Here is a 144,179-nt window from a genome sequence, read left to right on the forward strand (position 1 = left end):
AATTCAAAAGGCACAATGCCGACTTAAGTACAAGAGGACTGACACTCCAACTTTCTTTGATTTGAATCCCTCCTGTGAGTCCAGTTTTAGATTCCGATGCTTCACTTCAGGTTTACTTTATCCCTTGGACCTTCTTATTGACTATGAAATACAGAAATTGCATCCGAATTTAATACACAAGGCACAATGCCGACTTAAGTACAAGAGGACTGACACTCAAACTTTCTATGATTTGAACCTCTCCTGTGAGTCCAGTTTTAGATTCCGATGCTTCACTTCTGGTTTACTGTGTCCCTTCAACCTTCTTATTGACGATGAACCACAGAAATTGCACCGGAATTAAATTCAAAAGGCTCATTGCCGACTTAAGTGCAAGAGGGTTGACACTCTAACTGTCCATGATTTGAACCTCTCCTGTGAGTCCAGTTTTAGATTCCGATGCTTCACTTCAGGTTTACTGTATCCCTTGGACCTTCTTATTGACGATGAAACACAGAAATTGCATCCGAATTTAATACAAAAGGCACAACGCCGACTTAAGTACAAGTGGACTGACACTCTAACTTTCTATGATTTAAACCTTTCGTTTGAGTCCAGTTTTAGATTCCAATGCTTCACTTCAGGTTTACTGTATCCCATGGTCGTTCTTATTGACGATGAAACACAGAAATTGCATCCGAATTTGATACAAAAAGCACAATGCCCACTTAAGTACAAGCGGACTGACACTCTAATTTTCAATGATTTGAACCTCTCCTGTGAGTCCAGTTTTAGATTCCGATGCTTCACTTCTGTTTTACTGTGTCCCTTCAAACTTCTTATTGACGATGAAGCACAGAAATTGCATCCGAATTTAATACAAAAGACACAATGCCGACTTAAGTACAAGAGGACTGACACTCTAACTTTCTATGATTTAAACCTTTCCTTTGAGTCCAGTTTTAGATTTAGATACTTCACTTCAGGTTTACTGTATCACTTGGACCTTCTTATTGACGATGAAACACAGAAATTGCATCCCATTTTAATACAAAAGGCTCAATGCCGACTTAAGTACAAGAGGACTGACACTCTAACTTTCTATGATTTGAACCTCTGCTTTGAGTCCAGTTTTAGATTCCGATGCTTCACTTCAGGTTTACTGTATCCCTTGGACCTTCTTATTGACGATGAAACACAGAAATTGCATCTGAATTTAATACAAAAGACACAATGCCGACTTAAGTACAAGAGGACTGACACTCTAACTTTCTACGATTTGAACCTCTAATGTGAGTCCAGTTTTAGATTCAGATGCTTCACTTCGGGTTTACTGTATCCCTTGGACCTTCTTATTGACGATGTAACACAGAAATTGCATCCGAATTTAATACAAAAGGCACAATGGCGACTAAAGTACTGGAGGACTGACACTCTAACTTTCTGTGAATTGAACCTCTGCTGTAAGTCCTGTTTCAAATTCCGATGCTTCACTTCAGGTTTACTGTATCCCTTGGTCCTTCTTATTGTCCATGAAGCACAGATATTGCATCGGAATCAAATTCAAAAGGCACAATGCCGACTTAAGTACAAGAGGACTGACACTCAAACTTTCTATGATTTGAACCTCTCCTCTGAGTCCAGTTTCAGATTCCGATGCTTCACTTCAGGTTTACTGTATCCCTTGGACCTTCTTATTGACGATGAAACACAGAAATTGCATCCGAATTTAATACAAAAGGCACAACGCCGACTTAAGTACAAGTGGACTGACACTCTAACTTTCTATGATTTAAACCTTTCCTTTGAGTCCAGTTTTAGATTCCAATGCTTCACTTCAGATTTACTGTATCCCATGGTCGTTCTTATTGACGATGAAACACAGAAATTGCATCCGAATTTGATACAAAAAGCACAATGCCCACTTAAGTACAAGCGGACTGACACTCTAATTTTCAAGGATTTGAACCTCTCCTATGAGTCCAGTTTTAGATTTCGATGCTTCACTTCTGTTTTACTGTGTCCCTTCAAACTTCTTATTGACGATGAAGCACAGAAATTGCATCGGAATTAAATTCAAAAGGCACAATGCCGACTTATGTACAAGAGGACTGACACTAACTTTCTATGATCTGAACCACTCCTGTGAGTCCAGTTTTAGATTCCGATGCTTCACTTAAGGTTTCCAGTACCCCTTGGACCTTCTTATTGACGATGAAGCACAGAAATTGCATCCTAATTAAATTCAAAAGGCTCATTTCCGACTTAAGTACAAGAGGACTGACACTCTAACTTTCTATGATTTGAACCTCTCCTGAGAGTCCAGTTTTCGATTCCGATGCTTCACTTCAGGTTTGCTGTATCCCTGGACCTACTTAATGACGATGAAACACAGAAATTGCATCCGAATTTAATACAAAAGGCACAATGCTGACATAAGTACAAGAGGAGTGACACTCTAACTTTCTATGATTTGAACCTCTCCTGTGAGTCCAGTTTTAGATTCCGATGCTTCACTTCAGGTTTACTGTATCCATTGGACCTTCTTATTGACGATGAAACACAGATATAGCATCCGAATTTAATACAAAAGTCACAATGCCGACTTAATTTCAAGAGGACTCACTCTCTAACTTTCTATGATTTGAACCTCTCCTGTGAGTCCAATATTAGATTCCGATGCTTCACTTCCGGTTTACTGTATCCCTGGGACCTTCTTATTGTTGATGATACCATGAAATTGCATCCGAATTTAATACATAAGGCACAATGCCGACTTAAGTACAAGTGGACTGACACTCTAACTTTCTATGATACGAAACCCTCCTGTTACTCCAGTTTTAGATTCCGATGCTCAACTTCAGGTTTACTGTATCCCTTGGACCTTCTTAATGACGATGAAACACAGTAATTGCATCTGAATTTAATACAAAATGCACAATGCTGACTTAAGTACAAGAGAACTGCCACTCTAAGTTTCTATGATTTGTACCTCTCCTGTGAGTCCAGTTTTAGATTCCGATGCTTCACTTCAGGTTTGCTGTACCCCCAAGACCTTCTTATTGACGATGAAACACAGAAATTGCATACGTATTAATACAAAAGGCACAATGCCGACTTAAGTACAAGATGACTGACACTCCAACTTTCTATGATTTGTAAATCTCCAGTGAGTCCAGTTTTAGATTCCGATGTTTCACTTCAGGTTTACTGTATCGTTTGGACCTTCTTATTGGCGATGAAACACAGAAAATGCATCCGAATTTAATACAAAAGGCACAATGCCGACCTAAGTGCAAGAGGACTGACACTCTAACTTTCTATGCTTTGAACCTGTCCTGTGTGTCCAGTTTTAGATTCCGATGCTTCACTTAAGGTTTACTGTATCGCATGGTACTTCTTATTGACGATGCAACACAGATATTGCATCCGAATTTGATACAAAAAGCACAATGCCCACTTAAGTACAAGAGAACTGACACTCTAGTTTTCAATGATTTGAACCTCTCCTGTGAGTCCAGTTTTAGATTCCGATGCTTCACTTAATGTTTCCAGTATCCCTTAGACCATCTTATTGACGATGAAGCACAGAAATTACATCGGAATTAAATTCAAAAGGCTCATTTCCGACTTAAGTACAAGAGGACTGACTCTCTAACTTTCTATGATTTGAACCTCTCCTGAGAGTCCAGTTTTAGATTCCGATGCTTCACTTCAGGTTTGCTGTATCCCTTGGACCTACTTATTGTCGATGAAACACAGAAATTGCATCTAAATTTAATACAAAAGGCACAATGCTGACTTAAGTACAAGAGAACTGCCACACTAAGATTTGTATGTTTTGTACCTCTCCTGTGAGTCTAGTTTTAGATTCCGATGCTTCACTTCAGGTTTACTGTACCCCCTGGACCTTCTTATTGACGATGAAACACAGAAATTGCATACGAATTTCATACAAAAAGCACAATGCCGACTTAAGTACAAGAGGACTGACACTCCAACTTCCTATGATTTGTAAAACTCCTGTGAGTCCAGTTTTAGATTCCGATGCTTCACTTCAGGTTTACTGTATGGTTTGGACTATCTTATTGACGATGAAACACAGAAAATGCATCGAATTTAATACAAAATTCACAATGACGACTTAAGTACAAGAGGACTGACACTCTAACTTTCTATGTATTGAACCTCTCCTGTGAGTCCAGTTTTAGATTCCGATGCTTCACTTCAGGTCTACTGTATAGCTTGGACCTTCTTATTGACGATGAAACACACAAAATGCATCCGAATTTAAAACAAAAGGAACATTGCCGACTTAAGTACAAGAGTACTGACACTCTAACTTTCTATGATTTGTACCTCTCCTGTGAGTATAGTTTTAGAATATGATGCTTCACTTCAGGTTTACTGTATCCCTTGGACTTTCTTATTGACGATGAAACACAGAAATTGCATCCGAATTTAATACAAGAGGCACAATGCCGACTTAAGTACAAGAGGACTGACACTCTAACTTTCTATGATTTGAACCTCTGCTGTGAGTCCAGTCTTTGATTCCGATGCTTCACTTCAGGTTTACCGTATCCCTTGGACCTCCTCATTGACGATGAAACACAGAAATTGCATCCGAATTTAATACAAAAGACACAATGCCGACTTAAAAACAAGAGGACTGACACTCTAACTTTCTATGATTTGAAACTCTAATGTGAGTCCAGTTTTAGATTCCAATGCTTCACTGCAGGTTTACTGTATCCCTTGGACCTTCTTATTGACGATGTAACAAAGAAATTGCATCCGAATTTAATACAAAAGGCACAATGCCGACTAAAGTACATGAGGTCTGACACTCTAACTTTCTGTGATTTGAACCTCTGCTGTAAGTCCTGTTTCAAATTCCGATGCTTCACTTCAGGTTTACTGTATCCCTTGGTCCTTCTTATTCTCCATGAAGCACAGATATTGCATCGGAATTAAATTCAAAAGGCACAATGCCGACTTAAGTACAAGAGGACTAACACTTCAACTTTCTTTGATTTGAATCTCTCCTGTGAGTCCAGTTTTAGATTGCGATGCTTCACTTCAGGTTTACTTTATCCCTTGGACCTTCTTATTGACTATGAAATACAGAAATTGCATCCGAATTTAATACACAAAGCGCAATGCCGACTTAAGTACAAGAGGACTGACACTCAAACTTTCTATGATTTGAACCTCTCCTGTGAGTCCAGTTTTAGATTCCGATGCTTCACTTCTGGTTTACTGTGTCCCTTCAACCTTCTTATTGACGATGAACCACAGAAATTGCACCGGAATTAAATTCAAAAAGCTCATTGCCGACTTAAGTGCAAGAGGGTTGACACTCTAACTTTCCATGATTTGAAGCTCTCCTGTGAGTCCAGTTTTAGATTCCGATGCTTCACTTCAGGTTTACTGTATCCATTGGACCTTATCATTGACGATGAAACACAGATATTGCATCCGATTTTAATACAAAAGTCACAATGCCGACTTAAGTTCAAGAGGACTGACACTGTAACTTTCTATGATGTGAACCTCTCACGTGAGTCCAGTTTTAGATTTCGATGCTTCACTTCGGGTTTGCTGTATCCCTTGGACCTTCTTATTGACGATGAAACACAGAAATTGCATCCCAATTTAATACAAAAGGCACAATGCCGACTTAAGTACAAGAGGACTGACACTCTAATTTTCTATGATTTGAACCTCTCCTGTTAGTCCAGTTTTAGATTCCGATGCTTCACTTCAGGTTAACTGTATCCCTTGGACCTTCTTATTGACGATGAAGCACAGAAATTGCATCGGAATTAAATTCAAAAGGCACAATGCCGACTTATGTACAAGAGCACTGACACTTTAACTTTCTATTATTTGAACCTCTTTTGTGAATCCAGTTTTAGATTCCGATGCTTCGCTTCACCTTTACTGTATCCATTGGACCTTCTTATTGACGATGAAACACAGAAATTGCATCCGAATTTGATACAAAAAGCACAATGCCGACTTAAGTACAATAGGACTGGCACTCTAACTTTCTATGATCTGAACCTCTCCTGTGAGTGCAGTTTTAGATTTCGATGCTTCACTTCAGGTTTACTGTATCCATCGGACCTTCTTATTGACGATGAAACACAGAAATTGCATCCCAATTTAATACAACAGGCACAATGCCGACTTAAGATCAAGAGGACTGACACTCTAAATTTCTATGATTTGACCCACTCCTGTAAGTCCAGTTTAAGATTCCGATGCTTCACACCAGGTTTACTGTATACGTTAAACCTTCTTATTGACGATGAAGCACAGAAAACGCATCGGAATTTAATTCAAAAAGCACAATGCCGACTTAAGTACAAGAGGACTGACACTCTAACTTTCTGTTATTTGTACATCTCCTGTGAGTCCAGTTTTAGATTCCGATGCTTCACTTCAGGTTTACTGTATCCCTTGGACCTTCTTATTGAAGATGAAACACAGAAATAGCATCCGAATTTAATACAAAAGGCACAATGCCGACTTAAGAACAAGTGGACTGACACTCTAACTTTCTATGATTTGACCCCCTCCTGTGAGTCCAGTTTAAGATTCCGATGCTTCACACACGGTTTACTAAATACGTTGGACCTTCTTATTGACGATGAAGCACAGAAATTGAGTCGGAATTAAATTCAAAAGGCACAATGGCGACTTAAGTACGAGAGGACTGACTCTCTAACTTTCTATGATTTGTACCTCTCCTGTGAGTCCAGTTTAAATTCCGATGCCTCACTTCAGGTTTACTGTATCCCTGGGACTTTCTCATTGTCGATGAAACCATGAAATTGCATCCGAATTTAATACATAAGGCACAATGCCGACTTAAGTAAAAGTGGACTGACACTCTAAGTTTCTATGATTCGAACCTCTCCTGTTACTCCAGTTTTAGATTCCGATGCACAACTTCAGGTTTACTGTATCCCTTGGACCTTCGTATCGACGATGAAACACAGTAATTGCATCTGAATTTAACACAAAAGGCACAATGCCGACTTAAGTGCAAGAGGAGTGACCCTCTAACTTTCTATGATTTGAACCTCTCCTGTGAGTCCAGTTTTAGATTCCGATGCTTTACTTCAGGTTAACTGTATCCATTGGACCTTATTATTAACGAAGAAACACAGATATTGCATCCGATTTTAATACAAAAGTCACAATGCCGACTTAAGTTCAAGAGGACTGACACTGTAACTTTCTATGATATGAACCTCTCCTTTGAGTCCAGTTTTAGATTCCGATGCTTCACTTCTGTTTTACTGTATCCCTTGGACCTTCTTATTGACGATGAAGCACAGAAATTGCATCGGAATTAAATTCAAAAGGCACAATGCCGACTTATGTACAAGAGCACTGACACTTTAACTTTCTATTATTTGAAACTCTTTTGTGAATCCAGTTTTAGATTCCGATGCTTCACTTCAGGTTTACTGTATCCCTTGGACCTTCTTATTGACGATGAAACACAGAAATTGCATCCGAACTTAGTACAAAAGGCACAATGCCGACTTATGTACAAGTGGACTGACACTCTAACTTTCTATGATGTAAACCTCTCCTTTGAGTCCAGTTTTAGATTCCGATGCTTCACTTCTGTTTTACTGTGTCCCTTCAACCTTCTTATTGACGATGAAGCACAGAAATTGCATCGGAATTAAATTCAAAAGGCACAATGCCGACTTATGTACAAGAGGACTGACACAAACTTTCTATGATTTGAACCTATCCTATGAGTCCAGTTTCAGATTCCGATGCTTCACTTCAGGTTTGCGGTATCCCTTGGACCTACTTATTGACGATGAAACACAGAAATTGCACCCGAATTTAATACAAAAGGCACAATGCTGACATAAGTACAAGAGGAGTGACACTCTAACTTTCTATGATTTGAACCTCTCCTGTGAGTCCAGTTATAGATTCCGATGCTTCACTTCAGGTTTACTGTATCCATTGGACCTTCTTATTGACGATGAAACACAGATATTGCATCCGAATTTAATACAAAAGTCACAATGCCGACTTAAGTTCAAGAGGACTGACACTCTAAGTTTCTATGATTTGAACCTCTCCTGTGAGTCCAGTTTTAGATTCCGATGCTTCACTTCAGGTTTACTGTATCCCTGGGACCTTCTCATTGTCGATGAAACCATGAAATTGCATCCGAATTTAATACATAAGGCACAATGCCGACTTAAGTACAAGTGGACTGACACTCTAACTTTCTATGATTCGAACCCCTCCTGTTACTCCAGTTTTATATTCCGATGCTCAACTTCAGGTTAACTGTATCCCTTGGACCTTCGTAATGACGATGAAACACAGTAATTGCATCTGAATTTAATACAAAAGGCACAATGCTGACTTAAGTACAAGAGAACTGCCACTCTAAGTTTCTATGATTTGTACCTCTCCTGTGAGTCCAGTTTTAGATTCCGATGCTTCACTTCAGGTTTACTGTACCCCCTGGACCTTCTTACTGGCGATGAAACACAGAAATTGCATACGAATTTAATACAAAAGACACAATGCCGACTTTAGTACAAGAGGACTGACACTCTAACTTTCTATGATTTGAACCTCCCCTGTGAGGCCACTTTTAGGTTCCGTTGCTTCACTTCAGGTTTACTGTATCCCTTGTACTGTCTTATTGACGATGAAACCCTGAAATTGCATCCTAATTTAATACAAAAAGCACAATGGCGACTTAAGTACAAGAGGAATGACACTCTAACTTTCTATGATTTGAACCTCTCCTGTGAGTCCAGTTTTAGATTCCGATGCTTCACTTCAGGTTTACTGTATCCCTTGGACCTTCTTATTGACGATGAAACACAGATATTGCATCGAATTTGATACAAAATTCACAATGACGACTTAAGTACAAGAGGACCGACACTCGAACATTCAATGATTTGAACCTCTCCTGTGAGTCCAGTTTTAGATTCCGATGCTTCACTTCTGGTCTACCGTATAGCTTGGACCTTCTTATTGACGATGAAACACAGAAAATGCATCCGAATTTAAAACGAAAGGCACAATGCCGACTTAAGTACAAGAGGACTGACACTCTAACTTTCTATGATCTGAACCTCTCCTGTGAGTCCAGTTTTAGAATCTGATGCTTCACTTCAGGTTTACTGTATCCCTTGGACGTTCTTATTGACGATGAAACACAGAAATTGCATTCGAATTTAATACAAAAGGCACAATGCCGACTTAAGTACAAGAGGACTGACACTCTAACTATCTACGATTTGAACCAGTGCTGTGAGTCCAGTTTTAGATTCCGATACTTCACCTCAGGTTTACTGTATCCCTTGGACCTTCTTATTGACGATGAAGCACAGAAATTGCATTGGATTTAATTTCAAAAGGCACAATGCCGACTTAAGTACAAGATTACTGACACTCTAACTTTCTATGATTTGAACATCTCCTGTGAGTCCAGTTATAGATTCCGATGCTTCACTTCAGGTTTACTGTATCCGTTGGACCTTCCTATTGACGATGAAACACAGATATTGCATCCGAATGTAATACAAAAGTCACAATGCCGACTTAAGTTCAAGAGGACTGACACTCTAAGTTTCTATGATTTGAACCTCTCCTGTGAGTCCAGTTTTAGATTCCGATGCTTCACTTCAGGTTTACTGTATCCCTGGGACCTTCTTATTGTCCATGAATCCATGAAATTGCATCCGAATTTAGTACATACGGCACAATGCCGACTTAAGTACAAGTGGACTGACACTCTAACTTTCTATGATTCGAACCTCTCCTGTTACTCCACTTTTAGATTCCGATGCTCAACTTCAGGTTAACTGTATCCCTTGGACCTTCGTAATGACGATGAAACACAGTAATTGCATCTGAATTTAATACAAAAGGCACAATGCTGACTTAAGTACAAGAGAACTGCCATTCTAAGTTTCTATGATTTGTACCTCTCCTGTGAGTCCAGTTTTAGATTCCGATGCTTCACTTCAGGTTTCCTGTACCCCCTGGACCTTCTTATTGGCGATGAAACACAGAAATTGCATACGAATTTAATACAAAAGACACAATGCCGACTTAAGTACAAGAGGACTGACACTCCAACTTTCTATGATTTGTAAATTTCCTGTATGTCCAGTTTTAGATTCCGATGCTTCACTTCAGGTTTACTGTAACGTTTGGACCTTCTTATTGACGATGAAACACAGAAAATGCATCCGAATTTAATACAAAGGCACAATGCCGACCTAAGTGCAAGAGGACTTACACTCAAACTTTCTATGCTTTGAACCTCTCCTGTGTGTCCAGTTATAGATTCCGATGCTTCACTACAGGTTTACTGTATCCCTTGGACCTTCTTAATAACGATGAAGCACACAAATTTTATTAGAAGTTAATACAAAGGGCTCAATGCCGACTTTAGTACAAGAGGACTGACACTCTAACTTTCTATGATTTGATCCTCCCCTGTGAGGCCACTTTTAGGTTCCGTTGCTTCACTTCAGGTTTACTGTATCCCCTTGGACTGTCTTATTGACGATGAAACCCTGAAATTGCATCCTAATTTAATACAAACGGCACAATCCCGACTTAAGTACAAGAGAAATGACACTCTAACTTTCTATGATCTGAACCTCTCCTGTGAGTCCAGTTTTAGAATCTGATGCTTCACTTCAGGTTTACTGTATCCCTTGGACGTTCTTATTGACGATGAAACACAGAAATTGCATTCGAATTTAATACAAAAGGCACAATGCCGACTTAAGTACAAGAGGACTGACACTCTAACGAACTACGATTTGAACCAGTGCTGTGAGTCCAGTTTTAGATTCCGATACTTCACTTCAGGTTTACTGTATCCCTTGGACCTTCTTATTGACGATGAAACACAGAAATTGCATCCGAATTTAATACAAAAGACACAATGGCGACTTAAGAACAAGAGGACTGACACTCTAACATTCTATGAATTGAACCTCTCCTGTGAGACCAGTTTTAGATTCCGATGCTTCACTTCAAGTCTACTGTATAGCTTGGACCTTCTTATTGACGATGAAACACAGAAAATGCATCCGAATTTAAAACAAAAGGCACAATGCCGACTTAAGTACAAGAGGACTGACACTATTACTTTCTGTTATTTGAACCTCTCCTGTAAGTCCAGTCTTAGATTCCGACGCTTCACTTCAGGTTTACTGTATACCTTGGGCCTTCTTATTGACGATGAAACACAGAAATTCCATCCGAATTTAATACAAAGGCACAATGCCGACTTAAGTAAAAGAGGACTGACACTCTAACTATCTATGATTTGAACGAGTGCTGTGAGTCCAGTTTTAGATTCCGATACTTCACTTCAGGTTTACTGTATCCCTTGGACCTTCTTATTGACGATGAAACACAGAAATTGCATCCGAATTTATTACAAATGGCACAATGCCGACTTAAGTACAATAGGACTGACACTCTAACTTTCTATGATTTGAACCTCAGCTGTGAGTCCAGTTTTAGATTCCGATGCTTCACTTCAGGTTTACTGTATCCCTTGGACCTTCTCATTGACGATGAAACACAGAAATTGCATCCGAATTTAATACAAAAGACACAATGGCGACTTAAGAACAAGAGGACTGACACTCTAACTTTCTATGATTTGAACCACTAATGTGAGTCCAGTTTTAGATTCCGATGCTTCACTTCAGGTTTACTGTATCCCTTGGACCTTGTTATTGACGATGTAACACAGAAATTGCATCCGAAGTTAATACAAAAAGCACAATGTCGACTTAAATACAAGAGGACTGACACTCTAATTTTCTATGATTTGAACCTCTCCTGTGAGTCCAGTTTTAGATTCCGATGCTTTACTTCAGGTTTACTGTATCCCTTGGACCTTCTTATTGACGATGAAGCACAGAAATTGGATCCGAATTTAATACAAAAAGCACAATGTCGACTTAAATACAAGAGGACTGACACTCTAATTTTCTATGATTTGAACCTCTCCTGTGAGTCCAGTTTTAGATTCCGATGCTTTACTTCAGGCTTACTGTATCCCTTGGACCTTCTTATTGACGATGAAGCACAGAAATTGCATCGGAATTAAATTCAAAAGGCACAATGCCGACTTATGTACAAGAGCACTGACACTTTAACTTTCTATTATTTGAACCTCTTCTGTGAATCCAGTTTTAGATTCCGATGCCTCACTTCAGGTTTACTGTATCCCTTGGACCTACTTATTGACGATGAAACACAGAAATTGCATCCGAATTTAATACAAAAGGCACAATGCCGACTTAAGTACAAGAGGACCGACACTCTAACTTACTATGATTTTAACCTCTCCTGTGAGTCCAGTTTTAGATTCCGATGCCTCACTTCAGGTTTACTGTATCCCTTGGACCTTCTTATTGACGATGAAACACAGAAATTGGATCCGAATTTAATACAAAAAGCACAATGTCGACTTAAATACAAGAGGACTGACACTCTAATTTTCTATGATTTGAACCTCTCCTGTGAGTCCAGTTTTAGATTCCGATGCTTTACTTCAGGTTTACTGTATCCCTTGGACCTTCTTATTGACGATGAAGCACAGAAATTGCATCGGAATTAAATTCAAAAGGCACAATGCCGACTTATGTACAAGAGCACTGACACTTTAACTTTCTATTATTTGAACCTCTTCTGTGAATCCAGTTTTAGATTCCGATGCTTCACTTCACCTTTACTGTATCCAGTGGACCTTCTTATTGACGATGAAACACAGAAATTGCATCCGAATTTAATACAAAGAGCACAATGCCGACCTAAGTACAATAGGACTGGCACTCTAACTTTCTATGATCTGAACCTCTCCTGTGAGTGCAGTTTTAGATTCCGATGCTTCACTTCAGGTTTACTGTATCTATTGGACCTTCTTATTGACGATGTAACACAGAAATTGCATCCGAATTTAATACAAAAGGCACAATGCCGACTTACGAACAAGAGGACTGACACTCTACCTTTCTATTATTTGTAAATCTCCTGTGAGTCCAGTTTTAGATTCCGAAGCTTCACTTCAGGTTTACTGTATCCCTGGGACCTTCTTATTGTCGATGAAACCATGAAATTGCATCCGAATTTAATACATAAGGCACAATGCCGACATAAGTAAAAGTGGACTGACACTCTAACTTTCTATGATTCGAACCCCTCCTGTTACTCCAGTTTTAGATTCCGATGCACAACTTCTGGATTACTGTATCACTTGGACCTTCGTATTAACGATGAAACACAGTATTTGCATACGAATTTAATACAAAAGGCACAATGCCGACTTAAGTACAAGTGGACTGATACTCTAACTTTCTATGACTTAAACCTCTCCTTTGAGTCCAGTTTTAGACTCCGATGCTTCACTTCAGGTTTACTGTATCCCTTGGTCCTTCTTATTGACGATGAAACCCAGAAATTAAATCCGAATTTGATACAAAAAGCACAATGCCCACTTAAGTACAAGAGGACTGACACTCTAATTTTCAATGATTTGAACCTCTCCTGTGAGTCCAGTTTTGGATTCCGATGCTTCACTTCAGGTTTACTGTGTCCCTTCAACCTTCTTATTGACGATGAAGCACAGAAAGTGCATCGGACTTAAATTCAAAAGGCACACTGCCGACTTCTGTACAAGAGGACTGACACTAAATTTCTATGATTTGAACCTATCCTGTGAGTCCAGTTTCAGATTCCGATGCTTCACTTCAGGTTTACTGTATCCATTGGACCTTCTTACTGACGATGAAACTCAGAAATTGCATCGGAATTTAATACAAAAGGCACAATGGCGACTTAAGTACAAGAGGACTGACACTCTAAGTTTCCATGATTTGAACCTCTCCTATGAGTCCAGTTTTAGATTCCGATGCTTCATTTGAGGTTTCCAGTATCCCTTGGACCTTCTTATTGTCGATGTAACCATGAAATTGCATCCGAATTTAATACACACGGCACAATGCTGACTTAAGTACAAGTGGACTGACACTCTAACTATCTATGATTCGAACCTCTCCTGTTACTCCAGTTTTAGATTCCGATGCTCAACTTCAGGTTACCTGTATCCCTTGGACCTTCGTAATGACGATGAAACACAGTAATTGCATCTGAATTTAATACAAAAGGCACAATGCTGACTTAATTGCAAGAGAACTGCCACTCTAAGTTTCTATGATTTGTACCTCTCCTGTGAGTCCAGTTTTAGATTCCGATGCTTCACTTCAGGTTTCCTGTACCCCCTGGACCTTCTTATTGGCGATGAAACACAGAAATTGCATACGAATTTAATACAAAAGACACAATGCCGACTTAAGTACAAGAGGACTGACACTCCAACTTTCTATGATTTGTAAATTTCCTGTGAGTCCAGTGTTAGATTCCGATGCTTCACTTCAGGTTTACTGTAACTTTTGGACCTTCTAATTGACGATGAAACACAGAAAATGCATCCGAATTTAATACAAAAGGCACAATGCCGACCTAAGTGCAAGAGAACTGACACTCAAACTTTCTATGCTTTGAACCTCTCCTGTGTGTCCAGTTATAGATTCCAATGCTTCACTACAGGTTTACTGTATCCCTTGGACCTTCTTAATTACGATGAAGCACACAAATTTTATTAGAAGTTAATACAAAGTGCTCAATGCCGACTTTAGTACAAGAGGACTGACACTCTAACTTTCTATGATTTGAACCTCCCCTGTGAGGCCACTTTTAGGTTCCGTTGCTTCACTTCAGGTTTACTGTATCCCTTGGACTGTCTTATTGACGATGAAACCCTGAAATTGCATCCTAATTTAATACAAACGGCACAATCCCAACTTAAGTACAAGAGGAATGACACTCTAACTTTCTATGATTTGAACCTCTCCTGTGAGTCCAGTTTTAGATTCCGATGCTTCACTTCAGGTTTACTGTATCCCTTGGACCTTCCTATTGACGATGAAACACAGATATTGCATCGAATTTAATACAAAATTCACAATGACGACTTAAGTACAAGAAGACTGACACTCTAACTTTCTATGAATTGAACCTCTCCTGTGAGACCAGTTTTAGATTCCGATGCTTCACTTCAGGTCTAATGTATAGCTTGGACCTTCTTATTGACGATGAAACACAGAAAATGCATCCGAATTTAAAACAAAAGGCACAATGCCGACTTAAGTACAAGAGGACTGACACTCTAACTTTCAATGATTTGAACCTCTCCTGTGAGTCCAGTTTTAGAATCTGATGCTTCACTTCAGGTTTACTGTATCCCTTGGACCTTCTTATTGACGATGAAACACAGAAATTGCATCCGAATTTAATACAAGCGGCACAATGCCGACTTAAGTACAAGGGGACTGACACTATTACTTTCTGTTATTTGAACCTCTCCTGTAAGTCCAGTCTTAGATTCCGACGCTTCACTTCAGGTTTACTGTATCCCTTGGACCGTCTTATTGACGATGAAACACAGAAATTGCATCCGAATTTAATACAAAAGACACAATGGCGACTTAAGAACAAGAGGACTGACACTCTAACTTTCTATGATTTGAACCACTAATGTGAGTCCAGTTTTAGATTCCGATGCTTCACTTCAGGTTTACTGTATCCCTTGGACCTTCTTATTGACGATGTAACACAGAAATTGCATCCAAAGTTAATACAAAAGGCACAATGCCGACTAAAGTACAGGAGGACTGACACTCTAACTTTCTGTGATTTGAACCTCTGCTGTAAGTCCTGTTTCAAATTCCGATGCTTCACTTCAGGTTTTCTGTATCCCTTGGTCCTTCTTGTTGACAATGAAACACAGAAATTGCATTCGAATTTGATACAAAAAGCACAATGCCTACTTAAGTACAAGAGGACTGACACTATAATTTTCAATGATTTGAACCACTCCTGTGAGTCCAGTTTTAGATTCCGATGCTTCACTTCTGGTTTGCTGTGTCCCTTCAACTTTCTTATTGACGATGAAGCACAGAAATTGCATCGGAATTAAATTCAAAAGGCTCATTGCCGACTTAAGTACAAGAGGACTGACACTCTAACTTTCTATGATTTGAACCTCTCCTGTGAGTCCAGTTTTAGAATCCGATGCTTCACTTCAGGTTTACTGTATCCCTTGGACCTTCTTATTGACGATGAAACACAGAAATTGGATCCGAATTTAATATAAAAAGCACAATGTCGACTTAAGTACAAGAGGACTGACACTCTAATTTTGTATGATTTGAACCTCTCCTGTGAGTCCAGTTTTAGATTCCGATGCTTCACTTCAGGTTTACTGTATCCCTTGGACCTTCTTATTGACGATGAAGCACAGAAATTGCATCGGAATTAAATTCAAAAGGCACAATGCCGACTTATGTACAAGAGCACTGACACTTTAACTTTCTATTATTTGAACCTCTTCTGTGAATCCAGTTTTAGATTCCGATGCTTCACTTCACCTTTACTGTATCCATTGGACCCTCTTATTTACGATGAAACACAAAAATAGCATCCGAATTTAATACAAAAAGCACAATGCCGACCTAAGTACAATAGGACTGGCACTCTAACTTTCTATGATCTGAACCTCTCCTGTGAGTGCAGTTTTAGATTCCGATGCTTCACTTCAGGTTTACTGTATCCATTGGACCTTCTTATTGACGATGTAACACAGAAATTGCATCCCAATTTAATACAAAAGGCACAATGCCGACTTAAGAACAAGAGGACTGACACTCTAAATTTCTATGATTTGACCCACTCCAGTGAGTCCAGTTTAAGATTCCGATGCTTCAGACCAGGTTGACTGTATACGTTAAACCTTCTTATTGACGATGAAGCACAGAAATTGCATCGGAATTAAATTCAAAAAGCACAATGCCGACTTAAGTACAAGAGGACTGACACTCTACCTGTCTATTATTTGTACATCTCCTGTGAGTCCAGTTTTAGATTCCGATGCTTCACTTCAGGTTTACTGTATCCCTTGTACCTTCGTATTGACGATGAAACACAGTATTTGCATACGAATTTAATACAAAAGGCACAATGCCGACTTAAGTACAAGTGGACTGATACTCTAACTTTCTATGATTTAAACCTCTCCTTTGAGTCCAGTTTTAGATTCCGATGCTTCACTTCAGGTTTACTGTATCCCTTGGTCCTTCTTATTGACGATGAAACCCAGAAATTCCAACCGAATTTGATACAAAAACCAAAATGCCCACTTAAGTACAAGAGGACTGACACTCTAATTTTCAATTATTTGAACCTCTCCTGTGAGTCCAGTTTTAGATTCCGATGCTTCACTTCAGGTTTACTGTGTCCCTTCAACCTTCTTATTGACGATGAAGCACAGAAAGTGCATCGGAATTAAATTCAAAAGGCACAATGCCGACTTCTGTACAAGAGGACTGACACTAACTTTCTATGATTTGAACCTATCCTGTGGGTCCAGTTTCAGATTCCGATGCTTCACTTCAGGTTTACTGTATCCATTGGACCTTCTTACTGACGATGAAACTCAGAAATTGCATCCGAATTTAATACAAAAGGCACAATGGCGACTTAAGTACAAGAGGACTGACACTCTAACTTTCTATGAATTGAACCACTCCTGTGAGACCAGTTTTAGATTCCGATGCTTCACTTCAGGTCTAATGTATAGCTTGGACCTTCTTATTGACGATGAAACACAGAAAATGCATCCGAATTTAAAACAAAAGGCACAATGCCGACTTAAGTACAAGAGGACTGGCACTCTAACTTTCAATGATTTGAACCTCTCCTGTGATTCCAGTTTTAGAATCTGATGCTTCACTTCAGGTTTACTGTATCCCTTGGACCTTCTTATTGACGATGAAACACAGAAATTGCATCCGAATTTAATACAAGCGGCACAATGCCGACTTAAGTACAAGAGGACTGACACTATTACTTTCTGTTATTTGAACCTCTCCTGTAAGTCCAGTCTTAGATTCCGACGCTTCACTTCAGGTTTACTGTATCCCTTGGACCGTCTTATTGACGATGAAACACAGAAATTGCATCCGAATTTAATACAAAAGACACAATGGCGACTTAAGAACAAGAGGACTGACACTCTAACTTTCTATGATTTGAACCACTAATGTGAGTCCAGTTTTAGATTCCGATGCTTCACTTCAGGTTTACTGTATCCCTTGGACCTTCTTATTGACGATGTAACACAGAAATTGCATCCTAAGTTAATACAAAAGGCACAATGCCGACTAAAGTACAGGAGGACTGACACTCTAACTTTCTGTGATTTGAACCTCTGCTGTAAGTCCTGTTTCAAATTCCGATGCTTCACTTCAGGTTTTCTGTATCCCTTGGTCCTTCTTGTTGACAATGAAACACAGAAATTGCATTCGAATTTGATACAAAAAGCACAATGCCTACTTAAGAACAAGAGACTGACACTATAATTTTCAATGATTTGAACCACTCCTGTGAGTCCAGTTTTAGATTCCGATGCTTCACTTCTGGTTTACTGTGTCCCTTCAACCTTCTTATTGACGATGAAGCACAGAAATTGCATCGGAATTAAATTCAAAAGGCACAATGCAGACTTCAGTACGAGACGTCTGACACTCAAACTTTCTATGATTTGATTTTCTCCTGTGAGTCCAGTTTTAGATTCCGATGCTTAACTTCAGGTTAACTGTATTCCTTGGACCTTCTTATTGACGATGAAACACAGAAATTGCATCCGAATTTAATACAAAAGGCACAATGCCGACTTAGGTACAAGAGGACTGACACTCTAACTTTCTATGATTTGACCCTCTCCTGTGAGTCCAGTTTTAGATTCCGATGCTTCACTTCAGGTTTACTGTATCCCTTGGACCTTCTTATTGACGATGAAAGACAGAAATTGCATCCGAATTTAATACAAATGGCCCAATGCCGACTTAAGTACAAGAGGAGTGACACTCTAACTTTCTATGATTTGAACCTCTCCTGTGAGTCCAGTTTTAGATTCCGATGCTTCACTTTAGGTTTACTGTATCCGTTGGACCTTCTTATCGACGATAAAACACAGAAATTGCATCCGAATTTAGTACAAAAGGCACAATGCCGACTTAAGTACAACAGGACTGACACACTAACTTTCTATGATTTGAATCTCTCCTGTGAGTCCAGTTTTAGATTCCGATGCTTCACTTCAGGTTTACTATATACCTTGGACATTCGTATTGACGATGAAGCACAGAAATTGCGTCGGAATTAAATACAAAAGGCACAATGCCGACTTAAGTATGAGAGGACTGACACTCTAACTTTCTATGATGTGAACCTCTCCTGTGAGTCCAGTTTTAGAATCCGATGCTTCACTTCAGGTTTACTGTATCCCTTGGACCTTCTTATTGACGATGAAACACAGAAATTGCATCCGAATTTAATACAAAAGGCACAATGACGACTTAAGTACAAGAGGACTGACACTCTAACTTTCTATGATTTGAACCTCTCCTGTGAGTAAAGTTTTAGATTCCGATGCTTTACTTCAGATTAACTGTATCCCTTGTTCCTTCTTATTGACGATGAAACACAGTAATTTAATACGAATTTAATACAAAGTTCACAATGCCGACTTAAGTACAAGATGAATGACACTCTTACTTTCTATGATTTGGACCTCTCCTAGGAGTCCAGTTTTAGATTACGATGCTTCACTTCAAGTTACTGTATACCTTGGACCTCCCTACTGACGATGAAACACAGATATTGCATCGGAATTAGATACAAAAGGCACAATGCCGACTTAAGTACAAGAGGACTGACAATCTAACTTTCTATGATTTGAACGTCACCAGTGAGTCCAGTTTTAGATTCCGATGCTTCACTTCAGGTTTACTGTATACCTTGGACCTTCTTATTGACGATGAAACACAGTAATTGCAACCGAATTTAATACAAAAGCACAATGCCGAATTAAGTACAAGAGGACTGACAGACCAATTTTCTATGATTTGAACATCTCCTGTGAGTCCAGTTTTAGATTCCGATGCTTCACTTCAGGTTTACAGTATCCCTTGGACCTTCAAATTGGCGATGAGACACAGAAATTGCATCCGAATTTAATACAAATGGCACAATGCCGACTTACGTACATGAGGACTGACACTCTAACTTTCTATGATTTGAACCTCTCCTGTGAGTCCAGTTTTAGATTCCGATGATTCACTTAAGGTTTACTGTATACCTCGGACCTTCTTATTGACGATGAAGCACAGAAATTGCGTTGGAATTAAATTCAAAAAGCACACTGCCGACTGAAGTATGAGAGGACTGACACACTAACTTCTTAAGATTTGAACCTCTCCTGTGAGTCCAGCTTTAGATTCCGATGCTTCACTTCAGGTTTACTGTATCCCTTGGACCTTCTTATTGACGATGAAAGACAGATATTGCATCCGAATTTAATACAAAAGGCACAATGCCGACTTAAGTTCAAGAGGACTCACACTCTAACTTTCTATGATTTGAACCTCTCCTGTGAGTCCTGTTTTAGATTCCGATGCTTCACTTCAGGTTTACTATTTACCTTGGACCTTCTTATTGACGATGAAGCACAGAAATTGCATCGGAATTAAATTGAAATGGCACAATGCCGACTTAAGTACAAGAGAACTGACAGACCAATTTTCTATGATTTGAACACCTCCTGTGAATCCAGTTTTAGATTCCGATGCTTCACTGCAGGTTTACTGTATCCCTTGGACCTTCTTATTCACGATAAAACACTGAAATTGCATCCGAATTTAATACAAAAGGCACAATGCCGACTTAAGTACATGAGGACTGACACTCTAACTTTCTATGATTTGAACCTCTCCTGTGAGTCCAGTTTTAGAGTCCGATGCTTCACTTCAGGTTTACTGTATACCTTGGACCTTCTTATTGACGATGAAGCACAGAAATTGAGTCGGAATTCAATTCAAAAGGCACAATGCCCACTTAAGTATGAGAGGACTGACACTCTAACATTCTATGATTTGAACCTCTCCTGTTAGTTCAGTTTTAGATTCCGATGCTTCACTTCAGGTTTACTGTATCCCTTGGACCTTCTTATTGACGATGAAACACAGAAATTGCATCAGAATTAAATTCAAAAGGCACAAATCCGACTTAAGTACAACAGGACTGACACACTAACTTCTTAAGATTTGAACCTCTCCTGTGAGTCCAGCTTTAGATACCGATGCTTCACTTCAGGTTGACTGTATCCTTTGGACCTTCTTATTGACGATGAAACACAGATATTGCATCCGAATTTAATACAAAAGGCACAATGCCGACTTAAGTACAAGAGGACTGACACTCTAACTTTCTGTGATTTGATCCTCTCCTGTGAGTCCAGGTTTAGATTCCGATGCTTCACTTCAGGTTTACTGTATCCCTTGGACCTTCTTATTGACGAGAAACACAGAAATTGCATCCCACTTTAATACAAAAGGCACGATGCCGACTTAAGTACAAGAGGACTGAAACTCTAACTTTCTATGATTTGAATCTCTCCTGTGAGTCCAGTTTTAGATTCCGATGCTTCACTTCAGGTTTACTGTATTCCTTGGACCTTCTTATTGACGATGACACACAGAAATTGCATCCGAATTTAATACAAAAGGCACAATGCCGACTTAAGTACAAGAGGACTGACACTCTAACTTTCTATGATATGAACCTCTCCTGTGAGTCCAGTTTTAGATTCCGATGCTTCACTTCAGGCTTACTGTATCCCTTGGACCTTCTTATTGACGATGAAAGATAGAAATTGCATCCGAATTTAATACAAATGGCACAATGCCGACTTAAGTACAAGAGGACTGACACTCTAACTTTCTATGATTTGAACCTCTCCTGAGAGTCCAGTTTTAGATTCCGATGCTTCACTTTAGGTTTACTGTATCCGTTGGACCTTCTTATCGACGAGAAAACACAGAAATTGCATCCGAATTTAATACAAAAGGCACAATGCCGACTTAAGTACAACAGGACTGACACACTAACTTTCTATGATTTGAATCACTCCTGTGAGTCCAGTTTTAGATTCCGATGCTTCACTTCAGGTTTACTATATACCTTGGACATTCTTATTGACGATGAAGCACAGAAATTGCGTCGGAATTAAATACAAAAGGCACAATGCCGACTTACGTACGAGAGGACTGACACTCTAACATTCTATGATGTGAACCCCTCCTGTGAGATCAGTTTTAGATTCCGATGCTTCACTTCAGGTTTACTGTATCCCTTGGACCTTCTTATTGACGATGAAACACAGAAATTGTATCCGAATGTAATAAAAAAGCACAATGCCGACTTTAGTACAAGAGGACCGACACTCTAACTTGCTACGATTTGAACCTCTCCTGTGATTCCAGTTTTAGATTCCGATGATTCACTTTAGGTTTACTGTATTCCTTGGACCTTCTTATTGACGATGAAACACAGAAATTGCATCCGAATTTAATACAAAAGGCACAATGCCGACTTAAGTACAAGAGGACTGACACTCTAACTTTCTATGATTTGAACTTCTCCTGTGAGTCCAGTTTTAGATTCCGATGCTTCACTTCAGGTTTACTGTATCCCTTGGACCTTTTTATTGACGAGAAACACAGAAATTGCATCCCACTTTAATACAAAAGGCACGATGCCGACTTAAGTACAAGAGGACTGAAACTCTAAGTTTCTATGATTTGAATCTCTCCTGTGAGTCCAGTTTTAGATTCCGATGCTTCACTTCAGGTTTACTGCATCCGTTGGACCTTCTTATCGACGATAAAGCACAGAAATTGCATCCGAATTTAATACAAAAGCCACAATGCCGACTTAAGTATAACAAGACTGACACACTAACTTTCTATGATTTGAATCTCTCCTGTGAGTCCAGTTTTAGATTCCGATGCTTCACTTCAGGTTTACTATATACCTTGGACATTCTTATTGACGATGAAGCACAGAAATTGCATCGGAATTAAATCCAAAATGCACAATGCCGTCTCAAGTACAAGAGGACGGACACTCCAATTTCCTATGATTTGAACATCTCCTGTGAGTCCAGTTTTAGATTCCGATGCTTCACTTCAGGTTTACTGTATCCCTTGGACCTTATTATTGACGATGAAACACAGAAATTGTATCCGAATTTAATAAAAAAGCACAATGCCGACTTAAGTACAAGAGGACCGACACTCTAACTTTCTACGATTTGAACCTCTCCTGTGATTCCAGTTTTAGATTCCGATGCTTCACTTTAGGTTTACTGTATACCTCGGACCTTATTATTGGCGATGAAGCACAGAAATTGCGTCGGAATTAAATACAAAAGGCACAATGCTGACTTACGTACGAGAGGACTGACACTCTAACATTCTATGATTTGAACCTCTCCTGTGAGTTCAGTTTTAGATTCCGATGCTTCACTTCAGGTTTACTGTATCCCTTGAACTTCATATTGACGATGAAGCACAGAAATTGCATTGGAATTTAATTTAAAAGGCACAATGCCGACTTAAGTACAAGTGGACTGACACTCTAACTTTCTATGATTTGAACCTCCCCTGTGAGTCCAGTTTTAGATTCCGATGCTTCACTTCAGGTTGACTGTATCCTTTGGACCTTCTTATTGACGATGAAACACAGAAATTGCATCCGAATTTAATACAAAAGGCACAATGCCGACTTAAGTACAAGAGGACTGACATTCTAACTTTCTATGATTTGAACCTCTCCTGTGAGTCCAGTTTTAGATTCCGATGCTTCACTTCTGTTTTACTATATACCTTAAACATTCTTATTGACGATGAAGCACAGAAATTGCGTCGGAATTAAATACAGAAGGCACAATGCCGACTTACGTACGAGAGGACTGACACTCTAACATTCTATGATTTGAACCTCTCCTGTGAGTTCAGTTTTAGATTCCGATGCTTCACTTCAGGTTTACTGTATCCCTTGGACCTTCTTATTGACGATGAAACACAGAAATTGTATCCGAATTTAATAAAAAAGCACAATGCCGACTTAAGTACAAGAGGACCGACACTCTAACTTTCTACGATTTGAACCTCTCCTGTGATTTCAGTTTTAGATTCCGATGCTTCACTTTAGGTTTACTGTATACCTTGGACCTTATTATTGGCGATGAAGCACAGAAATTGCGTCGGAATTAAATGCAAACGGCACAATGCAGACTTACGTACGAGAGAACTGACACTCTAACATTCTATGATTTGAACCTCTCCTGTGAGTTCAGTTTTAGATTCCGATGCTTCACTTCAGGTTTACTGTATCCCTTGGACCTTCATATTGACGATGAAGCACAGAAATTGCATTGGAATTTAATTTAAAAGGCACAATGCCGACTTAAGTACAAGTGGACCGACACTCTAACTTTCTATGATTTGAACCTCTCCTGTGAGTCCAGTCTTAGATTCCGATGCTTCACTTCAGGTTGACTGTATCCTTTTGACCTTCTCATTGACGATGAAACACAGAAATTGCATCCGAATTTAATACAAAATGCACAATGCCGACTTAAGTACAAGAGGACTGACACTCTAACTTTCTATGATTTGAACCTCTCCTGTGAGTCCAGTTATAGATTCCGATGCTTCACTTCAGGTTTACTGTATCCCTTGGACCTTTTTATTGACGAGAAACACAGAAATTGCATCCCACTTTAATACAAAAGGCACGGTGCAGACTTAAGTACAAGAGGACTGAAACTCTAACTTTCTATGATTTGAATCTCTCCTGTGAGTCCAGTTTTAGATTCCGGTGCTTCACTTCAGGTTTACTGTATTCCTTGGACCTTCTTATTGACGATGAAACACAGAAATTGCATCCGAATTTAATACAAAAGGCACAATGCTGACTTAAGTACAAGAGGATTGACACTCTAACTTTCTATGATTTGAACATCTCCTGTGAGTCCAGTTTTAGATTCCGATGCTTCACTTCAGGTTTACTGTATCCCTTGGACTTTTTTATTGACGAGAAACACAGAAATTGCATCCCACTTTAATACAAAAGGCACGATGCCGACTTAAGTACAAGAGGACTGAAACTCTAACTTTCTATGATTTGAATCTCTCCTGTGAGTCCAGTTTTAGATTCCGATGCTTCACTTCAGGTTTACTATTTACCTTGGACTTTTTTATTGACGATGAAGCACAGAAATTGCGTCGGAATTAAATACAAAAGGCACAATGCCGACTTACGTACGAGAGGACTGACACTCTAACATTCTATGATTTGAACCTCTCCTGTGAGTTCAGTTTTAGATTCCGAGGCTTCAATTCAGGTTTACTGTATCCCTTGGACCTTCTTATTGACGATGAAACACAGAAATTGTATCCGAATTTAATAAAAAAGCACAATGCCGACTTAAGTACAAGAGGACCGACACTCTAACTTTCTACGATTTGAACCTCTCCTGTGATTCCAGTTTTAGATTCCGATGCTTCACTTTAGGTTTACTGTATACCTTGGAACTTATTATTGGCGATGAAGCACAGAAATTTCGTCGGAATTAAGTACAAAAGGCACAATGCCGACTTACGTACGAGAGAACTGACACTCTAACATTCTATGATTTGAACCTCTCCTGTGAGTTCAGTTTTAGATTCCGATGCTTCACTTCAGGGTTACTGTATCCCTTGGACCTTCATATTGACGATGAAGCACAGAAATTGCATTGAAATTTAATTTAAAAGGCACAATGCCGACTTAATTACAAGTGGACTGACACTCTAACTTTCTATGAATTGAACCTCTCCTGTGAGTCCAGTTATAGATTCCGATGCTTCACTTCAGGTTGACTGTATCCTTTGGACCTTCTTATTGACGATGAAACACAGAAATTGCATCCGAATTTAATACAAAAGGCACAATGCCGACTTAAGTACAAGAGGACTGACACTCTAACTTTCTATGATTTGAACCTCTCCTGTGAGTCCAGTTTTAGATTCCGATGCTTCACTTCAGGTTTACTGTATCCCTTGGACTTTTTTATTGACGAGAAACACAGAAATTGCATCCCACTTTAATACAAAAGGCACGATGCCGACTTAAGTACAAGAGGACTGAAACTCTAACTTTCTATGATTTGAATCTCTCCTGTGAGTCCAGTTTTAGATTCCGGTGCTTCACTTCAGGTTTACTGTATTCCTTGGATCTTCTTATTGACGATGAAACACAGAAATTGCATCCGAATTTAATACAAAAGGCACAATGCCGACTTAAGTACAAGAGGACTGACACTCTAACTTTCTATGATTTGAACCTCTCCTGTGAGTCCAGTTTTAGATTCCGATGCTTCACTTCAGGTTTACTGTATCCGTTGGACCTTCTTATCGACGATAAAACACAGAATTTGCATCCGAATTTAATACAAATGGCACAATGCCGACTTAAGTACAACAGGACTGACACACGAACTTTCTATGATTTGAATCTCTCCTGTGAGTCCAGTTTTAGATTCCGATGCTTCACTTCAGGTTTACTATATACCTTGGACATTCTTATTGACGATGAAGCACAGAAATTGCGTCGGAATTAAATACAAAAGGCACAATGCCGACGTACGTACGAGAGGACTGACACTCTAACATTCTATGATTTGAACCTCTCCTGTGAGTTCAGTTCTAGATTCCGATGCTTCACTTCAGGTTTACTGTATCCCTTGGACCTTCTGATTGACGATGAAACACAGAAATTGTATCCGAATTTAATAAAAAAGCTCATTGGCGACTTAAGTACAAGAGGACCGACACTCTAACTTTCTACGATTTGAACCTCTCCTGTGATTCCAGTTTTAGATTCCGATGCTTCACTTTAGGTTTACTGTATACCTTGGACCTTATTATTGGCGATGAAGCACAGAAATTGCGTCGGAATTAAATACAAAAGGCACAATGCCGACTGACGTACGAGAGAACTGACACTCTAACATTCTATGATTTGAACCTCTCCTGTGAGTTCAGTTTTAGATTCCGATGCTTCACTTCAGGTTTACTGTATCCCTTGGACCTTCATATTGACGATGTAGCACAGAAATTGCATTGGAATTTAATTTAAAGGCACAATGCCGACTTAAGTACAAGTGGACTGACACTCTAACTTTCTATGATTTGAACCTCTCCTGTGAGTCCAGTTTTAGATTCCGATGCTTCACTTTAGGTTGACTGTATCCTTTGGACCTTCTTATTGACGATGAAACACAGAAATTGCATCCGAATTTAATACAAAAGGCACAATGCCGACTTAAGTACAAGAGGACTGACACTCTAACTTTCTATGATTTGAACCTCTCCTGTGAGTCCAGTTTTAGATTCCGATGCTTCACTTCAGGTTTACTGTATCCCTTGGACCTTTTTATTGACGAGAAACACAGAAATTGCATCCCACTTTAATACAAAACGCACGATGCCGACTTAAGTTCAAGAGGACTGAAACTCTAACTTTCTATGATTTGAATCTTTCCTGTGAGTCCAGTTTTAGATTCCGGTGCTTCACTTCAGGTTTACTGTATTCCTTGGACCTTCTTATTCACGATGAAACACAGAAATTGCATCCGAATTTAATACAAAAGGCGCAATGCCGACTTAAGTACAAGAGGACTGACACTCTAACTTTCTATGATTTGAACATCTCCTGTGAGTCCAGTTTTAGATTCCGATGCTTCACTTCAGGTTTACTGTATCCCTTGGACCCTCTTATTGACGATGAAAGACAGAAATTGCATCCGAATTTAATTCAAATGGCACAATGCCGTCTTAAGCACAAGAGGACTGACACTCTAACTTTCTATGATTTGAACCTCTCCTGTGAGTCCAGTTTTAGATTCCGATGCTTCACTTTAGGTTTACTGTATCCGTTGGACCTTCTTATCGACGATAAAACACAGAAATTGCATCCGAATTTAATACAAAAGGCACAATGCCGACTTTAGTACAACAGGACTGACACACTAACTTTCTATGATTTGAATCTCTCCTGTGAGTCCAGTTTTAGATTCCGATGTTTCACTTCAGGTTTACTATATACCTTGGACATTCGTATTGACGATGAAGCACAGAAATTGCATCGGAATTAAATTCAAAATGCACAATGCCGTCTCAAGTACAAGAGGACGGACACTCCAATTTCCTATGATTTGAACATCTCCTGTGATTCCAGTTTTAGATTCCGATGATTCACTTTAGGTTTACTGTATACCTTGGACCTTATTATTGGCGATGAAGCACAGAAATTGCGTCGGAATTAAATACAAAAGGCACAATGCCGACTTACGTACGTGAGGACTGACACTCTAACATTCTATGATTTGAACCTCTCCTGTGAGTTCAGTTTTAGATTCCGATGCTTCACTTCAGGTTTACTGTATCCCTTGTACCTTCATATTGACGATGAAGCACAGAAATTGCATTGGAAATTAATTTAAAAGGCACAATGCCGACTTAAGTACAAGTGAACTGACACTCTAACTTTCTATGATTTGAACCTCTCCTGTGAGTCCAGTTTTAGATTCCGATGCTTCACTTCAGGTTGACTGTCTCCTTTGGACCTTCTTATTGACGATGAAACACAGAAATTGCATCCGAATTTAATACAAAAGGCACAATGCCGACTTAAGTACAAGAGGACTGACACTCTAACTTTCTATGATTTGAACCTCTCCTGTGAGTCCAGTTTTAGATTCCGATGCTTCACTTTAGGTTTACTGTATTCCTTGGACCTTCTTATTGACGATGAAACACAGAAATTGCATTCGAATTTAATACAAAAGGCACAATGCCGACTTAAGTACAAGAGGACTGACACTCTAACTTTCTATGATTTGAATCTCTCCTGTGAGTCCAGTTTTAGACTCCGATGCTTCACTTCAGGTTTACTGTATCCCTTGGACCTTCTTATTGACGATGAAAGACAGAAATTGCATCCGAATTTAATACAAATGGCACAATGCCGACTTAAGTACAAGAGGACTGACACTCTAACTTTCTATGATTTGAACCTCTCCTGTGTGTCCAGTTTTAGATTCCGATGCTTCACTTTAGGTTTACTGTATCCGTTGGACTTTCTTATCGACGATAAAACACAGAAATTGCATCCGAATTTAATACAAAAGGCACAATGCCGACTTAAGTACAACAGGACTGACACACTAACTTTCTATGATTTGAAACTCTCCTGTGAGTCCAGTTTTAGACTCCGATGCTTCACTTCAGGTGTAATGTATACCTTGGACCTTCTTATTGACGATGAAACACAGAAATAGCATCCGAATATAATAAAAAAGGCACAATGCCGACTTAAGTACAAGAGGACTGACACTCTAACTTTCTACGATGTGAACCTCTCCTGTGAGTCCTGTTTTAGATTCCGATGCTTCACTTCAGGTTTACTGTATACCTTGGACCTTATTATTGACGATGAAGAACAGAAGTTGCTTCGGAATTAAATTCAAAAGTCACAATGCCGACTTAAGTACGAGAGTACTGACACTCTAACATTCTATGATTTGAAGCTCTCCTGTGTTTCCAGTTGTAGATTCCGATGATTCACTTCAGGTTTACTGTATACCTTGGACCTTCTTATTGACGATGAAGCACAGAAATTGCATCGGAATTAAATTCAAAAGGCACATTGCCGACTTAAGTACAAGAGGACTGACACTCTAACTTTCTATGATTTGATCTTCTCCTGTGAGTCCAGTTTCAGATTCTGATGCTTCACTTCAGGTTTACTGTATACCTTGGACGTCCTTATTGACGATGAAACACAGAAATTGCATCGGAATTAAATACAAAAGGCACAATGCCGCATTAAGTACAAGAGGACTGACACTCTTACTTTCTATGATTTGAACCTCTCCTAGGAGTCCAGTTTTAGATTCCGAAGCTTCACTTCAGGTTTACTGTATACCTTGGACGTCCTTATTGACGATGAAACACAGAAATTGCATCGGAATTACATACAAAAGGCACAATGCCGACTTAAGTACAAGAGGACGGACACTCTAACTTTCTATGATTTGAACGTCTCCTGTGAGTCCAGTTTTAGATTCCGATGCTTCACTTCAGGTTTACTGTATGCCTTGGACCTTCTTATTGACGACGAAACACAGAAATTGCATCCGATTTAAATACAAAAGGCACAATGCCGACTTAAGTACAAAAGGACTGACACTCTAACTTTCTATGATTTGAACCACTCCTGTGAGTCCAGTTTTAGATTCCGATGCTTCACTTCAGGTTAACTGTATACTTTGGACCTTCTTATTGACGATGAAACACAGAAATTGCATCCCAATTTAATACAAAAGGCACAATGCCGACTTAAGTACAAGAGGACTGACACTCTAACTTTCTATGATTTGAACCTCTCCTGTGAGTCCAGTTTTAGATTCCGATGCTTCACTTCAGGTTTACTGTATCCCTTGGACCTTATTATTGACGATGAAACACAGTAATTGCATCCGAATTTAATACAAAAGTCACAATGCCGACTTAAGTCCAAAAGGACTGACACTCTTACTTTCTTTGATTTGAACCTCTCCTAGGAGTCCAGTTTTAAATTCCGATGCTTCACTTCAGGTTTACTGTATACCTTGGACGTCCTTATTGACGATGAAACACAGAAATTGCATCGGAATTAAATACAAAAGGCACAATGCCGACTTAAGTACAAGAGGACTGACACTCTAATTTTCTATGATTTGAACCTCTCCTGTGAGTCCAGTTTTAGATTCCGATGCTTCACTTCAGGTTTTACTGTATCCGTTGGACTTTCTTATCGACGATAAAACACAGAAATTGCATCCGAATTTAATACAATAGGCACAATGCCGACTTAAGTACAACAGGACTGACACACTAACTTTCTATGATTTGAATCTCTCCTGTGAGTCCAGTTTTAGATTCCGATGATTCACTTCAGGTTTACTATATACCTTGGACATTCTTATTGACGATGAAGCACAGAAATTGCATCGGAATTAAATTCAAAATGCACAATGCCGTCTCAAGTACAAGAGGACGGACACTCCAATTTCCTATGATTTGAACATCTCCTGTGAGTCCAGTTTTAGATTCCGATGCTACACTTCAGGTTTACTGTATCCCTTGGACCTTCTTATTGACGATGAAACACAGAAATTGTATCCGAAATTAATAAAAAACACAATGCTGACTTAAGTACAAGAGGACCGACACTCTAACTTTCTACGATTTGAACCTCTCCTGTGATTCCAGTTTTAGATTCCGATGCTTCACTTTAGGTTTACTGTATCCCTTGTACCTTCTTATTGACGATGAAACACAGAAATTGCATCCCAATTTAATACAAAATGCACAATGCCGACTTAGGTACAAGAGGACTGACACTCTAATTTTCTATGATTAGAATCTTTCCTGTGAGTCCAGTTTTAGATTCCGATGCTTCACTTCAGGTTTACGGTTACCCATGGACCTTCTTATTGACGATGAAACACAGAAATTGCATCCGAATTTAATACAAAAGGCACAATGCCGACTTAGGTACAAGAGGACTGACACTCTAATTTTCTATGATTTGAATCTCTCCTGTGAGTCCAGTTTTAGATTCCGATGCTTCACTTCAGGTTTACGGTATCCCATGGACCTTCTTATTGACGATGAAACACAGAAATTGCATCCGAATTTAATACAAAAGGCACAATGCCGACTTAAGTGCAAGAGGACTGACACACTAAGTTTCTATGATTTGAACCTCTCCTGTGAGTCCAGTTTTAGATTCCGATGCTTCACTTCAGGTTTACTGTATACCTTGGACCTTCTTGTTGACGATGAAAGACAGAAATTGCATCTGAATTTAATACAAAAGGCAGAATGCGAATTAAGTACAACAGGACTGACACACTAACTTTCTATGATTTGAATCTCTCCTGTGAGTCCAATTTTAGATTCCGATGCTTCACTTCAGGTTTACTGTATACCTTGGACATTCTTATTGACGATGAAACACTGAAATTGCATCGGAATTAAATTAAAAATGCACAATGCCGTCTTAAGTACAAGAGGACTGACACTCCAATTTCCTATGATTTGAGCATCTCCTGTGAGTCCAGTTTTAGATTCCGATGCTTCACTTCAGGTGTACTGTATACCTTGGACCTTCTTTTTGACGATGAAACACAGAAATAGCATCCGAATATAATGAAAAAGGCACAATGCCGACTTAAGTACAAGAGGACTGACACTCTAACTTTCTACGATGTGAACCTCTCCTGTGAGTCCTGTTTTAGATTCCGATGCTTCACTTCAGGTTTACTGTATACCTTGGACCTTATTATTGACGATGAAGAACAGAAATTGCTTCGGAATTAAATTCAAAAGTCACAATGCCGACTTAAGTTGAGAGTACTGACACTCTAACATTCTATGATTTGAACCTCTCCTGTGTTTCCATTTGTAGATTCCGATGATTCACTTCAGGTTTACTGTATACCTTGGACCTTCTTATTGACGATGAAGCACAGAAATTGCATCGGAATTAAATTCAAAGGGCACAATGCCGACTTAAGTACAAGAGGACTGACACTCTAACTTTCTATGATTTGATCTTCTCCTGTGAGTCCAGTTTCAGATTCTGATGCTTCACTTGAGATTTGCTGTATCCCTTGGACCTTCTTATTGACGATGAAACACAGTAATTGCATCCGAATTTAATACAAAAGTCACAATGCCGCCTTAAGTACAAGAGGACTGACACTCTTACTTTCTATGATTTGAACCTCTCCTAGGAGTCCAGTTTTAGATTCCGAAGCTTCACTTCAGGTTTACTGTATACCTTGGACGTCCTTATTTACGATGAAACACAGAAATTGCATCTGAATTAAATACAAAAGGCACAATGCCGACTTAAGCACAAGAGGACGGACACTCTAACTTTCTATGATTTGAACGTCTCCTGTGAGTCCAGTTTTAGATTCCGATGCTTCACTTCAGGTTTACTGTATGCCTTGGACCTTCTTATTGACGACGAAACACAGAAATTGCATCCGATTTAAATACAAAAGGCACAATGCCGACTTAAGTACAAGAGGACTGACACTCTAACTTTCTATGATTTGAACCACTCCTGTGAGTCCAGTTTCAGATTCCGATGCTTCACTTCAGGTTAACTGTATACTTTGGTCCTTCTTATTGACGATGAAACACAGAAATTGCATCCCAATTTAATACAAAAGGCACAATGCCGACTTAAGTACAAGAGGACTGACACTCTAACTTTATATGATTTGAACCTCTCCTGTGAGTCCAGTTTTAGATTCCGATGCTTCACTTCAGGTTTACTGTATCCCTTGGACCTTATTATTGACGATGAAACACAGTAATTGCATCCGAATTTAATACAAAAGTCACAATGCCGACTTAAGTACAAAAGGACTGACACTCTTACTTTCTTTGATTTGAACCTTTCCTAGGAGTCCAGTTTTACATTCCGATGCTTCACTTCAGGTTTACTGTATACCTTGGACGTCCTTATTGACGATGAAACACAGAAATTGCATCGGAATTAAATACAAAAGGCACAATGCCGACATAAGTACAAGAGGACTGACACTCTTATTTTCTATGATTTGAACCTCTCCTGTGAGTCCAGTTTTAGATTCCGATGCTTCACTTCAGGTTTACTGTATCCCTTGGACCTTATTATTGACGATGAAACACAGTAATTGCATCCGAATTTAATACAAAAGTCACAATGCCGACTTAAGTACAAAAGGACTGACACTCTTACTTTCTTTGATTTGAACCTCTCCTAGGAGTCCAGTTTTAGATTCCGATGCTTCACTTCAGGTTTACTGTATACCTTGGGCGTCCTTATTGACGATGAAACACAGAAATTGCATCGGAATTAAATACAAAAGGCACAATGCCGACTTAAGTACAAGAGGACTGACACTCTAATTTTCTATGATTTGAACCTGTCCTGTGAGTCCAGTTTTAGATTCCGATGCTTGACTTCAGGTTTACTGCATCCCTTGGACCTTCTTATTGACGATGAAACCCAGAAAATGCATCCGAATTTAATACAAAAGGCACAATGCCGACTTAAGTACATGAGGACTGACACTCTAACTTTCTATGATTTGAACCTCTCCTGTGAGTCCGGTTTTAGAGTCCGATGCTTCACTTCAGGTTTACTGTATACATTGGACCTTCTTATTGACGATGAAGCACAGAAATTGCGTCGGAATTGAATTCAAAAGGCACAATGCCGACTTAAGTATGAGAGGACTGACACTCTAACTTTCTGTGACTTGATCCTCTCCTGTGAGTCCAGTTTTAGTTTCCGATGCTTCACTGCAGGTTTACTGTGTCCCTTGGACATTCTTATTGACGAGAAACACAGAAATTGCATCCCACTTTAATACAAAAGGCACGATGCCGACTTAAGTACAAGAGGACTGACACTCTAACGTTCTATGATTTGAACCTCTCCTGTGAGTCCGGTTTTAGAGTCCGATGCTTCACTTCAGGTTTACTGTATACATTGGACCTTCGTATTGACGATGAAGCACAGAAATTGCGTCGGAATTGAATTCAAAAGGCACAATGCCGACTTAAGTATGAGAGGACTGACACTCTAACTTTCTGTGACTTGATCCTCTCCTGTGAGTCCAGTTTTAGTTTCCGATGCTTCACTTCAGGTTTACTGTGTCCCTTGGACATTCTTATTGACGAGAAACACAGAAATTGTATCCCACTTTAAGCAAAAGGCCCGATGCCGACTTAAGTACAAGGGGACTGAAACTCTAACTTGCTATGATTTGAATCTCTCCTGTGAGTCCAGTTTTAGATTCCGATGCTTCACTTCAGGTTTACTGTATTCCTTGGACCTTCTTATTGACGATGAAACAAAGAAATTGCATCCGAATTTAATACAAAAGGCACAATGCCGACTTAAGTACAAGAGGACTGACACTCTAACTTTCTGTGACTTGATCCTCTCCTGTGAGTCCAGTTTTAGTTTCCGATGCTTCACTGCAGGTTTACTGTGTCCCTTGGACATTCTTATTGACGAGAAACACAGAAATTGCATCCGAATTTAATACAAAAGGCACAAATCCGACTGAAGTACAAGAGGACTGACACTCTAACTTTCTATGATTTGAACCTCTCCTGTGAGTCCAGTTTTAGATTCCGATGCTTCACTTCAGGTTTACTGTATCCCTTGGACCTTCTTATTGACGATGAAAGACAGAAATTGCATCCGAATTTAATACAAATGGCACAATGCCGACTTAAGTACAAGAGGACTGACACTCTAACTTTCTATGATTTGAACCTCTCCTGTGAGTCCAGTTTTAGATTCCGATGCTTCACTTTAGGTTTACTGTATCCGTTGGACCTTCTTATCGACGATGAAACACAGAAATTGCATCCGAATTTAATACAAAAGGCACAATGCCGACTTAAGTACAACAGGACTGACACACTAATTTTCTATGATTTGAATCTCTCCTGTGAGTCCAGTTTTAGATTCCGATGCTTCACTTCAGGTTTACTATATACCTTGGACATTCTTATTGACGATGAAGCACAGAAATTGCGTCGGAATTAAATACATAAGGCACAATGCCGACTTACGTACGAGAGGACTGACACTCTAATATTCTATGATTTTAACCCCTCCTGTGAGTTCAGTTTTAGATTCCGATGCTTCACTTCAGGTTCACTGTATCCCTTGGACGTTCTTATTGACGATCAAACACAGTAATTGTATCCGAATTTAATAAAAAAGCACAATGCCGCCTTAAGTACAAGAGGACCGAAACTCTAACTTTCTACGATTTGAACCTTTCCTGTGATTCCAGTTTTAGATTCCGATGCTTCACTTTAGGTTTACTGTATACCTTGGACCTTATTATTGGCGATGAAGCACAGAAATTGCGTCGGAATTAAATACAAAAGACACAATGCCGACTTACGTACGAGAGGACTGACACTCTAACATTCTATGATTTGAACCTCTCCTGTGAGTTCAGTTTTAGATTCCGATGCTTCACTTCAGGTTTACTGTATCCCTTGGACCTTCATATTGATGATGAAGCACAGAAATTGCATTGGAATTTAATTTAAAAGGCACAATGCCGACTTAAGTACGAGTGGACAGACACACTAACTTTCTACGATTTGAACCTCTCCTGTGAGTTCAGTTTTAGATTCCGATGCTTCACTTCAGGTTTACTGTATCCCTTGGACCTTCATATTGACGATGAAGCACAGAAATTGCATTGGAATTTAATTTAAAAGGCACAATGCCGACTTACGTACGAGAGGACTGACACTCTAACTTTCTATGATTTGAACCTCTCCTGTGAGTCCAGTTTTAGATTCCGATGCTTCACTTCAGGTTTACTATATACCTTGGACATTCTTATTGACGATGAAGCACAGAAATTGCATCGGAATTAAATTCAAAATGCACAATGCCGTCTCAAGTACAAGAGGACGGACACTCCAATTTCCTATGATTTGAACCTCTCCTGTGATTCCAGTTTTAGATTCCGATGCTTCACTTCAGGTTTACGGTATCCCATGGACCTTCTTATTGACGATGAAACACAGAAATTGCATCCGAATTTAATACAAAAGGCACAATGCCGACTTAGGTACAAGAGGACAGACACTCTAATTTTCTATGATTTGAATCTCTCCTGTGAGTCCAGTTTTAGATTCCGATGCTTCACTTCAGGTTTACGGTATCCCATGGACCTTCTTATTGACGATGAACACAAAAATTGCATCCGAATTTAATACAAAAGGCACAATGCCGACTTAAGTGCAAGAGGACTGACACTCTAAGTTTCTATGATTTGAACCTCTCCCGTGAGTCCAGTTTTAGATTCCGATGCTTCACTTCAGGTTTACTGTATACCTTGGACCTTCTTGTTGACGATGAAAGACGGAAATTGCATCCGAATTTAATACAAAAGGCAGAATGCGAATTAAGTACAACAGGACTGACACACTAACATTCTATGATTTGAATCTCTCCTGTGAGTCCAATTTTAGATTCCGATGCTTCACTTCAGGTTTACTGTATACCTTGGACATTCTTATTGACGATGAAGCACAGAAATTGCATCGGAATTAAATTCAAAATGCACAATGCCGTCTTAAGTACAAGAGGACTGACACTCCAATTTCCTATGATTTGAACATCTCCTGTGAGTCCAGTTTTAGATTCCGATGCTTCTCTTCAGGTGTACTGTATACCTTGGACCTTCTTAATGACGATGAAACACAGAAATAGCATCGGAATATAATAAAAAAGGCACATAGCCGACTTAAGTACAAGAGGACTGACACTCTAACTTTCTACGATGTGAACCTCTCCTGTGAGTCCTCTTTTAGATTCCGATGCTTCACTTCAGGTTTACTGTATACCTTGGACCTTATTATTGACGATGAAGAACAGAAATTGCTTCGGAATTAAATTCAAAAGTCACAATGCCGACTTAAGTACGAGAGTACTGACACTCTAACATTCTATGATATGAACCTCTCCTGTGTTTCCAGTTGTAGATTCCGATGATTCACTCCAGGTTCACTGTATACCTTGGACCTTCTTATTGACGATGAAGCACATTAATTGCATCCGAATTTAATACAAAAGTCACAATGCCGACTTAAGTACAAGAGGACTGACACTCTTACTTTCTATGATTTGAACCTCTCCTAGGAGTCCAGGTTTAGATTCCGATGCTTCACTTCAGGTTTACTGTATACCTTGGACCTCCTTATTGACGATGAAACACAGAAATTGCTTCGGAATTAAATACAAAAGGCACAATGCCGACTTAAGTACAAGAGGACTGACACTTTAACTTTCTATGATTTGAACGTCTCCAGTGAGTTCAGTTTTAGAACCCGATGCTTCACTTCAGGTTTACTGTATACCTTGGACCCTCTTATTGACGATGAAACACAGTAATTGCATCCGAATTTAGTACAAAAGCACAATGCCGAATTAACTACAAGAGGACTGACACTCTAAGTTTCTATGATTTGAACCTCTCCTGTGAGTCCAGTTTCAGATTCTGATGCTTCACTTGAGATTTACTGTATCCCTTGGACCTTCTTATTCACGATGAAACACAGTAATTGCATCCGAATTTAATACAAAAGTCACAATGCCGCCTTAAGTACAAGAGGACTGACACTCTTACTTTCTATGATTTGAACCTCTCCTAGGAGTCCCGTTTTAGATTCCATTGATTCACTTCAGGTTTACTGTATACCTTGGACGTTCTTATTGACGATGAAACACAGAAATTGCATCGGAATTAAATACAAAAGGCACAATGCCGACTTAAGTACAAGAGGACGGACACACTAACTTTCTATGATTTGAACGTCTCCTGTGAGTCCAGTTTTAGATTCCGAGGCTTCACTTCAGGTTTACTGTATGCCTTGGACCTTCTTATTGACGACGAAACACAGAAATTGCATCCGATTTAAATACAAAAGGCACAATGCCGACTTAAGTACAAGAGGACTGACACTCTAACTTTCTATGATTTGAACCACTCCTGGGAGTCCAGTTTTAGATTCCGATGCTTCACTTCAGGTTAACTGTATCCTTTGGACCTTCTTATTGACGATGAAACACAGAAATTGCATCCCAATTTAATACAAAAGGCACAATGCCGACTTAAGTGCAAGAGGACTGACACTCTAACTTTCTATGATTTGAACCTCTCCTGTGAGTCCAGTTTTAGAGTCCGATGCTTCACTTCAAGTTTACTGTATACATTGGACCTTCTTATTGACGATGAAGCACAGAAATTGCGTCGTAATTAAATTCAAAAGGGCACAATGCGAACTTAAGTATGAGAGGACTGACACTCTAACATTCTATGATTTGAACCTCTCCTGTTAGTTCAGTTTTAGATTCCGATGCTTCATTTCAGGTTTACTGTATCCCTTGGACCTTCTTATTGACGATGAAACACAGAAATTGCATCCCAATTTAATACAAAAGGCACAAATCCGACTTAAGTACAACAGGACTGACACACTAACTTTCTATGATTTAAACCTCTCCTGTGAGTCCGGCTTTGGATTCCGATGCTTCACTTCAGGTTGACTGTATCCTTTGGACCTTCTTATTGACGATGAAACACAGAAATTGCATCCGAATTTAATACAAAAGGCACAATATCGACATAAGTACAAGAGGACTGACACTCTAACTTTCTGTGATTTGATCCTCTCCTGTGAGTCCAGTTTTAGATTCCGATGCTTCACTTCAGGTTTACTATATTCCTTGGACCTTCTTATTGACAATGAAACACAGAAATTGCATCCGAATTTAATACAAAAGGCACAATGCCTACTTAAGTACAACAGGACTGACACACTACCTTTCTGTGATTTGAATCTCTCCTGTGAGTCCAGTTTTAGATTCCGATGCTTCACTTCAGGTTTACTATGTACCTTGGACATTCTTATTGACGATGAGGCACAGAAATTGCGTCGGAATTAAATACAAAAGGCACAATGCCGACTTACGTACTAGAGGACTGACACTCTAATTTTCTATGATTTGAACCTCTCCTGTGAGTCCAGTTTTAGATTCCGATGATTCACTTCAGGTTCACTGTATCCCTTGGACCTTCTTATTGACGATGAAGCACAGTAATTGCATCCGAATTTAATACAAAAGTCACAATGCCGACTTAAGTACAAGAGGACTGACACTCTTACTTTCTATGATTTGAACCTCTCCTAGGAGTCCAGGTTTAGATTCCGATGCTTCACTTCAGGTTTACTGTATACCTTGGACCTCCTTATTGACGATGAAACACAGAAATTGCTTCGGAATTAAATACAAAAGGCACAATGCCGACTTAAGTACAAGAGGACTGACACTTTAACTTTCTATGATTTGAACGTCTCCAGTGAGTTCAGTTTTAGATCCCGATGCTTCACTTCAGGTTTACTGTATACCTTGGACCCTCTTATTGACGATGAAACACAGTAATTGCATCCGAATTTAGTACAAAAGCACAATGCCGAATTAACTACAAGAGGACTGACACTCTAAGTTTCTATGATTTGAACCTCTCCTGTGAGTCTAGTTTCAGATTCTGATGTTTCACTTGAGATTTACTGTCTCCCTTGGACCTTCTTATTCACGATGAAACACAGTAATTGCATCCGAATTTAATACAAAAGTCACAATGCCGCCTTAAGTACAAGAGGACTGACACTCTTACTTTCTATGATTTGAACCTCTCCTAGGAGTCCCGTTTTAGATTCCGATGATTCGCTTCAGGTTTACTGTATACCTTGGACGTTCTTATTGACGATGAAACACAGAAATTGCATCGGAATTAAATACAAAAGGCACAATGCCGACTTAAGTACAAGAGGACGGACACACTAACTTTCTATGATTTGAACGTCTCCTGTGAGTCCAGTTTTAGATTCCGAGGCTTCACTTCAGGTTTACTGTATGCCTTGGACCTTCTTATTGACGACGAAACACAGAAATTGCATCCGATTTAAATACAAAAGGCACAATGCCGACTTAAATACAAGAGGACTGACACTCTAACTTTCTATGATTTGAACCTCTCCTGTGAGTCCAGTTTTAGAGTCCGATGCTTCACTTCAAGTTTACTGTATACATTGGACCTTCTTATTGACGATGAAGCACAGAAATTGCGTCGGAATTAAATTCAAAAGGGCACAATGCGAACTTAAGTATGAGAGGACTGACACTCTAACATTCTATGATTTGAACCTCTCCTGTTAGTTCAGTTTTAGATTCCGATGCTTCATTTCAGGTTTACTGTATCCCTTGGACCTTCTTATTGACGATGAAACACAGAAATTGCATCCCAATTTAATACAAAAGGCACAAATCCGACTTAAGTACAACAGGACTGACACACTAACTTTCTATGATTTAAACCTCTCCTGTGAGTCCATCTTTAGATTCCGATGCTTCACTTCAGGTTTACTATATACCTTGGACATTCTTATTGACGATGAAGCACAGAAATTGCATCGGAATTAAATTCAAAATGCACAATGCCGTCTCAAGTACAAGAGGACAGACACTCCAATTTCATATGATTTGAACATCTCCTGTGAGTCCAGTTTTAGATTCCGATGCTTCACTTCAGGTTTGCAGTATCCCTTGGACCTTCTTATTGACGATGAAACACAGAAATTGTATCCGAATTTAATAAAAAAGCACAATGCCGACTTAAGTACAAGAGGACCGACACTCTAACTTTCTACGATTTGAACTTCTCCTGTGATTCCAGTTTTAGATTCCGATGCTTCACTTTAGGTTTACTGTATACCTTGGACCGTATTATTGGCGATGAAGCACAGAAATTGCGTCGGAATTAAATACAAAAGGCACAATGCCGACTTACGTACGAGAGGACTGACACTCTAACATTCTATGATTTGAACCTCTCCTATGAGTTCAGTTTTAGATTCCGATGCTTCACTTCAGGTTTACTGTATCCCTTGGACCTTCATATTGACGATGAAGCACAGAAATTGCATTGGAATTTAATTTAAAAGGCACAATGCCGACCTAAGTACAAGTGGACTGACACTCTAACTTTCTATGATTTGAACCTCTCCTGTGAGTCCAGTTTTAGATTCCGATGCTTCACTTCAGGTTTACTGTATCCCTTGGACCTTTTTACTGACGAGAAACACAGAAATTGCATCCCACTTTAATACAAAATGCACGATGCCAACTTAAGTACAAGAGGACTGAAACTCTAACTTTCTATGATTTGTATCGCTCCTGTGAGTCCAGTTTTAGATTCCGATGCTTCACTTCAGGTTTACTGTATTCCTTGGACCTTCTTATTGACGATGAAACACAGAAATTGCATCCGAATTTAATACAAAAAGCACAATGCCGACTTAAGTACAAGAGGACTGACACTCTTACTTTCTATGATTTGAACCTCTCCTAGGAGTCCAGTTTTAGATTCCGATGCTTCACTTCAGGTTTACTGTGTACCTTGGACGTCCTTATTGACGATGAAACACAGAAATTGCATCGGAATTAAATACAAAAGGCACAATGCCGACTTAAGTACAAGAGGACGGACACTCTAACTTTCTATGATTTGAACGTCTCCTGTGAGTCCAGTTTTAGATTCCGATGCTTCACTTCAGGTTTACTGTATGCCTGGGACCTTCTTATTGACGACGAAACACAGAAATTGCATCCGATTAAAATACAAAAGGCACAATGCCGACTTAAGTACAAGAGGACTGACACTCTAACTTTCTATGATTTGAACCACTCCTGTGAGTCCAGTTTTAGATTCCGATGCTTCACTTCAGGTTAACTGTATCCTTTGGACCTTCTTATTGACGATGAAACACAGAAATTGCATCCCAATTTAATGCAAAAGGCACAATGCCGACTTAAGTACAAGAGGACTGACACTCTAATTTTCTATGATTTGAACCTCTCCTGTGAGTCCAGTTTTAGATTCCGATGCTTCACTTCAGGTTTACTGAATCCCTTGGACCCCATTATTGACGATGAAACACAGTAATTGCATCCGAATTTAATACAACAGTCACAAAGCCGACTTAAGTACAAAAGGACTGACACTCTTACTTTCTTTGATTTGAACCTCTCCTAGGAGTCCAGTTTTAGATTCCGATGCTTCACTTCAGGTTTACTGTATACCTTGGACGTCCTTATTGACGATGAAACACAGAAATTGCATCGGAATGAAATACAAAAGGCACAATGCCGACTTAAGTACAAGAGGACTGACACTCTAATTTTCTATGATTTGAACCTCTCCTGTGAGTCCAGTTTTAGATTCCGATGCTTCACTTCAGGTTTACTGTATCCCTTGGACCTTCTTATTGACGATGAAACCCAGAAATTGCATCCGAATTTAATACAAAAGGCACAATGCCGACTTAAGTACATGAGGACTGACACTCTAACTTTCTATGATTTGAACCTCTCCTGTGAGTCCAGTTTTAGAGTCCGATGCTTCACTTCAAGTTTACTGTATACATTGGACCTTCTTATTGACGCTGAAGCACAGAAATTGCGTCGGAATTAAATTCAATAGGGCACAATGCCGACTTAAGTATGAGAGGACTGACACTCTAACATTCTATGATTTGAACCTCTCCTGTTAGTTCAGTTTTAGATTCCGATGCTTCACTTCAGGTTTACTGTATCCCTTGGACCTTCTTATTGACGATGAAACACAGAAATTGCATCGGAATTAAATTCAAAAGGCACAAATCCGACTTAAGTACAACAGGACTAACACACTAACTTTCTATGATTTAAACCTCTCCTGTGAGTCCAGCTTTAGATTCCGACACTTCACTTCAGGTTGACTGTATCCTTTGGGCCATCTTATTGACGATGAAACACAGAAATTGCATCCGAATTTAATACAAAAGGCACAATGCCGACTTAAGTACAAGAGGACTGACACTCTGACTTTCTGTGATTTGATCCTCTCCTGTCAGTCCAGTTTTAGATTCCGATGCTACACTTAAGGTTTACTATATTCCTTGGACCTTCATATTGACGATGAAACACAGAAATTGCATCCGAATTTAATACAAAACGCACAATGCCGACTTAAGTACAACAGGACTTACACACTACCTTTCTATGATTTGAATCTCTCCAGTGAGTCCAGTTTTACATTCCGATGCTTCACTTCAGGTTTACTATATACCTTGGACATTCTTATTGACGATGAAGCACAGAAATTGCGTCGGAATTAAATACAAAAGGTACAATGCCGACTTACGTACGAGAGGACTGACACTCTAACTTTCTATCATTTGAACCTCTCCTGTGAGTCCAGTTTTAGATTCCGATGCTTCACTTTAGGTTTACTGTATCCGTTGGACATTCTTATCGACGATAAAACACAGAAATTGCATCCGAATTTAATACAAAAGGCACAATGCCCACTTAAGTACAACATGACTGACACACTACCTTTCTATGATTTGAATCTCTCCTGTGAGTCCAGTTTTAGATTCCGATGCTTCACTTCAGGTTTACTATATACCTTGGACATTCTTATTGACGATGAAGCACAGAAATTGCTACGGAATTAAATACAAAAGGCACAATGCCGACTTAAGTACAAGAGGACTGACACTCTAACTTTCTATGATTTGAACCCCTCCTGTGAGTTCAGTTTTAGATTCCGATGCTTCACTTCAGGTTTACTGTATCCCTTGGACCTTATTATTGACGATGAAACACAGTAATTGCATCCGAATTTAATACAAAAGTCACAATGGCGACTTAAGTCCAAAAGGACTGACACTCTTACTTTCTTTGATTTGAACCTCTCCTAGGAGTCCAGTTTTACATTCCGATGCTTCACTTCAGGTTTACTGTATACCTTGGACGTCCTCATTGACGATGAAACACAGAAATTGCATCGGAATTAAATACAAAAGCACAATGCCGACTTAAGTACAAGAGGACTGACACTCTAATTTTCTATGATTTGAACCTCTCCTGTGAGTCCAGTTTTAGATTCCGATGCTTCACTTCAGGTTTACTGTATCCGTTGGACTTTCGTATCGACGATAAAACACAGAAATTGCATCCGAATTTAATACAAAAGGCACAATGCCGACTTAAGTACAACAGGACTGACACAATAACTTTCTATGATTTGAATCTCTCCTGTGAGTCCAGTTTTAGATTACGATGCTTCACTTCAGGTTTACTATATACCTTGGACATTCTTATTGACGATGAAGCACAGAAATTGCATCGGAATTAAATTCAAAATGCACAATGCCGTCTCAAGTACAAGAGGACGGACACTCCAATTTCCTATGATTTGAACATCTCCTGTGAGTTCAGTTTTAGATTCCGATGCTACACTTTAGGTTTACTGTATCCCTTGTACCTTCTTATTGACGATGAAACACAGAAATTGCATCCCAATTTAATACAAAATGCACAATGCCGACTTAGGTACAAGAGGACTGACACTCTAATTTTCTATGATTTGAATCTTTCCTGTGAGTCCAGTTTTAGATTCCGTGCTTCACTTCAGGTTTACGGTTACCCATGGACCTTCTTATTGACGATGAAACACAGAAATTGCATCCGAATTTAATACAAAAGGCACAATGCCGACTTAGGTACAAGAGGACCGACACTCTAACTTTCTACGATTTGAACCTCTCCTGTGATTCCAGTTTTAGATTCCGATGCTTCACTTTAGGTTTACTGTATACCTTGGACCTTATTATTGGCGATGAAGCACAGAAATTGCGTCGGAAGTAAATACAAAAGGCACAATGCCGACTTACGTACGAGAGGACTGACACTCTAACATTCTATGATTTGAACCTCTCCTGTGAGTTCAGTTTTAGATTCCGATGCTTCACTTCAGGTTTACTGTATCCCTTGGACCTTCATATTGACGATAAAGCACAGAAATTGCATTGGAATTTAATTTAAAAGGCACAATGCCGATTTAAGTGCAAGTGGACAGACACTCTAACTTTCTATGATTTGAACCTCACCTGTGAGACCAGTTTTAGATTCCGATGCTTCACTTCAGGTTGACTGTATCCTTTGGACCTTCTTATTGACGATGAAACACAGAAATTGCATCCGAATTTAATACAAAAGGCACGATGCCGACTTAAGTACAAGAGGACTGAAACTATAACTTTCTATGATTTGAATCTCTCCTGTGAGTCCACTTTTAGATTCCGATGCTTCACTTCAGGTTTACTGTATTCCGTGGACCTTCTTATTGACGATGAAACACAGAAATTGCATCCGAATTTAATACAAAAGGCACAATGCCGACTTAAGTACAAGAGGACTGACACTCTAACTTTCTATGATTTGAACCTTTCCTGTGAGTCCAGTTTTAGATTCCGATGCTTCACTTCAGGTTTACTGTATCCCTTGGACCTTCTTATTGACGATGAAAGACAGAAATTGCATCCGAATTTAATCCAAATGGCACAATGCCGACTTAAGTACAAGAGGACTGACACTCTAACTTTCTATGATTTGAACCTCTCCTGTGAGTCCAGTTTTATATTCCGATGCTTCACTTTAGGTTTACTGTATCCGTTGGACCTTCATATCGACGATAAAACACAGAAATTGCATCCGAATTTAATACAAAAGGCAGAATGCCGACTTAAGTACAACAGGACTGACACACTAACTTTCTATGATTTGAATCTCTCCTGTGAGTCCAGTTTTAGATTCCGATGCTTCACTTCAGGTTTACTATATACCTTGGACATTCTTGTTGACGATGAAGCACAGAAATTGTGTCGGAATTAAATTCAAAATGCACAATGCCGTCTCAAGTACAAGAGGACAGACACTCCAATTTCCTATGATTTGAACATCTCCTGTGAGTCCAGTTTTAGATTCCGATGCTTCACTTCAGGTTTGCTGTATCCCTTGGACCTTCTTATTGACGATGAAACACAGAAATTGTATCCGAATTTAATAAAAAAGCACAATGCCGACTTAAGTACAAGAGGACCGACACTCTAACTTTCTACGATTTGAACTTCTCCTGTGATTCCAGTTTTAGATTCCGATGCTTCACTTTAGGTTTACTGTATACCTTGGACCTTATTATTGGCGATGAAGCACAGAAATTGCGTCGGAATTAAATACAAAAGGCACAATGCCGACTTACGTACGAGAGGACTGACACTCTGACTTTCTGTGATTTGATCCTCTCCTGTAAGTCCAGTTTTAGATTCCGATGCTTCACTTAAGGTTTACTATATTCCTTGGACCTTCCTATTGACGATGAAACACAGAAATTGCATCCGAATTTAATACAAAAGGCAGAATGCCGACTTAAGTACAACAGGACTGACACACTACCTTTCTATGATTTGAATCTCTCCTGTGAGTCCAGTTTTAGATTCCGATGCTTCACTTCAGGTTTACTATATACCTTGGACATTCTTATTGACGATGAAGCACAGAAATTGCTACGGAATTAAATACAAAAGGCACAATGCCGACTTAAGTACAAGAGGACTGACACTCTAACTTTCTATGATTTGAACCCCTCCTGTGAGTTCAGTTTTAGATTCCGATGCTTCACTTCAGGTTTACTGTATCCCTTGGACCTTATTATTGACGATGAAACACAGTAATTGCATCCGAATTTAATACAAAAGTCACAATGGCGACTTAAGTCCAAAAGGACTGACACTCTTACTTTCTTTGATTTGAACCTCTCCTAGGAGTCCAGTTTTACATTCCGATGCTTCACTTCAGGTTTACTGTATACCTTGGACGTCCTCATTGACGATGAAACACAGAAATTGCATCGGAATTAAATACAAAAGCACAATGCCGACTTAAGTACAAGAGGACTGACACTCTAATTTTCTATGATTTGAACCTCTCCTGTGAGTCCAGTTTTAGATTCCGATGCTTCACTTCAGGTTTACTGTATCCGTTGGACTTTCGTATCGACGATAAAACACAGAAATTGCAACCGAATTTAATACAAAAGGCACAATGCCGACTTAAGTACAACAGGACTGACACAATAACTTTCTATGATTTGAATCTCTCCTGTGAGTCCAGTTTTAGATTACGATGCTTCACTTCAGGTTTACTATATACCTTGGACATTCTTATTGACGATGAAGCACAGAAATTGCATCGGAATTAAATTCAAAATGCACAATGCCGTCTCAAGTACAAGAGGACGGACACTCCAATTTCCTATGATTTGAACATCTCCTGTGAGTTCAGTTTTAGATTCCGATGCTACACTTTAGGTTTACTGTATCCCTTGTACCTTCTTATTGACGATGAAACACAGAAATTGCATCCCAATTTAATACAAAATGCACAATGCCGACTTAGGTACAAGAGGACTGACACTCTAATTTTCTATGATTTGAATCTTTCCTGTGAGTCCAGTTTTAGATTCCGTGCTTCACTTCAGGTTTACGGTTACCCATGGACCTTCTTATTGACGATGAAACACAGAAATTGCATCCGACTTTAATACAAAAGGCACAATGCCGACTTAGGTACAAGAGGACCGACACTCTAACTTTCTACGATTTGAACCTCTCCTGTGATTCCAGTTTTAGATTCCGATGCTTCACTTTAGGTTTACTGTATACCTTGGACCTTATTATTGGCGATGAAGCACAGAAATTGCGTCGGAAGTAAATACAAAAGGCACAATGCCGACTTACGTACGAGAGGACTGACACTCTAACATTCTATGATTTGAACCTCTCCTGTGAGTTCAGTTTTAGATTCCGATGCTTCACTTCAGGTTTACTGTATCCCTTGGACCTTCATATTGACGATAAAGCACAGAAATTGCATTGGAATTTAATTTAAAAGGCACAATGCCGATTTAAGTGCAAGTGGACAGACACTCTAACTTTCTATGATTTGAACCTCACCTGTGAGACCAGTTTTAGATTCCGATGCTTCACTTCAGGTTGACTGTATCCTTTGGACCTTCTTATTGACGATGAAACACAGAAATTGCATCCGAATTTAATACAAAAGGCACGATGCCGACTTAAGTACAAGAGGACTGAAACTATAACTTTCTATGATTTGAATCTCTCCTGTGAGTCCACTTTTAGATTCCGATGCTTCACTTCAGGTTTACTGTATTCCTTGGACCTTCTTATTGACGATGAAACACAGAAATTGCATCCGAATTTAATACAAAAGGCACAATGCCGACTTAAGTACAAGAGGACTGACACTCTAACTTTCTATGATTTGAACCTTTCCTGTGAGTCCAGTTTTAGATTCCGATGCTTCACTTCAGGTTTACTGTATCCCTTGGACCTTCTTATTGACGATGAAAGACAGAAATTGCATCCGAATTTAATCCAAATGGCACAATGCCGACTTAAGTACAAGAGGACTGACACTCTAACTTTCTATGATTTGAACCTCTCCTGTGAGTCCAGTTTTATATTCCGATGCTTCACTTTAGGTTTACTGTATCCGTTGGACCTTCATATCGACGATAAAACACAGAAATTGCATCCGAATTTAATACAAAAGGCAGAATGCCGACTTAAGTACAACAGGACTGACACACTAACTTTCTATGATTTGAATCTCTCCTGTGAGTCCAGTTTTAGATTCCGATGCTTCACTTCAGGTTTACTATATACCTTGGACATTCTTGTTGACGATGAAGCACAGAAATTGTGTCGGAATTAAATTCAAAATGCACAATGCCGTCTCAAGTACAAGAGGACAGACACTCCAATTTCCTATGATTTGAACATCTCCTGTGAGTCCAGTTTTAGATTCCGATGCTTCACTTCAGGTTTGCTGTATCCCTTGGACCTTCTTATTGACGATGAAACACAGAAATTGTATCCGAATTTAATAAAAAAGCACAATGCCGACTTAAGTACAAGAGGACCGACACTCTAACTTTCTACGATTTGAACTTCTCCTGTGATTCCAGTTTTAGATTCCGATGCTTCACTTTAGGTTTACTGTATACCTTGGACCTTATTATTGGCGATGAAGCACAGAAATTGCGTCGGAATTAAATACAAAAGGCACAATGCCGACTTACGTACGAGAGGACTGACACTCTGACTTTCTGTGATTTGATCCTCTCCTGTAAGTCCAGTTTTAGATTCCGATGCTTCACTTAAGGTTTACTATATTCCTTGGACCTTCCTATTGACGATGAAACACAGAAATTGCATCCGAATTTAATACAAAACGCACAATGCCGACTTAAGTACAACAGGACTTACACACTACCTTTCTATGATTTGAATCTCTCCAGTGAGTCCAGTTTTAGATTCCGATGCTTCACTTCAGGTTTACTATATACCTTGGACATTCTTATTGACGATGAAGCACAGAAATTGCGTCGGAATTAAATGCAAAAGGCACAATGCCGACTTACGTACGAGAGGACTGACACTCTAACTTTCTATGATTTGAACCTCTCCTGTGAGTCCAGTTTTAGATTCCGATGCTTCACTTTAGGTTTACTGTATCCGTTGGACCTTCTTATCGACGATAAAACACAGAAATTGCATCCGAATTTAATACAAAAGGCACAATGCCCACTTAAGTACAACAGGACTGACACACTACCTTTCTATGATTTGAATCTCTCCTGTGAGTCCAGTTTTAGATTCCGATGCTTCACTTCAGGTTTACTATATACCTTGGACATTCTTATTGACGATGAAGCACAGAAATTGCGTCGGAATTAAATACAAAAGGCACAATGCCGACTTACGTACGAGAGGACTGACACTCTAACATTCTATGATTTGAACCCCTCCTGTGAGTTCAGTTTTAGATTCCGATGCTTCACTTCAGGTTTACTGTATCCCTTGGACGTTCTTATTGACGATGAAACACAGAAATTGTATCCGAATTTAATAAAAAAGCACAATGCCGACTTAAGTACAAGAGGACCGACACTCTAACTTTCTACGATTTGAACCTCTCCTGTGATTCCAGTTTTAGATTCCAATGCTTCACTTTAGGTTTACTGTATACCTTGGACCTTATTATTGGCGATGAAGCACAGAAATTGCGTCGGAATTAAATACAAAAGGCACAATGCCGACTTAAGTACAAGAGGACTGACACTCTAACTTTCTATGATTTGAACCCCTCCTGTGAGTTCAGTTTTAGATTCCGATGCTTCACTTCAGGTTTACTGTATCCCTTGGACCTTATTATTGACGATGAAACACAGTAATTGCATCCGAATTTAATACAAAAGTCACAATGGCGACTTAAGTACAAGAGGACTGACACTCTAACTTTCTAAGAATTGACCCTCTCCGGTGAGTCCAGTTTTAGATTCCGATGCTTCACTACTGGTTTACTGTATCCCTTGGACCTTCTTATTAACGATGAATCATAGAAATTGCATCCGAATTTAATACAAAAGGCACAATGCCGACTTAAGTACATGAGGACTGACACTCTAACTTTCTATGATTTGAACCTCTCCTGTGAGTCCAGTTTTAGAGTCCGATGCTTCACTTCAAGTTTACTGTATACATTGGACCTTCTTATTGACGCTGAAGCACAGAAATTGCGTCGGAATTAAATTCAATAGGGCACAATGCCGACTTAAGTATGAGAGGACTGACACTCTAACATTCTATGATTTGAACCTCTCCTGTTAGTTCAGTTTTAGATTCCGATGCTTCACTTCAGGTTTACTGTATCCCTTGGACCTTCTTATTGACGATGAAACACAGAAATTGCATCGGAATTAAATTCAAAAGGCACAAATCCGACTTAAGTACAACAGGACTAACACACTAACTTTCTATGATTTAAACCTCTCCTGTGAGTCCAGCTTTAGATTCCGACACTTCACTTCAGGTTGACTGTATCCTTTGGGCCATCTTATTGACGATGAAACACAGAAATTGCATCCGAATTTAATACAAAAGGCACAATGCCGACTTAAGTACAAGAGGACTGACACTCTGACTTTCTGTGATTTGATCCTCTCCTGTCAGTCCAGTTTTAGATTCCGATGCTACACTTAAGGTTTACTATATTCCTTGGACCTTCATATTGACGATGAAACACAGAAATTGCATCCGAATTTAATACAAAACGCACAATGCCGACTTAAGTACAACAGGACTTACACACTACCTTTCTATGATTTGAATCTCTCCAGTGAGTCCAGTTTTACATTCCGATGCTTCACTTCAGGTTTACTATATACCTTGGACATTCTTATTGACGATGAAGCACAGAAATTGCGTCGGAATTAAATACAAAAGGTACAATGCCGACTTACGTACGAGAGGACTGACACTCTAACTTTCTATCATTTGAACCTCTCCTGTGAGTCCAGTTTTAGATTCCGATGCTTCACTTTAGGTTTACTGTATCCGTTGGACATTCTTATCGACGATAAAACACAGAAATTGCATCCGAATTTAATACAAAAGGCACAATGCCCACTTAAGTACAACAGGACTGACACACTACCTTTCTATGATTTGAATCTCTCCTGTGAGTCCAGTTTTAGATTCCGATGCTTCACTTCAGGTTTACTATATACCTTGGACATTCTTATTGACGATGAAGCACAGAAATTGCTACGGAATTAAATACAAAAGGCACAATGCCGACTTAAGTACAAGAGGACTGACACTCTAACTTTCTATGATTTGAACCCCTCCTGTGAGTTCAGTTTTAGATTCCGATGCTTCACTTCAGGTTTACTGTATCCCTTGGACCTTATTATTGACGATGAAACACAGTAATTGCATCCGAATTTAATACAAAAGTCACAATGGCGACTTAAGTCCAAAAGGACTGACACTCTTACTTTCTTTGATTTGAACCTCTCCTAGGAGTCCAGTTTTACATTCCGATGCTTCACTTCAGGTTTACTGTATACCTTGGACGTCCTCATTGACGATGAAACACAGAAATTGCATCGGAATTAAATACAAAAGCACAATGCCGACTTAAGTACAAGAGGACTGACACTCTAATTTTCTATGATTTGAACCTCTCCTGTGAGTCCAGTTTTAGATTCCGATGCTTCACTTCAGGTTTACTGTATCCGTTGGACTTTCGTATCGACGATAAAACACAGAAATTGCATCCGAATTTAATACAAAAGGCACAATGCCGACTTAAGTACAACAGGACTGACACAATAACTTTCTATGATTTGAATCTCTCCTGTGAGTCCAGTTTTAGATTACGATGCTTCACTTCAGGTTTACTATATACCTTGGACATTCTTATTGACGATGAAGCACAGAAATTGCATCGGAATTAAATTCAAAATGCACAATGCCGTCTCAAGTACAAGAGGACGGACACTCCAATTTCCTATGATTTGAACATCTCCTGTGAGTTCAGTTTTAGATTCCGATGCTACACTTTAGGTTTACTGTATCCCTTGTACCTTCTTATTGACGATGAAACACAGAAATTGCATCCCAATTTAATACAAAATGCACAATGCCGACTTAGGTACAAGAGGACTGACACTCTAATTTTCTATGATTTGAATCTTTCCTGTGAGTCCAGTTTTAGATTCCGTGCTTCACTTCAGGTTTACGGTTACCCATGGACCTTCTTATTGACGATGAAACACAGAAATTGCATCCGAATTTAATACAAAAGGCACAATGCCGACTTAGGTACAAGAGGACCGACACTCTAACTTTCTACGATTTGAACCTCTCCTGTGATTCCAGTTTTAGATTCCGATGCTTCACTTTAGGTTTACTGTATACCTTGGACCTTATTATTGGCGATGAAGCACAGAAATTGCGTCGGAAGTAAATACAAAAGGCACAATGCCGACTTGCGTACGAGAGGACTGACACTCTAACATTCTATGATTTGAACCTCTCCTGTGAGTTCAGTTTTAGATTCCGATGCTTCACTTCAGGTTTACTGTATCCCTTGGACCTTCATATTGACGATAAAGCACAGAAATTGCATTGGAATTTAATTTAAAAGGCACAATACCGATTTAAGTGCAAGTGGACAGACACTCTAACTTTCTATGATTTGAACCTCACCTGTGAGACCAGTTTTAGATTCCGATGCTTCACTTCAGGTTGACTGTATCCTTTGGACCTTCTTATTGACGATGAAACACAGAAATTGCATCCGAATTTAATACAAAAGGCACGATGCCGACTTAAGTACAAGAGGACTGAAACTATAACTTTCTATGATTTGAATCTCTCCTGTGAGTCCACTTTTAGATTCCGATGCTTCACTTCAGGTTTACTGTATTCCGTGGACCTTCTTATTGACGATGAAACACAGAAATTGCATCCGAATTTAATACAAAAGGCACAATGCCGACTTAAGTACAAGAGGACTGACACTCTAACTTTCTATGATTTGAACCTTTCCTGTGAGTCCAGTTTTAGATTCCGATGCTTCACTTCAGGTTTACTGTATCCCTTGGACCTTCTTATTGACGATGAAAGACAGAAATTGCATCCGAATTTAATCCAAATGGCACAATGCCGACTTAAGTACAAGAGGACTGACACTCTAACTTTCTATGATTTGAACCTCTCCTGTGAGTCCAGTTTTATATTCCGATGCTTCACTTTAGGTTTACTGTATCCGTTGGACCTTCATATCGACGATAAAACACAGAAATTGCATCCGAATTTAATACAAAAGGCAGAATGCCGACTTAAGTACAACAGGACTGACACACTAACTTTCTATGATTTGAATCTCTCCTGTGAGTCCAGTTTTAGATTCCGATGCTTCACTTCAGGTTTACTATATACCTTGGACATTCTTGTTGACGATGAAGCACAGAAATTGTGTCGGAATTAAATTCAAAATGCACAATGCCGTCTCAAGTACAAGAGGACAGACACTCCAATTTCCTATGATTTGAACATCTCCTGTGAGTCCAGTTTTAGATTCCGATGCTTCACTTCAGGTTTGCTGTATCCCTTGGACCTTCTTATTGACGATGAAACACAGAAATTGTATCCGAATTTAATAAAAAAGCACAATGCCGACTTAAGTACAAGAGGACCGACACTCTAACTTTCTACGATTTGAACTTCTCCTGTGATTCCAGTTTTAGATTCCGATGCTTCACTTTAGGTTTACTGTATACCTTGGACCTTATTATTGGCGATGAAGCACAGAAATTGCGTCGGAATTAAATACAAAAGGCACAATGCCGACTTACGTACGAGAGGACTGACACTCTGACTTTCTGTGATTTGATCCTCTCCTGTAAGTCCAGTTTTAGATTCCGATGCTTCACTTAAGGTTTACTATATTCCTTGGACCTTCCTATTGACGATGAAACACAGAAATTGCATCCGAATTTAATACAAAAGGCAGAATGCCGACTTAAGTAAAACAGGACTGACACACTACCTTTCTATGATTTGAATCTCTCCTGTGAGTCCAGTTTTAGATTCCGATGCTTCACTTCAGGTTTACTATATACCTTGGACATTCTTATTGACGATGAAGCACAGAAATTGCTACGGAATTAAATACAAAAGGCACAATGCCGACTTAAGTACAAGAGGACTGACACTCTAACTTTCTATGATTTGAACCCCTCCTGTGAGTTCAGTTTTAGATTCCGATGCTTCACTTCAGGTTTACTGTATCCCTTGGACCTTATTATTGACGATGAAACACAGTAATTGCATCCGAATTTAATACAAAAGTCACAATGGCGACTTAAGTCCAAAAGGACTGACACTCTTACTTTCTTTGATTTGAACCTCTCCTAGGAGTCCAGTTTTACATTCCGATGCTTCACTTCAGGTTTACTGTATACCTTGGACGTCCTCATTGACGATGAAACACAGAAATTGCATCGGAATTAAATACAAAAGCACAATGCCGACTTAAGTACAAGAGGACTGACACTCTAATTTTCTATGATTTGAACCTCTCCTGTGAGTCCAGTTTTAGATTCCGATGCTTCACTTCAGGTTTACTGTATCCGTTGGACTTTCGTATCGACGATAAAACACAGAAATTGCATCCGAATTTAATACAAAAGGCACAATGCCGACTTAAGTACAACAGGACTGACACAATAACTTTCTATGATTTGAATCTCTCCTGTGAGTCCAGTTTTAGATTACGATGCTTCACTTCAGGTTTACTATATACCTTGGACATTCTTATTGACGATGAAGCACAGAAATTGCATCGGAATTAAATTCAAAATGCACAATGCCGTCTCAAGTACAAGAGGACGGACACTCCAATTTCCTATGATTTGAACATCTCCTGTGAGTTCAGTTTTAGATTCCGATGCTACACTTTAGGTTTACTGTATCCCTTGTACCTTCTTATTGACGATGAAACACAGAAATTGCATCCCAATTTAATACAAAATGCACAATGCCGACTTAGGTACAAGAGGACTGACACTCTAATTTTCTATGATTTGAATCTTTCCTGTGAGTCCAGTTTTAGATTCCGTGCTTCACTTCAGGTTTACGGTTACCCATGGACCTTCTTATTGACGATGAAACACAGAAATTGCATCCGAATTTAATACAAAAGGCACAATGCCGACTTAGGTACAAGAGGACCGACACTCTAACTTTCTACGATTTGAACCTCTCCTGTGATTCCAGTTTTAGATTCCGATGCTTCACTTTAGGTTTACTGTATACCTTGGACCTTATTATTGGCGATGAAGCACAGAAATTGCGTCGGAAGTAAATACAAAAGGCACAATGCCGACTTACGTACGAGAGGACTGACACTCTAACATTCTATGATTTGAACCTCTCCTGTGAGTTCAGTTTTAGATTCGATGCTTCACTTCAGGTTTACTGTATCCCTTGGACCTTCATATTGACGATAAAGCACAGAAATTGCATTGGAATTTAATTTAAAAGGCACAATGCCGATTTAAGTGCAAGTGGACAGACACTCTAACTTTCTATGATTTGAACCTCACCTGTGAGACCAGTTTTAGATTCCGATGCTTCACTTCAGGTTGACTGTATCCTTTGGACCTTCTTATTGACGATGAAACACAGAAATTGCATCCGAATTTAATACAAAAGGCACGATGCCGACTTAAGTACAAGAGGACTGAAACTATAACTTTCTATGATTTGAATCTCTCCTGTGAGTCCAGTTTTAGATTCCGATGCTTCACTTCAGGTTTACTGTATTCCTTGGACCTTCTTATTGACGATGAAACACAGAAATTGCATCCGAATTTAATACAAAAGGCACAATGCCGACTTAAGTACAAGAGGACTGACACTCTAACTTTCTATGATTTGAACCTTTCCTGTGAGTCCAGTTTTAGATTCCGATGCTTCACTTCAGGTTTACTGTATCCCTTGGACCTTCTTATTGACGATGAAAGACAGAAATTGCATCCGAATTTAATCCAAATGGCACAATGCCGACTTAAGTACAAGAGGACTGACACTCTAACTTTCTATGATTTGAACCTCTCCTGTGAGTCCAGTTTTATATTCCGATGCTTCACTTTAGGTTTACTGTATCCGTTGGACCTTCATATCGACGATAAAACACAGAAATTGCATCCGAATTTAATACAAAAGGCAGAATGCCGACTTAAGTACAACAGGACTGACACACTAACTTTCTATGATTTGAATCTCTCCTGTGAGTCCAGTTTTAGATTCCGATGCTTCACTTCAGGTTTACTATATACCTTGGACATTCTTGTTGACGATGAAGCACAGAAATTGTGTCGGAATTAAATTCAAAATGCACAATGCCGTCTCAAGTACAAGAGGACAGACACTCCAATTTCCTATGATTTGAACATCTCCTGTGAGTCCAGTTTTAGATTCCGATGCTTCACTTCAGGTTTGCTGTATCCCTTGGACCTTCTTATTGACGATGAAACACAGAAATTGTATCCGAATTTAATAAAAAAGCACAATGCCGACTTAAGTACAAGAGGACCGACACTCTAACTTTCTACGATTTGAACTTCTCCTGTGATTCCAGTTTTAGATTCCGATGCTTCACTTTAGGTTTACTGTATACCTTGGACCTTATTATTGGCGATGAAGCACAGAAATTGCGTCGGAATTAAATACAAAAGGCACAATGCCGACTTACGTACGAGAGGACTGACACTCTGACTTTCTGTGATTTGATCCTCTCCTGTAAGTCCAGTTTTAGATTCCGATGCTTCACTTAAGGTTTACTATATTCCTTGGACCTTCCTATTGACGATGAAACACAGAAATTGCATCCGAATTTAATACAAAACGCACAATGCCGACTTAAGTACAACAGGACTTACACACTACCTTTCTATGATTTGAATCTCTCCAGTGAGTCCAGTTTTAGATTCCGATGCTTCACTTCAGGTTTACTATATACCTTGGACATTCTTATTGACGATGAAGCACAGAAATTGCGTCGGAATTAAATGCAAAAGGCACAATGCCGACTTACGTACGAGAGGACTGACACTCTAACTTTCTATGATTTGAACCTCTCCTGTGAGTCCAGTTTTAGATTCCGATGCTTCACTTTAGGTTTACTGTATCCGTTGGACCTTCTTATCGACGATAAAACACAGAAATTGCATCCGAATTTAATACAAAAGGCACAATGCCCACTTAAGTACAACAGGACTGACACACTACCTTTCTATGATTTGAATCTCTCCTGTGAGTCCAGTTTTAGATTCCGATGCTTCACTTCAGGTTTACTATATACCTTGGACATTCTTATTGACGATGAAGCACAGAAATTGCGTCGGAATTAAATACAAAAGGCACAATGCCGACTTACGTACGAGAGGACTGACACTCTAACATTCTATGATTTGAACCCCTCCTGTGAGTTCAGTTTTAGATTCCGATGCTTCACTTCAGGTTTACTGTATCCCTTGGACGTTCTTATTGACGATGAAACACAGAAATTGTATCCGAATTTAATAAAAAAGCACAATGCCGACTTAAGTACAAGAGGACCGACACTCTAACTTTCTACGATTTGAACCTCTCCTGTGATTCCAGTTTTAGATTCCAATGCTTCACTTTAGGTTTACTGTATACCTTGGACCTTATTATTGGCGATGAAGCACAGAAATTGCGTCGGAATTAAATACAAAAGGCACAATGCCGACTTAAGTACAAGAGGACTGACACTCTAACTTTCTATGATTTGAACCCCTCCTGTGAGTTCAGTTTTAGATTCCGATGCTTCACTTCAGGTTTACTGTATCCCTTGGACCTTATTATTGACGATGAAACACAGTAATTGCATCCGAATTTAATACAAAAGTCACAATGGCGACTTAAGTCCAAAAGGACTGACACTCTTACTTTCTTTGATTTGAACCTCTCCTAGGAGTCCAGTTTTACATTCCGATGCTTCACTTCAGGTTTACTGTATACCTTGGACGTCCTCATTGACGATGAAACACAGAAATTGCATCGGAAGTAAATACAAAAGGCACAATGCCGACTTAAGTACAAGAGGACTGACACACTAACTTTCTATGATTTGAATCACTCCTGTGAGTCCAGTTTTAGATTACGATGCTACACTTCAGGTTTACTGTATCCGTTGGACTTTCGTATCGACGATAAAACACAGAAACTGCATCCGAATTTAATACAAAAGGCACAATGCCGACTTAAGTACAACAGGACTGACACACTAACTTTCTATGATTTGAATCACTCCTGTGAGTCCAGTTTTAGATTACGATGCTACACTTCAGGTTTACTGTATCCCTTGGACCTTCTTATTGACGATGAAACACAGAAATTGTATCCGAATTTAATAAAAAAGCACAATGCTGACTTAAGTACAAGAGGACCGACACTCTAACTTTCTACGATTTGAACCTCTCCTGAGATACCAGTTTTAGATTCCGATGCTTCACTTTAGGTTTACTGTATCCCTTGTACCTTCTTATTGACGATGAAACACAGAAATTGCATCCCAATTTAATACAAAATGCACAATGCCGACTTAGGTACAAGGGGACTGACACTCTAATTTTCTATGATTTGAATCTTTCCTGTGAGTCCAGTTTTAGATTCCGATGCTTCACTTCAGGTTTACGGTTACCCATGGACCTTCTTATTGACGATGAAACACAGAAATTGCATCCGAATTTAATACAAAAGGCACAATGCCGACTTAGGTACAAGAGGACTGACACTCTAATTTTCTATGATTTGAATCTCTACTGTGAGTCCAGTTTTAGATTCCGATGCTTCATTTCAGGTTTACTGTATCCCTTGGACCTTCTTATTGACGATGAAACACAGAAATTGCATCGGAATTAAATTCAAAAGGCACAAATCCGACTTAAGTACAACAGGACTGACACACTAACTTTCTATGATTTAAACCTCTCCTGTGAGTCCAGCTTTAGATTCCGATGCTTCACTTCAGGTTGACTGTATCCTTTGGACCTTCTTATTGACGATGAAACACAGAAATTGCATCCGAATTTAATACAAAGGCACAATGCCGACATAAGTACAAGAGGACTGACACTCTAACTTTCTGTGATTTGATCCTCTCCTGTGAGTCCAGTTTTAGATTCCGATGCTTCACTTCAGGTTTACTATATTCCTTGGACCTTCTTATTGACAATGAAACACAGAAATTGCATCCGAATTTAATACAAAAGGCACAATGCCGACTTAAGTACAACAGGACTGACACACTACCTTTCTATGATTTGAATCTCTCCTGTGAGTCCAGTTTTAGATTCCGATGCTTCACTTCAGGTTTACTATATACCTTGGACATTCTTATTGACGATGAAGCACAGAAATTGCGTCGGAATTAAATACAAAAGGCACAATGCCGACTTACGTACGAGAGGACTGACACTCTAACATTCTATGATTTGAACCCCTCCTGTGAGTTCAGTTTCAGATTCCGATGCTTCACTTCAGGTTTACTGTATCCCTTGGACATTCTTATTGACGATGAAACACAGAAATTGTATCCGAATTTAATAAAAAAGCACAATGCCGACTTAAGTACAAGAGGACCGACACTCTAACTTTCTACGATTTGAACCTCTCCTGTGATTCCAGTTTTAGATTCCGATGCTTCACTTTAGGTTTACTGTATACCTTGGACCTTATTATTGGCGATGAAGCACAGAAATTGCGTCGGAAGTAAATACAAAAGGCACAATGCCGACTTACGTACGAGAGGACTGACACTCTAACATTCTATGATTTGAACCTCTCCTGTGAGTTCAGTTTTAGATTCCGATGCTTCACTTCAGGTTTACTGTATCCCTTGGACCTTCATATTGACGATAAAGCACAGAAATTGCATTGGAATTTAATTTAAAAGGCACAATGCCGATTTAAGTACAAGTGGACAGACACTCTAACTTTCTATGATTTGAACCTCACCTGTGAGTCCAGTTTTAGATTCCGATGCTTCACTTCAGGTTGACTGTATCCTTTGGACCTTCTTATTGACGATGAAACACAGAAATTGCATCCGAATTTAATACAAAAGGCACGATGCCGACTTAAGTACAAGAGGACTGAAACTATAACTTTCTATGATTTGAATCTCTCCTGTGAGTCCACTTTTAGATTCCGATGCTTCACTTCAGGTTTACTGTATTCCTTGGACCTTCTTATTGACGATGAAACACAGAAATTGCATCCGAATTTAATACAAAAGGCACAATGCCGACTTAAGTACAAGAGGACTGACACTCTAACTTTCTATGATTTGAACCTTTCCTGTGAGTCCAGTTTTAGATTCCGATGCTTCACTTCAGGTTTACTGTATCCCTTCGACCTTCTTATTGACGATGAAAGACAGAAATTGCATCCGAATTTAATCCAAATGGCACAATGCCGACTTAAGTACAAGAGGACTGACACTCTAACTTTCTATGATTTGAACCTCTCCTGTGAGTCCAGTTTTAGATTCCGATGCTTCACTTTAGGTTTACTGTATCCGTTGGACCTTCATATCGACGATAAAACACAGAAATTGCATCCGAATTTAATACAAAAGGCACAATGCCGACTTAAGTACAACAGGACTGACACACTAACTTTCTATGATTTGAATCTCTCCTGTGAGTCCAGTTTTAGATTCCGATGCTTCACTTCAGGTTTACTATATACCTTGGACATTCTTATTGACGATGAAGCACAGAAATTGCATCGGAATTAAATTCAAAATGCACAATGCCGTCTCAAGTACAAGAGGACAGACACTCCAATTTCCTATGATTTGAACATCTCCTGTGAGTCCAGTTTTAGATTCCGATGCTTCACTTCAGGTTTGCTGTATCCCTTGGACCTTCTTATTGACGATGAAACACAGAAATTGTATCCGAATTTAATAAAAAAGCACAATGCCGACTTAAGTACAAGAGGGCCGACACTCTAACTTTCTACGATTTGATCTTCTCCTGTGATTCCAGTTTTAGATTCCGATGCTTCACTTTAGGTTTACCGTATACCTTCGACCTTATTATTGGCGATGAAGCACAGAAATTGCGTCGGAATTAAATACAAAAGGCACAATGCCGACTTACGTACGAGAGGTCTGACACTCTGACTTTCTGTGATTTGATCCTCTCCTGTAAGTCCAGTTTTAGATTCCGATGCTTCACTTAAGGTTTACTATATTCCTTGGACCTTCTTATTGACGATGAAACACAGAAATTGCATCCGAAATTAATACAAAACGCACAATGCCGACTTAAGTACAACAGGACTTACACACTACCTTTCTATGATTTGAATCTCTCCAGTGAGTCCAGTTTTAGATTCCGATGCTTCACTTCAGGTTTACTATATACCTTGGACATTCTTATTGACGATGAAGCACAGAAATTGCGTCGGAATTAAATACAAAAGGCACAATGCCGACATACGTACGAGAGGACTGTCACTCTAACTTTCTATGATTTGAACCTCTCCTGTGAGTCCAGTTTTAGATTCCGATGCTTCACTTTAGGTTTACTGTATCCGTTGGACCTTCTTATCGACGCTAAGTACAACAGGACTGACACACTACCTTTCTATGATTTGAATCTCTCCTGTGAGTAAAGTTTTAGATTCCGATGCTTCACTTCAGGTTTACTGTATCCCTTGGACGTTCTTATTGACGATGAAACACAGAAATTACATCGGAATTAAATACAAAAGGCACAATGCCGACTTAAGTACAAGAGGACCGACACTCTAACTTTCTATGATTTGAACCCCTCCTGTGAGTTCAGTTTTAGATTCCGATGCTTCACTTCAGGTTTACTGTATCCCTTGGACCTTATTATTGACGATGAAACACAGTAATTGCATCCGAATTTAATACAAAAGTCACAATGGCGACTTAAGTCCAAAAGGACTGACACTCTTACTTTCTTTGATTTGAACCTCTCCTAGGAGTCCAGTTTTACATTCCGATGCTTCACTTCAGGTTTACTGTATACCTTGGACGTCCTCATTGACGATGAAACACAGAAATTACATCGGAATTAAATACAAAAGGCACAATGCCGACTTAAGTACAAGAGGACTGACACTCTAATTTTCTATGATTTGAACCTCTCCTGTGAGTCCAGTTTTAGATTCCGATGCTTCACTTCAGGTTTACTGTATCCGTTGGACTTTCGTATCGACGATAAAACACAGAAATTGCATCCGAATTTAATACAAAAGGCACAATGCCGACTTAAGTACAACAGGACTGACACACTAACTTTCTATGATTTGAATCTCTCCTGTGAGTCCAGTTTTAGATTACGATGCTTCACTTCAGGTTTACTATATACCTTGGACATTCTTATTGACGATGAAGCACAGAAATTGCATCGGAATTAAATTCAACATGCACAATGCCGTCTCAAGTACAAGAGGACGGACACTCCAATTTCCTATGATTTGAACATCTCCTGTGAGTCCAGTTTTAGATTCCGATGCTACACTTCAGGTTTACTGTATCCCTTGGAGCTTCTTATTGACGATGAAACACAGAAATTGTATCCGAATTTAATAAAAAAGCACAATGCTGACTTAAGTACAAGAGGACCGACACTCGAACTTTCTACGATTTGAACCTCTCCTGAGATACCAGTTTTAGATTCCGATGCTTCACTTTAGGTTTACTGTATCTCTTGTACCTTCTTATTGACGATGAAACACAGAAATTGCATCCCAATTTAATAGAAAATGCACAATGCCGACTTAGGTACAAGAGGACTGACACTCTAATTTTCTATGATTTGAATCTTTCCTGTGAGTCCAGTTTTAGATTCCGATGCTTCACTTCAGGTTTACGGTTACCCATGGACCTTCTTATTGACGATGAAACACAGAAATTGCATCCGAATTTAATACAAAAGGCACAATGCCGACTTAGGTACAAGAGGACTGACACTCTAATTTTCTATGATTTGAATCTCTCCTGTGAGTCCAGTTTTACATTCCGATGCTTCATTTCAGGTTTACTGTATCCCTTGGACCTTCTTATTGACGATGAAACACAGAAATTGCATCGGAATTAAATTCAAAAGGCACAAATCCGACTTAAGTACAACAGGACTGACACACTAACTTTCTATGATTTAAACCTCTCCTGTGAGTCCAGCTTTAGATTCCGATGCTTCACTTCAGGTTGACTGTATCCTTTGGACCTTGTTATTGACGATGAAACACAGAAATTGCATCCGAATTTAATACAAAAGGCACAATGCCGACATAAGTACAAGAGGACTGACACTCTAACTTTCTGTGATTTGATCCTCTCCTGTGAGTCCAGTTTTAGATTCCGATGCTTCACTTCAGGTTTACTATATTCCTTGGACCTTCTTATTGACAATGAAACACAGAAATTGCATCCGAATTTAATACAAAAGGCACAATGCCGACTTAAGTACAACAGGACTGACACACTACCTTTCTATGATTTGAATCTCTCCTGTGAGTCCAGTTTTAGATTCCGATGCTTCACTTCAGGTTTACTATATACCTTGGACATTCTTATTGACGATGAAGCACAGAAATTGCGTCGGAATTAAATACAAAAGGCACAATGCCGACTTACGTACGAGAGGACTGACACTGTAACATTCTATGATTTGAACCCCTCCTGTGAGTTCAGTTTCAGATTCCGATGCTTCACTTCAGGTTTACTGTATCCCTTGGACGTTCTTATTGACGATGAAACACAGAAATTGTATCCGAATTTAATAAAAAAGCACAATGCCGACTTAAGTACAAGAGGACCGACACTCTAACTTTCTACGATTTGAACCTCTCCTGTGATTCCAGTTTTAGATTCCGATGCTTCACTTTAGGTTTACTGTATACCTTGGACCTTATTATTGGCGATGAAGCACAGAAATTGCGTCGGAAGTAAATACAAAAGGCACAATGCCGACTTACGTACGAGAGGACTGACACTCTAACATTCTATGATTTGATCCTCTCCTGTGAGTTCAGTTTTAGATTCCGATGCTTCACTTCAGGTTTACTGTATCCCTTGGACCTTCATATTGACGATAAAGCACAGAAATTGCATTGGAATTTAATTTAAAAGGCACAATGCCGATTTAAGTACAAGTGGACAGACACTCTAACTTTCTAAGATTTGAACCTCACCTGTGAGTCCAGTTTTAGATTCCGATGCTTCACTTCAGGTTAACTGTATCCTTTGGACCTTCTTATTGACGATGAAACACAGAAATTGCATCCGAATTTAATACAAAAGGCACGATGCCGACTTAAGTACAAGAGGACTGAAACTATAACTTTCTATGATTTGAATCTCTCCTGTGAGTCCACTTTTAAATTCCGATGCTTCACTTCAGGTTTACTGTATTCCTTGGACCTTCTTATTGACAATGAAACACAGAAATTGCATCCGAATTTAATACAAAAGGCACAATGCCGACTTAAGTACAAGAGGACTGACACTCTAACTTTCTATGATTTGAACCTTTCCTGTGAGTCCAGTTTTAGATTCCGAAGCTTCACTTCAGGTTTACTGTATCCCTTGGACCTTCTTATTGACGATGAAAGACAGAAATTGCATCCGAATTTAATCCAAATGGCACAATGCCGACTTAAGTACAAGAGGACTGACACTCTAACTTTCTATGATTTGAACCTCTCCTGTGAGTCCAGTTTTAGATTCCGATGCTTCACTTTAGGTTTACTGTATCCGTTGGACCTTCATATCGACGATAAAACACAGAAATTGCATCCGAATTTAATACGAAAGGCACAATGCCGACTTAAGTACAACAGGACTGACACACTAACTTTCTATGATTTGAATCTCTCCTGTGAGTCCAGTTTTAGATTCCGATGCTTCACTTCAGGTTTACTATATACCTTGGACATTCTTATTGACGATGAAGCACAGAAATTGCATCGGAATTAAATTCAAAATGCACAATGCCGTCTCAAGTACAAGAGGACAGACACTCCAATTTCCTATGATTTGAACATCTCCTGTGAGTCCAGTTTTAGATTCCGATGCTTCACTTCAGGTTTGCTGTATCCCTTGGACCTTCTTATTGACGATGAAACACAGAAATTGTATCCGAATTTAATAAAGAAGCACAATGCCGACTTAAGTACAAGAGGACCGACACTCTAACTTTCTACGATTTGAACTTCTCCTGTGATTCCAGTTTTAGATTCCGATGCTTCACTTTAGGTTTACTGTATACCTTGGACCTTATTATTGGCGATGAAGCACAGAAATTACGTCGGAATTAAATACAAAAGGCACAATGCCGACTTACGTACGAGAGGACTGACACTCTAACATTCTATGATTTGAACCTCTCCTATGAGTTCAGTTTTAGATTCCGATGCTTCACTTCAGGTTTACTGTATCCCTTGGACCTTCATATTGACGATGAAGCACAGAGATTGCATTGGAATTTAATTTAAAAGGCACAATGCCGACCTAAGTACAAGTGGACTGACACTCCAACGTTCTATGATTTGAACCTCTCCTGTGAGTCCAGTTTTAGATTCCGATGCTTCACTTCAGGTTTACTGTATCCCTTGGACCTTTTTACTGACGAGAAACACAGAAATTGCATCCCACTTTAATACAAAAGGCACGATGCCAACTTAAGTACAAGAGGACTGAAACTCTAACTTTCTATGATTTGAATCGCTCCTGTGAGTCCAGTTTTAGATTCCGATGCTTCACTTCAGGTTTACTGTATTCCTTGGACCTTCTTATTGACGATGAAACACAGAAATTGCATCCGAATTTAATACAAAAGGCACAATGCCGACTTAAGCACAAGAGGACTGACACTCTTACTTTCTATGATTTGAACCTCTCCTAGGAGTCCAGTTTTAGATTCCGATGCTTCACTTCAGGTTTACTGTGTACCTTGGACGTCCTTATTGACGATGAAACACAGAAATTGCATCGGAATTAAATACAAAAGGCACAATGTCGACTTAAGTACAAGAGGACGGACACTCTAACTTTCTATGATTTGAACGTCTCCTGTGAGTCCAGTTTTAGATTCCGATGCTTCACTTCAGGTTTACTGTATGCCTGGGACCTTCTTATTGACGACGAAACACAGAAATTGCATCCGATTAAAATACAAAAGGCACAATGCCGACTTAAGTACAAGAGGACTGACACTCTAACTTTCTATGATTTGAACCACTCCTGTGAGTCCAGTTTTAGATTCCGATGCTTCACTTCAGGTTAACTGTATCCTTTGGACCTTCTTATTGACGATGAAACACAGAAATTGCATCCCAATTTAATGCAAAAGGCACAATGCCGACTTAAGTACAAGAGGACTGACACTCTAATTTTCTATGATTTGAACCTCTCCTGTGAGTCCAGTTTTAGATTCCGATGCTTCACTTCAGATTTACTGAATCCCTTGGACCCCATTATTGACGATGAAACACAGTAATTGCATCCGAATTTAATACAAAAGTCACAATGCCGACTTAAGTACAAAAGGACTGACACTCTTACTTTCTTTGATTTGAACCTCTCCTAGGAGTCCAGTTTTAGATTCCGATGCTTCACTTCAGGTTTACTGTATACCTTGGACGTCCTTATTGACGATGAAACACAGAAATTGCATCGGAATGAAATACAAAAAGCACAATGCCGAATTAAGTACAAGAGGACTGACACTCTGACTTTCTGTGATTTGATCCTCTCCTGTAAGTCCAGTTTTAGATTCCGATGCTTCACGTAAGGTTTACTATATTCCTTGGACCTTCTTATTGACGATGAAACACAGAAATTGCATCCGAATTTAATACAAAACGCACAATGCCGACTTAAGTACAACAGGACTTACACACTACCTTTCTATGATTTGAATCTCTCCTGTGAGTCCAGTTTTAGATTCCGATGCTTCACTTCAGGTTTACTATATACCTTGGACATTCTTATTCACGATGAAGCACAGAAATTGCGTCGGAATTAAATACAAAAGGCACAATGCCGACTTACGTACGAGAGGACTGACACTCTAACTTTCTATGATTTGAACCTCTCCTGTGAGTCCAGTTTTAGATTCCGATGCTTCACTTTAGGTTTACTGTATCCGTTGGACCTTCTTATCGACGATAAAACACAGAAATTGCATCCGAATTTAATACAAAAGGCACAATGCCCACTTAAGTACAACAGGACTGACACACTACCTTTCTATGATTTGAATCTCTCCTGTGAGTCCAGTTTTAGATTCCGATGCTTCACTTTAGGTTTACTATATACCTTGGACATTCTTATTGACGATGAAGCACAGAAATTGCGTCGGAATTAAATACAAAAGGCACAATGCCGACTTACGTACGAGAGGACTGACACTCTAACATTCTATGATTTGAACCCCTCCTGTGAGTTCAGTTTTAGATTCCGATGCTTCACTTCAGGTTTACTGTATCCCTTGGACGTTCTTATTGACGATGAAACACAGAAATTGTATCCGAATTTAATGAAAAAGCACAATGCCGACTTAAGTACAAGAGGACCGAAACTCTAACTTTCTACGATTTGAACCTCTCCTGTGATTCCAGTTTTAGATTCAGATGCTTCACTTTAGGTTTACTGTATACCTTGGACCTTATTATTGACGATGAAACACAGTAATTGCATCCGAATTTAATACAAAAGTCACAATGCCGACTTAAGTCCAAAAGGACTGACACTCTTACTTTCTTTGATTTGAACCTCTCCTAGGAGTCCAGTTTTACATTCCGATGCTTCACTTCAGGTTTACTGTATATCTTGGACGTCCTCATTGACGATGAAACACAGAAATTGCATCGGAATTAAATACAAAAGGCACAATGCCGACTTAAGTACAAGAGGACTGACACTCTAATTTTCTATGATTTGAACCTCTCCTGTGAGTCCAGTTTTAGATTCCGATGCTTCACTTCAGGTTTACTGTATCCGTTGGACTTTCGTATCGACGATAAAACACAGAAATTGCATCCGAATTTAATACAAAAGGCACAATGCCGACTTAAGTACAACAGGACTGACACACCTAACTTTCTATGATTTGAATCTCTCCTGTGAGTCCAGTTTTAGATTACGATGCTTCACTTCAGGTTTACTGTATCCCTTGGACCTTCTTATTGACGATGAAGCACAGTAATTGCATCCGAATTTAATACAAAAGTTACAATGCCGACTTAAGTACAAGAGGATTGACACTCTTACTTTCTATGATTTGAACCTCTCCTAGGGAGTCCAGTTTTAGATTCCGATGCTTCACTTCAGGTTTACTGTATACCTTGGACCTTCTTATTGACGATGAAGCACAGAAATTGCATCGGAATTAAATTCAAAAGGCACAATGCCGACTTAAGTACAAGAGGACTGACACTCTAACTTTCTATGATTTGATCTTCTCCTGTGAGTCCAGTTTCAGATTCTGATGCTTCACTTGAGATTTGCTGTATCCCTTGGACCTTCTTATTGACGATGAAACACAGTAATTGCATCCGAATTTAATACAAAATTCACAATGCCGCCTTAAGTACAAGAGGACTGACACTCTTACTTTCTATGATTTGAACCTCTCCTAGGAGTCCAGTTTTAGATTCCGAAGCTTCACTTCAGGTTTACTGTATACCTTGGACGTCCTTATTGACGATGAAACACAGAAATTGCATCGGAATTTAATATAAAAGGCACAATGCCGACTTAAGTACAAGAGGACGGACACTCTAACTTTCTATGATTTGAACGTCTCCTGTGAGTCCAGTTTTAGATTTCCGATGCTTCACTTCAGGTTTACTGTATGCCTTGGACCTTCTTATTGACGACGAAACACAGAAATTGCATCCTATTTAAATACAAAAGGCACAATGCCGACTTAAGTACAAGAGGACTGACACTCTAACTTTCTATGATTTGAACCACTCCTGTGAGTCCAGTTTTAGATTCCGATGCTTCACTTCAGGTTAACTGTATACTTTGGACCTTCTTATTGACGATGAAACACAGAAATTGCATCCCAATTTAATACAAAAGGCACAATGCCAACTTAAGTACAAGAGGACTGACACTCTAACTTTCTATGATTTGAACCTCTCCTGTGAGTCCAGTTTTAGATTCCGATGCTTCACTTCAGGTTTACTGTATCCCTTGGACCTTATTATTGACGATGAAACACAGTAACTGCATCCGAATTTAATACAAAAGTCACAATGCCGACTTAAGTACAAAAGGACTGACACTCTTGCTTTCTTTGATTTGAACCTCTCCTAGGAGTCCAGTTTTACATTCCGATGCTTCACTTCAGGTTTACTGTATACCTTGGACGTCCTTATTGACGATGAAACCCAGAAAATGCATCCGAATTTAATACAAAAGGCACAATGCCGACTTAAGTACATGAGGACTGACACTCTAACTTTCTATGATTTGAACCTCTCCTGTGAGTCCGGTTTTAGAGTCCGATGCTTCACTTCAGGTTTACTGTATACATTGGACCTTCGTATTGACGATGAAGCACAGAAATTGCGTCGGAATTAAATTCAAAAGGCACAATGCGACTTAAGTATGAGAGGACTGACACTCTAACTTTCTGTGACTTGATCCTCTCCTTTGAGTCCAGTTTTAGTTTCCGATGCTTCACTTCAGGTTTACTGTGTCCCTTGGACATTCTTATTGACGAGAAACACAGAAATTGCATCCCACTTTAAGCAAAAGGCACGATGCCGACTTAAGTACAAGAGGACTGAAACTCTAACTTTCTATGATTTGAATCTCTCCTGTGAGTCCAGTTTTAGATTCCGATGCTTCACTTCAGGTTTACTGTATTCCTTGGACCTTCTTATTGACGATGAAACAAAGAAATTGCATCCGAATTTAATACAAAAGGCACAATGCCGACTTAAGTACAAGAGGACTGACACTCTAACTTTCTGTGACTTGATCCTCTCCTGTGAGTCCAGTTTTAGTTTCCGATGCTTCACTTCAGGTTTACTGTGTCCCTTGGACATTCTTATTGACGAGAAACACAGAAATTGCATCCCACTTTAATACAAAAGGCACGATGCCGACTTAAGTACAAGAGGACTGAAACTCTAACTTTCTATGATTTGAATCTCCCCTGTGAGTCCAGTTTTAGATTCCGATGCTTCACTTCAGGGTTTACTGTATTCCTTGGACCTTCTTATTGACGATGAAACACAGAAATTGCATCCGAATTTAATACAAAAGGCACAAATCCGACTGAAGTACAAGAGGACTGACACTCTAACTTTCTATGATTTGAACCTCTCCTGTGAGTCCAGTTTTAGATTCCGATGCTTCCCTTCAGGTTTACTGTATCCCTTGGACCTTCTTATTGACGATGAAAGACAGAAATTGCATCCGAATTTAATACAAATGGCACAATGCCGACTTAAGTACAAGAGGGACTGACACTTCCAACTTTCTATGATTTGAACCTCTCCTGTGAGTCCAGTTTTAGATTCCGATGCTTCACTTTTGGTTTACTGTATCCGTTGGACCTTCTTATCGACGATAAAACACAGAAATTGCATCCGAATTTAATACAAAAGGCACAATGCCGACTTAAGTACAACAGGACTGACACACTAATTTTCTATGATTTGAATCTCTCCTGTGAGTCCAGTTTTAGATTCCGATGCTTCACTTCAGGTTTACTATATACCTTGGACATTCTTATTGACGATGAAGCACAGAAATTGCGTCGGAATTAAATACATAAGGCACAATGCCGACTTACGTACGAGAGGACTGACACTCTAATATTCTATGATTTGAACCCCTCCTGTGAGTTCAGTTTAGATTCCGATGCTTCACTTCAGGTTTACTGTATCCCTTGGACGTTCTTATTGTCGATGGAACACAGTAATTGTATACGAATTTAATAAAAAAGCACAATGCCGCCTTAAGTACAAGAGGACCGAAACTCTAACTTTCAACGATTTGAACCTCACCTGTGATTCCAGTTTTAGATTCCGATGCTTCACTTTAGGTTTACTGTATACTTGGACCTTATTATTGGCGATGAAGCACAGAAATTGCGTCGGAATTAAATACAAAAGGGACAATGCCGACTTACGTACGAGAGGACTGACACTCTAACATTCTATGATTTGAACCTCTCCTGTGAGTTCAGTTTTAGATTCCGATGCTTCACTTCAGGTTTACTGTATCCCTTGGACCTTCATATTGACGATGAAGCACAGAAATTGCATTGGAATTTAATTTAAAAGGCACAATGCCGACTTAAGTACAAGTGGACAGACACTCTAACTTTCTATGATTTGAACCTCTCCTGTGAGTTCAGTTTTAGATTCCGATGCTTCACTTCAGGTTTACTGTATCCCTTGGACCTTCATATTGACGATGAAGCACAGAAATTGCATTGGAATTTAATTTAAAAAGGCACAATGCCGACTTACGTACGAGAGGACTGACACTCTAACTTTCTAATATTTGAACCTCTCCTGTGAGTCCAGTTTTAGATTCCGATGCTTCACTTCAGGTTTACTATATACCTTGGACATTCTTATTGACGATGAAGCACAGAAATTGCATCGGAATTAAATTCAAAATGCACAATGCCGTCTCAAGTACAAGAGGACGGACACTCCAATTTCCTATGATTTGAACCTCTCCTGTGATTCCAGTTTTAGATTCCGATGCTTCACTTTAGGTTTACTGTATCCCTTGTACCTTCTTATTGACGATGAAACACAGAAATTGCATCCCAATTTAATACAAAATGTACAATGCCGACTTAGGTACAAGAGGACTGACACTCTAATTTTCTATGATTTAATCTCTCCTGTGAGTCCAGTTTAGATTCCGATGCTTCACTTCAGGTTTACGGTATCCCATGGACCTTCTTATTGACGATGAAACACAGAAATTGCATACGAATTTAATACAAAAGGCACAATGCCGACTTAGGTACAAGAGGACTGACACTCTAATTTTCTATGATTTGAATCTCTCCTGTGAGTCCAGTTTTAGATTCCGATGCTTCACTTCAGGTTTACGGTATCCCATGGACCTTCTTATTGACGATGAAACACAGAAATTGCATCCGAATTTAATACAAAAGGCACAATGCCGACTTAAGTGCAAGAGGACTGACACTCTAAGTTTCTATGATTTGAACCTCTCCTGTGAGTCCAGTTTTAGATTCCGATGCTTCACTTCAGGTTTACTGTATACCTTGGAACTTCTTGTTGACGATGAAAGACGGAAATTGCATCCGAATTTAATACAAAAGGCACAATGCGAATTACGTACAACAGGACGGACACACTAACTTTCTATGATTTGAATCTCTCCTGTGAGTCCTGTTTTAGATTCCGATGATTCACATCAGGTTTACTGTATACCTTGGACCTTATTATTGACGATGAAGAACAGAAATTGCTTCGGAATTAAATTCAAAAGTCACAATGCCGACTTAAGTACGAGAGTACTGACACTCTAACATTCTATGATATGAACCTCTCCTGTGTTTCCAGTTGTAGATTCCGATGATTCACTTCAGGTTCACTGTATCCCTTGGACCTTCTTATTGACGATGAAGCACAGTAATTGCATCCGAATTTAATACAAGAGGCACAATGCCGACTTAAGTACAAGAGGACTGACACTTTAACTTTCTATGATTTGAACGTCTCCAGTGAGTTCAGTTTTAGATCCCGATGCTTCACTTCAGGTTTACTGTATACCTTGGACCCTCTTATTGACGATGGAACACAGTAATTGCATCCGAATTTAGTACAAAAGCACAATGCCGAATTAACTACAAGAGGACTGACACTCTAACTTTCTATGATTTGAACCACTCGTGGGAGTCCAGTTTTAGATTCCGATGCTTCACTTCAGGTTAACTGTATCCTTAGGACCTTCTTATTGACGATGAAACACAGAAATTGCATCCCAATTTAATACAAAAGGCACAATGCCGACTTAAGTACAAGAGGACTGACACTCTAACTTTCTATGATTTGAACCTCTCCTGTGAGTCCAGTTTTAGAGTCCGATGCTTCACTTCAAGTTTACTGTATACATTGGACCTTCTTATTGACGATGAAGCACAGAAATTGCGTCGGATTTCAATTCAAAAGGGCACAATGCCGACTTAAGTATGAGAGGACTGACACTCTAACATTCTATGATTTGAACCTCTCCTGTTAGTTCAGTTTTAGATTCCGATGCTTCACTTCAGGTTTACTGTATCCCTTGGACCTTCTTATTGACGATGAAACACAGAAATTGCATCGGAATTAAATTCAAAAGGCACAAATCCGACTTAAGTACAACAGGACTGACACACTAACTTTCTATGATTTAAACCTCTCCTGTGAGTCCAGCTTTAGATTCCGATGCTTCACTTCAGGTTGACTGTATCCTTTGGACCTTCTTATTGACGATGAAACACAGAAATTGTATCCGAATTTAATACAAAAGGCACAATGCCGACATAAGTACAAGAGGACTGACACTCTAACTTTCTGTGATTTGATCCTCTCCTGTGAGTCCAGTTTTAGATTCCGATGCTTCACTTCAGGTTTACTATATACCTTGGACATTCTTATTGACGATGAAGCACAGAAATTGCGTCGGAATTAAATACAAAAGGCACAATGCCGACTTACGTACGAGAGGACTGACACTCTAACTTTCTATGATTTGAACCTCTCCTGTGAGTCCAGTTTTAGATTCCGATGCTTCACTTCAGGTTTACTGTATCCCTTGGACCTTCTTATTGACGATGAAAGACAGAAATTGCATCCGAATTTAATACAAATGGCACAATGCCGACTTAAGTACAAGAGGACTGACACTCTAACTTTCTATGATTTGAATCTCTCCTGTGAGTCCAGTTTTAGATTCCGATGCTTCACTTCAGGTTTACTATATACCTTGGACATTCTTATTGACGATGAAGCACAGAAATTGCGTCGGAATTAAATACATAAGGCACAATGCCGACTTACGTACGAGAGGACTGACACTCTAATATTCTATGATTTGAACCCCTCCTGTGAGTTCAGTTTTAGATTCCGATGCTTCACTTCAGGTTTACTGTATCCCTTGGACGTTCTTATTGTCGATGAAACACAGTAATTGTATACTTAATTTAATAAAAAAGCACAATGCCGCCTTAAGTACAAGAGGACCGAAACTCTAACTTTCTACGATTTGAACCTCTCCTGTGATTCCAGTTTTAGATTCCGATGCTTCACTTTAGGTTTACTGTATACCTTGGACCTTATTATTGGCGATGAAGCACAGAAATTGCGTCGGAATTAAATACAAAAGGGACAATGCCGACTTACGTACGAGAGGACTGACACTCTAACATTCTATGATTTGAACCTCTCCTGTGAGTTCAGTTTTAGATTCCGATGCTTCACTTCAGGTTTACTGTATCCCTTAGACCTTCATACTGACGATGAAGCACAGAAATTGCATTGGAATTTAATTTAAAAGGCACAATGCCGACTTAAGTACAAGTGGACAGACACTCTAACTTTCTATGATTTGAACCTCTCCTGTGAGTTCAGTTTTAGATTCCGATGCTTCACTTCAGGTTTACTGTATCCCTTGGACCTTCATATTGACGATGAAGCACAGAAATTGCATTGGAATTTAATTTAAAAAGGCACAATGCCGACTTACGTACGAGAGGACTGACACTCTAACTTTCTAATATTTGAACCTCTCCTGTGAGTCCAGTTTTAGATTCCGATGCTTCACTTCAGGTTTACTATATACCTTGGACATTCTTATTGACGATGAAGCACAGAAATTGCATCGGAATTAAATTCAAAATGCACAATGCCGTCTCAAGTACAAGAGGATGGACACTCCAATTTCCTATGATTTGAACCTCTCCTGTGATTCCAGTTTTAGATTCCGATGCTTCACTTTAGGTTTACTGAATCCCTTGTACCTTCTTATTGACGATGAAACACAGAAATTGCATCCCAATTTAATACAAAATGTACAATGCCGACTTAGGTACAAGAGGACTGACACTCTAATTTTCTATGATTTAATCTCTCCTGTGAGTCCAGTTTAGATTCCGATGCTTCACTTCAGGTTTACGGTATCCCATGGACCTTCTTATTGACGATGAAACACAGAAATTGCATACGAATTTAATACAAAAGGCACAATGCCGACTTAGGTACAAGAGGACTGACACTCTAATTTTCTATGATTTGAATCTCTCCTGTGGGTCCAGTTTTAGATTCCGATGCTTCACTTCAGGTTTACGGTATCCCATGGACCTTCTTATTGACGATGAAACACAGAAATTGCATCCGAATTTAATACAAAAGGCACAATGCCGACTTAAGTGCCAGAGGACTGACACTCTAAGTTTCTATGATTTGAACCTCTCCTGTGAGTCCAGTTTTAGATTCCGATGCTTCACTTCAGGTTTACTGTATACCTTGGAACTTCTTGTTGACGATGAAAGACGGAAATTGCATCCGAATTTAATACAAAAGGCACAATGCGAATTAAGTACAACAGGACGGACACACTAACTTTCTATGATTTGAATCTCTCCTGTGAGTCCTGTTTTAGATTCCGATGCTTCACATCAGGTTTACTGTATACCTTGGACCTTATTATTGACGATGAAGAACAGAAATTGCTTCGGAATTAAATTCAAAAGTCACAATGCCGACTTAAGTACAAGAGGACTGACACTTTAACTTTCTATGATTTGAACGTCTCCAGTGAGTTCAGTTTTAGATCCCGATGCTTCACTTCAGGTTTACTGTATACCTTGGACCCTCTTATTGACGATGAAACACAGTAATTGCATCCGAATTTAGTACAAAAGCACAATGCCGAATTAACTACAAGAGGACTGACACTCTAACTTTCTATGATTTGAACCACTCCTGGGAGTCCAGTTTTAGATTCCGATGCTTCACTTCAGATTAACTGTATCCTTTGGACCTTCTTATTGACGATGAAACACAGAAATTGCATCCCAATTTAATACAAAAGGCACAATGCCGACTTAAGTACAAGAGGACTGACACTCTATCTTTCTATGATTTGAACCTCTCCTGTGAGTCCAGTTTTAGAGCCCGATGCTTCACTTCAAGTTTACTGTATACATTGGACCTTCTTATTGACGATGAAGCACAGAAATTGCGTCGGATTTCAATTCAAAAGGGCACAATGCCGACTTAAGTATGAGAGGACTGACACTCTAACATTCTATGATTTGAACCTCTCCTGTTAGTTCAGTTTTAGATTCCGATGCTTCACTTCAGGTTTACTGTATCCCTTGGTCCTTCTTATTGACGATGAAACACAGAAATTGCATCGGAATTAAATTCAAAAGGCACAAATCCGACTTAAGTACAACAGGACTGACACACTAACTTTCTATGATTTAAACCTCTCCTGTGAGTCCAGCTTTAGATTCCGATGCTTCACTTCAGGTTGACTGTATCCTTTGGACCTTCTTATTGACGATGAAACACAGAAATTGCATCCGAATTTAATACAAAAGGCACAATGCCGACATAAGTACAAGAGGACTGACACTCTAACTTTCTGTGATTTGATCCTCTCCTGTGAGTCCAGTTTTAGATTCCGATGCTTCACTTCAGGTTTACTATATTCCTTGGACCTTCTTATTGACAATGAAACACAGAAATTGCATCCGACTTTAATACAAAAGGCACAATGCCGACTTAAGTACAACAGGACTGACACACTACCTTTCTATGGTTTGATCTCTCCTGTGAGTCCAGTTTTAGATTCCGATGCTTCACTTCAGGTTTACTATATACCTTGGACATTCTTATTGACGATGAAGCACAGAAATTGCGTCGGAATTAAATACAAAAGGCACAATGCCGACTTACGTACGAGAGGACTGACACTCTAACTTTCTATGATTTGTACCTCTCCTGTGAGTCCAGTTTTAGATTCCGATGCTTCACTTCAGGTTTACTGTATCCCTTGGACCTTCTTATTGACGATGAAAGACAGAAATTGCATCCGAATTTAATACAAATGGCACAATGCCGACTTAAGTACAAGAGGACTGACACTCTAACTTTCTATGATTTGAACCTCTCCTGTGAGTCCAGTTTCAGATTCCGATGCTTCACTTAGGTTTACTGTATCCGTTGGACCTTCTTATCGACGATAAAACACAGATTTTGCATCCGAATTTCATACAAAAGGCACAATGCCCACTTAAGTACAACAGGACTGACACACTACCTTTCTATGATTTGAATCTCTCCTGTGAGTCCAGTTTTAGATTCCGATGCTTCACTTCAGGTTTACTATATACCTTGGACATTCTTATTGACGATGAAGCACAGATATTGCGTCGGAATTAAATACAAAAGGCACAATGCCGTCTTACGTACGAGAGGACTGACACTCTAACATTCTATGATTTGAACCCTTCCTGTGAGTTCAGTTTTAGATTCCGATGCTTCACTTCAGGTTTACTGTATCCCTTGGACGTTCTTGTTGACGATGAAACACAGAAATTGTATCCGAATTTAATAAAAAAGCACAATGCCGACTTAAGTACAAGAGGACCGACACTCTAACTTTCTACGATTTGAACCTCTCCTGTGATTCCAGTCTTAGATTCCGATGCTTCACTTTAGGTTTACTGTATACCTTGGACCTTATTATTGGCGATGAAGCACAGACATTGCGTCGGAATTAAATACAAAAGGCACAATGCCGACTTACGTACGAGAGGACTGACACTCTAACATTCTATGATTTGAACCTCTCCTGTGAGTTCAGTTTTAGATTCCGATGCTTCACTTCAGGTTTACTGTATCTCTTGGACCTTCATATTGACGATGAAGCACAGAAATTGCATTGGAATTTAATTTAAAAGGCACAATGCCGATTTAAGTACAAGTGGACAGACACTCTAACTTTCTATGATTTGAACCTCACCTGTGAGTCCAGTTTTAGATTCCGATGCTTGACTTCAGGTTGACTGTATCCTTTGGACCTTCTTATTGACGATGAAACACAGAAATTGCATCCGAATTTAATACAAAAGGCACAATGCCGACTTAAGTACAAGAGGACTGACACTCTAAGTTTCTGTGACTTGAACCTCTCCTGTGAGTCCAGTTTTAGATTCCGATGCTTCACGTCAGGTTTACTGTATCCCTTGGACCTTGTTATTGACGAGAAACACAGAAATTGCATCCCACTTTAATACAAAAGGCACGATGCCGACTTAAGTACAAGAGGACTGAAACTCTAACTTTCTATGATTTGAATCTCTCCTGTGAGTCCACTTTTAGATTCCGATGCTTCACTTCAGGTTTACTGTATTCCTTGGACCTTCTTATTGACGATGAAACACAGAAATTGCATCCGAATTTAATACAAAAGGCACAATGCCGACTTAAGTACAAGAGGACTGACACTCTAACTTTCTATGATTTGAACCTTTCCTGTGAGTCCAGTTTTAGATTCTGATGCTTCACTTCAGGTTTACTGTATCCCTTGGACCTTCTTATTGACGATGAAAGACAGAAATTGCATCCGAATTTAATCCAAATGGCACAATGCCGACTTAAGTACAAGGGGACTGACACTCTAACTTTCTATGATTTGAACCTCTCCTGTGAGTCCAGTTTTAGATTCCGATGCTTCACTTTTGGTTTACTGTATCCGTTGGACCTTCATATCGACGATAAAACACAGAAATTGCATCCGAATTTAATACAAAAGGCACAATGCCGATTTAAGTACAACAGGACTGACACACAAACTTTCTATGATTTGAATCTCTCCTGTGAGTCCAGTTTTAGATTCCGATGCTTCACTTCAGGTTTACTATATACCTTGGACATTCTTATTGACGATGAAGCACAGAAATTGCATCGGAATTAAATTCAAAATGCACAATGCCGTCTCAAGTACAAGAGGACAGACACTCCAATTTCCTATGATTTGAACATCTCCTGTGAGTCCAGTTTTAGATTCCGATGCTTCACTTCAGGTTTGCTGTATCCCTTGGACCTTCTTATTGACGATGAAACACAGAAATTGTATCCGAATTTAATAAAAAAGCACAATGCCGACTTAAGTACAAGAGGACCGACACTCTAACTTTCTACGATTTGAACTTCTCCTGTGATTCCAGTTTTAGATTCCGATGCTTCACTTTAGGTTTACTGTATACCTTGGACCTTATTATTGGCGATGGAGCACAGAAATTGCGTCGGAATTAAATACAAAAGGCACAATGCCGACTTAAGTACAAGAGGACTGACACTCTAACTTTCTGTGATTTGAACCTCTCCTGTGAGTCCAGTTTTAGATTCCGATGCTTCACTTCAGGTTTTCTGTATCCCTTGGACCTTATTATTGTCGATGAAACACAGTAATTGCATCCGAATTTAATACAAAAGTCACAATGCCGACTTAAGTACAAAAGGACTGACTCTCTTACTTTCTTTGATTTGAACCTCTCCTAGGAGTCCAGTTTTAGATTCCGATGCTTCACTTCAGGTTTACTGTATACCTTGGACGTCCTTATTGACGATGAAACACAGAAATTGCATCGGAATTAAATACAAAAGGCACAATGCCGACTTAAGTACAAGAGGACTGACACTCTAATTTTCTATGATTTGCACCTCTCCTGTGAGTCCAGTTTTAGATTCCGATGCTTCACTTCAGGTTTACTGAATCCCTTGGACCACATTATTGACGATGAAACACAGTAATTGCATCCGAATTTAATACAAAAGTCACAATGCCGACTTAAGTACAAAAGGACTGACACTCTTACTTTCTTTTATTTGAACCTCTCCTAGGAGTCCAGTTTTAGTTTCCGATGCTTCACTTCAGGTTTACTGTATACCTTGGCCGTCCTTATTGACGATGAAACACAGAAATTGCATCGGAATGAAATACAAAAGGCACAATACCGACTTAAGTACAAGAGGACTGACACTCTAACTTTCTATGATTTGAACCTCTCCTGTGAGGCCAGTTTTAGATTCCGATGCTTCACTTCAGGTTTACTGTATCCCTTGGACCTTCTTATTGACGATGAAACCCAGAAATTGCATCCGAATTTAATACAAAAGGCACAATGCCGACTTAAGTACATGAGGACTGACACTCTAACTTTCTATGATTTGAACCTCTCCTCTGAGTCCAGTTTTAGAGTCCGATGCTTCACTTCAAGTTTACTGTATACATTAGGCCTTCTTATTGACGATGAAGCACAGAAATTGCGTCGGAATTAAATTCAAAAGGGCACAATGCCGACTTAAGTATGAGAGGACTGACACTCTAACATTCTATGATTTGAACCTCTCCTGTTAGTTCAGTTTTAGATTCCGATGCTTCACTTCAGGTTTACTGTATCCCTTGGACCTTCTTATTGACGATGAAACACAGAAATTGCATCGGAATTAAATTCAAAAGGCACAAATCCGACTTAAGTACAACAGGACTGACACTCTAACTTCTTATGATTTAAACCTCTCCTGTGAGTCCAGCTTTAGATTCCGATGCTTCACTTCAGGTTGACTGTATCCTTTGGACCTTCTTATTGACGATGAAACACAGAAATTGCATCCGAATTTAATACAAAAGGCGCAAAGCCGACTTAAGTACAAGAGGACTGACACTCTGACTTTCTGTGATTTGATCCTCTCCTGTGAGTCCAGTTTTAGATTCCGATGCTTCACTTAAGGTTTACTATATTCCTTGGACCTTCTTATTGACGATGAAACACTGAAATTGCATCCGAATTTAATACAAAACGCACAATGCCGACTTAAAAACAACAGGACTGACACACTACCTTTCTATGATTTGAATCTCTCCTGTGAGTCCAGTTTTAGATTCCGATGCTTCACTTTAGGTTTACTATATACCTTGGACATTCTTATTGACGATGAAGCACAGAAATTGCGTCGGAATTAAATACAAAAGGCACAATGCCGACTTACGTACGAGAGGACTGACACTCTAACTTTCTATGATTTGAACCTCTCCTGTGAGTCCAGTTTTAGATTCCGATGCTTCACTTTAGGTTTACTGTATCCGTTGGACCTTCATATCGACGATAAAACACAGAAATTGCATCCGAATTTAATACAAAAGGCACAATGCCGACTTACGTACGAGAGGACTGACACTCTAACATTGTATGATTTGAACCTCTCCTGTGAGTTCAGTTTTAGATTCCGATGCTTCACTTCAGGTTTACTGTATCCCTTGGACCTTCATATTGACGATGAAGCACAGAAATTGCATTGGAATTTAATTTAAGAGGCACAATGCCGACCTAAGTACAAGTGGACTGACACTCTAATTTTCTATGATTTGAACCTCTCCTGTGAGTCCAGTTTTAGATTCCGATGCTTTACTTCAGGTTGACTGTATCCTTTGGACCTTCTTATTGACGATGAAACACAGAAATTGCATCCGAAGCTAATACAAAAGGCACAATGCCGACTTAAGTACAAGAGGACTGACACTCTAACTTTCTATGATTTGAATCGCTCCTGTGAGTCCAGTTTTAGATTCCGATGCTTCACTTCAGGCTTACTGTATTCCTTGGACCTTCTTATTGACGATGAAACACAGAAATTGCATCCGAATTTAATACAAAAGGCACAATGCCGACTTAAGTACAAGAGGACTGACACTCTTACCTTCTATGATTTGAACCTCTCCTAGGAGTCCAGTTTTAGATTCCGATGCTTCACTTCAGGTTTACTGTGTACCTTGGACGTCCTTATTGACGATGAAACACAGAAATTGCATCGGAATTAAATACAAAAGGCACAATGCCGACTTAAGTACAAGAGGACTGACACTCTAACTTTCTATGATTTGAACCACTCCTGTGAGTCCAGTTTTAGATTCCGATGCTTCACTTCAGGTTAACTGTATCCTTTGGACCTTCTTATTGACGATGAAACACAGAAATTGCATCCCAATTTAATACAAAAGGCACAATGCCGACTTAAGTACAAGAGGACTGACACTCTAACTTTCTGTGATTTGAACCTCTCCTGTGAGTCCAGTTTTAGATTCAGATGCTTCACTTCAGGTTTACTGTATACATTAGGCCTTCTTATTGACGATGAAGCACAGAAATTGCGTCGGAATTAAATTCAAAAGGGCACAATGCCGACTTAAGTATGAGAGGACTGACACTCTAACATTCTATGATTTGAACCTCTCCTGTTAGTTCAGTTTTAGATTCCGATGCTTCACTTCAGGTTTACTGTATCCCTTGGACCTTCTTATTGACGATGAAACACAGAAATTGCATCGGAATTAAATTCAAAAGGCACAAATCCGACTTAAGTACAACAGGACTGACACTCTAACTTCTTATGATTTAAACCTCTCCTGTGAGTCCAGCTTTAGATTCCGATGCTTCACTTCAGATTGACTGTATCCTTTGGACCTTCTTATTGACGATGAAACACAGAAATTGCATCCGAATTTAATACAAAAGGCACAAAGCCGACTTAAGTACAAGAGGACTGACACTCTGACTTTCTGTGATTTGATCCTCTCCTGTGAGTCCAGTTTTAGATTCCGATGCTTCACTTAAGGTTTACTATATTCCTTGGACCTTCTTATTGACGATGAAACACTGAAATTGCATCCGAATTTAATACAAAACGCACAATGCCGACTTAAAAACAACAGGACTGACACACTACCTTTCTATGATTTGAATCTCTCCTGTGAGTCCAGTTTTAGATTCCGATGCTTCACTTCAGGTTTACTATATACCTTGGACATTCTTATTGACGATGAAGCACAGAAATTGCGTCGGAATTAAATACAAAAGGCACAATGCCGACTTACGTACGAGAGGACTGACACTCTAACTTTCTATGATTTGAACCTCTCCTGTGAGTCCAGTTTTAGATTCCGATGCTTCACTTTAGGTTTACTGTATCCGTTGGACCTTCATATCGACGATAAAACACAGAAATTGCATCCGAAGTTAATACAAAAGGCACAATGCCGACTTACGTACGAGAGGACTGACACTCTAACATTGTATGATTTGAACCTCTCCTGTGAGTTCAGTTTTAGATTCCGATGCTTCACTTCAGGTTTACTGTATCCCTTGGACCTTCATATTGACGATGAAGCACAGAAATTGCATTGGAATTTAATTTAAAAGGCACAATGCCGACCTAAGTACAAGTGGACTGACACTCTAATTTTCTATGATTTGAACCTCTCCTGTGAGTCCTGTTTTAGATTCCGATGCTTTACTTCAGGTTGACTGTATCCTTTGGACCTTCTTATTGACGATGAAACACAGAAATTGCATCCGAAGCTAATACAAAAGGCACAATGCCGACTTAAGTACAAGAGGACTGACACTCTAACTTTCTATGATTTGAATCGCTCCTGTGAGTCCAGTTTTAGATTCCGATGCTTCACTTCAGGCTTACTGTATTCCTTGGACCTTCTTATTGACGATGAAACACAGAAATTGCATCCGAATTTAATACAAAAGGCACAATGCCGACTTAAGTACAAGAGGACTGACACTCTTACCTTCTATGATTTGAACCTCTCCTAGGAGTCCAGTTTTAGATTCCGATGCTTCACTTCAGGTTTACTGCGTACCTTGGACGTCCTTATTGACGATGAAACACAGAAATTGCATCGGAATTAAATACAAAAGGCACAATGCCGACTTAAGTACAAGAGGACTGACACTCTAACTTACTATGATTTGAACCACTCCTGTGAGTCCAGTTTTAGATTCCGATGCTTCACTTCAGTTTAACTGTATCCTTTGGACCTTCTTATTGACGATGAAACACAGAAATTGCATCCCAATTTAATACAAAAGGCACAATGCCGACTTAAGTACAAGAGGACTGACACTCTAACTTTCTGTGATTTGAACCTCTCCTGTGAGTCCAGTTTTAGATTCAGATGCTTCACTTCAGGTTTACTGTATCCCTTGGACCTTATTATTGTCGATGAAACACAGTAATTGCATCCGAATTTAATACAAAAGTCACAATGCCGACTTAAGTACAAAAGGACTGACACTCTTACTTTCTTTGATTTGAACCTCTCCTAGGAGTCCAGTTTTAGATTCCGATGCTTCACTTCAGGTTTACTGTATACCTTGGACGTCCTTATTGACGATGAAACACAGAAATTGCATCGGAATTAAATAGAAAAAGCACAATGCCGACTTAAGTACAAGAGGACTAACACTCTAATTTTCTATGATTTGAACCTCTCCTGTGAGTCCAGTTTTAGATTCCGATGCTTCACTTCAGGTTTACTGAATCCCTTGGACCCCATTATTGACGATGAAACACAATAATTGCATCCGAATTTAATACAAAAGTCACAATGCCGACTTAAGTACAAAAGGACTGACACTCTTACTTTCTTTGATTTGAACCTCTCCTAGGAGTCCAGTTTTAGTTTCCGATGCTTCACTTCAGGTTTACTGTATACCTTGGACGTCCTTATTGACGATGAAACACAGAAATTGCATCGGAAAGAAATACAAAAGGCACAATACCGACTTAAGTACAAGAGGACTGACACTCTAACTTTCTATGATTTGAACCTCTCCTGTGAGTCCAGTTTTAGATTCTGATGCTTCACTTCAGGTTTACTGTATCCCTTGGACCTTCTTATTGACGATGAAACCCAGAAATTGCATCCGAATTTAATGCAAAAGGCACAATGCCGACTTAAGTACATGAGGACTGACATTCTAACTTTCTATGATTTGAACCTCTCCTGTGAGTCCAGTTTTAGAGTCCGATGCTTCACTTCAAGTTTACTGTATACATTGGACCTTCTTATTGACGATGAAGCACAGAAATTGCGTCGGAATTAAATTCAAAAGGGCACAATGCCGACTTAAGTATGAGAGGACTGACACTCTAACATTCTATGATTTGAACCTCTCCTGTTAGTTCAGTTTTAGATTCCGATGCTTCACTTCAGGTTTACTGTATCCTTTGGACCTTCTTATTGACGATGAAACACAGAAATTGCATCGGAATTAAATTCAAAAGGCACAAATCCGACTTAAGTACAACAGGACTGACACTCTAACTTTCTATGATTTAAACCTCTCCTGTGAGTCCAGCTTTAGATTCCGATGCTTCACTTCAGGTTGACTGTATCCTTTGGACCTTCTTATTGACGATGAAACACAGAATATGCATCCGAATTTAATACAATAGGCACAATGCCGACTTAAGTACAAGAGGACTGACACTCTGAATTTCTGTGATTTGATCCTCTCCTGTGAGTCCAGTTTTAGATTCCGATGCTTCACTTAAGGTTTACTATATTCCTTGGACCTTCTTATTGACGATGAAACACAGAAATTGCATCCGAATTTAATACAAAACGCACAATGCCGACTTAAGTACAACAGGACTGACACACTACCTTTCTATGATTTGAATCTCTCCTGTGAGTCCAGTTTTAGATTCCGATGCTTCACGTCAGGTTTACTATATACCTTGGACATTCTTATTGACGATGAAGCACAGAAATTGCGTCGGAATTAAATACAAAAGGCACAATGCCGACTTACGTACGAGAGGACTGACACTCTAACTTTCTATGATTTGAACCTCTCCTGTGAGTCCAGTTTTAGATTCCGATGCTTCACTTTAGGTTTACTGTATCCGTTGGACCTTCTTATCGACGATAAAACACAGAAATTTCATCCGAATTTAATACAAAAGGCACAATGCCCACTTAAGTACAACAGGACTGACACACTACCTTTCTATGATTTGAATCTCTCCAGTGAGTCCAGTTTTAGATTCCGATGCTTCACTTCAGGTTTACTATATACCTTGGACATTCTTATTGACGATGAAGCACAGAAATTGCGTCGGAATTAAATACAAAAGGCACAATGCCGACTTACGTACGAGAGGACTGACACTCTAACATTCTATGATTTGAACCCCTCCTGTGAGTTCAGTTTTAGATTCCGATGCTTCACTTCAGGTTTACTGTATCCCTTGGACGTTCTTATTGACGATGAAACACAGAAATTGTATCCGAATTTAATAAAAAAGCACAATGCCGACTTAAGTACAAGAGGACCGACACTCTAACTTTCTACGATTTGAACCTCTCCTGTGGCTCCAGTTTTAGATTCCGATGCTTCACTTTAGGTTTACTGTATACGTTGGACCTTATTATTGGCGATGAAGCACAGAAATTGCGTCGGAATTAAATACAAAAGGCACAATGCCGACTTACGTACGAGAGGACTGACACTCTAACATTCTATGATTTGAACCTCTCCTGTGAGTTCAGTTTTAGATTCCGATGCTTCACTTCAGGTTTACTGTATCCCTTGGACTTTCATATTGACGATGAAGCACAGAAATTGCATTGGAATTTAATTTAAAAGGCACAATGCCGATTTAAGTACAAGTGGACAGACACTCTAACTTTCTATGATTTGAACCTCACCTGTGAGTCCAGTTTTAGATTCCGATGCTTCACTTCAGGTTGACTGTATCCTTTGGACCTTCTTATTGACGATGAAACACAGAAATTGCATCCGAATTTAATACAAAAGGCACAATGCCGACTTAAGTACAATAGGACTGACACTCTAACTTTCTATGATTTGGACCTCTCCTGTGAGTCCAGTTTTAGATTCCGATGCTTCACTTCAGGTTTACTGTATCCCTTGGACCTTGTTATTGACGGGAAACACAGAAATTGCATCCCACTTTAATACAAAAGGCACGATGCCGACTTAAGTACAAGAGGACTGAAACTCTTACTTTCTATGATTTGAATCTCTCCTGTGAGTCCACTTTTAGATTCCGATGCTTCACTTCAGATTTACTGTATTCCTTGGACCTTCTTATTGACGATGAAACACAGAAATTGCATCCGAATTTAATACAAAAGGCACAATGCCGACTTAAGTACAAGAGGACTGACACTCTAACTTTCTATGATTTGAACGTCTCCTGTGAGTCCAGTATTAGATTCCGATGCTTCACTTCAGGTTTACTGTATCCGTTGGACCTTCATATCGACGATAAAACACAGAAATTGCATCCGAATTTAATACAAAAGGCACAATGCCGACTTAAGTACAACAGGACTGACACACTAACTTTCTATGATTTGAATTTCTCCTGTGAGTCCAGTTTTAGATTCCGATGCTTCACTTCAGGTTTACAATATACCTTGGACATTCTTATTGACGATGAAGCACAGAAATTGCATCGGAATTAAATTCAAAATTCACAATGCCGTCTCAATTACAAGAGGACAGACACTCCAATTTCCTATGATTTGAACATTTCCTGTGAGTCCAGTTTTAGATTCCGATGCTTCACTTCAGGTTTACTGTATCCCTTGGACCTTCTGATTGACGATGAAACACAGAAATTGTATCCGAATTTAATAAAAAAGCACAATGCCGACTTAAGTACAAGAGGACCGACACTCTAATTTTCTACGATTTGAACCTCTCCTGTGATTCCAGTTTTAGATTCCGATGCTTCACTTTAGGTTTACTGTATACCTTGGACCTTATTATTGGCGATGAAGCACAGAAATTGCGTCGGAATTAAATACAAAAGGCACAATGCCGACTTACGTACGAGAGGACTGACACTCTAACCTTCTATGATTTGAACCTCTCCTGTGAGTTAAGTTTTAGATTCCGATGCTTCACTTCAGGTTTACTGTATCCCTTGGACCTTCATATTGACAATGAAGCACAGAAATTGCATTGGAATTTAATTTAAAAGGCACAATGCCGACCTAAGTCCAAGTGGACTGACACTCTAACTTTCTATGATTTGAACCTCTCCTGTGAGTCCAGTTTTAGATTCCGATGCTTCACTTCAGGTTGACTGTATCCTTTGGACCTTCTTATTGACGATGAAACACAGAAATTGCATCCGACTTTAATACAAAAGGCACAATGCCGACTTAAGTACGAGAGTACTGACACTCTAACATTCTATGATTTGAACCTCTCCTGTGTTTCCAGTTGTATATTCCGATGATTCACTTCAGGTTTACTGTATACCTTGGACCTTCTTATTGACGATGAAGCACAGAAATTGCATCGGAATTAAATTCAAAAGGCACAATGCCGACTTAGGTACAAGAGGACTGACACTCTAACTTTCTATGATTTGAACCTCTCCTGTGAGTCCAGTTTTAGATTCCGATGCTTCACTTCAGGTTTACTGTATCCCTTGGACCTTGTTATTGACGAGAAACACAGAAATTGCGTCCCACTTTAATACAAAAGGCACGATGCCGACTTAAGTACAAGAGGACTGAAACTCTAACTTTCTATGATTTGAATGTCTCCTGTGAGTCCAGTTTTAGATTCCGATGCTTCACTTCAGGTTTACTGTATCCCTTGTACCTTCTTATTGACGATGAAACACAGAAATTGCATCCCAATTTAATACAAAATGCACAATGCCGACTTAGGTACAAGAGGACTGACACTCTAATTTTCTATGATTTGAATCTCTCCTGTGAGTCCAGTTTTAGATTCCGATGCTTCACTTCAGGTTTACGGTATCCCATGGACCTTCTTATTGACGATGAAACACAGAAATTGCATCCGAATTTAATACAAAAGGCACAATGCCGACTTAGGTACAAGAGGACTGACATTCTAATTTTCTATGAATTGAATCTCTCCTGGGAGTCCAGTTTTAGATTCCGATGCTTCACTTCAGGTTTACTATATACCTTGGACATTCTTATTGACGATGAAGCACAGAAATTGCGTCGGAATTAAATACAGAAGGCACAATGCCGACTTACGTACGAGAGGACTGACACTCTAACTTTCTATGATTTGAACCTCTCCTGTGAGTCCAGTTTTTGATTCCGATGCTTCACTTTAGGTTTACTGTATCCGTTGGACCTTCTTATCGACGATAAAACACAGAAATTGCATCCGAATTTAATACAAAAGCCACAATGCCCACTTAAGTACAACGGGACTGACACACTACCTTTCTATGATTTGAATCTCTCCTGTGAGTCCAGTTTTAGATTCCGATGCTTCACTTCAGGTTTACTATATACCCTGGACATTCTTATTGACGATGAAGCACAGAAATTGCGTCGGAATTAAATACAAAAGGCACAATGCCGACTTACGTACGAGAGGACTGACACTCTAACATTCTATGATTTGAACCCCTCCTGTGAGTTCAGTTTTAGATTCCGATGCTTCACTTCAGGTTTACTGTATCCCTTGGACGTTCTTATTGACGATGAAACACAGAAATTGTATCCGAATTTAATAAAAAAAGCACAATGCCGACTTAAGTACAAGAGGACCGACACTCTAACTTCCTACGATTTCAACCTCTCCTGTGATTCCAGTTTTAGATTCCGATGCTTCACTTTAGGTTTCCTGTATACCTTGGACCTTATTATTGGCGATGAAGCACAGAAATTGCGTCGGAATTAAATACAAAAGGCACAATGCCGACTTACGTACGAGAGGACTGACACTCTAACATTCTATGATTTGAACCTCTCCTGTGAGTTCAGTTTTAGATTCCGATGCTTCACTTCAGGTTTACTGTATCCCTTGGACTTTCATATTGACGATGAAGCACAGAAATTGCATTGGAATTTATTTTAAAAGGCACAATGCCGATTTAAGTACAAGTGGACAGACACTCTAACTTTCTATGATTTGAACCTCACCTGTGAGTCCAGTTTTAGATTCCGATGCTTCACTTCAGGTTTACTGTAACCTTTGGACCTTCTTATTGACGATGAAACACAGAAATTGCATCCGAATTTAATACAAAAAAAGGCACAGTGCCGACTTAAGTACAAGAGGACTGACACTCTAACTTTCTATGATTTGGACCTCTCCTGTGAGTCCAGTTTTAGATTCCGATGCTTCACTTCAGGTTTACTGTATCCCTTGGACCTTGTTATTGACGAGAAACACAGAAATTGCATCCCACTTTAATACAAAAGGCACGATGCCGACTTAAGTACAAGAGGACTGAAACTCTAACTGTCTATGATTTGAATCTCTCCTGTGAGTCCACTTTTAGATTCCGATGCTTCACTTTAGGTTTACTGTATTCCTTGGACCTTCTTATTGACGATGAAACACAGAAATTGCATCCGAATTTAATACAAAAATCACAATGCTGACTTAAGTACAAGAGGACTTACACTCTAACTTTCTATGATTTGAACCTCTCCTGTGAGTCCAGTTTTAGATTCCGATGCTTCACTTTAGGTTTACTGTATCCGTTGGACCTTCATATCGACGATAAAACACAGAAATTGCATCCGAATTTAATACAAAAGGCACAATGCCGACTTAAGTTCAACAGGACTGACACACTAACTTTCTATGATTTGAATCTCTCCTGTGAGTCCAGTTATAGATTCCGATGCTTCACTTCAGGTTTACTATATACCTTGGACATTCTTATTGACGATGAAGCACAGAAATTGCATCGGAATTAAATTCAAAATGCACAATGCCGTCTCAAGTACAAGAGGACAGACACTCCAATTTCCTATGATTTGAACCTCTCCTGTGATTCCAGTTTTAGATTCCGATGCTTCACTTTAGGTTTACTGTATACCTTGGACCTTATTATTGGCGATGAAGCACAGAAATTGCGTCGGAATTAAATACAAAAGGCACAATGCCGACTTACGTACGAGAGGACTGACACTCTAACATTCTATGATTTGAACCTCTCCTGTGAGTTCAGTTTTAGATTCCGATGCTTCACTTCAGGTTTACTGTATCCCTTGGACTTTCATATTGACGATGAAGCACAGAAATTGCATTGGAATTTATTTTAAAAGGCACAATGCCGATTTAAGTACAAGTGGACAGACACTCTAACTTTCTATGATTTGAACCTCACCTGTGAGTCCAGTTTTAGATTCCGATGCTTCACTTCAGGTTGACTGTATCCTTTGGACCTTCTTATTGACGATGAAACACAGAAATTGCATCCGAATTTAATACAAAAGGCACAGTGCCGACTTAAGTACAAGAGGACTGACACTCTAACTTTCTATGATTTGGACCTCTCCTGTGAGTCCAGTTTTAGATTCCGATGCTTCACTTCAGGTTTACTGTATCCCTTGGACCTTGTTATTGACGAGAAACACAGAAATTGCATCCCACTTTAATACAAAAGGCACGATGCCGACTTAAGTACAAGAGGACTGAAACTCTAACTGTCTATGATTTGAATCTCTCCTGTGAGTCCACTTTTAGATTCCGATGCTTCACTTCAGGTTTACTGTATTCCTTGGACCTTCTTATTGACGATGAAACACAGAAATTGCATCCGAATTTAATACAAAAATCACAATGCCGACTTAAGTACAAGAGGACTGACACTGTAACTTTCTATGATTTGAACCTCTCCTGTGAGTCCAGTTTTAGATTCCGATGCTTCACTTTAGGTTTACTGTATCCGTTGGACCTTCATATCGACGATAAAACACAGAAATTGCATCCGAATTTAATACAAAAGGCACAATGCCGACTTAAGTTCAACAGGACTGACACACTAACTTTCTATGATTTGAATCTCTCCTGTGAGTCCAGTTATAGATTCCGATGCTTCACTTCAGGTTTACTATATACCTTGGACATTCTTATTGACGATGAAGCACAGAAATTGCATCGGAATTAAATTCAAAATGCACAATGCCGTCTCAAGTACAAGAGGACAGACACTCCAATTTCCTATGATTTGAACCTTTCCTGTGATTCCAGTTTTAGATTCCGATGCTTCACTTTAGGTTTACTGTATACCTTGGACCTTATTATTGGCGATGAAGCACAGAAATTGCGTCGGAATTAAATACAAAAGGCACAATGCCGACTTACGTACGAGAGGACTGACACTCTAACATTCTATGATTTGAACCTCTCCTGTGAGTTCAGTTTTAGATTCCGATGCTTCACTTCAGGTTTACTGTATCCCTTGGACCTTCATATTGACAATGAAGCACAGAAATTGCATTGGAATTTAATTTAAAAGGCACAATGCCGAATTAAGTACAAGTGGACTGACACTCTAACTTTCTATGATTTGAACGTCTCCTGTGAGTCCAGTTTTAGATTCCGATGCTTCACTTCAGGTTGACTGTATCCTTTGGACCTTCTTATTGACGATGAAACACAGAAATTGCATCCGAATTTAATACAAAAGGCACAATGCCGACTTAAGTACGAGAGTACTGACACTCTAACATTCTACTATTTGAACCTCTCCTGTGTTTCCAGTTGTATATTCCGATGATTCACTTCAGGTTTACTGTATACCTTGGACCTTCTTATTGACGATGAAGCACAGAAGTTGCATCGGAATTAAATTCAAAAGGCACAATGCCGACTTAGGTACAAGAGGACTGACACTCTAACTTTCTATGATTTGAACCTCTCCTGTGAGTCCAGTTTTAGATTCCGATGCTTCACTTCAGGTTTACTGTATCCCTTGGACCTTGTTATTGACGAGAAACACAGAAATTGCATCCCACTGTAATACAAAAGGCACCATGCCGACTTAAGTACAAGAGGACTGAAACTCTAACTTTCTATGATTTGAATGTCTCCTGTGAGTCCAGTTTTAGATTCCGATGCTTCACTTCAGGTTTACTGTATTCCTTGGACCTTCTTATTGACGATGAAACACAGAAATTGCATCCGAATTTAATACAAAAGGCACAATGCCGACTTAAGTTCAACAGGACTGACACTCTAAGTTTCTATGATTTGAACCTCTCCTGTGAGTCCAGTTTTAGATTCCGATGCTTCACTTCAGGTTTACTGTATACCTTGGACCTTCTTGTTGACGATGAAAGACAGAAATTGCATCCTAATTTAATACAAAAGGCACAATGCGAATTAAGTACAACAGGACTGACACACTAACTTTCTATGATTTCAATCTCTCCTGTGAGTCCATTTTAGATTCCGATGCTTCACTTCAGGTTTACTGTATACCTTGGACATTCTTATTGACGATGAAGCACAGAAATTGTATCGGAATTAAATTCAAAATGCACAATGCCGTCTTAAGTACAAGAGGTCTGACACTCCAATTTCCTATGATTTGAACATCTCCTTTGAGTCCAGTTTTAGATTCCGATGCTTCACTTCAGGTGTACTGTATACCTTGGACCTTCTTATTGACGACGAAACACAGAAATTGCATCCGATATAAATACAAAAGGCACAATGCCGACTTAAGTACAAGAGGACTGACACTCTAACTTTCTATGATTTGAACCACTCCTGTGAGTCCAGTTTTAGATTCCGATGCTTCACTTCAGGTTAACTGTATCCTTTGGACCTTCTTATTGACGATGAAACACAGAAATTGCATCCCAATTTAATACAAAAGGCACAATGCCGACTTAAGTACAAGAGGACTGACACTCTAACTTTCTATGACTTGAACCTATCCTGTGAGTCCAGTTTTAGATTCCGATGCTCCACTTCAGGTTTACTGTATCCCTTGGACCTTATTATTGACGATGAAACACAGTAATTGCATCCGAATTTAATACAAAAGTCACAATGCCGACTTAAGTACAAAAGGACTGACACTCTTACTTTCTTTGATTTGAACCTCTCCTAGGAGTCCAGTTTTAGATTCCGATGCTTCACTTCAGGTTTACTGTATACCTTGGACGTCCTTATTGACGATGAAACACAGAAATTGCATCGGAATTAAATACAAAAGGCACAATGCCGACTTAAGTACAAGAGGACTGACACTCTAATTTTCTATGATTTGAACCTCTCCTGTGAGTCTAGTTTTAGATTCCGATGCTTCACTTCAGGTTTACTGTATCCCTTGGACCTTATTATTGACGATGAAACACAGTAAATGCATCCGAATTTAATACAAAAGTCACAATGCCGACTTAAGTACAAAAGGACTGACACTCTTACTTTCTTTGATTTGAACCTCACCTAGGAGTCCAGTTTTAGATTCCGATGCTTCACTTCAGGTTTACTGTATACCTTGGACGTCCTTATTGACGATGAAACACAAAAATTGCATCGGAATTAAATACAAAAGGCACAATGCCGACTTAAGTACAAGAGGACTGACACTCTAATTTTCTATGATTGGAACCTCTCCTGTGAGTCCAGTCTTAGATTCCGATGCTTCACTTCAGGTTTACTGTATCCCTTGGACCTTCTTATTGACGATGAAACACAGAAATTGCATCGGAATTAAATTCAAAAGGTACAAATCCGACTTAAGTACAACAGGACTGACACACTAACTTTCTATGATTTGAACCTCTCCTGTGAGTCCAGCTTTAGATTCCGATGCTTCACTTCAGGTTGATTGTATCCTTTGGACCTTAATATTGACGCTGAAACACAGAAATTGCATCCGAATTTAATACAAAATGCACAATGCCGACTTAAGTACAAGAGGACTGACACTCTAACTTTCTGTGATTTGATCTTCTCCTGTGAGTCCAGTTTTAGATTCCGATGCTTCACTTCAGGTTTACTGTATCCCTTGGACCTTCTTATTGACGATGAAATACAGAAATTGCATCCGAATTTAATACAAATGGCACAATGCCGACTTAAGTACAAGAGGACTGACACCTAACTTTCTATGGTTTGAACCTTTCCTGTGAGTCCAGTTTTAGATTCCGATGCTTCACTTTAGGTCTACTGTATCCGTTGCACCTTGTTATCGACGATAAAACACAGAAATTGCATCCGAATTTAATACAAAAGGCACAATGCCGACTTAAGTACAACAGGACTGACACACTAACTTTCTATGATTTGAATCTCTCCTGTGAGTCCAGTTTTAGATTCCGATGCTTCACTTCATTTTTACTATATACCTTGGACATTATTATTGACGATGGAGCACAGATATTGCGTCGGAATTAAATACAAAAGGCACAATGCCGACTTACGTACAAGAGGACTGACACTCTAACATTCTATGATTTGTACCCCTCCTGTGAGTTCAGTTTTAGATTCCGATGCTTCACTTCAGGTTTACTGTATCCCTTGGACCTTCTTATTGACGATGAAACACAGAAATTGTATCCGAATTTAATAAAAAAGCACAATGCCGACTTAAGTACAAGAGGACCGACACTCTAACTTTCTACGATTTGAACCTCTCCTGTGATTCCAGTTTTAGATTCCGATGCTTCACTTTAGGTTTACTGTATACCTTGGACCTTATTATTGGCGATGAAGCACAGAAATTGCGTCGGAACTAAATACAAAAGGCACAATGCCGACTTACGTACGAGAGGAATGACACTCTAACATTCTATGATTTGAACCTCTCCTGTGAGTTCAGTTTTAGATTCCGATGCTTCACTTCAGATTTACTGTATCCGTTGGACCTTCATATCGACGATAAAACACAGAAATTGCATCCGAATTTAATACAAAAGGCACAATGCCGACTTAAGTACAACAGGACTGACACACTAACTTTCTATGATTTGAATTTCTCCTGTGAGTCCAGTTTTAGATTCCGATGCTTCACTTCAGGTTTACAATATACCTTGGACATTCTTATTGACGATGAAGCACAGAAATTGCATCGGAATTAAATTCAAAATTCACAATGCCGTCTCAATTACAAGAGGACAGACACTCCAATTTCCTATGATTTGAACATCTCCTGTGAGTCCAGTTTTAGATTCCGATGCTTCACTTCAGGTTTACTGTATCCCTTGGACCTTCTGATTGACGATGAAACACAGAAATTGTATCCGAATTTAATAAAAAAGCACAATGCCGACTTAAGTACAAGAGGACCGACACTCTAATTTTCTACGATTTGAACCTCTTCCAGTTTTAGATTCCGATGCTTCACTTTAGGTTTACTGTATACCTTGGACCTTATTATTGGCGATGAAGCACAGAAATTGCGTCGGAATTAAATACAAAAGGCACAATGCCGACTTACGTACGAGTGGACTGACACTCTAACCTTCTATGATTTGAACCTCTCCTGTGAGTTAAGTTTTAGATTCCGATGCTTCACTTCAGGTTTACTGTATCCCTTGGACCTTCATATTGACAATGAAGCACAGAAATTGCATTGGAATTTAATTTAAAAGGCACAATGCCGACCTAAGTCCAAGTGGACTGACACTCTAACTTTCTATGATTTGAACCTCTCCTGTGAGTCCAGTTTTAGATTCCGATGCTTCACTTCAGGTTGACTGTATCCTTTGGACCTTCTTATTGACGATGAAACACAGAAATTGCATCCGACTTTAATACAAAAGGCACAATGCCGACTTAAGAACGAGAGTACTGACACTCTAACATTCTATGATTTGAACCTCTCCTGTGTTTCCAGTTGTATATTCCGATGATTCACTTCAGGTTTACTGTATACCTTGGACCTTCTTATTGACGATGAAGCACAGAAATTGCATCGGAATTAAATTCAAAAGGCACAATGCCGACTTAGGTACAAGAGGACTGACACTCTAACTTTCTATGATTTGAACCTCTCCTGTGAGTCCAGTTTTAGATTCCGATGCTTCACTTCAGGTTTACTGCATCCCTTGGACCTTCTTATTGACGATGAAACACAGAAATTGCATCCGTATTTAATACAAAAGGCACAATGCCGACTTAAGTTCAACAGGACTGACACTCTAACTTTCTATGAGTTGTACCTCTCCTGTGAGTCCTGTTTTAGATTCCGATGCTTGACTTCAGGTTTACTATATACCCTTGGACATTCCTATGGACGATGAAGCACAGAAATTGCATCGGAATTAAATTCAAAATGCACAATGCCGTCTCAAGTACAAGAGGACGGACACTCCAATTTCCTATGATTTGAACAACTCCTGTGAGTCCAGTTTTAGATTCCGATGCTTCACTTCAGGTTTACTGTATAGCTTGGACCTTCTTATTGACGATGAAACACAGACATTGTATCCGAATTTAATAAAAAAGCACAATGCTGACTTAAGTACAAGAGGACCGACACTCTAACTTTCTTCGATTTGAACCTCTCCTGTGATTCCAGTTTTAGATTCCGATGCTTCACTTTAGGTTTACTGTATCCCTTGTACCTTCTTATTGACGATGAAACACAGAAATTGCATCCCAATTTAATACAAAATGCACAATGCCGACTTAGGTACAAGAGAACTGACACTCTAATTTTTCTATGATTTGAATCTCTCCTGTGAGTCCAGTTTTAGATTCCGATGCTTCACTTCAGGTTTACGGTATCCCATGGACCTTCTTATTGACGATGAAACACAGAAATTGCATCCGAATTTAATACAAAAGGCACAATGCCGACTTAGGTACAAGAGGACTGACATTCTAATTTTCTATGAATTGAATCTCTCCTGTGAGTCCAGTTTTAGATTCCGATGCTTCACTTCAGGTTTACTATATACCTTGGACATTCTTATTGACGATGAAGCACAGAAATTGCGTCGGAATTAAATACAGAAGGCACAATGCCGACTTACGTACGAGAGGACTGACACTCTAACTTTCTATGATTTGAACCTCTCCTGTGAGTCCAGTTTTTGATTCCGATGCTTCACTTTAGGTTTACTGTTTCCGTTGGACCTTCTTATCGACGATAAAACACAGAAATTGCATCCGAATTTAATACAAAAGGCACAATGCCCACTTAAGTACAACTGGACTGACACACTACCTTTCTATGATTTGAATCTCTCCTGTGAGTCCAGTTTTAGATTCCGATGCTTCACTTCAGGTTTACTATATACCTTGGACATTCTTATTGACGATGAAGCACAGAAATTGCGTCGGAATTAAATACAAAAGGCACAATGCCGACTTACGTACGAGAGGACTGACACTCTAACATTCTATGATTTGAACCCCTCCTGTGAGTTCAGTTTTAGATTCCGATGCTTCACTTCAGGTTAACTGTATCCCTTGGACGTTCTTATTGACGATGAAACACAGAAATTGTATCCGAATTTAATAAAAAAGCACAATGCCGACTTAAGTACAAGAGGACCGACACTCTAACTTCCTACGATTTCAACCTCTCCTGTGATTCCAGTTTTAGATTCCGATGCTTCACTTTAGGTTTCCTGTATACCTTGGACCTTATTATTGGCGATGAAGCACAGAAATTGCGTCGGAATTAAATACAAAAGGCACAATGCCGACTTACGTACGAGAGGACTGACACTCTAACATTCTATGATTTGAACCTCTCCTGTGAGTTCAGTTTTAGATTCCGATGCTTCACTTCAGGTTTACTGTATCCCTTGGACTTTCATATTGACGATGAAGCACAGAAATTGCATTGGAATTTATTTTAAAAGGCACAATGCCGATTTAAGTACAAGTGGACAGACACTCTAACTTTCTATGATTTGAACCTCACCTGTGAGTCCAGTTTTAGATTCCGATGCTTCACTTCAGGTTGACTGTATCCTTTGGACCTTCTTATTGACGATGAAACACAGAAATTGCATCCGAATTTAATACAAAAGGCACAGTGCCGACTTAAGTACAAGAGGACTGACACTCTAACTTTCTATGATTTGGACCTCTCCTGTGAGTCCAGTTTTAGATTCCGATGCTTCACTTCAGGTTTACTGTATCCCTTGGACCTTGTTATTGACGAGAAACACAGAAATTGCATCCCACTTTAATACAAAAGGCACGATGCCGACTTAAGTACAAGAGGACTGAAACTCTAACTGTCTATGATTTGAATCTCTCCTGTGAGTCCACTTTTAGATTCCGATGCTTCACTTTAGGTTTACTGTATTCCTTGGACCTTCTTATTGACGATGAAACACAGAAATTGCATCCGAATTTAATACAAAAATCACAATGCCGACTTAAGTACAAGAGGACTGACACTCTAACTTTCTATGATTTGAACCTCTCCTGTGAGTCCAGTTTTAGATTCCGATGCTTCACTTTAGGTTTACTGTATCCGTTGGACCTTCATATCGACGATAAAACACAGAAATTGCATCCGAATTTAATACAAAAGGCACAATGCCGACTTAAGTTCAACAGGACTGACACACTAACTTTCTATGATTTGAATCTCTCCTGTGAGTCCAGTTATAGATTCCGATGCTTCACTTCAGGTTTACTATATACCTTGGACATTCTTATTGACGATGAAGCACAGAAATTGCATCGGAATTAAATTCAAAATGCACAATGCCGTCTCAAGTACAAGAGGACAGACACTCCAATTTCCTATGATTTGAACCTCTCCTGTGATTCCAGTTTTAGATTCCGATGCTTCACTTTAGGTTTACTGTATACCTTGGACCTTATTATTGGCGATGAAGCACAGAAATTGCGTCGGAATTAAATACAAAAGGCACAATGCCGACTTACGTACGAGAGGACTGACACTCTAACATTCTATGATTTGAACCTCTCCTGTGAGTTCAGTTTTAGATTCCGATGCTTCACTTCAGGTTTACTGTATCCCTTGGACTTTCATATTGACGATGAAGCACAGAAATTGCATTGGAATTTATTTTAAAAGGCACAATGCCGATTTAAGTACAAGTGGACAGACACTCTAACTTTCTATGATTTGAACCTCACCTGTGAGTCCAGTTTTAGATTCCGATGCTTCACTTCAGGTTGACTGTATCCTTTGGACCTTCTTATTGACGATGAAACACAGAAATTGCATCCGAATTTAATACAAAAGGCACAGTGCCGACTTAAGTACAAGAGGACTGACACTCTAACATTCTACTATTTGAACCTCTCCTGTGTTTCCAGTTGTATATTCCGATGATTCACTTCAGGTTTACTGTATACCTTGGACCTTCTTATTGACGATGAAGCACAGAAGTTGCATCGGAATTAAATTCAAAAGGCACAATGCCGACTTAGGTACAAGAGGACTGACACTCTAACTTTCTATGATTTGAACCTCTCCTGTGAGTCCAGTTTTAGATTCCGATGCTTCACTTCAGGTTTACTGTATCCCTTGGACCTTGTTATTGACGAGAAACACAGAAATTGCATCCCACTGTAATACAAAAGGCACCATGCCGACTTAAGTACAACAGGACTGAAACTCTAACTTTCTATGATTTGAATGTCTCCTGTGAGTCCAGTTTTAGATTCCGATGCTTCACTTCAGGTTTACTGTATTCCTTGGACCTTCTTATTGACGATGAAACACAGAAATTGCATCCGAATTTAATACAAAAGGCACAATGCCGACTTAAGTTCAACAGGACTGACACTCTAAGTTTCTATGATTTGAACCTCTCCTGTGAGTCCAGTTTTAGATTCCGATGCTTCACTTCAGGTTTACTGTATACCTTGGACCTACTTGTTGACGATGAAAGACAGAAATTGCATCCTAATTTAATACAAAAGGCACAATGCGAATTAAGTACAACAGGACTGACACACTAACTTTCTATGATTTCAATCTCTCCTGTGAGTCCATTTTAGATTCCGATGCTTCACTTCAGGTTTACTGTATACCTTGGACATTCTTATTGATGATGAAGCACAGAAATTGTATCGGAATTAAATTCAAAATGCACAATGCCGTCTTAAGTACAAGAGGTCTGACACTCCAATTTCCTATGATTTGAACATCTCCTTTGAGTCCAGTTTTAGATTCCGATGCTTCACTTCAGGTGTACTGTATACCTTGGACCTTCTTATTGACGACGAAACACAGAAATTGCATCCGATATAAATACAAAAGGCACAATGCCGACTTAAGTACAAGAGGACTGACACTCTAACTTTCTATGATTTGAACCACTCCTGTGAGTCCAGTTTTAGATTCCGATGCTTCACTTCAGGTTAACTGTATCCTTTGGACCTTCTTATTGACGATGAAACACAGAAATTGCATCCCAATTTAATACAAAAGGCACAATGCCGACTTAAGTACAAGAGGACTGACACTCTAACTTTCTATGACTTGAACCTATCCTGTGAGTCCAGTTTTAGATTCCGATGCTCCACTTCAGGTTTACTGTATCCCTTGGACCTTATTATTGACGATGAAACACAGTAATTGCATCCGAATTTAATACAAAAGTCACAATGCCGACTTAAGTACAAAAGGACTGACACTCTTACTTTCTTTGATTTGAACCTCTCCTAGGAGTCCAGTTTTAGATTCCGATGCTTCACTTCAGGTTTACTGTATACCTTGGACGTCCTTATTGACGATGAAACACAGAAATTGCATCGGAATTAAATACAAAAGGCACAATGCCGACTTAAGTACAAGAGGACTGACACTCTAATTTTCTATGATTTGAACCTCTCCTGTGAGTCTAGTTTTAGATTCCGATGCTTCACTTCAGGTTTACTGTATCCCTTGGACCTTATTATTGACGATGAAACACAGTAAATGCATCCGAATTTAATACAAAAGTCACAATGCCGACTTAAGTACAAAAGGACTGACACTCTTACTTTCTTTGATTTGAACCTCACCTAGGAGTCCAGTTTTAGATTCCGATGCTTCACTTCAGGTTTACTGTATACCTTGGACGTCCTTATTGACGATGAAACACAAAAATTGCATCGGAATTAAATACAAAAGGCACAATGCCGACTTAAGTACAAGAGGACTGACACTCTAATTTTCTATGATTGGAACCTCTCCTGTGAGTCCAGTCTTAGATTCCGATGCTTCACTTCAGGTTTACTGTATCCCTTGGACCTTCTTATTCACGATGAAACCCAGAAATTGCATCCGAATTTAATACAAAAGGCACAATGCCGACTTAAGTACATGAGGACTGACACTCTAACTATCTATGATTTGAACCTCTCCTGTGAGTCCAGTTTTAGAGTCCGATGCTTCACTTCAGGTTTACTGTATACCTTGGACCTTCTTATTGACGATGAAGCACAGAAATTGCGTCGGAATTAAATTCAAAAGGCACAATGCCGACTTAAGTATGAGAGGACTGACACTCTAACATTCTATGATTTGAACTTCTCCTGTTAGTTCAGTTTTAGATTCCGATGCTTCACTTCAGGTTTACTGTATCCCTTGGACCTTCTTATTGACGATGAAACACAGAAATTGCATCGGAATTAAATTCAAAAGGTACAAATCCGACTTAAGTACAACAGGACTGACACACTAACTTTCTATGATTTGAACCTCTCCTGTGAGTCCAGCTTTAGATTCCGATGCTTCACTTCAGGTTGATTGTATCCTTTGGACCTTAATATTGACGATGAAACACAGAAATTGCATCCGAATTTAATACAAAATGCACAATGCCGACTTAAGTACAAGAGGACTGACACTCTAACTTTCTGTGATTTGATCTTCTCCTGTGAGTCCAGTTTTAGATTCCGATGCTTCACTTCAGGTTTACTGTATCCCTTGGACCTTCTTATTGACGATGAAATACAGAAATTGCATCCGAATTTAATACAAATGGCACAATGCCGACTTAAGTACAAGAGGACTGACACTCTAACTTTCTATGGTTTGAACCTTTCCTGTGAGTCCAGTTTTAGATTCCGATGCTTCACTTTAGGTCTACTGTATCCGTTGCACCTTGTTATCGACGATAAAACACAGAAATTGCATCCGAATTTAATACAAAAGGCACAATGCCGACTTAAGTACAACAGGACTGACACACTAACTTTCTATGATTTGAATCTCTCCTGTGAGTCCAGTTTTAGATTCCGATGCTTCACTTCATTTTTACTATATACCTTGGACATTATTATTGACGATGGAGCACAGATATTGCGTCGGAATTAAATACAAAAGGCACAATGCCGACTTACGTACGAGAGGACTGACACTCTAACATTCTATGATTTGTACCCCTCCTGTGAGTTCAGTTTTAGATTCCGATGCTTCACTTCAGGTTTACTGTATCCCTTGGACCTTCTTATTGACGATGAAACACAGAAATTGTATCCGAATTTAATAAAAAAGCACAATGCCGACTTAAGTACAAGAGGACCGACACTCTAACTTTCTACGATTTGAACCTCTCCTGTGATTCCAGTTTTAGATTCCGATGCTTCACTTTAGGTTTACTGTATACCTTGGACCTTATTATTGGCGATGAAGCACAGAAATTGCGTCGGAACTAAATACAAAAGGCACAATGCCGACTTACGTACGAGAGGAATGACACTCTAACATTCTATGATTTGAACCTCTCCTGTGAGTTCAGTTTTAGATTCCGATGCTTCACTTCAGATTTACTGTATCCCTTGGACCTTCATATTGACGATGAAGCACAGAAATTGCATTGGAATTTAATTTAAAAGGCACAATGCCGACTTAAGTACAAGTGGACAGACACTCTAACTTTCTATGATTTGAACCTCACCTGTGAGTCCAGTTTTAGATTCCGATGCTTCACTTCAGGTTGACTGTATCCTTTGGACCTTCTTATTGACGATGAAACACAGAAATTGCATCCGAATTTAATACAAAAGGCACAATGCCGACTTAAGTACAAGAGGACTGACACTCTAACTTTCTATGATTAGAACCTCTCCTGTGAGTCCAGAGTTAGATTCCGATGCTTCACTTCAGGTTTACTGTATCCCTTGGACCTTTTTATTGACGAGAAACACAGAAATTGCATCCCACTTTAATACAAAAGGCACGATGCCGATATAAGTACAAGAGGACTGAAACTCTAACTTTCTATGATTTGAATCTCTCCTGTGAGTCCAGTTTTAGATTCCGATGCTTCACTTCAGGTTTACTGTATTCCTTGGACCTTCTTATTGACGATGAAACACAGAAATTGCATCCGAATTTAATACAAAAGGCACAATGCCGACTTAAGTACATGAGGACTGACACTCTAACTTTCTATGATTTGAACCTCCCCTGTGAGTCCAGTTGTAGATTCCGATGCTTCACTTCAGGTTTACTGTATCCCTTGGACCTTCTTATTGACGATGAAACACTGAAATTGTATCCGAATTTAATAAAAAAGCACAATGCCGACTTAAGTACAAGAGGTCCGACACTCTAACTTTCTACGATTTGAACCTCTCCTGTGATTCCAGTTTTAGATTCCGATGCTTCACTTTAGGTTTACTGTATACCTTGGACCTTATTATTGGCGATGAAGCACAGAAATTTGCGTCGGAATTAAATACAAAAGGCACAATGCCGACTTACGTACGAGAGGACTGACACTCTAACATTCTATGATTTGAACCTTTCCTGTGAGTTCAGTTTTAGATTCCGTTGCTTCACTTCAGGTTTACTGTATCCCTTGGACCTTTTTATTGACGAGAAACACAGAAATTGCATCCCACTTTATTACAAAAGGCACGATGCCGACTTAAGTACAAGAGGACTGAAACTCTAATTTTCTATGATTTGAATCTCTCCTGTGAGTCCAGTTTTAGATTCCGATGCTTCACTTCAGGTTTACTGTATTCCTTGGACCTTCTTATTGACGATGAAACTCTGAAATTGCATCCGAATTTAATACAAAAGGCACAATGCCGACTTAAGTACATGAGGACTGACACTCTAACTTTCTATGATTTGAACCTCTCCTGTGAGTCCAGTTTTAGAGTCCGATGCTTCACTTCACGTTTACTGTATACCTTGGACCTTCTTATTGACGATGAAGCACAGAAATTGCGTCGGAATTAAATTCAAAAGGCACAATGCCGACTTAAGTATGAGAGGACTGACACTCTAACATTCTATGATTTGAACCTCTCCTGTTAGTTCAGTTTTAGATTCCGATGCTTCACTTCAGGTTTACTGTATCCCTTGGACCTTCTTATTGACGATGAAACACAGAAATTGCATCGGAATTAAATTCAAAAGGTACAAATCCGACTTAAGTACAACAGGACTGACACACTAACTTTCTATGATTTGAACCTCTCCTGTGAGTCCAGCTTTAGATTCCGATGATTCACTTCAGGTTTACTGTATCCTTTGGACCTTCTTATTGACGATGAAACACAGAAATTGCATCCGAATTTAATACAAAGGGCACAATGCCGACTTAAGTACAAGAGGACTGACACTCTAAGTTTCTGTTATTTCGTCCTCTCCTGTGAGTCCAGATTTAGATTCCGATGCTTCACTTCAGGTTCACTGTATCCCTTGGACCTTCTTATTGACGAGAAACACAGAAATTGCATCCCACTTTAATACAGAAGGCACGATGCCGACTTAAATGCAAGAGGACTGAAACTCTAACTTTCTATGATTTGAATCTCTCCTGTGAGTCCAGTTTTAGATTCCGATGCTTCACTTCAGGTGTACTGTATTCCTTGGACCTTCTTATTGACGATGAAACACAGAAATTGCATCCGAATTTAATACAAAAGGCACAATGCCGACTTCAGTACAAGAGGACTGACACTCTAACTTTCTATGATTTGATCCTCTCCTGTGAGTCCAGTTTTAGATTCCGATGCTTCACTTTAGGTCTACTGTATCCGTTGCACCTTGTTATCGACGATAAAACACAGAAATTGCATCCGCATTTAATACAAAAGGCACAATGCCGACTTAAGTACAACAGGACTGACACACTAACTTTCTATGATTTGAATCTCTCCTGTGAGTCCAGTTTTAGATTCCGATGCTTCACTTCAGGTTTACTATATACCTTGGACATTATTATTGACGATGAAGCACAGATATTGCGTCGGAATTAAATACAAAAGGCACAATGCCGACTTACGTACGAGAGGACTGACACTCTAACATTCTATGATTTGAACCCCTCCTGTGAGTTCAGTTTTAGATTCCGATGCTTCACTTCAGGTTCACTGTATCCCTTGGACCTTCATATTGACGATGAAGCACAGAAATTGCATTGGAATTTAATTTAAAAGGCACAATGCAGACTTAAGTACAAGTGGACTGACGCTCTAACTTTCTATGATTTGAACCTTTCCTGTGAGTCCAGTTTTAGATTCCGATGCTTCACTTCAGGTTGACTGTATCCTTTGGACCTTCTTATTGACGATGAAACACAGAAATTGCATCCGAATTTAATACAAAAGGCACAATGCCGACATAAGTACAAGAGGACTGACACTCTAACTTTCTATGATTTGAACCTCTCCTGTGAGTCCAGTTTTAGATTCCGATGCTTCACTTCAGGTTTACTGTATCCCTTGGACCTTCTTATTGACGATGAAAGACAGAAATTGCATCCGAATTTAATCCAAATGGCACAATGCCGACTTAAGTACAAGAGGACTGACACACTAACTTTCTATGATTTGAATCTCTCCTGTGAGTCCAGTTTTAGATTCCGATGCTTCACTTCAGGTTTACTATATACCTTGGACATTCTTATTGACGATGAAGCACAGAAATTGCATCGGAATTAAATTCAAAATGCACAATGCCGTCTCAAGTACAAGAGGACGGACACTCCAATTTCCTATGATTTGAACATCTCCTGTGAGTCCAGTTTTAGATTCCGATGCTTCACTTCAGGTTTACTGTATCCCTTGGACCTTCTTATTGACGATGAAACACAGAAATTGTATCCGAATTTAATAAAAAAGCACAATGCCGACTTAAGTACAAGAGGACCGACACTCTAACTTTCTACGATTTGAACCTCTCCTGTGATTCCAGTTTTAGATTCCGATGCTTCACTATAGGTTTACTGTGTACCTTGGACCTTATTATTGGCGATGAAGCACAGAAATTTGCGTCAGAATTAAATACAAAAGGCACAATGCCGACTTACGTACGAGAGGACTGACACTCTAGCATTCTATGATTTGAACCTTTCCTGTGAGTTCAGTTTTAGATTCCGATGCTTCACTTCAGGTTTACTGTATCCCTTGGACCTTCATATTGACGATGAAGCACAGAAATTGCATTGGAATTTAATTTAAAAGGCACAATGCCGACTTAAGTACAAGTGGACTGACGCTCTATCTTTCTATGATTTGAACCTTTCCTGTGAGTCCAGTTTTAGATTCCGATGCTTCACTTCAGGTTGACTGTATCCTTTGGACCTTCTTATTGACGATGAAACACAGAAATTGCATCCGAATTTAATACAAAAGGCACAATGCCGACTTAAGTACAAGAGGACTGACACTCTAACTTTCAATGATTTGAACCTCTCCTGTGAGTCTAGTTTTAGATTCCGATGCTTCACTTCAGGTTTACTGTATCCCTTGGACCTTTTTATTGACGAGAAACACAGAAATTGCATCCCACTTTAATACAAAAGGCACGATGCCGACTTAAGTACAAGAGGACTGGAACTCTAACTTTCTATGATTTGAATCTCTCCTGTGAGTCCAGTTGTAGATTCCGATGCTTCACTTCAGGTTTACTGTATTCCTTGGACCATCTTATTGACGATGAAACACAGAAATTGCATCCGAATTTAATACAAAAGGCACAATGCCGACTTAAGTTCAACAGGACTGACACTCTAACTTTCTATGAATTGAACCTCTCCTGTGAGTCCTGTTTTAGATTCCGATGCTTCACTTCAGGTTTACTATAGACCTTGGACGTTCTTATTGACGATGAAGCACAGAAATTGCATCGGAATTAAATTGAAATGGCACAATGCCGACTTAAGTACAAGAGAACTGACAGACCAATTTTCTATGATTTGAACACCTCCTGTGAATCCAGTTTTAGATTCCGATGCTTCACTTCAGGTTTACTGTATCCCTTGGACCTTCTTATTGACGATGAAACACTGAAATTGCATCCGAATTTAATACAAAAGGCACAATGCCGACTTAAGTACATGAGGACTGACACTCTAACTTTCTATGATTTGAAGCTCTCCTGTGAGTCCAGTTTTAGAGTCCGATGCTTCACTTCAGGTTTACTGTATACCTTGGACCTTCTTATTGACGATGAAGCACATAAATTGCGTCGGAATTAAATTCAAAAGGCACAATGCCGACTTAAGTATGAGAGGACTGACACTCTAACATTCTATGATTTGAACCACTCCTGTTAGTTCAGTTTTAGATTCCGATGCTTCACTTCAGGTTTACTGTATCCCTTGGACCTTCTTATTGACGATGAAACACAGAAATTGCATCGGAATTAAATTCAAAAGGCACAAATCCGACTTAAGTACAACAGGACTGACACACTAACTTTCTATGATTTGAACCACTCCTGTGAGTCCAGCTTTAGATTCCGATGCTTCACTTCAGGTTGACTGTATCCTTTGGACCTTCTTATTGACGATGAAACACAGAAATTGCATCCGAATTTAATACAAAAGGCACAATGCCGACTTAAGTACAAGAGGACTGACACTCTAACTTTCTATGATTTGAACCTCTCCTGTGAGTCCAGTTTCAGATTCCGATGCTTCATTTCAGGTTTACTGTATCCCTTGGACCTTCTTATTGACGAGAAACACAGAAATTGCATCCCACTTTAATACAAAAGGCACGATGCCGACTTAAGTACAAGAGGACTGAAACTCTAACTTTCTATGATTTCAATCTCTCCTGTGAGTCCAGTTTTTTGATTCCGATGCTTCACTTCAGGTTTACTGTATTCCCTGGACCTTCTTATTGACGATGAAACACAGAAATTGCATCCGAATTTAATACAAAAGGCACAATGCCGACTTAAGTACAAGAGGACTGACACACTAACTTTCTATGATTTGAATCTCTCCTGTGAGTCCAGTTGTAGATTCCGATGCTTCACTTCAGGTTTACTATATACCTTGGACATTCTTATTGACGATGAAGCACAGAAATTGCGTCGGAATTAAATACAAAAGGCACAATGCCGACTTACGTACGAGAGGACTGACACTCTAACATTCTATGATTTGAAGCTCTCCTGTGAGTTCAGTTTTAGATTCCGATGCTTAGCTTCAGGTTTACTGTATCCCTTGGACCTTCTTATTGACGATGAAACACAGAAATTGTATCCGAATTTAATAAAAAAGCACAATGCCGACTTAAGTACAAGAGGACCGACACACTAACTTTCTACGATTTGAACCTCTCCTGTGATTCCAGTTTTAGATTCCGATGCATCACTTTAGGTTTACTGTATACCTTGGACCTTATTATTGGCGATGAAGCACAGAAATTGCGTCGGAATTAAATACAAAAGTCACTATGCCGACTTAAATACGAGAGAACTGACACTCTAACATTCTATGATTTGAACCTCTCCTGTGAGTTCAGTTTTAGATTCCGATGCTTCACTTCATATTAACTGTATCCCTTGGACCTTCATATTGACGATGAAGCACAGAAATTGCATTGGAATTTAATTTAAAAGGCACAATGCCGACCTAAGCACAAGTGGACTAACACTCTAACTTTCTAAGATTTGAACCTCTCCTGTGAGTCCAGTTTTAGATTCCGATGCTTCACTTCAGGTTGACTGTATCCTTTGGACCTTCCTATTGACGATGAAACACAGAAATTGCATCCGAATTTAATACAAAAGGCACAATGCCAACTTAAGTACAAGAGGACTGACACTCTAACTTTCTATGCTTTGAACCTCTCCTGTGAGTCCAGTTTTAGATTCCGATGCTTCACTTCAGGTTTACTGTATCCTTTGGACCTTCCTATTGACGATGAAACACAGAAATTGCATCCGAATTTAATACAAAAGGCACAATGCCGACTTAAGTACAAGAGGACTGACACTCTAACTTTCTATGGTTTGAATCTCTCCTGTGAGTCCAGTTTTAGATTCCGATGCTTCACTTCAGGTTTACTGTATCCCTTGGACCTTCTTATTGACGATGAAACACAGAAATTGTATCCGAATTTAATAAAAAGCACAATGCTGACTTAAGTACAAGAGGACCGACACTCTAACTTTCTACGATTTGAACCTCTCCTATGATTCCAGTTTTAGATTCCGATGCCTCACTTTAGGTTTACTGTATCCCTTGTACCTTCTTATTGACGAAGAAACACAGAAATTGCATCCCAATTTAATACAAAATGCACAATGGCGACTTAGGTACAAGAGGACTGACACTCTAATTTTCTATGATTTGAATCTCTCCTTTGAGTCCAGTTTTAGATTCCGATGCTTCACTTCACGTTTACGGTATCCCATGGACCTTCTTATTGACGATGAAACACAGAAATTGCATCCGAATTTGATACAAAAGGCACAATGCCGACTTAGGTACAAGAGGACTGACACTCTAATTTTCTATGATTTGAATCTCTCCTGTGAGTCCAGTTTTAGATTCCGATGCTTCACTTCAGGTTTACGGTATCCCATGGACCTTCTTAGTGACGATGAAACACAGAAATTGCATCCGAATTTAATACAAAAGGCACAATGCCGACTTAAGTGCAAGAGGACTGACACTCTAAGTTTCTATGATTTGAACCTCTCCTGTGAGTCCAGTTTTAGATTCCGATGCTTCACTTCAGGTTTACTGTATCCCTTGTACCTTCTTGCTGACGATGAAAGACAGAAATTGCATCCGAATTTAATACAAAAGGCACAATGCGAATTAAGTACAACAGGACTGACACACTAACTTTCTATGGATTGAATCTCTCCTGTGAGTCCAATTTTAGATTCCGATGCTTCACTTCAGGTTTACTGTATACCTTGGACATTCTTATTGACGATGAAGCACAGAAATTGCATCGGAATTAAATTCAAAATGCACAATGCCGTCTTAAGTACAAGAGGACTGACACTCTAACATTGTATGATTTGAACCTCTCCTGTGTTTCCAGTTGTAGATTCCGATGATTCACTTCTGGTTTACTGTATACCTTGGACCTTCTTATTGACGATGAAGCACAGAAATTGCATCGGAATTAAATTCAAAAGGCACAATGCCGACTTAAGTACAAGAGGACTGACACTCTAACTTTCTATGATTTGATCTTCTCCTGTGAGTCCAGTTTTAGATTCCGATGCCTCACTTCAGGTTCACTGTATCCCTTGGACCTTCTTATTGACGATGAAGCACAGTAATTGCATCCGAATTTAATACAAAAGTCACAATGCCGACTTAAGTACAAGAGGACTGACACTCTTACTTTCTATGATTTGAACCTCTCCTAGGAGTCCAGTTTTAGATTCCGATGCTTCACTTCAGGTTTACTGTACACCTTGGACCTCCTTATTGACGATGAAACACAGAAATTGCTTCGGAATTAAATACAATAGGCACAATGCCGACTTAAGTACAAGAGGACTGACACTTTAACTTTCTATGATTTGAACGTCTCCAGTGAGTTCAGTTTTAGATCCCGATGCTTCACATCAGGTTTACTGTATACCTTGGACCCTCTTATTGACGATGAAACACAGTAATTGCATCCGAATTTAATACAAAAGCACAATGCCGAATTAACTACAAGAGGACTGACACTCTAAGTTTCTATGATTTGAACCTCTCCTGTGAGTCCAGTTTCAGATTCTGATGCTTCACTTGAGATTTACTGTATCCCTTGGACCTTCTTATTGACGATGAAACACAGTAATTGCATCCGAATTTAATACAAAAGTCACAATGCCGCCTTAAGTACAAGAGGACTGACACTCTTACTTTCTATGATTTGAACCTCTCCTAGGAGTCCAGTTTTAGATTCCGATGCTTGACTTCAGGTTTACTGTATACCTTGGACGTCCTTATTGACGATGAAACACAGAAATTGCATCGGAATTAAATACAAAAGGCACAATGCCGACTTAAGTACAAGAGGACGGACACTCTAACTTTCTATGATTTGAACCCCTCCTGTGAGTCCACTTTTAGATTCCGATGCTTCACTTCACGTTTACTGTATCCCTTGGACCTTCTAATTGACGATGAAAGACAGAAATTGCATCCGAATTTAATGCAAAAGGCACAATGCCGACTTAAGTACAAGAGGACTGACACTCTTACTTTCTATGATTTGAACCTCTCCAAGGAGTCCAGTTTTAGATTCCGATGCTTCACTTCAGGTTTAATGTATACCTTGGACCTCCTTATTAACGATGAAACACAGAAATTGCTTCGGAATTAAATACAAAAGGCACAATGCCGACTTAAGTACAAGAGGACTGACACTCTAACTTTCTATGATTTGAACGTCTCCAGTGAGTTCAGTTTTAGATCCCGATGCTTCACTTCAGGTTTACTGTATACCTTGGACCCTCATATTGACGATGAAACACAGTAATTGCATCCGAATTTAATACAAAAGCACAATGCCGAATTAACTACAAGAGGACTGACACTCTAAGTTTCTATGATTTGAACCTCTCCTGTGAGTCCAGTTTTAGATTCTGATGCTTCACTTGAGATTTACTGTATCCCTTGGACCTTCTTATTGACGAAGAAACACAGTAATTGCCTCCGAATTTAATACAAAAGTCACAATGCCGACATAAGTACAAGAGGACTGACACTCTTACTTTCTATGATTTGAACCTCTCCTAGGAGTCCAGTTTTGGATTCCGATGCTTCACTTCAGGTTTACTGTATACCTTGGACCTTCTTATTGACGATGAAGCACAGAAATTGCGTCGGAATTAAATTCAAAAGGCACAATGCCGACTTAAGTATGAGAGGACCGACACTCTAACATTCTATGATTTGAACCTCCCCTGTCAGTTCAGTTTTAGATCCCGATTCTTCACTTCAGGTTTACTGTATCCCTTGGACCTTCTTATTGACGATGGAACACAGAAATTGCATCGGAATTAAATTAAAAAGGCACAATCCGACTTAAGTGCGACAGGACTGACACACTAACTTTCTATGATTTGAACCTCTCCTGTGAGTCCAGTTTTGGATTCCGATGCTTCACTTCAGGTTTACTGTATCCCTTGGACCGTCTTATTGACGATGAAACCCAGAAATTGCATCCGAATTTAATGAAAATGGCACATTGCCGACTAAAGTACAAGAGGACTGACACTCTAATTTCCTATGATTTGAACCTCTCATGTGAGTCCAGTTTTAGATTCCGATGCTTCACTTCAGGTTTACTGTATCCCTTGGACCTTCTTATTGACGATGAAACACAGAAATTGCACTGAATTTAATACAAAAGGCACAATGCCGACTTAAGTACAAGTGGACTGACACTCTAACTTTCTATGATTTGAACCTCTCCTAGGAGTCCAGTTTTAGATTCCGATGCTTCACTTCAGGTTGACTGTATCCTTTGGACCTTCTTATTGACGATGAAACTGAGAAATTGCATCCGAATTTAGTACAAAAGGCACAATGCCGGCTTAAGTATAAGACGACTGACACTCTAACTTTCTATGATTTGAGCCTCTCCTGTGAGTCCAGTTTTGGATTCCGATGATTCACTTCATGTTTACTGTATCCCTTGGACCTTTTTATTGACGATGAAACACAGAAATTGCATCCGAATTTAATACAAAAAGCACAATGCCGACTTAAGTTCAACAGGACTGACACTCTAACTTTCTATGATTTGAACCTCTCCTGTGAGTCCTGTTTTAGATTCCGATGCTTCACTTCAGGTTTACTATATACCTTGGACATTCTTATTGACGATGAAGCACAGAAATTGCATCGGAATTAAATTGAAAAGGCACAATGCCGACTTAAGTACAAGCGAACTGACAGACCAATTTTCTGTGATTTGATCACCTCCTGTGAGTCCAGTTTTAGATTCCGATGCTTCACTTCAGGTTTACTGTATCCCTTGGACCTTCTTATTGACGATGAAACTGAGAAATTGCATCCGAATTTAGTACAATAGGCACAATGCCGACTTAAGTACGAGAGGAATGACACTCTAACATTCTATGATTTGAACCTCTCCTGTGAGTCCAGTTTTAGATTCCGATGATTCACTTCAGGTTTACTGTATACCTTGGACCTTCTTATTGACGATCAAGCACATAAATTGCATCGGAATTAAATTCAAAAGGCATAATGCCGACTTAAGTACAAGCGGACTGACACTCTAACTTTCTATGATTTGATCTTCTCCTGTGAGTCCAGTTGTAGATTCCGATGCTTCACTTCAGGTTCACTGTATCCCTTGGACCTTCTTATTGACGATGAAACACAGTAATTGCATCCGAATTTAATACAGAAGTCACAATGCCGACTTAAGTACAAGAGGACTGACACTCTTACTTTCTATGATTTGAACCTCTCCTAGGAGTAATGTTTCAGATTCCGATGCTTCACTTCAGGTTTACTGTATACCTTGGACGTCTACATCTACATCTACATCTATACTCCGCGAGCCACCTTACGGTGTGTGGCGGAGGGTACTTATTGTACCACTATCTGATCCCCCCTTCCCTGTTCTATTCACGAATTGTGCGTGGGAAGAACGACTGCTTGTAAGTCTCCGTATTTGCTCTAATTTCTCGGATCTTTTCGTTGTGTTCATTACGCGAGATATATGTGGGCGGTAGTAATATGTTGCCCATCTCTTTCCGGAATGTGCTCTCTCGTAATTTAGATAATAAACCTCTCCGTATTGCGTAACGCCTTTCTTGAAGTGTCCGCCACTGGAGCTTGTTCAGCATCTCCGTAACGCTCTCGCGCTGACTAAATGTCCCCATGACGAATCGCGTTGCTTTTCGCTGGATCACGTCTATCTCTTCTATTAATCCAACCTGGTAACGGTCCCATACTGATGAGCAATACTCAAGAATCGGACGAACAAGCGTTTTGTAAGCTACTTCTTTCGTCGATGAGTCACATTTTCTTAGAATTCTTCCTATGAATCTCAACCTGGCGCCTGCTTTTCCCACTATTTGTTTTATGTGATCATTCCACTTCAGATCGCTCCGGATAGTAACTCCTAAGTATTTTACGGTCGTTACCGCTTCCAATGATTTACCACCTATGGCATAATCGTACTGGAATGGATTTCTGCCCCTATGTATGCGCATTATATTACATTTATCTACGTTTAGGGAAAGCTGCCAGCTGTCGCACCATGCATTAATCCTCTGCAGGTCCTCCTGGAGTACGTACGAGTCTTCTGATGTTGCTACTTTCTTGTAGACAACTGTGTCATCTGCAAACAGCCTCACGGAGCTACCGATGTTGTCAACTAAGTCATTTATGTATATTGTAAACAATAAAGGTCCTATCACGCTTCGCTGCGGTACTCCCGAAATTACCTCTACATCTGCAGATTTTGAACCGTTAAGAATGACATGTTGTGTTCTTTCTTCTAGGAAATCCTGAATCCAATCACAAACCTGGTCCGATATTCCGTAAGCTCGTATTTTTTTTCACTAAACGTAAGTGCGGAACCGTATCAAATGCCTTCCTGAAGTCCAGGAATACAGCATCAATCTGCTCGCCAGTGTCTACGGCACTGTTAATTTCTTGGGCAAATAGGGCGAGCTGAGTTTCACATGATCTCTGTTTGCGGAATCCATGTTGGTTATGATGAAGGAGATTTGTATTATCTAAGAACGTCATAATACGAGAACACAAAACATGTTCCATTATTCTACAACAGATTCACGTAAGCGAAATAGGCCTATAATTATTCGCATCTGATTTATGACCCTTCTTGAAAATGGGAACGACCTGCGCTTTCTTCCAGTCGCTAGGTACTTTACGTTCTTCCAGCGATCTACGATAAATTGCTGATAGAAAGGGGGCAAGTTCTTTAGCATAATCACTGTAGAATCTTAAGGGTATCTCGTCTGGTCCGGATGCTTTTCCGCTACTAAGTGATAGCAGTTGTTTTTCAATTCCGATATCGTTTATTTCAATATTTTCCATTTTGGCGTCCGTGCGACGGCTGAAGTCAGGGACCGTGTTACGATTTTCCGCAGTGAAACAGTTTCGGAACACTGAATTCAGTATTTCTGCCTTTCTTCGGTCGTCCTCTGTTTCGGTGCCATCGTGGTCAACGAGTGACTGAATAGGGGATTTAGATCCGCTTACCGATTTTACATATGACCAAAACTTTTTAGGGTTCTTGTTTAGATTGTTTGCCAATGTTTTATGTTCGAATTCGTTGAATGCTTCTCTCATTGCTCTCTTTACGCTCTTTTTCGCTTCGTTCAGCTTTTCCTTATCAGCTATGATTCGACTACTCTTAAACCTATGATGAAGGTTTCTTTGTTTCCGTAGTACCTTTCGTACATGATTGTTATACCACGGTGGATCTTTCCCCTCGCTTTGGACCTTAGTCGGTACGAACTTATCTAAGGCGTACTGGACGATGTTTCTGAATTTTTTCCATTTTTGTTCCACATCCTCTTCCTCAGAAATGAACGTTTGATGGTGGTCACTCAGATATTCTGCGATTTGTGCCCTATCACTCTTGTTAAGCAAATATATTTTCCTTCCTTTCTTGGCATTTCTTATTACACTTGCAGTCATTGATGCAACCACTGACTTATGATCACTGATACCCTCTTCTACATTCACGGAGTCGAAAAGTTCCGGTCTATTTGTTGCTATGAGGTCTAAAACGTTAGGTTCACGAGTTGGTTCTCTAACTATCTGCTCGAAGTAATTCTCGGACAAGGCAGTCAGGATAATGTCACAAGAGTCTCTGTCCCTGGCTCCAGTTCTGATTGTGTGACTATCCCATTCTATACCTGGTAGATTGAAGTCTCCCCCTATTACAATAGTATGATCACGAAACTTCTTCACGACGTTCTGCAGGTTCTCTCTGAGGCGCTCAACTACTACGGTTGCTGATGCAGGTGGTCTATAGAAGCATCCGACTATCATATCTGACCCACCTTTGATACTTAACTTAACCCAGATTATTTCACATTCGCATTCGCTAATAACTTCACTGGATATTATTGAACTCTTTACTGCTATAAATACTCCTCCACCATTGGCGTTTATCCTATCCTTGCGGTATATATTCCATTCTGTGTCTAGGATTTCGTTACTGTTCACTTCCGGTTTTAACCAACTTTCCGTTCCTAATACTATATGCGCACTATTTCCTTCAATAAGAGATACTAATTCAGGAACCTTGCCCTGGATACTCCTGCAGTTTGCCAATATTACGTTAACTTTTCCTGTTTTTGGTCTCTGAGGACGGACGTTCTTTATCAACGATGATAATGTCCTCTCTGGTAAGCCGTCAGGTATTTTATCGTTTCGCCCAAGGGGGGGTCCCTCTAACCTAAAAAACCCCCGTGTGCACGCCACACGTACTCTGCTACCCTAGTAGCTGCTTCCGGTGTGTAGTGCACGCCTGACCTGTCTAGGGGGGCCCTACAGTTCTCCACCCAATAACGGAGGTCGATGAATTTGCAACCATTATAGTCGCAGAGTCGTCTGAGCCTCTGGTTTAGACCCTCCACACGGCTCCAAACCAGAGGACCGCGATCGACTCTGGGCACTATGCTGCAGATATTAAGCTCAGCTCGCACTCCGCGTGCGATGCTGGTTGTCTTCACCAAATCAGCCAGCCGCCGGAAGGAACCAAGGATGGCCTCAGAACCCAAGCGGCAGGCGTCATTCGTTCCGACATGTGCTACTATCTGCAGCCGGTCAAACCCAGCGCGAACAATAGCTGCCGGAAGGGCCTCCTCCACATTACGGACGAGACCCGCCGGCAAGCACACCGAGTGCACACTGGCATTCTTCCCCGACCTACCCGCTATTTTCCTGAGGGGCTCCATAACCCGCCTAACGTTGGAGCTCCCTATAACTAATAGGCCCGCCCTCTGTGACTGTCGGGACCTTGCCGGAGAATCGGCCACTGGCCCAACAGGCGAGGCATCCTGTGGTGGCTCGGAAACGATGTCATCACCACTAGGAAGCACCCCGTACCTGTTGGAAAGGGGTAAGGCAGCTGCCACGCGGCCAGATCCCACCTTCGCCTTTCGGCCAGGCACGCGCGAGCCCACCACTGTCCGCCATTCACCCTGGAGTGATGGCTGACCGGTAAGATGCTCACTGCCGGAAGACGCAGCGACATCAGGGGTTCCATGTGATTCCAAGGCCACCGAAGTAGGTATAGGTCTCACCACAGTTGCCCCAACGCCACTACGAGCCGACGCCTGCGCCTCGAGCTCGATGAGCCTAACAGACAAAGCCTCCACCTGCCCCCGAAGAGTGGCCAATTCTCCTTGCGTCCGCTCACAACAACCACAGTCCCTACACATGAGTATGATTACCCTACTCTATACGGTGACAGATTCCCAAGATAATCTTCTGATGAGCTACTCTGATAATCAAGAAACACTCACTGAAATACGAGACGCGAAAACTACGCTAGGTTTTCCCAGAAAAACTATTTAAAAGCTAAGCGCAGCAAACAAGTACAAAAACGCTTTATACAAACAGTACTCGCTGCTGCTGGTGCTCTCGCTCTGGCTGTCACAAGACAACTGCTGATTCAAGTGACTAGTGGCTAACGGCCGCGAAACAAACAAAAGACGGTTTTAGGGCGCTTTCTGTTCTAAACGATCAAGAAAACACTAAGAAATCTAACACGAAAACTACGTAAAGTTTTATCAAGAACTGTTAGTTACTATGCAGAGCAGATAAACACAAATAGAATCCCTTCCTTAGTGGAAGGTCGTAAACAAAATGCAAAATAAACGCTTTATACAAACAGTACTCGCTGCTGCTGGTGCTCTCGCTCTGGCTGTCACAAGACAACTGCTGATTCAAGTGACTAGTGGCTAACGGCCGCGAAACAAACAAAAGACGGTTTTCGGGCGCTTTATGTTCTAAACGATCAAGAAAACACTAAGAAATCTAACACGAAAACTACGTAAAGTTTTATCAAGAACTGTTAGTTACTATGCAGAGCAGATAAACACAAATAGAATCATTTCCTTAGTGGAAGGTCGTAAACAAAATTCAAAATAAACGCTTTATACAAACAGTACTCGCTGCTACTGGTGCTCTCGCTCTGGCTGTCACAAGACAACTGCTGATTCAAGTGAATAGTGGCTAACGGCCGCGAAACAAACAAAAGACGGTTTTAGGGAGCTTTCTGTTCTAAACGATCAAGAAAACATTAATAAATCTAACACGAAAACTACGTAAAGCTTTATCAAGAACTGTTAGTTACTATGCAGAGCAGATAAACACAAATAGAATCCCTTCCTTAGTGGAAGGTCGTAAACAAAATGCAAAATAAACGCTTTATACAAACAGTACTCGCTGCTGCTGGTGCTCTCGCTCTGGCTGTCACAAGACGTCCTTATTGACGATGAAACACAGAAATTGCAATGGAATTAAATACAAAAATCACAATGCCGACTTAAGTACAAGAGGACTGACACTCTGACTTTCTATGATTTGAACCACTCCTGTGAGTCCAGTTTTAGTTTCCGATGCTTCACTTCAGGTTACCTGTATCCTTTGGACCTTCTTATTGACGATGAAACACAGAAATTGCATCCCAATTTAATACAAAAGGCACAATGCCGACTTAAGTACAAGAGGACTGACACTCGTACTTTCTATGATTTGAACCTCTCCTGTGAGTCCAGTTTTAGATTCCGATGCTTCACTTCAGTTTTACTGTATCCCTTGGACCTTATTATTGACGATGAAACACAGTAATTGCATCCGAATTTAATACAAAAGTCACAATGCCGACTTAAGTACAAAAGGACTGACACTATTACTTTCTATGATTTGAACCTCTCCTAGGAGTCCAGTTTTAGATTCCGACGCTTGACTTCAGGTTTACTGTATACCTTGGACGTCCTTATTGACGATGAAACACAGAAATTGCATCCGAATTAAATACAAAAGGCACAATGCCGACTTAAGTACAAGTGGACTGACACTCTAATTTTCTATGATTTGAACCTCTCCTGTGAGTCCAGTTTTAGATTCCGATGCTTCACTTCAGGTTTACTGTATCCCTTGGACCTTCTTATTGACGATGAAACCCAGAAATTGCATCCGAATTTAATACAAAAGGCACAATGCCGACTTAAGTACAAGAGGACTGACACTCTAACTTTCTATGATTTGAATCTCTCCTGTGAGTCCAGTTTTAGATTCTGATGCTTCACTTCAAGTTTACTGTATCTCTTGGACCTTCTTATTGACGATGAAACACAGAAATTGCATCCGAATTTAATACAAAAGCAGAATTCCGACATAAGTGCAAGAGGACTGACTCTCTAACTTTCTATTATTTGAACCTCTCCTGTGAGTCCACTTTTAGATTCCGATGCTTCACTTCAGGTTTACTGTATCCCTTGGACCTTCTTATTGACGATGAAAGACAGAAATTGCATCCGAATTTAATACAAAAGTCACAATGCCGACTTAAGTACAAGAGGACTGACACTCTAACTTTCTATGATTTGATCTTCTCCTGTGAGTCCAGTTTTAGATTCCGATGCTTCACTTAAGGTTCACTGTATCCCTTGGACCTTCTTATTGACGATGAAGCACAGTAATTGCATCCGAAATTAATACAAAAGTCACAATGCCGACTTAAGTACAAGAGGACTGACACTCTTACTTTCTATGATTTGAACCTCTCCTAGGAGTCCAGTTTTAGATTCCGATGCTTCACTTCAGGTTTACTGTATACCTTGGTCCTTCTTATTGACGATGAAACACAGAAATTGCATCGGAATTAAATTCATAAGGCACAAATCCGACCTTAGTACAACAGGACTGACACACTAACTTTCTATGATTTGAACCTCTCCTGTGAGTCCAGCTTTAGATTCCGATGATCCACTTCAGGTTTACTGTATACCTTGGACCTTCATATTGACGATGAAGCACAGAAATTGCATCGGAATTAAATTCAAAAGGCACAATGCCGACTTAAGTGCAAGAGGACTGACACTGTAACAAAATATGATTTGAACCTCTCCTGTGAGTCTAGTTTTAGATTCCGATGCTTCACTTCAGGTTTACTGTATCCCTTGGACCTTCTTATTGACGATGAAAGACAGAAATTGCATCCGAATTTAATAAAAAAGGCACAATGTTGACTTACGTACGAGAGGACTGACACTCTAACATTCTATGATTTGAACGTCTCCTGTAAGTTCAGTTTTAGATTCCGATGCTTCACTTCAGGTTTACTGTATCCCTTGGACCTTCATATTGACGATGAAGCACAGAAATTGCATCGGAATTAAATTTAAAAGGCACAATGCCGACATAAGTACAAGGGGACTGACACTCCAACTTTCTATGATTTGAACCTCTCCTGTAAGTCCAGTTTTAGATTCCGATGCTTCACTTCAGGTAAACTGTATCCTTTGGACCATCTTATAGACGATGAAACACAGAAATTGCATCCAAATTTAATGCAAAAGGCACAATGCCGACTTAAGTACAAGAGGACTGACACTCTAACTTTCTATGGTTTGAACCTCTCCTGTGAGTCCAGTTTTAGATTCCGATGCTTCACTTCAGGTTTACTGTATACCTTGGACCTTATTATTGACGATGAAGAACAGAAATTGCGTCGGAATTAAATTCAAAAGGCACAATGCCGACTTAAGTACGAGAGGACCGACACTATAACATTCTATGATTTGAACCTCTCCTGTGAGTCCAGTTTTAGATTCCGATGATTCACTTCAGGTTTACTGTATACCTTTGATCTTCTTGTTGACGATGAAGCACAGACATTGCATCGGAATTAAATTCAAAAGGCACAATGCCGACTTAAGTACAAGAGGACTGACACTCTAGCTTTCAATGATTTGATCTTCTCCTGTGAGTCCACTTTTAGATTCCGATGCTTCACTTAAGGTTCACTGTATCCCTTGGACCTTCTTATTGACGATGAAGCACAGTAAATGCATCCGAATTTAATACAAAGTCACTATGCCGACTTAAGTACAAGAGGACTGACACTCTTACTTTCTATGATTTGAACCTCTCCTAGGAGTCCAGTTTTAGATTCCGATGCTTCACTTCAGGTTTACTGTGTACCTTGGACCTCCTTATTGACGATGAAACACAGAGATTGCTTCGGAATTAAATACAAAAGGCACAATGCTGACTTAAGTACAAGAGGACTGATACTCTAACTTTCTATGATTTAAACGTCTCCAATTAGTTCAGTTTTAGATCCCGATGCTTCACTTCAGGGTTACTGTATACCTTGGACCCTCTTATTGACGATGAAACACAGTAATTGCATCCGAATTTAATACAAAAGCACAATGCCGAATTAACTACAAGAGGACTGACACTCTAAGTTTCTATGATTTGAACCTCTCCTGTGAGTCCAGTTTTAGATTCAGATGCTTCACTTTAGATTTACTGTATCCCTTGGACCTTCTTATTGACGATGAAACACAGTAATTGCATCCGAATTTAATACAAAAGTCACAATGCCCACTTAAGTACAAGAGGACTGACACACTTACTTTCTGTGATTTGAACCTCTCCTAGGAGTCCAGTTTGAGATTCCGATGCTTCACTTCAGGTTTACAGTATACCTTGGACGTCCTTATTGACGATGAAACACAGAAATTGCATCGGAATTAAATACAAAAGGCACAATGCCGAAATAAGTACAAGAGGACGGACACTCTAACTTTCTATGATGTGAACGTCTCCTGTGAGTCCAGTTTTAGATTCCGATGCTTCACTTCAGGTTTACTGTATCCCTTGGACCTTCTTATTGACGATGAAACACAGAGATTGCATCCGAATTGAATACAAAAGGCACAATGCCGACTTTAGTACAAGAGGACTGACACTCTAACTTCCTATGATTTGAACGACTCCTGTGAGTCCAGTTTTAGATTCCGATGCTTCTCTTCAGGTTAACTGTATCCTTTGGACCTTCTTATTGACGATGAAATACAGAATTTGCATCCCAATTTAATACAAAAGGCACAATGCCGACTTAAGTACAAGAGGACTGACACTCGTACTTTCTATGATTTGAACCTCTCCTGTAAGTCCAGTTTTAGATTCCGATGCTTCACTTCAGGTTTACTGTATCCCTTGGACCTTATTAATGACGATGAAACACAGTAATTGCATCCGAATTTAATTCAAAAGTCACAATGCCTACTTATGTACAAAAGGACTGACACTCTTACTTTCTATGATTTGAACCTCTCCTAGGAGTCCAGTTTTAGATTCCAATGCTTCACCTCAGGTTTACTGTATACCTTGGACCTTCTTATTGACGACGAAACACAGAAATTGCATCCGAATTAAATACAAAAGGCACAATGCCGACTTTAGTACAAGAGGACTGACACTCTAACTTCCTATGATTTGAACGACTCCTGTGAGTCCAGTTTTAGATTCCGATGCTTCTCTTCAGGTTAACTGTATCCTTTGGACCTTCTTATTGACGATGAAATACAGAAATTGCATCCCAATTTAATACAAAAGGCACAATGCCGACTTAAGTACAAGAGGACTGACACTCGTACTTTCTATGATTTGAACCTCTCCTGTAAGTCCAGTTTTAGATTCCGATGCTTCACTTCAGGTTTACTGTATCCCTTGGACCTTATTAATGACGATGAAACACAGTAATTGCATCCGAATTTAATTCAAAAGTCACAATGCCTACTTATGTACAAAAGGACTGACACTCTTACTTTCTATGATTTGAACCTCTCCTAGGAGTCCAGTTTTAGATTCCGACGCTTCACTTAAGGTTTGGACGTCCTTATTGACGATGAAAAACAGAAAATGCATTGGAATTAAATACAAAAAGCACAATGCCGACTTAAGTACAAGAGGACTGACACTCTAATTTTCTATTATTTGAACCTCTCCTGTGTGTCCAGTTTTAGATTCTGATGCTTCACTTCAGGTTTATTGTAACCCTTGGACCTTCTTATTGACGATGAAACACAGAAAATGCATCCGAAGTTAATACAAAAGGCACAATTCCGACTTAAGTACAACAGGACTGAAACTCTAACTTGCTACGATTTGAACCTCTTCTGTGAGTCCTGTTTTCGATTCCGATGCTTCACTTCAGGTTTACTCTATACCTTGGACTTTCTTGTTGACGATGAAGCACAGAAATTGCATTGGAATTAAATTCAAAAGGCACAATGCCGACTTAAGTACAAGAGGACTGACACACCAATTTTCTATGATTTGAATCTCTCCTGCGAGACCAGTTTTAGATTCGGATGCTTCACTTCAGGTTTATTGTATATCTTGGACATTCTTATTGACGATGAAGCACAGAAATTGCATCGGAATTAAATTCAAAATGCACAATGCCGTCTTAAGTACAAGACGACTGACACTCCAATATCCTATGATTTGAACATCTCCTTTGAGTCCAGTTTTAGATTCCGATGCTTCACTTCAGGTTTACTGTATCCCTTGGACCATCTTATTGACGATGAAACACAGAAATTGCATCCGAATTTAATAAAAAAGGCACAATGCCGACTAAAGTACAAGAGGACTGACACTCTAACTTTCTACGATTTGAACCTCTCCTGTGAGTCCAGTTTTAGATTCCGATGCTTCACTTCAGGTTTACTGTATACCTTGGACATTATTATTGACGATGAAGCACAGAAATTGCGTCGGAATTAAATTCAAAAGGCACAATGACGACTTGGGTACGAGAGGACAGACACTCTAACTTTCTATGATTTGAACCTCTCCTGTGAGTTCAGTTTTAGTTTCCGATGCTTCTCTTCAGGTTTACTGATTCCCTTGGACCTTCTTATTGACGATAAAACACAGAAATTGCATCGGAATTAAATTCAAAAGGCACAATGCAGACTTCAGTAAACAAGACTGACACACTAACTTTCTAAGATTTGAACCTCTCCTGTGAGTCCAGTTTTAGATTCCGATGCTTCACTTCAGGATTACTGTAACCCTTGGACCTTCTTATTGACGATAAAACACAGAAATTGCATCCGAATTTAATACTAAAGGCACAATGCCGACTTAAGTACAACAGGACTGACACACTAACTTTCTATGATTTGAATCTCTCCTGTGAGTCCGATTTTAGATTCCGATGCTTCACTTCAGGTTTACTGTATACCTTGGACATTCTTATTGACGATGAAGCACAGAAATTGCATCGGAATTAAATTCAAAATGCACAATGCCGTCTTAAGTACAAGAGGACTGACACTCCAATTTCCTGTGATTTGAACATCTCCTGTGAGTACAGTTTTAGATTCCGACGGTTCACTTCAGGTTTACTGTATCCCTTGGATCTTCTTATTGACGATGAAGCACAGAAATTGCATCCGAATTTTAAAAAAAGGCACAATGCCGACTTAAGTACAAGAGGACTGACATTCTAACTTTCTACGGTTTGAACCTCTCCTGTGAGTCCAGTTTTAGATTCCGATGCTTCACTTCAGGTTTACTGTATACCTTGGACCTTATTATTGACGATGAAGCACAGATATTGGTGGGAATTAAATTCAAAAGGCACAATGCCGACTTAAGTACGAGAGGACTGACACTCTAACATTCTATGATTTGAACCTCTCCTGTGAGTTCAGTTTTAGATTCCGATGCTTCACTTCAGGTTTACTATATCCCTTGGACCTTCTTATTGACTATGAAGCACAGAAATTGCATCGGAATTAAATTCAAAAGGCACAATGCCGACTTAAGTACAAGAGAACTGACACTCTAACTTTCAATGATTTGATCTTCTCCTGTGAGTCCAGTTTTAGATTCCGATGCTTCACTTCAGGTTCACTGTATCCCTTGGACCTTCTTATTGACGATGAAAGACAGAAATTGCATCCGAATTTAATACAAAAGTCACAATGCCGACTTAAGTACAAGAGGACTGACACTCTTACTTTCTATGATTTGCACCTCTCCTAGGAGTCCAGTTTTAGATTCCGATGCTTCACTTCAGATTTACTGAATACCTTGGACCTCCTTATTGACGATGAAACACAGAAATTGCTTCGGAATTAAATACAAAAGGCACAATGCCAACTTAAGTACAAGAGGACTGATACTCTAACTTTCTATGATTTGAACGTCTCCAGTTAGTTCAGTTTTAGATACCGATGCTTCACTTCCGGTTTACTGTATACCTTGGACCCTCTTATTGACCATGAAACACAGTAATTGCATCCGAATTTAGTACAAAAGGCACAATGCCGACTTAAGTACAACAGGACTGACACTCGTACTTTCTATGATTTGAACCTCTCCTGTGAGTCCAGTTTTAGATTCCGATGCTTCACTTCAGGTTTACTGTATCCCTTGGACCTTGTTATTGACGATGAAACACAGTAATTGCATCCGAATTTAATACAAAAGTCACAATGCCGACTTATGTACAAAAGGACTGACACTCTTACTTTCTATGATTTGAACCTTTCGAAGGAGTCCAGTTTTAGATTCCGACGCTTCACTTCAGGTTTACTGTATACATTGGACGTTCATATTGACGATGAAACACAGAAATTGCATTGGAATTAAATACAAAAGGCACAATGCCGACTTAAGTACAAGAGGACTGACACTCTAGTTTTCTATGATTTGAACCGCTCCTGTGAGTCCAGTTTTAGATTCCGATGCTTCACTTCAGGTTTACTGTATCCCTTGGACATTCTTATTGACGATGAAACCCAGAAATTGCATCCGAATTTAATACAAAAGGCGCAATGCCGACTTAAGTACAAGAGGACTGACACTCTAACTTTCTATGATTTGCATCTCTCCTGTCAGTCCAGTTTTAGATTCCGATGCTTCACTTCAAGTTTACTGTATCCTTTGGACCTTCTTATTGACGATGAAACACAGATATTGCATCCGAATTTAATACAAAAGGCAGAATTCCGACTTATGTGCAAGAGGACTGACTCTCTAACTTTCTATGATTTGAACCTCTCCTGTGAGTCCACTTTTAGATTCCGATGCTTCACTTCAGGTTTACTGTATCCCTTGGACCTTCGTATTGACGATGAAAGACAGAAATTGAATCCGAATTTAATACAAAAGTTACAATGCCGACTTAAGTACAAGAGGACTGTCACTCTAACTATCTATGATTTGAACCTCTCCTGTGAGTCCAGTTTTAGATTCCGATGCTTCACTTCACGTTTATTGTAACCCTTGGACCTTCTTATTGACGATGAAACACAGAAAATGCATCCGAATTTAATACAAAAGGCACAATTCCGACTTAAGTACAACAGGACTGACACTCTAACTTGCTATGATTTGAACCTCTCCTGTGAATCCTGTTTTCGATTCCGATGCTTCACTTAAGGTTTACTGTATACCTTGGACTTTCTTTTTGACGATGAAGCACAGAAATTGCATTGGAATTAAATTCAAAAGCCACAATGCCGACTTAAGTACGAGAGGACTGACACTCTAACATTCTATGATTTGAACCTCTCCTGTGAGTCCAGTTTTAGATTCCGATGTTTCACTTCACGTTTATTGTATCCCTTGGACCTTCTTATTGACGATGAAACACAGAAAATGCATCCGAATTTAATACAAAAGGCACAATTCCGACTTAAGTACAACAGGACTGACACTCTAACTTGCTATGAGTTGAACCTCTCCTGTGAGTCCTGTTTTCGATTCCGATGCTTCACTTCAGGTTTACTGTATACCTTGGACTTTCTTATTGACGATGAAGCACAGAAATTGCATTGGAATTAAATTCAAAAGGCACAAAGCGCGACTTAAGTACAAGAGGACTGACACACCAATTTTCTATGATTTGAATCTCTCCTGTGAGTCCACTTTTAGATTCCGATGCTTCACTTCAGGTTTACTGTATATCTTGGACATTCTTATTGACGATGAAGCACAGAAATTGCATCGGAATTAAATTCAAAATGCACAGTGCCGTCTTATGTACAAGACGACTGACACTCTAACATTCTATGATTTGAACCTCTCCTGTGAGTTCAGTTTTAGATTCCGATGCTTCACTTCAGGTTTACTGTATCCCTTGGACCTTCCTATTGACGATGAAACCCAGAAATTGCATCGGAATTAAATTCAAAAGGCGCAATGCCGACTTAAGTACAAGAGGACTGACACACTAACTTTCTATGAATTGAACGTCTCCTGCGAGTCCAGTTTTAGATTCCGGTGATTCACTTCAGGTTTACTGTATACCATGGACCTTCTTATTGACGATGAAGCACAGAAATTGCATCGGAATTAAATTCAAAAGGCACAATGCCGACTTGAGTGCAAGAGGACTGACACTCTAACTTTCAATGATTTGATCTTCTCCTGTGAGTCCAGTTTTAGATTCCGATGCTTCACTTCAGGTTCACTGTATCCCTTGGACCTTCTTATTGACGATGAAAGACGGAAATTGCATCCGAATTTAATACAAAAGTCACAATGCCGACTTAGGTACAAGAGGACTGACACTCTTACTTTCTATGATTAGAAACTCTCCTAGGAGTCCAGTTTTAGATTCCGATGCTTCACTTCAGGTTTACTGTATACCTTGGACCTCCTTATTGACGATGAAACACAGAAATTGCTTCGGAATTAAATACAAAAGGCACAATGCCGACTTAAGTACAAGAGGACTGATACTCTAACTTTCTATGTCTTGAACGTCTCCAGTTAGTTCAGTTTTAGATCCCGATGCTTCACTTCAGGTTTACTGTATACCTTGGACCCTCTTATTGACCATGAAACAAAGTAATTGCATCCGAATTTAATACAAAAGGCACAATGCCGACTTAAGTACAAGAGGACTGACACTCGTACTTTCTATGATTTGATCCTCTCCTGTGAGTCCAGTTTTAGATTTCGATGCTTCACTTCAGGTTTACTGTATCCCTTGGACCTTGTTATTGACGATGAAACACAGTAATTGCATCCAAATTTAATACAAAAGTCACAATGCCGACTTATGTACAAAAGGACTGACACTCTTACTTACTATGATTTGAACCTTTCCTAGGAGTCCAGTTTTAGATTCCGACGCTTCACTTCAGGTTTACTGTATACCTTGGACGTCCTTATTGACGATGAAACACAGAAATTGCATTGGAATTAAATACAAAAGGCACAATGTCGCCTTAAGTACAAGAGGACTGACACTCTAATTTTCTATGATTTGAACCACTCCTGCGAGTCCAGTTTTGGATTCCGATGCTTCACTTCAAGTTTACTGTATGCCTTGGACCTTCTTATCGACGATGAAACACAGATATTGCATCCGAATTTAATACAAAAGGCAGAATTCCGACTTAAGTGCAAGAGGACTGACTCTCTAACTTTCTATGATTTGAACCTCTCCTGTGAGTCCACTTTTAGATTCCGATGCTTCACTTCAGGTTCACTGTATCCCTTGGACCTTCTTATTGACGATGAAAGACAGAAATTGCATCCGAATTTAATACAAAAGTCACAATGCCGACTTAAGTACAAGAGGACTGACACTCTAACTTGCTATGATTTGAACCTCTCCTGTGAGTCCTGTTTTCGATTCCGATGTTTCACTTCAGGTTTACTGTATACCTTGGACTTTCTTATTGACGATGAAGCACAGAAATTGCATTGGTAATAAATTCAAAAGGCACAATGCCGACTTAAGTACAAGAGGACTGACACACCAATTTTCTATGATTTGAATCTCTCCTGTGAGTCCAGTTTCAGATTCCGATGCTTCACTTCAGGTTTACTGTATATCTTGGACATTGTTATTGACGATGAAGCACAGAAATTGCATCGGAATTAAATTCAAAATGCACAATGCCGTCTTCAGTACAATAGGACTGACACTCCAATTTCCTATGATTTGAACATCTCCTGTGAGTACAGTTTTAGATTCCGATGCTTCACTTCAGGTTTACTGTATCCCTTGGACCTTTTTATTGACAATGAAACACAGGAATTGCATCCGAATTTAATAAAAAAGGCACAATGCCGACTTAAGTACAAGAGGACTGACACTCTATTTTTATACGATTTGAACCTCTCCTGTGAGTCCAGTTTTAGATTCCGATGCTTCACTTCAGGTTTACTGTATACCTTGGACCTTATTATTGACGATGAAGCACAGAAATTGCGTCGGAATTAAATTCAAAAGGCACAATGCCGACTTAAGTACGAGAGGAGTGACACTCTAACATTCTATGATTTGAACCTCTCCTGTGAGTTCAGTTTTAGATTCCGATGCTTCACTTCAGGTTTACTGTATCCCTTGGACCTTCTTATTGACGATGAAACACAGAAATTGCATCGGAATTAAATTCAAAAGGCGCAATGCCGACTTAAGTACAAGAGGACTGACACACTGATGATGATGATGAGCGTTTGGCGTCATTGGCCGGGAGGCCCCTCGTTGGGCAGGTCCGGCCGCCATATCGCAGGTCTTATTACATTCGGTGCCACATTGGGCGACCTGCACGCCGGATGGGGATGAAATGATGATGAACACAACACAACACCCAGTCCCTGAGCGGAGAAAATCTCCGACCCAGCCGGGAATCGAACCCGGGCCCAGAGGACGGCAATCCGTCACGCTGACCACTCAGCTACTGGGGCGGACACTGACACACTAACTTTCTATGAATTGAACGTCTCCTGCGAGTCCAGTTTTAGATTCCGGTGATTCACTTCACGTTTACTGTATACCTTGGACCTTATTATTGACGATGAAGCACAGAAATTGCATCGGAATTAAATTCAAAAGGCACAATGCCGACTTAAGTACATGAGGACTGACACTCTAACTTTCTAAGATTTGATCCTCTCCTGTGAGTCCAGTTTTAGATTCCGATGCTTCACTTCAGGTTTACTGTATCCCTTGGACCTTCTTATTGACGATGAAACACAGAAATTGCATCGGAATTAAATTCAAAAGGCGCAATGCCGACTTAAGTACAAGAGGACTGACACACTGATGATGATGATGAGCGTTTGGCGTCATTGGCCGGGAGGCCCCTCGTGGGGCAGGTCCGGCCGCCATATCGCAGGTCTTATTACATTCGGTGCCACATTGGGCGACCTGCACGCCGGATGGGGATGAAATGATGATGAACACAACACAACACCCAGTCCCTGAGCGGAGAAAATCTCCGACCCAGCCGGGAATCGAACCCGGGCCCAGAGGACGGCAATCCGTCACGCTGACCACTCAGTTTTGGGGCGGACACTGACACACTAACTTTCTATGAATTGAACGTCTCCTGCGAGTCCAGTTTTAGATTCCGGTGATTCACTTCAGGTTTACTGTATACCTTGGACCTTCTTATTGACGATGAAGCACAGAAATTGCATCGGAATTAAATTCAAAAGGCACAATGCCGGCTTAAGTACATGAGGACTGACACTCTAACTTTCTAAGATTTGATCCTCTCCTGTGAGTCCAGTTTTAGATTCCGATGCTTCACTTCAGGTTTACTGTATCCCTTGGACCTTCTTATTGACGATGATACACAGTAATTGCATCCGAATTTAATACAAAAGTCACAATGCCGACTTAAGTACAAGAGGACTGACACTCTTACTTTCTATGATTTGAACCTCTACTAGGAGTCCAGTTTTAGATTCCGATGCTTCACTTCAGGTTTACTGTATACCTTGGACTTCCTTATTGACGATGAAACACAGAAATTGCATCGGAATTAAATACAAAAGGCACAATGCCGACTTAAGTACAAGAGGACTGACACTATAACTTTCTATGATTTGAACCTCTCCTGTGAGTCCAGTTTTAGATTCCGATGCTTCACTTCAGGTTTACTGTATCCCTTGGACCTTCTTATTGACGGTAAAACACAGAAATTGCGTCCGAATTTAATACAAAAGGCACAATGCCGACGTAAGTACAACAGGACTGATACACTAACTTTCTATGATTTGAATCTCTCCTGTGAGTCCAGTTTTAGATTCCGATGCTTCACTTCAGGTTTACTGTATTCCTTGGACATTCTTATTGACGATGAAGCACAGAAATTGCATCGGAATTAAATTCAAAATGCACAATGCCGTCTTAAGTACAAGAGGACTGACACTCCAATTTCCTATGATTTGAACGTCTCCTGTGAGTCCAGTTTTAGATTCCGATGCTTCACTTCAGGTTTACTGTATCCCTTGGACCTCCTTATTTACGATGAAACACAGTAATTGCATCCGAATTTAATACAAAAGTCACAATGCCGACTTAAGTACAAGAGGACTGACACTCTAACTTTCTACGATTTGAACCTCTTCTGTGAGTTCTGTTTTCGATTCCGATGCTTCACTTCAGGTGTACTGTATAGCATGGACTTTCTTGTTGACGATGAAGCACAGAAATTGCATTGGAATTAAATTCAAAAGGCAAAATGCTGACTTAAGTACAAGCGGACTGACACACCAATTCTCTATGATTTGAATCTCTCCTGTGAGTCCAGTTTTAGATTCCGATGCTACACTTCAGGTTTACTGTATACCTTGGACCTTCTTATTGACGATGAAGCACAGAAATTGCATCGAAATTAAATTCAAAATGCACAATGCCGTCTTCAGTACAAGAGGACTGACACTCCAATTTCTTATGATTTGAACATCTCCTGTGAGTCCAGTTTTAGATTCCGATGCTTCACATCAGGTTTACAGTATCCCTTGGACCTTCTTATTGACGATGAAACACAGAAATTGCATCCGAATGTAATACAACAGGAGCAATTCCGACTTAAGTACAAGAGGACTGACACTCTAACTTTCTACGATTTGAACCTCTCCTGTGAGTATAGTTTTAGATTCCGATTCTTCACTACAGGTTTACTGTATACCTTGGACCTTATTATTGTCGATGAAGCACAGATATTGCGGCGGAATAAATTCAAAAGGCACAATGCCGACTTAAGTACAAGAGGACTGACACTCTAACTTTCTATGATTTGATCCTGCCTGTGAGTCCAGTTTTAGATTCCGATGCTTCCCTTCAGGTTTACTGTCTCCCTTGGACCTTCTTATTTACGATAAAACACAGTAATTGCATCCGAATTTAATACAAAAGTCACAATGCCGACTTAAGTACAAGAGGACTGACACTCTTACTTTCTATGATTTGAACCACTCCTAGGAGTCCTGTATTAGATTTCGACGCTTCACTTCAGGTTTACTGTATACCTTGGTCGTCCTTATTGACGATGAAACACAGAAATGGCATCGGAATTAAATACAAAAGGCACAATGCCGACTTAAGTACAAGAGGACTGACACTCTAACTTTCTATGATTTGAATCTCTCCTGTGAGTCCAGTTTTCGATTCCGATGCTTCACTTCAAGTTTACTGTATCCCTTGGACCTTCTTATTGACGATGAAACACAGAAATTGCAACCGAATTTAATACAAAAGGCACAATTCCGACTTAAGTGCAAGAGGACTGACTCTCAAACTTTCTATGATTTGAACCTCTCCTGTGAGTCCACTTTTAGATTCCGATGCTTCACATTAGCTTTACTGTATCCCTTGGAAGTTCTTAATGACGATGAAAGACAGAAATTGAATCCGAATTTAATACAAAAGGCACAATTGCCGACTTAAGTACAAGGGGACTGACACTCTAACTTTCTATGATTTGAACCTCTCCTGTGAGTCCAGTTTTAGATTCCGATGCTTCACTTCAGGTTTACTGTAACCCTTGGACTTTCTTATTGACGATGAAACACAGAAAATGCATCCGAATTTAATACAAAAGGCAATATGCCGACTTAAGTACAACAGGACTGACACTCTAACTTGCTATCATTTGAACCTCTCCTGTGAGTCTTGTTTTCGATTCCGATGCTTCACTTCAGGTTTACTGTATACCTTGGACTTTCTTATTGACGATTAAGCACAGAAATTGCATTGGAATTAAATTCAAAAGGCACAATGCCGACTTAAGTACAAGAAGACTGACACACCAATTTTCTATGATTTGAATCTCTCCTGTGAGTCCAGTTTTAGATTCCGATGCTTCAGTTCAGGTTTACTGTATACCTTGGACGTTCTTATTGACGATAAAGCACAGAAATTGCATCGAAATTAAATTCAAAATGCACAATGCCGTCTTAAGTACAAGAGGACTGACACTCCAATTTCCTATGATTTGAACATCTCCTGTGAGTCCAGTTTTAGATTCCGATGCTTCACATCAGGTTTCCTGTATCCCTTGGACCTTCGTATTGACGATGAAACACAGAAATTGAATCCGAATTTAATAAAAAATGCGCAATGCCGACTAAAGTACAAGAGGACTGACACTATAACTTTCTACGATTGTAACCTCTCCTGTGAGTCCAGTTTTAGATTCTGATGCTTCACTTCAGGTTTACTGTATACCTTGGACCTTATTATTGACGATGAAGCACAGATATTGTGTCGGAATTAAATTCAAAAGGCACAATGCCGACTTAAGTACGAGAGGACTGACACTCTAACATTCTATGATTTGAACCTTCCCTGTGAGTTCAATTTTGATTCCGATGCTTCAGTTCAGGTTTACTGTATAGCTTGGACCTTCTTATTGAGTATGAAGCACAAAAATTGCATCGAAATTAAATTCAAAATGCACAATGCCGTCTTAAGTACAAGTGGACTGACACTGCAATTTCCTATGATTTGAACACCTCCTGTGAGTCCAGTTTTAGATTCCGATGCTTCACATCAGGTTTACTGTATCCCTTAGACCTTCTTATTGACGATGAAACACAGAAATTGCTTCCGAATTTAATAAAAAAGGCACAATGCCGACTAACGTACAAGAGGAGTGACACTATAACTTTCTACGATTTAAACCTCTCCTGTGAGTCCAGTTTTAGATTCTGATGCTTCACTTCAGGTTTACTGTATACCTTGGACCTTATTATTGACGATGAAGCACAGAAATTGCATTGGAATTAAATTCAAAAGACACAATGCCGACTTAAGTACGAGAGGACAGACACTCTAACATTCTATGATTTGAACCTCTCCTGTGAGTTCAGTTTTAGATTGCGATGCTTCACTTCAAGTTTACTGATTCCCCTTAACCTTCATATTGACGATGAAACACAGAAATTGCATCGGAATTAAATTCAAAGGGCACAATGACGACTTAAGTACAAGAGGACTGACACACTAACTTTCTATGATTTGAACCTCTCCTTTGAGTCCAGTTTTAGATTCCGATGCTTGACTTCAGGTTTACTGTAACCCTTGGACCTTCGTATTGACGATGAAACACAGAAATTGCATCCGAATTAAATACAAGAGGCACAATGCCGACTTAAGTACAACAGGACTGACACTCTAACTTTCTATGATTTGAACCTCTCTCTGAGTCCGATTTTCGATTTCGATGCTTCACTTCAGGTTTACTGTATACCTTGGACTTTCCTATTGACGATAAAGCACAGAAATTGCATTGGAATTAAATTCAAAAGGCGCAATGCCGACTTAAGTAGAAGAGGACTGACACACCAATTTTCTATGATTTGAACATCTCTTGTTAGTCCAGTTTTAGATTCCGATGCTTCACTTCAGGTTTACTGTATCCCTTGGACCTTCTTATTGCCGATGAAACACAGGAATTGCATCCGAATTTAATACAAAAGGCACAACGCCGACTTATGTACAATGGGACTGACAGTCTAACTTTCTATGATTTAAACCTCTCCTGTGAGTCCAGTTTTAGATTCCGATGCTTCACTTCAGGTTTACTGTATCCCTTGGACCATCTTATTGACTATGAGACACAGAAATTGCATCGGAATAAAATTCAAAAGGCACAATGCCGACTTAAGTACAAGAGGACTGACACACCAATTTTCTATGATTTGAATCTCCCCTGTGAGTCCAGTTTAGATTCCGATGCTTCACTTCAGGTTTACTGTATACCTTGTACGTTATTATTGACGATGAAGTACAGAAATTGTGTCGGAATTAAATTCAAAAGGCACAATGCCGACTTAAGTACGAGACGACTGACATTCTAACATTCTATGAATTGAACCTCTCCTGTGAGTTCAGTTTTAGATTCCGATGCTTCACTTCAGGTTTACTGATTCCCTTGGACCTTCATGTTGACGACGAAACACAGATATTGCATCGGAATTAAATTCAAAAGGCACAATGCCGACTTAAGTACAAGAGGACTGACACACTAACATTCTATGATTTGAACCACCCCTGTGAGACCACTTTTAGATTTCGATGTTTCACTTCAGGTTTACTGTAACCCGTGGACCTTCTTATTGACGATGAAACACAAAAATTGCATCCGAATTTAATACAAAAGGCACAATGCCGTCTTAAGTACAACAGGACTGACACTCTAACTTTCTATGATTTGAACCTCTCCTGTGAGTCCTGTTTTCGTTTCCGATGCTACACTTCAGGTTTACTGTATACCTTGGACTTTCATATTGACGATGATGCACAGAAATTGCATTGGAATTAAATTCAAAATGCACAACGTCGACTTAAGTACAACAGGACTGACACTCTTACTTTCTATGATTTGAACCCCTCCTGTGAGTCCAATTATAGATTCCGATGCTTCACTTCAGGTTTACTGTATCCCTTGGACTTTCTTTTTGACGATGAAACACAGAAATTGCATCCGAATTTAATAAAAAAGGCACAATGCCGACTTAAGTATAAAAGGACTGACACTGTAACTTTCTACGATTTGAACCTCTCCTGTGAGTTCTGTTTTCGATTCCGATGCTTCACTTCAGGTCTACTGTATAGCTTGGACTTTCTTGTTGACGATGAAGCACAGTAATTGCATTGGAATTAAATTCAAAAGGCACAATGCCGACTTAAGTACAAGAGGACTGACACACCAATTTTCTATGATTTGAATCTCTCCTGTGAGTCCAGTTTTAGATTCCGATGCTTCACTTCAGGTTTACTGTATACCTTGGACATTCTTATTGACGATGAAGCACAGAAATTGCATCGGAATTAAATTCAAAATGCACAATGCCGTCTTCAGTACAAGAGGACTGACACTCCAATTTCCTATAATTTGAACATCTCCTGTGAGTACAGTTTTAGATTCCGATGCTTCACTTCAGGTTTACTGTATCCCTTGGACCTTTTTATTGACAATGAAACACAGAAATTGCATCCGAATTTAATAAAAAAGGCACAATGCCGACTTAAGTACAAGAGGACTGACACTCTATTTTTATACGATTTGACCTCTCCTGTGAGTCCAGTTTTAGATTCCGATGCTTCACTTCAGGTTTACTGTATACCTTGGACCTTATTATTGACGATGAAGCACAGAAATTGCGTCGGAATTAAATTCAAAAGGCACAATGCCGACTTAAGTACGAGAGGACTGACACTCTAACATTTTATGATTTGAACCTCTCCTGTGAGTTCAGTTTTAGATTCCGATGCTTCACTTCAGGTTTACTGTATCCCTTGGACCTTCTTATTGACGATGAAACACAGAAATTGCATCGGAATTAAATTCAAAAGGCGCAATGCCGACTTAAGTACAAGAGGACTGACACACTGATGATGATGATGAGCGTTTGGCGTCATTGGCCGGGAGGCCCCTCGTGGGGCAGGTCCGGCCGCCATATCGCAGGTCTTATTACATTCGGCGCCACATTGGGCGACCTGCACGCCGGATGGGGATGAAATGATGATGAACACAACACAACACCCAGTCCCTGAGCGGAGAAAATCTCCGACCCAGCCGGGAATCGAACCCGGGCCCAGAGGACGGCAATCCGTCACGCTGACCACTCAGCTACTGGGGCGGACACTGACACACTAACTTTCTATGAATTGAACGTCTCCTGCGAGTCCAGTTTTAGATTCCGGTGATTCACATCAGGTTTACTGTATACCTTGGACCTTCTTATTGACGATGAAGCACAGAAATTGCATCGGAATTAGATTCAAAAGGCACAATGCCGACTTAAGTACATGAGGACTGACACTCTAACTTTCTAAGATTTGATCCTCTCCTGTGAGTCCAGTTTTAGATTCCGATGCTTCACTTCAGGTTTACTGTATCCCTTGTACGTTATTATTGACGATGAAGTACAGAAATTGTGTCGGAATTAAATTCAAAAGGCACAATGCCGACTTAAGTACGAGACGACTGACATTCTAACATTCTATGAATTGAACCTCTCCTGTGAGTTCAGTTTTAGTTTCCGATGCTTCACTTCAGGTTTACTGATTCCCTTGGACCTTCATGTTGACGACGAAACACAGATATTGCATCGGAATTAAATTCAAAAGGCACAATGCCGACTTAAGTACAAGAGGACTGACACACTAACATTCTATGATTTGAACCACCCCTGTGAGACCACTTTTAGATTTCGATGTTTCACTTCAGGTTTACTGTAACCCGTGGACCTTCTTATTGACGATGAAACACAAAAATTGCATCCGAATGTAATACAAAAGGCACAATGCCGTCTTAAGTACAACAGGACTGACACTCTAACTTTCTATGATTTGAACCTCTCCTGTGAGTCCAGTTTTAGATTCCGATGATTCACTTCAGGTTTACTGTATCCCTTGGACCTTCTTATTTACGATGAAACACAGTAATTGCATCCGAATTTAATACAAAAGTCACAATGCCGACTTAAGTACAAGAGGACTGACACCTTTACTTTCTATGATTTGAACCTCTCCTAGGAGTCCAGTTTTAGATTCCGATGCTTAACATCAGGTTTACTGTATACCTTGGACCTCCTTATTGACGATGAAGCACAGAAATTGCATTGGAATTAAATTCAAAAGTCACAATGCCGACTTAAGTACAAGAGAACTGACACACCAATTTTCTATGATTTGAACCTCTCCTGTGAGTCCAGTTTTAGATTCCGATGCTTCACTTCAGGTTTACTGTATACCTTGGACCTTCTTATTGGCGATGAAGCACAGAAATTGCATCGAAATTAAATTCAAAATGCACAATGCCGTATTCAGTACAAGAGGACTGACACTCCAATTTCCTATGATTTGAACATCTCCTGTGAGTCCAGTTTTAGATTCCGATGCTTCACATCAGGTTTACAGTATCCCTTGGACCTTCTAATTGACGATGAAACACAGAAATTGCATCCGAATGTAATACAACAGGCACAATTCCGACTTAAGTACAAGAGGAATGACACTCTAACTTTCTACGATTTGAACCTCTCCTGTGAGTATAGTTTTAGATTCCGATTCTTCACTACAGGTTTACTGTATACCTTGGACCTTATTGTTGTCGATGAAGCACAGATATTGCGTCGGAATTAAATTCAAAAGGCACAATGCCGACTTAAGTACAAGAGGACTGACACTCTAACATTCTATGATTTGATCCTGCCTGTGAGTCCAGTTTTAGATTCCGATGCTTCCCTTCAGGTTTACTGTATCCCTTGGACCTACTTATTTACGATGAAACACAGTAATTGCATCCGAATTTAATACAAAAGTCACAATGCCGACTTAAGTACAAGAGGACTGACACTCTTACTTTCTATGATTTGAACCACTCCTAGGAGTCCTGTATTAGATTTCGACGCTTCACTTCAGGTTTACTGTATACATTGGACGTCCTTATTGACGATGAAACACAGAAATGGCATCGGAATTAAATACAAAAGGCACAATGCCGACTTAAGTACAAGAGGACTGACACTCTAACTTTCTATGATTTGAATATCTCCTGTGAGTCCAGTTTTCGATTCCGATGCTTCACTTCAAGTTTACTGTATCCCTTGGACCTTCTTATTGACGATGAAACACAGAAATTGTATCTGAATTTAATACAAAAGGCACAATTCCGACTTAAGTGCAAGAGGACTGACTCCCAAACTTTCTATGATTTGAACCTCTCCTGTGAGTCCACTTTTAGATTCCGATGCTTCACATCAGCTTTACTGTATCCCTTGGACGTTCATAATGACGATGAAAGACAGAAATTGAATCCGAATTTAATACAAAAGGCACAATGCCGACTTAAGTACAAGGGGACTGACACTCTAACTTTCTATGATTTGAACCTCTTCTGTGAGTCCAGTTTTAGATTCCGATGCTTCACTTCAGGTTTACTGTAACCCTTGGACTTTCTTATTGACGATGAAACACAGAAAATGCATCCGAATTTAATACAAAAGGCAATATGCCGACTTAAGTACAACAGGACTGACGCTCTAACTTGCTATCATTTGAACCTCTCCTGTGAGTATAATTTTAGATTCCGATTCTTCACTACAGGTTTACTGTATACCTTGGACCTTATTATTGTCGATGAAGCACAGATATTGCGTCGGAATTAAATTCAAAAGGCACAATGCCGACTTAAGTACAAGAGGACTGACACTCTAACTTTCTATGATTTGATCCTGCCTGTGAGTCCAGTTTTAGATTCCGATGCTTCCCTTCAGGTTTACTGTATCCCTTGGACCTTCTTATTTACGATGAAACACAGTAATTGCATCCGAATTTAATACAAAAGTCACAATGCCGACTTAAGTACAAGAGGACTGACACTCTTACTTTCTATGATTTGAACCACTCCTAGGAGTCCTGTATTAGATTTCGACGCTTCACTTCAGGTTTACTGTATACCTTGGACTTTCTTATTGACGATGAAGCACAGAAATTGCATTGGAATTAAATTCAAAAGGCACAAAGTCGCCTTAAGTACAAGAGGACTGACACACCTATTTTCTATGATTTGAATCTCTCCTGTGAGTCCAGTTTTAGATTCCGATGCTTCAGTTCAGGTTTACTGTATACCTTGGACGTTCTTATTGATGATGAAGCACAGAAATTGCATCGAAATTAAATTCAAAATGCACAATGCCGTCTTAAGTACAAGAGGACTGACACTCCAATTTCCTATGATTTGATCATCTCCTGTGAGTCCAGTTTTAGATTCCGATGCTTCACATCAGGTTTCCTGTATCCCTTGGACCTTCTTATTGACGATGAAACACAGAAATTGAATCCGAATTTAATAAAAAAGGCGCAATGCCGACTAAAGTACAAGAAGACTGACACTATAACTTTCTACGATTGTAACCTCTCCTGTGAGTCCAGTTTTAGACTCTGATGCTTCACTTCAGGTTTACTGTATACCTTGGACCTTATTATTGACGATGAAGCACAGATATTGCGTCGGAATTAAATTCAAAAGGCACAATGCCGACTTAAGTACGAGAGGACTGACACTCTAACATTCTATGATTTGAACCTCCCCTGTGAGTTCAATTTTGATTCCGATGCTTCAGTTCAGGTTTACTGTATAGCTTGGACCTTCTTATTGACGATGAAGCACAAAAATTGCATCGAAATTAAATTCAAAATGCACAATGCCGTCTTAAGTACATGTGGACTGACACTCCAATTTCCTATGATTTGAACACCTCCTGTGAGTCCAGTTTTAGATTCCGATGCTTCACATCAGGTTTACTGTATCCCTTAGACCTACTTATTGACGATGAAACACAGAAATTGCATCCGAATTTAATAAAAAAAGGCACAATGCCGACTAACGTACAAGAGGAGTGACACTATAACTTTCTACGATTTAAACCTCTCCTGTGAGTCCAGTTTTAGATTCTGATGCTTCACTTCAGGTTTACTGTATACCTTGGACCTTATTATTGACGATGAAACACAGAAATTGCATCGGAATTAAATTCAAAGGGCACAATGACGACTTAAGTACAGGAGGACTGACACACTAACTTTCGATGATTTGAACCTCTCCTGTGAGTCCAGTTTTAGATTCCGATGCTTGACTTCAGGTTTACTGTAACCCTTGGACCTTCGTATTGACGATGAAACACAGAAATTGCATCCGAATTATATACAAGAGGCACAATGCCGACTTAAGTACAACAGGACTGACACTCTAACTTTCTATGATTTGAACCTCTCTCTGAGTCCGATTTTCGATTTCGATGCTTCACTTCAGGTTTACTGTATACCTTGGACTTTCCTATTGACGATAAAGCACAGAAATTGCATTGGAATTAAATTCAAAAGGCGCAATGCCGACTTAAGTACAAGAGGACTGACACACCAATTTTCTATGATTTGAACATCTCTTGTTAGTCCAGTTTTAGATTCCGATGCTTCACTTCAGGTTTACTGTATCCCTTGGACCTTCTTATTGACGATGAAACACAGGAATTGCATCCGAATTTAATACAAAAGGCACAATGCCGACTTAAGTACAAGAGGACTGACACTCTAACTTTCTATGATTTAAACCTCTCCTGTGAATCCAGTTTTAGATTCCGATGCTTCACTTCAGGTTTACTGTATCCCTTGGACCATCTTATTGACTATGAGACACAGAAATTGCATCGGAATAAAATTCAAAAGGCACAATGCCGACTTAAGTACAAGAGGACTGACACACCAATTTTCTATGATTTGAATCTCTCCTGTGAGTCCAGTTTAGATTCCGATGCTTCACTTCAGGTTTACTGTATACCTTGTACCTTATTATTGACGATGAAGTACAGAAGTTGTGTCGGAATTAAATTCAAAAGGCACAATGCCGACTTAAGTACGAGACGACTGACACTCTAACATTCTATGAATTGAACCTCTCCTGTGAGTCCAATTTTAGATTCCGATGCTTCACTTCAGGTTTACTGTATCCCTGGGACCTTCTTTTTGACGATGAAACACAGAAATTGCATCCGAATTTAATAAAAAAGCACAATGCCGACTTAAGTACAAGAGGACTGACACTGTAACTTTCTACGATTTGAACCTCTCCTGTGAGTTCTGTTTTCGATTCCGATGCTTCACTTCAGGTCTACTGTATAGCTTTTACTTTCTTGTTGAAGATGAAGCACAGAAATTGCATTGCAATTAAATTCAAAAGGCACAATGCCGACTTAAGTACAAGAGGACTGACACACCAATTTTCTATGATTTGAATCTCTCCTGTGAGTCCAGTTTTAGATTCCGATGCTTCACTTCAGGTTTACTGTATACCTTGAACATTCTAATTGACGATGACGCACAGATATTGCATTGGAATTAAATTCAAACTGCACAATGCCGTCTTAAGTACAAAAGGACTGAACTCCAATATCCTATGATTTGAACAAGTCCTGTGAGTCAAGATTTAGATTCCGATGCTTCACTTCAGGTTTAC

This window comes from Schistocerca piceifrons, unplaced genomic scaffold (assembly GCF_021461385.2).
Source record: "Schistocerca piceifrons isolate TAMUIC-IGC-003096 unplaced genomic scaffold, iqSchPice1.1 HiC_scaffold_1871, whole genome shotgun sequence".
NCBI classification, from domain to species: Eukaryota; Metazoa; Arthropoda; class Insecta; order Orthoptera; family Acrididae; genus Schistocerca; species Schistocerca piceifrons.